Raw genomic sequence first — 144,179 nt, 5'->3', positions numbered from 1 at the left:
GCCTCCAAAAGTGCTGAGATTACAGGCGTGAGCCACCGTGCCAAGCCAAGACAGATTTTTAAACAAACAAAACACACATTTTTGAGGACAACAATGAACACATGCTCAGTGGAATGTTGGCACACTCTACAAAGGCCATGTCATTAGCACCATCTCAAGTGCTGCATAATATATTTTTGTCCCAATTAATGAAACAGTTAAGGCAGGCTGTTTGTGTCATATGCCCAGAGAAACTTCCTGTTCCTGCTGGAGGTAAGTAAGATGCACTTTACAGCTATATCTGCAAGCCGAACGCATCGTGGGTGTAACTGAAAATGTCAGTTTTTCTAATTTCATCAAGCAAAGCAGGGATTGATTGTTTATTATGGTAAACTGTTGAGTACAGGACAGTGTCTGGTATATCTAAGATGCTCAATAAATATTGGTGAATGAATGAAAATTTCAAATATGTGTATGACACGGTGCTAGGTGTTTGAGAAGATAGAAAGGAACGTGTAGTCTATCCCTCAGCAAGGATAAAGCAAGTAGATAAATAATTGTAGCACAAAGCTAAGTAATTATGACATAAAATAAATACAGTGGTTTTTTCTTTTATGTGTATTACTGGATTCTCGCAACTATATCATGAGGTAAACATCCATCTCATTTTTCAGAAGAAGCGCAAACCTCATCAACAGGTGATAGTACCAAGAAGATAGAAGTGCTATAAGGAGTCCCTGCTGTAGTTGTAATGAAGGAAAACCAAAGGGTTGAATAAAAGGTGAGACACATGAAAGCTCCTAGAGCTAGAGGAGCTGCTTCCACCTAGAGGTGGAACTTAGTTAATGCAAGAATTTGTAGAGCTGCCCAGTCTCAAGGTTCCAACCAGAAATCTGATGAGGCCAATTTTCCTAATCCTGTGTCCCAGCTGCCCAGAGCAGGTTCATGGTGAATGTTCACTAGTGTGTGTAACGAGGGTGGGGAAGGTGCTAGAGCTGGGGAGATGGGGATGCCTTTGCACATAATATCTAAACCAAAAAATAAATTGCAAATTCTAAAAACATGTGCTGCCATTAGCTGGCTTAATAGTTGCCCATTACATTTCTTGCTGTTCTTAACTTGTACTGCTCCTCAGCGAAGAAGCTAGTTGTGAAATCATGTAATTTGGGGATATATAACTGCTATCTTTACCCAAAGATTGAATTCTAGGCCAGACGTTGGATATGCATCTGGGGCACATATGGAGAAAAAAACAACCTAATTATGAGATAGGTGGGATGATGCAACTACCTATAATAACTAGTGAAAATGACGAAGACTATAAAACCAGCCAGCTCTATTTAATGCTTCCTATAAGCCAGACACGGTTCCAGTTCTAAAGACTTTCCATATATTAACCCATTTAATTCTCATAACCCTATGAGATACATTACTATAATGATTCCCATTTTACAAAATAGAAAATGAAGATTTAGGTATCTTGCACAAAGCCACTCACCTAGCTGTATATCCACAAAACTGTTATTTGACTGCCCAAAGCACTGAGAAGCAAAAAGAATAAAGCTGGAGGCATTACATGACCTGACTTCAAATTATATTACAAAGCTGTAGTAACCAAAACAGCATAATACTGGTATAAATATCCAGAGGCTACACTCCAAATTTGTATGCCCTGTTTTTCTTTCATCTCTGTAATCTTTTATTTCTTGTCTGATAACCCAGAAATACAGGGAAACAGAAATAGAGGAGAAAGGTGGCATGCTACTTCATGTGTTTTAAAATTTAGGACTGTGTCCGGGAAACCTGAGAGACTTGGAAGTCTTGTCTGAGGGTAGTTCTCTCCAGAGAGGCTTACCTTTGCTCCTACTGTTGCCTCAGTGGTGTTACCAGCTGATGACCATTTTTTGTATTATTTCTTCCGTTTGGTGTTTCCCAAGTCATGTATATATTTCAAATATGAACCCCTAAATGATGTGGACAAATCCTGGTTTATGAATTCTCAGGGAACAAATTTTTCCCTACCTGTAGCAGAGGTCAAAACAATCAAGTTTTCTCTTAATTTCTATTTACCAATTTTCCCATTTCACTTTTTACACTGGAGTGTGTCCCTTTGAGACTTTCCACTTTACTGGGGGTCTCTCTTCTAATACCAACCCTTGCCTAAGCCCAAGACCTCACTTCCGGCCTCATGGTGGTGGATAAAATCAAAGTCCCTTGCTAATAAACATTGGTGACTCCTTCCATTTGAGAAGCCAAAGAAAACGTCAGACTAAGCTTAATAGTAAGAAATTTCCAATTATTCTTTATTTTTGACTTCTGCTAAAATCTTGTACTCTCCCAAATCTACACTTTGCATCTAAATGCCCTTTGGTTATATTTCAGCCCAAATTTAGGTGTTCTATGGAAAGAGGGTTTTAAGATTATCTAGTCTGCAACATTGCTAGCAATGTGAGTGACCTATTTTTTTAAACTGCATATGATGTTTACAGTGAAGTATTCGGAGGAAAGTTCTTTAACACAAAATCGTGTAATATGGAAACTTGCAACTTATTACTATTTGTTATACCTAACTTACAGCTAAATCTTTATTCTTCTCTTCGAGTAGAATTATCTATCATCATATTATTGAGTTCCAGATTCTCTTAAAATGTTTAATATTTCTAGTACTACTGTTAAGTAAAAGACATTTATTTAAAATTGTGTCAGCTCTTCTATGACCCAGGCTTAGGCAAATTTATTTTAGGAAATTATAGGAGCAATCTTTTCCTTAAACAGTTTTGAAAACATGATGCTCAAATTGCCTTAGCTAACAATCACTAAACATAATTTACATGAGTTTTAACTTTTTTCATTATGACAGATAAAAGATAATATAGTTAGAAATCAGACCATTTTAAAACCTCTTGATTTTACAGAAATAAACGAGTAGAGAGTGCTAGAGAGAAGCAAGTAGAGTGACAAAATATTTATTTGGCTTTGCTACTCCTTGCTCCATATCGGAAAGCTGAATAAAACAAGCTACAATAGGGGGCAGCACCAGCTCGTGGATTTTTTTGTTAAACTATGCTCATTTTTTAATCCAAGAATTTATCAGTACCAATCTATAAATTTTAATGAATAGAATCAGTGAATTTTAAAATCAGAAGTAGTATTAAGGACCATCTGCTCTACATTCTAATACACAAGTGAAGGAAGTGGGAGAGGCCCAGGTTACGTGTCTAAAATTACATTGAGAATTAACTAGCAATCAAACCAGAACTAAAAATACAGATCGCCATTTTTATTCCAGTTTCCGTGCCGCCAGAGCAAAAATTTAGCAGAGATTTAAAACATTTTAAAGCAACATCTTTCATAACATTGAGATTTTAAGCATGAAAAAATTAAAACCCAGTTTCAAATTATTCTAATGTTCAAAATCTTTTTTAAGCACATACTCATGGTGTCTACCTCCATGAATCATTTTAATTTCAGAGGTTTTCTAACTATAAAGGAGAAACGAAATTACTATGTTATAAAAACAGCAACAAAACATTTAAAATGTGTGTGTCCCAGATAACATAATTTTTTATTTATTCCTCCACTCGTACACTGATAAACCTTTCTGTTCTTCCGTAGTCACCAGGCACATCTGAGTTCAATTTCTTTATTCAAATATGTGTTTTTACATTTTTTGTTAAAACCTATTAATTGATAGCTTTTCCTGCTTTGAAGAGATGTAATTATTAGTTAAAATGAGAATGTCAGATGGGCACAGACAGAATCAAGCTATTATTTGAATAGGAAAAGGAAAATATGGCGAATGGGCATGAAATGCAATCTGCCCAGATATGACTCAGCCTGCCTAGTGGCCTGACAGATGACATCAAATGGACAATATAGCTGGGGATGTGGGGGTATTTTTTTCAAAAGTCTGGTAAATCAGATGACAGCTATGAAGATTTTTCCTGGCCATGCTCAGGGTCTATTTTATTCCTTCTAATTACTTAGATATTATTATTTTTTCTAATATTTATAACATTTCTATTTTGTTTTCTGTTTATTGTGTTTGTGTATCTCTCTTAATTCTATATGGCTTTATGCATTTCTGTTTACAAAGTATTCATCCCACCTGTTTGAGTTAAAATCAGAGGGCCTGCCTGGACGTAGGAGTCAGGGAGAGATTATGTCATTGACTTCAATGATAGCTCTGTAACTTTCAAAAGGATGCTATGTTTATATTGCTGGTATTTTGAGAGATTACTTTGTCAATGAAATCCCTTGAGAAATAGATATCAGAGGAAAACAGAAATCATTTTTATCCTGATAAGGCTGTTTTAAGGATATGCCATATATTCCGGCAACAATAGGTTTGCAGAATGACATAGAATCAGTTACCCTCCCTGTCTCAGGCAGAGACGGAAAAGCAGAGGGGTTCCTAGTAGAGGCTTGTCTCTGTAATATTATCCCCTGGAGGAGGTAGGACTGTGTGTGCCCTTCAGATAGGCTGCCTCCCCAAAGAGAGGCAAAAAGAAGGAGTTGAACTACTCATGCTCAGTTTTTTCTTTCAGAGGGCAGAGAACGGTCAGGAGTGTTCTGTAATGCCACTATCTCCCATGGGAATGTCAGGGGTGAGGAATGATTGTGGGAGACGTGCGCTTGTCTGTTGAAGTCTTCCCTAATGTTACAGCTTCTGATTTCATTGATTCACATTGAAGCCTGGAATAAACACAGTATTTCCTTTCAGTTAGGTGTGGAAACATGGCAAAGTTCTGGCCCATTAAAAGTGAAGTGTGGCAACTTCTTTAAAAGTTAAGTGGCGTATATCTTTTGCTTCTATTTATTCTTTCCTGCTTCCTGTGGACTCCAGTGTCAATGTAAAGGCTAACAGCAGAAAACCTTTCCTGGACCATGAGCTGATCTTGGGAATGTAAACCATGAATAGTAGAACAACTTAGAAGCAACTTGGATTGCTGAGGATTTCTTAGATAAAGTAATGCCACCACAGAGCTGCCATATGATTCCTAGACTGTTTTTAGTTAAGAATTAAATTGTTTAAATAAAATTTTTTGGAGGGGCCTCTTATCTGCATCTAAACTCAATGATAAAATACTTATCTCCCAACATACAAGCTTTTAAAATATGTAAGCCCTACAAGACAGGGATGCCGTCTCACCACTCCTATTCAACATAGTGTTGGAAGTTCTGGCCAGGGCAATCAGGCAGGAGAAAGAAATAAAGACTATTCAATTAAGAAAAGAGGAAGTCAAATTGTCCCTGTTTGCAGATGACATGATTGTATATTTAGAAAACCCCATCATCTCAGGCCAAAATCTCCTTAAGCTGATAAGCAACTTCAGCAAAGTCTCAGGATACAAAATCAATGTGCAAAAATTACAAGCATTCCTATACAACAATAACAGAAAAACAGAGAGCCAAATCATGAGTGAACTCACATTCACAATTGCTTCAAAGAGAATAAAATACCTAGGAATCCAACTTACAAGGGATGTGAAGGACCTCTTCAAGGAGAACTACAAACCACTGCTCAATGAAATAAAAGAGGACACAAACAAATGGAAGAACGTTCCATGCTCATGGATAGGAATAATCAATATTGTGAAAATGGCCATACTGCCCAAGGTAATTTATAGATTCAATGCCATCCCCATCAAGCTACCAATGACTTTCTTCACAGAATTGGAAATAAAAACTACTTTAAAGTTCAAACGGAACCAAAAAAGAGCCCGCATTGCCAAGATAATCCTAAGCCAAAAGAACAAAGCTGGAGGCATCACACTACCTGACTTCAAACTATTCTACAAGGCTACAGTAACCAAAAGAGCATGGTACTGGTACCAAAACAGAGATACAGACCAATGGAAGAGAACAGAGGCCTCAAAAGTAATACCACACATCTACAACCATCTGATCTTTGACAAACCTGACAAAAACAAGAAATGGGGACAGGATTCCCTATTTAATAAATGGTGCTGGATAAACTGGCTAGCCATATGTAGAAAGTTGAAACTAGATCCCTTCCTTACCCCTTACACAGAAACTAATTCAAGATGGATTAGAGACTTAAATGATAGACCTAAAACCATAAAAACCCTAGAAGAAAACATAGGCAATACCATTCAGGACATAGGCATGGGCAAGGACTTCATGTCTAAAACACCAAAAGCAACAGCAACAAAAGCCAAACTTGACAAATGGGATCTAATTAAACTAAAGAGGTTCTGTACAGCAAAAGAAACTACCATCAGAGTGAGCAGGCAACCTACAGAATGGGAGAAAATTTTTGCAATCTGCCCATCTGACAAAGGGCTAATATCCAGAATCTACAAAGAACTTAAACAAATTTACAACAAAAAATCAAACAACCCCATCAAAAAGTGGGCAAAGGATATGAACAGAGACTTCTCAAAAGTAGACATTTATGCAGCCAACACACACATGAAAAAATGCTCATCATCACTGGCCATCAGAGAAATGCAAATCAAAACCACAATGAGATACCGTCTCACACCAGTTAGAATGGCGATCATTAAAAAGTCAGGAAACAGCAGGTGCTGGAGAGGATGTGGAGAAATAGGAACATTTTTACACTGTTGGTGGGACTGTAAACTAGTTCAACCATTGTGGAAGACAGTGTGACAATTCCTCAAGGATCTAGAACTAGAAATACCATTTGACCCAGCCATCTCATTACTGGGTATATACCCAAAGGATTATAAAATCATGCTGCTATAAAGACACTTGCACACATGTGTTTATTGTGGCACTATTCACAATAGCAAAGACTTGGAACCAACCCAAATGTCCATCAATGATAGACTGGATTAAGAAAATGTGGCACATATACACCATGGAATACTATGCAGCCATGAAAAAGGATGAGTTCATGTCTTTTGTAGGGACATGGATGAAGCTGGAAACCATCATTCTCAGCAAACTATCACAAGGACAAAAACCTAACACCACATGTTCTCACTCATAGGTGGGAATTGAACAATGAGAACACTTGGACACAGGATGGGGAACATCACACACCAAGGCCTGTCGTGTGGTGGGGGGAGTGGGGAGGGATAGCATTAGGAGATATACCTAATGTAAATGACAAGTTAATGGGTGCAGCACACCAATATGGCACATGTATACATATGTAACAAACCACGTTGTGCACATGTACCCTAGAACATAAAGTATAATGATAATAAAAATAAATAAATAAAATATGTAAGCCCTAAGTCAGATGTTCGTTTTTAAAAATATATCTAAGGGTTGACACATTTAACCTAATTGATTGTTACAATTTTTCTATCTAGGACACATTCTTTTCAGAGTATAAGCGTATAATTCTCCATATTTTGGTAAATGATTAAAAATTTTGGTAAATGATTAAAAATGATTAAAAAGTTAAAAATAGATCAAGGTTTTAATAGCAGTTACCTCTGGAAAGTAGATTTGGGGAGTTCATATTTATTTTAGATTTTTCTGCCTTGCTTGAATTTGTAAGAAAAATATTAAATTCAAAATATTAATATTAATTTCAAAAATATAAGAAAAAAATTAATTTCTTTTGAGATATAACTAGAAATCCTATACCTGGAAAGGCCGGGGGATGCCATTTTTAGGCTATAATTTAGGGCTCTCTAATGAAGAAACATTAAAATTTCCTGAAAACTTTTTAGTAATACCAATACAGGGGTCTTGCCTGTAGACATTGATTTAATTATTCTTGGTGGGATCTGGACATGGGTATACTTAAAAGTTCCCTAGATGTTTGTTACGTGTAGGGCAAATTAAGAAGCACTGGACATCAGTCACCAGCTCCTCACTGTTGTACATGAGTCACCTGGAATACTTTGAAAAATCCCACACCCTGGCAGAATTCCAGAGCCACTGCACTGGCATCTGTAGTTTTTCAGGTGATTCTAATGTGGAGACAAGTTTGGCAACAGCTGTTACTGCCTGAAAGTCTCCAGGAAACTTTCCCTCAATTTGCATGTAAGCCAAAAAAATAAACTGTCTTGCTTTTATCTGTGTTTTTAGCCAAGTTGCTAGATGAAATACAGGTCCTATTAAATGTGAATTACAGACCTTAATTTTTAATAAAAGAATGTCACATGCAATATTTAAGACACACAGAAAAATTATTCATTGCTTATCTGAATGTCCTTGAATGCAATCAAATTTAATTGGGGTGGGTACTTCCTGTATTTCTCAACATTTTTATTTGTCAAATCTGACAACCCTACAAACAAAACACAACAGTACTCTAAAAATCACTAAAAGCAATGTAAATTTTTTCTGTATATAAAGGAGTGTTAAGGAGACCGAACATTGAAGAGAAAGCAAAGAGGAATCACCTTGCTAATGCCCAGTAATATCTCCTAGAAGTCTTCATCTCCCTTCCTGAATAATGCTAAGCTTTATAACAACTGGCTTAGTTTCTTTGCTGTATGCCCTCACTCAACTCAGTAAGTAGGCAACTCCCAAACTCTACTCCTATTACTTCCATCCCTACCCTCACACCTTCTTCCTTTTGATCAATTCAACCTATTACAGTTTTTGCTGATAATTTTTTTCCTGAACCACACAAAAAAGTTGCAAATCAAGAAAATGCACATATAGGCTAGCTGGTGTGTTTGCAGAACTATTGGGACCCCTTTTCCATGTATCATACCACTTTTATTGATGTGGAAATGTAAGCTTAAGAGGACAGTGAAATTCAAGTAAATTTATCTCCTGACTGATGTTTTCAGTGCCATTTTCAAATATAAACCAGAGAGTCTCTTTCCATAATAGTCTAGAGAGAGAAGGAAGGACTATTATCTCTGCCAACTATTACATTTCATTTTCTGGAATTCTCCATCAACCACACAAACTTTGATGATAGATAACAAATATACAATAAGAGCACAACAAACACTTAAATTATAAGTGTCTAATACTCATTTTGGGGGTAGGAAAGAATATATATGTTAAGTTTTGGATGTGTTCTACAGAAACATTGTGATGTATTAGAGTGTATTAAATTTTGTGGGGCCCAGATGTTGGCTTGAGTCCAGTAGCCAGCCTTACTAAGTAACCTTAGGTGGGACATGAAGCTCTGTGCTCTTCCACTTTTGCATCTGTAAATTAAAGTAATAATGCCTGAATTGTTTTGATAATAGTGTGATTGTGAGAACTAAAATGAGATAATATATGTGGATAAGGCTGGCCCTTGGAAACATTAGCATTTTTACTAAGTAAAAGCAAAGAAGTGTAGGAACTGCTCTAGTTTTGTTCTATACAAGGTAACTTAGGCTCTTGGATAGTCTTTTATGAGCTATCAAGGCAAATGCACCCAGAAATATTCTCAAGGAATAAAAGAAATGTTTGGATAGCAGGCCACATGTAAGCAATGATTTTTTTTTTAAGTAAAAAGAAAAGATGAAAAATGCCAAGCCACAAGATTAGCCCTCTTAGAGGCTCCTGGCATCCTAACCGGGGATCATGGATATGTTAAATAATCATGTTCCCTTCCCTTGATTAGATGGAAGCATTAAGTCATCTCAAACTAAAACTGAGTCACAGACAAACTTACGGGAAGATACTCAAAGTCTGAGTGGTAAAGTAAACAAATGGTAAAACAAAAAAAGTATATGGATTCCATATTTCCGTATGTCCATGTTAGCGAGAGTTCCCCTAGTGAACCATGACCCACTTCTGTTTTTAGAGTTCAGGTGACTGCCTTTACCTTGGGCCCCTCTATGTTTGAATGTGATCATTTAGACAGACTCTACACTCTATATGTCATTAAAGTTTTCATGAAGAATTTTTTTAAAAATCAAACATATTTAACCCTCCAAGAAAGAAAAGAAAAGCAATGTGAGTAGCCAAGTTACCTAGCTACAGATAACTCATTTGTTTGGTTTTTAAACACACTAAATTATTTGCAAACCTAACCGCCCTCGTGTGTGTGTGTGTGTGTGTGTGTGTGTGTGTGTGTGTTTAACAAAATATTTATTCTTCGTCAGGACTTAGTTGCGGTGAGAGCCCAGTGAGCATAATTTCCTAAGGTTTCTTTTGTTAATACAGTTTTGGAAATCATCTTTTAGAAATGACTCCCTATCCTGCAAACTACAAAACTGAATTCGTGTCATAAACTCTATGCTTCAGTTGAAACACTCACCATATTCACTCACTTATGTTAAACCTATCTTTACCAAATTAAATTACTCCCCTCTGAAAGCCACCAGTGGCTTTCCACTTACTCACAAAGCTTTGTTTCCCAGAAGGGTCCTAGATCATTCTTATGTCTTAAGGTAGCTTACTCCTTTTCTTCATGTCACCACCTCAGAAAAGCATGCCCAGATCCATGTCCAGTCCCTCACGTCATTCTCTCTTTCTTCTTAGCACGTAACACCATCAGAAATATAATTTGTTATACTTTTAGTTCTTTAAGGAATCGCCAAACTGTTTTCCACAGTGGCTGTACCAGTTTACATTCCCACCAGCAGTGATGTGTTCCCTGTTGGCCGTCTCCACGCCAATATCTCCTGTTTTTTTATTTTTTGATTATGGCCATTCTTGCAAGAGTAAGGTGGTATCACATTGTGGTTTTGATTTGCATTTCCCTGATCATTAGTGATGTTGAGCAATTTTTCATATGTTTGTTGGCCATTTGTATATCTTCTTTTGAGAATTGTCTATTCATGTCCTTAACCCACTTTTCGATGGGATTGTTTGTTTCTTTCTTACTGATTTGTTTGATCCAGCAATCCCACTACTGGGAATCTACCCAGAGGAAAATAAGTCATTATTCAGAAAAGATACTTGCACATGCATGTTGATAGCAGGACAATTCACAATTGCAAACTTGTGACACCAACCCAAATACCCATCAGTCAATGAGTGGATAAAGAAACCATGGCACGTATATACTATGGAATACTACACCGTCATAAAAAGGAATGAATTAACAGCATTCACGGTGACCTGGATAAGATTGGAGATACTATTCTAAGTGATGTAACTCAGGAATGGAAAGCCAAATATCATATATTCTCACTGATATGTGGGAGCTAAGCTATAAGGACACAAAGGCATAAGAATGATACAATGGACTTTAGGGACTTGGTGGGGGAAGAGTGGGAGGGGGACGAGGGATAAAAGACCACAAATATGGTACGCTGTACACTGCTCTGGTGATGGGTGCACCAAAATCTCACAAATCACCAATAAAGACCTTACTCATGTAACCAAATACCACCTGTACCCCAATAACTTATGGATAAAAAGAAATATAATTTGTTTGCTTGTTTATGCATTCTGAAAAGGCAGAGATATTGTGTGTTATGTTTACCTATATCCTCACTGCCTATAACAGTAACTAACAAGAAGTAGGGACTAAATACATGTTGAATAAATGCCATTGAGTATAAGCAAAATAATATGATGGTCTCTATAAAGATAACTTCAAATGACACATTTAAAAGGGTGTGGATAAGAATAGCATCATTAGAATTGTTGTGTTCCCAGTCATGATAGTTACTTTAAAACAGACATTAGTTATTTGGAAATATTCATTGGCCAAAAGAAAAAAAAAGCCATTTTTGTTTAAAAATGCAACACGTTCTATATTCAGCTTGACTACTCTTCTTATGCTCTTCTAAGCCTTTTAGCAGACGTTTAACACCTGGCTAAAGTTTTGTCCTCTGATAAAAATCTAGGAATAATTTTTCTCCTAACCAAATTGTCCTGCAGTTCATGCTTTCAGAAGGGTTTAGGAGGTTAGGAATGGAGGAAGTGTTAGGAAACGAGCAAGTATTAGGAATGGAGCAAGTGGTTAGAAGGTTAGGAATGAAGCAAGTGTGTCTCAGAAGTCAGCACAGGAAGCTTAGGAGCTGTTAATTGGTCACTTTTCTGTCTCATAACAACTGGTTGCTGGTAAATGAGGGTACCAGTTGAGGAGATGGGAGTCAATTATGTTGTTTTAGGCATTTGTTACAAGGAGAAAACCAGCCTAAGACCTTAGGTGGCCAAATATGTAATCTGGGGCCTTCTCAATATTTCTGGAAACAATAAGCAATGGTTGTAGTAGCAGTTTGTTTTTTGTTTATTTGTTTGTAATCATTGCTGTTGCTGTTGCTTCTGCACCAGGAATGGTGCATTGGTGCAAGATGGCAGAGTCTGCTTTATAGGGCAGAAACTTTGTTGTTTAATGTATTAGAGGCTTTGGCCCTTAGGTTTATGGATGAGAGTAATTAATGACTGTTCCTTTCTTGGTTGGAAAGTCTTTTTCAAATTGGTAAATACTTAAAACAACAATAACAACAAAAACTCAATGGCAAGTTGTTGGCAATGGACAGAGAAACTTAGGCACACAGGAAGTCTATCAAGACTAATTTAGCTGATTTAGCAGAAGTGAACAGAACTGAAATGTAAATCTGTTCAGGGTGGTATGTCAATGAGAAGTAAGCCAATTCTTGAGTTGAAAGATGGGACATCAAATTGATTATATGGTATGATTGCAATGTTGCTTCACATGCATATTCTTTCTTGCTTACGTACACATACACACAACATAAATCACAAATATACATATATGCAGATACAACACTAAAACACATCAGAATGTAAAGACTGGTTACTTCTGGGGAGTTGGATTATGAGTTATTTTGTTTTCTTTATTCTCTGTTCTCCAATTTTTCTTGCCAAGCTTCTGCATTCAGTCTCTTCATATCCAGCTCTACTACCAAAGAAACTCTGATGCTTTTCCAGCCCAAGCCAGCCAAGTCCTGAAGTATCCAAGTTAACCTCTGACTCCCTGGGCTCAGAAATGTTTTGTTGCTTCTGTTTGTTTCCCGTCCCTGGGTCCACGCTCACAGTATTAAATTGTTCTTTACATTAAACTGTAATTAATAGTTTCCCTGTCTGGCACTCAGGTAGTTTTAAAACATGGCCAAAAATTATTTGACACAACTCCTAGCGAGAGATGGGGTCTTTGTCCCCTCCCCTTTAATATGGGTAGTCTTGTGATTGTGAATGTTTGAACCAGGTGAGCGTGGTGGGAATGACACTGTGTGGCTTATGAAGCTGGGACATGAAGGGCAGTGCAGTTTCAAGCTTGTTTCTGGAACACTCACTCTTGGAACTCTAAGCCACCATATAAAGTCTGACTACGTTGAAGCTGTCTGCTGTGAATTAGCTCAGGCTCCCTGGAGAGATTATGCGTAGGCACTGAGCCCGACAGTGAGTGAATGAGCCTTCAGATGATTCCAGCTTTTTCAGTTTTCTCTCAGCCTTTGAATCTTCCTGGCTGACACCACAGACAAGGAGAAGCAGGGTGAAGCTGTTTTTCCTGTGCATTTTCTGCATTTCTGAGGCCAGAATCTGTGAGCTTAATAAAATGGTGGTTGTAAGTGGCACTGCCAGATTTTGGGGTGATTTGTTACACAGCAGTTGTAACCAGAACAGGAAATTTGAATCCAACTTGAGTCAGACTTCCTACAAAGGACTGAAGTCAGCTATTTTCTTTCTATGGCCCAGGAGCTAAATCAACTATTCTCCCAGGCTAACATCATGCCCTTCACAAATGTTCCATTAACTCAAGCAGCCTGAAGGAGAAACTCTGCTTCCTATCACAGATATGCTCAAGGAGCCCCTATACATAGTTAGAGATTTCTCTTAATAAGTCGTATCCTTCCCTTAATAAGTCATATCCTTCACCTGTGAAACTTCTGGATCCTGAGATTAAAGGACTCGATTTGCTTTGCTTCCCACGTTCTAGAAATTGTCTCACTTCTTAACAAGCATGAATGAATTTGTCTCCTGGTCCAATTTGGATTTAGCTGAAGATTATAACCTGAATGTTTTCTTCAGTCAGGATCTAAGGACACATATACCCTGAATGTCAGATCCCAGAAGAAAGGACAAAGTAAAGGTAGAGAGAACATGAATATAAATTGAAAGCACAGGAGAAAATCAGAACTAAAAGGAAATGTTAAAAAACAAAACAAAACAAAACTGTCATTCTTGGTCATTTACTGTGTGCCATTATGTTACGTGTGTTATGTCATTTCAACATAACAACAGTTCTAATGATGTAGGTATTTTATTATACCCATGATAAATAGAGGCATGTATCTTTCTTAAAGTGGGCAGAGGTTATAGTTGTACATATTAGTCTGAGACCAGATCCTGCTCTCTTAATCACTAGGCCCTATAGTCTAGAAATAATCAAAATTATTTTTATACTAATATTTAAGTGTTATTTGCCTTTTTTCACTTTCATTATCTCATGAGTATGTGAGGGAATTTTCCAATGTATATTTGGAAGCTCTGTATAACTAAGTGAGCCAATATATTGGAAACATTTGATGCACAAAGTTACAAAATCATACATGGGTAAAAGAGCCATTCAAAGTGCAAGATGCACGAATTGATTTTAATTTAATATAACAATACCAAACACAGATTTCACATCACAACCAACCTTTCAGAAACTGCCACTTTTCAAATTTTGGTATGTCTTCAAAGAAGACTATCCACACTTATCTGAAAAGGCTGTTAAGATAAGCTTATCTTCTTCTTTTTTTTTTTTTTTTTTGCCACATATTTGTGTAAGGCTAGATTTCTTCATTTACTTCAAAAACCCCATGAGGAATTAAATGCAGAAGATATGAGTGTAGCTGTGTCCTCTTAACCCAAATACTAAAGAAATTTGCCATTCTTTTAACTCAACGTTTTGTTATAAAATATAGTTATCTTTGATATGTTATTGATGTTATCTAGTTAACATTGTTATTTTAAAATGTATAAATATTATTTAAATATGTGTTTTAACTTTGAATACAGTACTTTGAATACAATAACTTTGAATACAGTAAAAATCAATGAATATAACCCTTACAAATAAAAGGTCTTTGGGGCCTTTAATAATTTTTAGGGAGGGAAAATGAGACCTAATGTTTGAGAATCTCTGGCCTAGAAATTTGGTAAATGAATATGTAGCTCCAAAAATATGAGCCTTTTGCTTTTATAATAGAGTTTTTATAATAGACTCTTTTATAATAGAGTCTGCATTGTATTTAAGTGCTTTTAAGTATAAAGAGAGAGAGGTGAGTGTATAGGAGAGAGAGCCATTGATAAGGTGCCGTGTGTGAGGAAGTTCCAAGTGAGTGGATCCGGAGCAAAATTGGAGAGACTTTCCTGGAAGAGTCAGTGATGACAATAAATGCAAGTCCATCTATGGTTGGAGCAACAGAAGTAGGAGGGGAATTTAGTGCAAAACCTTTATACTGATGGCTTCTGCTTTTTCTATAAAGTAAACGATAACAATTACTTTAAGATTGACGCTGTGGGTTGGATGTTGAGGAAAGAGGTAGGTAGCTGTACAAGCCATTCAATTAACAGAGAAACCTTCCGAGGATCAGATAGCCCTACGCTGGCAAATGATCAAAAATGAATTCTTGCATTCCTGAACGTCTCATGGAAAAACATAACGGTTTTTTGTTGTTATTTAATATTGTTTATTCAGATTGTACTTAGCTCTTGCAAAGAGCAAAAAAAATGAGAAAAAGCTTATCTTATAAAAAAGGTAACAACTTGGAGTTAGGCATCTTAGGTAAATCTCATTAAATTGAACAGCAAATTAAACAGTTTTTAAAATTTTATTTTAGGAACGGTTGTTATAATCTTCTTTATGTCCACTACAGAGTAAAAACAATGTGACTATTTCTAATGTAGTATATGGTTGACAAGTACAGAACAAGAGTTATTACATTTATGAGGTTGGAAACTAACACTTGTTCAAAAATCATTCATCAAACTAACTTCCAAAGTTCCCTAAAACAGAATCTCACTGATGTAACTTAAAAATAAATATTGGGGTTTAACCTGTTTCTGATTCAACCAAGGAAGACATAACCCTCTCAAGCAATTCGATGAAAATATTAAACAATGCTATATCAACTTAACTCATAATGCAGGTTAAGACATGTTTTCCTGGGAGTTCACACTATGAGGTAGGTAGAAAGCCTTGGTGTAGCTCTGGACCTGCTATCTGTCAGGGGCCCAGGAGGTAAGAGAAGGTACTTTCTGATGAGAACTCATTGGAGAAGCAGAAGATCTCCATGCATAATGACCTTACACAACATCTTCCTTTTTACAATTACTACATTCCTTTAAGAGAGGCTAAATGTTTTATCTCTGAAATGCACACAGCGATTATTGGCACTATGAATGATGCCAAATTGTATTAGCAGATCCTTGTGACAACTCAGGGAAATGTAAAACCTATGCCTCACGTTCCATAGCTACCTCTTCACACTGTCATGAGACCAAGACCGAACTTTCTTCAAATGATGCACTAAAAAAGTCACAGAATTGTAGGTGGGCATATGAAAGCCTCAGCAATATTTGATATGAAGGGAACAATATTGATTTAGATTGTCTTGATGCTGACCTTAGTATCTATGAGTACTTGATTCTCAGAGTTATGTTAGTCTAGTACTGCAGATCATCCACAGATTTATTTTACAATTTGAATACAATTGGTTTCTTAGTTACGTTGAAAACTGAACTTTGTTCAATTTCTAAATGTATTTTCTCAAATTGCTGCAAAGAACAAATTAATGCAAAATAAAGTAGCAGATGTTTTGTGGACCTTCTCTCTTGCATTAGTGCTTAAAATCATTATAGGAAAAACACTGGATTGAGTTTAGAAAAATGAAAAACTAATTTCTCTTGGTTGTAAAGATTATATGTTTTGAGAGCTTTTATTAAAACTGATATTGAATTTGAACTACTTTGATAGTTTTACCTTTCGTTTAAATTTTTTTGACTTAATGCTAAACTGAATTTCATTTAAAATAATTTAAATATACTACAAAGGTTTCAGATTATACAAATGCAGTTACAAATTATATGCTGTCTAGAAAGCATGCTAGGCATATTGTTTTACATGTTTACATATTGTTCATGCTTTACATGAACAATTGGAGGTTCCAGTTTATTTATGGAAGTTTTCAAAAAGATTTAAATTATTTCATAATCAAGCTTTTAAATTTTACTTTATGCAAAATCTTATTAAAAGCAATCTTAACAGGGCTATAGTTTGATTTAAAATCTTTCTAGTTTTTAATGTGTATGATACTTAATTTTTTGTTTTGTTTGTTTTGGTTTTTTGAGACAGAGTATGGCTCTGTCGACCAGGCTGGAATGAAGTGGCACGATCTTGGCTCACTGCAACCTCCGCCTTCTGGATTCAAGTGATTCTCCTGTCTCAGCCTCCCGAGTAGCTGGGATTACAGGTGCCTGCAACCACACCCTGCTAATTTTTGTATTTTTAGTAGAGACAGGGTTTTGCCATGTTGGCCAGGCTGGTCTCGAACTCCTGACCTCAGGTGATCCACCGACCTTGGCCTCCAAAGGTGCTAGAATTACAAGCATGAGCCACCGCACCCAACTCAAGACTTACTTATTTTTAATGCATGCACAAAATCTTCTACTTTTATGTCTGGGAGGATTTTTCATAATGTACACTCTGTGTTGCTTTATTGCTTATAAATCTTCCTGATACTATCTGTGTAAATTATTTTAAATATGAATAAAAATATTTTCATGCTATAAAATACTTTTTAGTAAAGAAGTTTTTGCAAAATTAAGTAAATATGGGATGCATTCCCATTTAAATAAAAATTAAGGAATCAGTGCCTCAATATTAAATGTAAAATTTTCATTGAAAACAAATGCCACTTGGTAATGTTTTATTTTCTAAGTTAGATGCTTCATTGTATTATTCTTAATAGATTTTTAAATATTATACATATAATTTATTTATAATATTTATATCCATTTTAATTCTGGCCAATTATGATAATAGAATTCTCAGGAAAGTTATGTTATTAGACTTACATAATTAAGTAGCTGTTTCTGAACATATTTAGACAACATGCATTGGACTGGTGCCCAGCTTAGGGTGTCTAAAGTCGGTTCTGTTTCATTTCCTGTCCTACCTACCAGTTAAACCTTCCTCCTATGAAGGAGGTTTTTAGCAACTATTGGGAGAAAAAAGATCATTTCTTAAAAATATTGTTTACTATAAGGAAAACAAATAAAATCTTATTTTAATTCTATTCGCTTTACAGGGGAAAAATAAAAAGGATGAAATTGAGCTGTCTTTGACCATATCCAGGAGGTAGAGTTGCCTCCAATCCATTGTTTACATGGCAGTTGGTAGAATATTTTTGAACAGCAAATCTGATTATGTTTCTCTTGCATTTTGAACTCTTCAACAACTTCCAATTGACTTTTTCATAAAAGCCAACTCTCCTCCACCAAATGTTCTTCCAACTCCACCCTGCCTCTTTAGTTCCACCTCCTCTCACACACTTTGCTCACTACTGGTGAGCAATTTGAGTCTGTCCTCATGCTTTATGATTTTCAAATCCCTGGAATACTCTCTCCCTAACTCCTCCTTCATCTAACGAGTCTTACAATTTCGGTCTTCATTTAAACATTTTCTTATCAAACCCTTCCCTGACTATGTTAACCCTCCATACCAGCCCACATCCACACACTTCGTACTTCTTCCTTTCACCACATTTACAATGCTTTTATTATTTTTTCATCATCATCCCCTATGATAGAATGCAAGTTCTCAAAGGACTAGAAATGCTTCTGTTCCCAACACACTCTATTCCCAGTACACACGATATATACGGTGCCCAAAGCTCTACAGATGAATCAGTACATTTTTTTATTTAATAAAGCATCAAAATAGTTTCATAAAAGACATTTTCATCCAGTCCCTGAGAGCTGCATCTATTGATTTAAAGCACCCTTAGCACATTTTATTTCTTCAAACAGAAGCATGAATAAAGCAGAGTAGTTTAGTTGGAATCACAAGTATGTCCTATCAGCAGATAAAACAAACACAGACTTTCTACAAAGAACCCTTAAAACATTTTCCTCCAGATCACCTCATTCCCACAGGTCAAGTTCAAATTTTATTGAGGTGTAATTATACAGATACAGTAAAATAAATATATGTTATGGAATGTTGACACCATCAAGCTCACTCTTTAGTGACTAAGTTCATTTTGATGATACAGTTTTTAAAGAATATATGTTTAATATGTTGACCATTCAGACTTTATATACAAGTTTCAAGAAGCTGAAATGTGTATGCCTGCAGATGAAAATTTCAGTAAGAAACAAAGCATTTCTTGCTAGAAAAAGACTCGTAATTTGGAGCTACTATGTATGTTGGAATGTGAAATTATGTGATAGGGCCACAAGCCAAATATAAAGTCTTTATAGAAAGTCTCTGCACCTCAGATCTTCTGTCTCTCCTGGCATAGACAGAAACTATTCCTCCCTTGACTCCAACTCTTCAGCGAAATGGGGAATTATTTTCTGCATTGTAGAATAGAGGGAATTGACTACGGAACTCACCTAAGATGAATATAACATAAAGTAACACACTAAAAATATGGCAGCTAAATGAATCTCTACATTCTGAGTAGTAAGACCCACACGATTATTTTAGCCCACCCTATTCAAGAACTAAAATATAACAGCCAAACTTAAAGGCCATACCTCCCCTACATTCAGGAAATTGAAGGTTTCTTCTATAGAGAAGTTGCATCAAGGCCAGGCACAGTGGCTGATGCCTGTAATCCCAGCATTTTGGGGGGCCAAGGCAGGCGGATCACCTGAGGTCAGGAGTTCAAGACCAGCCTGGCCAACATGACGTGACCCCCTTCTACTATAAATACAACAATTAGCTGGGTGTGGTGGCGCATGCTTGTAGTCCCAGCTACTGAGGAGGCTGAGACAGGAGGATCGCTTGTTGAACCCAGGAAGCAGAGGTTGCAGTGAGCTGAGATCACACCACTGGCCTGAGTGACAGAGAGAGACTGACTCAAAAAAGAAAAAAAAAAGAAGTAGCATCAAAAGAAAAGACAGATACTGACATCGGGAGCCTTCCCCAAACAAAATGTTTAGATGTTCTCTTCTCTCATCACCTTACAGAATGTATGCCAGTTGACAAACCCCACCTTTGCACATAGAGCTATCTGTCATCTTTTAAACACCTCGTCTGACTAGAAAGTCAAGGATAAGCAGACCATATGAGACAAGCTTTCACATAAATATAGTGGCCAAAACAAATCAACTGAAGAAAACAGAGTGCAGGCATGAAATTGAAGAAAACTATAAAAAAACCACTCTATTATATTTGAAGAATTAAAAGACAGTGTATTCATAAAACAATAATGGACTGACATTTAAAGATGAACATTCAGAAAATAAGAAACAACTTCTAAAGTTTAAATTATGAAATAAAAATTTGAAAGTGGCAGATAAATTTAAATAATATTCTAAATAGAATAAAAAGGCAAATGAAAAATCAGAGAAGGTAAGGAAATTACAGGATCAATATAGGAGAGAGAATAAAGAAAATGGAGTGGAAATTTTTTCAAAAAGTGGTTCACTGAATACACAGAACAATGAATGACAGAAGATTTACCCCAAAATGCATCATTATGTCACTGTGAATTTTAGAACACTGTGAATACAAAATATTTTAGAGGGAGGGAGGGAGACAGAGAGAGAAGAGATACAGGTTGTAAACACAACCTTGATCAGAAGTCATTGTAACAATGAAACAATCTGAAATTCTGAAGGAAAGTGAAAACCAATCTAAAGTCTTATATTCACTAAAACTAGCATTTAACTTATAAGAGTGGAATGAGGAGATTTTTAGGCATGAAAAGTTTCAAAACATTTACATTTCATTAACGTTTTCTCAGAAAGTTACTGGAGGATGTGTTCCACCAAAACAATGGAATGCATCACAGGAATGAGGATCTACTAAAGGAGAGAGGCTAAGGTATTCCAATGATTCCAATGATGAGAAATCCCATGGGAATTTCAGCTCCATCAATCCAGGTAGGAGAAGGATGAAGGTTTCCTCTAGGAGAGTCATCTCTAAGAAAAAAGAAAAAGAAATTGCTTGATGTGATTGACCACATTGGTTGAAGTTTTACAGCTTATCCCAAAGAATTAAAATATAGTGATGGCACATAGAAAACTAAGTAACTGAATAAATAATTTAATGATAATTTATTACACAGTGAATAAATTTAAAAGACAATTATTAATTCCAGGAAAAACAGAAAACATATAAGAAAGGAAATTAAATTATGGTAAATTACTTAGCTTACCAATAAATATTATTTATACAACCACAATCATGCAAACACTACATATTAATCTAACTAAAATTGTGACACACGTGCAGAAGATTGGCAATGGTATGTGTGTGAGTGTGAATGTATGTATGTATGTGTGTGTGTGTATGTGAGGGGGAGAGGAAGACACACAGAGAGAGAGAGATAAACAGAAAGAGACAGAGAGAAAAGACAGACTTCTACCAATCTACCATCTTCCTTGGCAGGAAGTCAACTAATAGGTAACGGACTATATTGGTTACCCAACCATTCATAATTCTTCCTTATGGAGCCGAAATTTTATTTAAGTTTCCAAATCAAACTGTCTCTTGTGTGATTCAGAGAAAGCTGACATCATCTATAGCTCTAGGGATAGATAGGAAGCCAAACATGAATGGCAATCATTTTCTTCTGGCATGGTTGGTTTAAAAATGGTCACATGACCTAATTCTGGCCAGTGACACAAGGGGATGTCTTCTGGGCAGTTTCTGGGTAAAGACAAAAATAAAAGCACTACTTTTTCTTTTTCTGGGTAACTTCCTGTCAACATAATGTCCAGGACTTCTGCAAACACGTTGCTACCAGTACAAGAACCATAGGAGGGCAGGGTCAATAACATCGGAGAGAAATAGAGGCAGAGACCTAATAGACTGTGCCTGGGGACTTCCCTATCTCTGGACAACTTCATACGTGCACTAATAAGTTTTATTTAATTTCAGCCAAATCAAGAGGCTAAGAAACAGCCCAGGGTTTCATAGATGGTAAGTGGCAAAATCAGGATTGGAACCCAGAGTGGCCTGAGTCAAAGACCTGAGGTCAACATCATGTCATACTGCCGTTGTTGAGCAATCTTTAAAGTATCCTCTTAAAAACAGAAATCAAATTTGTGATAGAGAAAGAAATTAGTGCATGTGAAAGTGGGGGGATGTGTCCTATTGTCAACAATAAAGACTACAAATAAACTCTAAGAACTTACCTTCTACTGATTTATTCTCTCAATAAAAAGTGGCATTTTTGGTTTTAGGTGGTTGCAGTATCAAAACTAATTATTTTCTTGACTATGAAATAATTGTATAACTTTAATTACTTAATTATAGACCAATGTCAAATACACTTTAGCAATATCAACAACAAATAACAACAAACAATTACCATAAAAAGATAATTCAAATTATTATTTTATATGGGACACTGCAATATATTCAAAATAATCCAGTTTCCCAAATTGAGAAAATTTATTTTTTCTTTAATACGTTTTAATGTAGATATATTACAGACTAAATCAAGTTATAACAATTTAATTTATTATTTAGCACAGTGATTTGCTTTTGTATGTACATATTCAAAGAGGAAGCAGGATCTAATGCATTTTGAAAGCCGAAAGACAAAGAACAATGTCTGGAATGTGGTCCTTGCACTAAAACTATTTGTTGAATGAAAAACTGTGCATCTACTTTAAGAAAACCGAGAGTGGAATAAAGATAAAAAGAGATTTCTGACTTTTGGGATTGATTTTGGCCAGTCTTGCTGTGTGGATACTAGTTGTATCATTTATTTATTTTGATTTAGAAAATAAGTTATAATTATTGAAAAACTGAAGCATTCAAAGAAGGCATTAAAGTAGTTGATTTAATAATATTTCTCATTTCTTTAAATTTAAAATGTTTAGGGAAAAATTTTTTGTTTAATAACCTGTTGTTCATATAAGTATTTATCTTTTATTATAGCTAAAACCTTTTTCGGTAAATACTGATAATCCTTTGCACTTAAATAATGTTTTTAGGATAAAATTGGTGTCAATAGTCTCTGAATTCCAATTTTTAAGAATCATATTAACAGCCGGAAAAAAAAAAAAAAAAAAAGAGTGCCCATAGACATTAACAAAGTAACACTGCAACAGTAATTAAGAAAAATACTGTGGTTGAAGTAAAAGATAAATTAGAGGGCAGTAACCAAATGGTTACCTTTCAATACCAGAGTGGCATAATGTAATGTTAGAGAACTTTGCAAAATAAGATGTCTGCAGGGAGTTCACCCACCATTTCACATGCATTCAGCAAATGGGCTGCATGATCATTATAGTGATCTTCAAAAAGGATGAAGCGGCTCTGTGCATTGTGATCTGTGCCTATAATACAGAAGATTATACCTGATAGAAACCATCCCTTTTAGAAACCTGTTATGAAAAAATACGCTAAGGAAGACAACACTTATAATTCTAAGGTGCTGCATTCAGACTGGGCATGGTGTGGCACACTGGCCAATGCCATGCTTTTCTCTATTGGTATATGCTTTAAAGTAAATTCTCCTTCCTTTCAGTTCTATTGCAAAAATGTTTCCTTTTTTGGGGAAAAAAAAAAGCCACAGAATGCATTACCCAGATTTTAATAATGTAGATTAAGAATACCATTTGTACCTTTATGCCATATTTCTGAAGAATATCCACTTCCCTAAGGCCAAAGTTTTATAATTTTCTATCATTTTATCCTCTCTGTTCTTTATATAACATCTAATATTAGAGTTATTTACATCTTTAACAAAATAACATCTAATATTAGAGTTTTACAACTGTTTCTATTACATAATAGATCTCAGTATTTTCTTAGGTAGACTATACTTCATTTCAAGAGAGCATCCTTAGAGATCTCACCAAGTAGAATTATAATACAATTGTTTAACTGAAAGTTTCTGTTTGAATCAAACACTTGTGATCAATGTATGTTAATCTCATGTCTATCATAAAAAGCTCTGCCAGAATAGGGAGGACCAGAACCAGCAGACTAAGAGGCATGGGCAGGACAGGTAAAGAAATACCTAATAGCAGATGGTAAGACAATGCAGGCAGGAGGCCTTGAGGAGGTTCAGGGGTTCAATTAAGTGACAGAACTCCATTTTCTGGAAAACTTAGAAGAAGATCAGGAAAGATCTCAGTCTGAGATGAATTAGGCAATCAGACAGGGATCGAAGATAGTGACTAAAATACTTGAACCAAGGTATATAAGGACATGCTTAATCATAGAGGAATAAAGTAACAACATCATTATCGGAAATTGAGCATAGCATACAATCAAAACTGACTCAGAAAGATTCAATTCCATGCTGAGCCCAAGAATTATTGCTCATAGACTCCTTGTATTCTCAATACTTACGGAAAGGATTGGTTTTAGATTCTAGGGGTAGGAAAAGAAGCCAGTCAAAATTTATGGGGGTCTAAAGCATTAGAGATCCTTTTAAAAAATTATATGAGTTACAAATATAAAATAAAACAAAGAAGTAAGTCCTCATTTAGAATAAGAAAAGAAAACCTAATAATTTATAGAGAATCCTTGGAGCTCAGGCACCTTTTTTTCTAAGATTTCCCCAGGCAGTTTCTGAGAAGTGTTTTCTTAGTGATTGTTCCTGATTACAGCCCGGCTTCCCTTCCAGCCTAGCATATTGTACAACTCCCAGACACTCCTAACTCTCACAGGGACCTTTGCAAGTGAGGGGCATTGACATTTAAGCTTCAATAGTTCCAGGGTAAATCTACCTCTGGGCAGAGCAGATGTCAGAGAAAGGAGCTAAATGGTCCCAAGAAGCAGGAGAATGAGAGATTATAAAGGCAGAGAGTCTTTCAAAAAAAATCATTAGAAACTACTGTTGAACAAGAAAATGTTGACGATACATGGTGATTAATCATAATTAATGCTAATCTGGTGTTAGCTATGCCAACAAGTATGTCATCTTGTGGAACTTTGGTCAAACATATTTGGAAGACTGAATGTGAATGCCACAATGATTGCTGACCCTGTTGGATGACTCATGGCCTAGACAGTTCTGCCCAATAGTTTTGACTAGTCACAAACATCTGCTATAATCATCTTCAAAATACTTGTGTTTGCTGGCATTCTTTCCTATCCTGGCATGCTCTTCTTACTTTGAACTTGACTGAGTTTCGTTTTACATCTGACATCATTTTGCTAGGTACAAGGGTTTCACAACTCATATCCACCTAAAGAAGATTCCAGATAAGCACACTAAGATGACTAAAACATAGAATTAGTGTTATTTAAAAAATATACTGAAAAGTGTCCTTATCCTCTCTTGAAGACAAATAAGAAACGAAAGAAATAAAACACCTCAGAAAATAAACCATGCTCATTTTCTCTGGGATAAATCACTGTTTATGTTGCACCAGGAAACCTGTTTTACTTATGGTTAAACAGGTCATTTTAATGTTTAAGTCTAGCTCCTAGGAAGTTCTTCCCCTTACTATTTGTGTTTGGTTCTTTTTATTTCTAATTTCTTAATGTAGTTGGTCTCATATAGGCTTCGTTTGAAAGGATGTTCAGCCTTGAAAAAGTCACCTGGTAAATCATTCCTGTCAAATTACAGCTTAAAGAATTTAAAGGGAAAACTGCTGGGGCCCACAGACTATACTGCAAACCTCTCATATGTAAAGGGCAGCTTCAGATTTGTGGCAACTCAATCATCCTAAAATTAGAGAGGTCATCCCCTGACATCTGCAGCAGAGGCCTGTTTAGAATGAAGAGTCACAGCAAAAAAGCTCTGCTTCATGGTGTTCTCTAAACCCTCATCTCCAGTTTGTATCTTATATTTGCTGTTGTTTCTGCTTCCATCTAAGTTCTGATCTTAAACTATGTTTCCCGACGCTACAATCAATGACTTCTCTGAGGCTTCCTCCTATTGCCCAGTCTCTCTTCTCTAAGACTTCTTCTATTTATCTGAGTTTAACAGTCTCTTTTGCCGATTTCTTTTTTCCTGTTTCCTCAAAAGGGTCTGCCTTCTCTGAGTTTCAGCTCTTGGATGTCTGGTGGTTTTTCTTTGTCCTCTAATTCATTTAACATCCCCCTTCATCTGTACCTCCAGGGTTATTACACAAATTCCCGAAGCTTTACTTCTTATTCACTCCACAAATATTCATTGAATAAATATTCGTTGACTCCTTTTTCTCTCTTACGCCCGCATTCAAACATCAAATTTTGTTGGCTCTACATTCAAATCTATCTGGAAATTGACCTTCATTTACTGCTATTGACTTGCTTAAAGCCTCCGTCATCTCTCTCCTGGACCACTACATTATCCTTCAAGTTGGTCTACAGGTCTACAGGTCTACAGGCTTTCTGCTTCATTTCTCCACTCACCCTCCCTTATCTTCCTCTAATGTGGCAGCTGTGGACTCTGTCATCCTTTTTAAATCCTACTTCAGATCATGTCACTGCTCTGCTTACAACCATCCAAAAGGCATTTCAATTCATCCAGGGTAAAGGACAAAGCTGCTATCAGGCTTTACCCTTATCACACTGTTTATCTGCTTGTCTCCGCCCTGCTTATTACCTCTCAGGCTTCATCTCCTACTATTCTTACCCATAGTCACTGAACACTCAATTGCCCTCTTGCCTCCTCGTAACACTCCAGATATTTCTGGTCTCACGGTCCTTACATTTCCTGTTTCTTCTGCCTGGAACGCAGGTTCCCTGTACAGCATGGCCCCCTCTTTTTCTCACCACTTTCAGATCTTTGCTTAAGAATCATCTTCTCAGTGGGGCTTTCCCAGGATCCCTTACTAAGGTTTCAGTATACCTCCCCTCCTTATTGATCCTTCCTAGTTACGTTTCCTGACTGACTTTCTTTCTACCACTTACTACCATGACATGTTTATCTGTTTCACCTGAAACTAAAGCACAATAGATTTTTGTTTTTTTCTGTCACTAATAAATTTGTTTTTACCAATATCTATCTAGAACAATGCCTGAGATATAGCAGTCACAGAATATTTTTTGAATGAATCAATGAATAAACAAATGTGCTACTATGGTACTTACTCTTCAATGATGAAAAATAATTGAATCCTGACCTTAATAGATAGACTGTCTAATAATAATGCTAAGAAAAGACCCTGTCACAAATGAGAGAGGTCTGCTTCAGAAGTTAAAAATCATGGAACAGGGACATCTCTAGCCTGAGGTAGGGCAAGGTACCCCAGTTGGGCTTCCTGTAGGAGGTGGCACTTCAGCTTGACAGATTTTAGCCCGATGAAGGAAAGAGGACAGGTTTTGTCATCCTTTTTTTTTTTTTTTTTTTTTTTTAGATATAGGGATAACATGAACAAAGGTATGGTTGCTGAGCAAATGCTGCTTCTCTCATTTCTCCTCAAATTTCCTTACCATTTCTGAGCATGTCACCCTGAATTCTTATGATCAAGAGTTATATCATTGGAGTGGCTGCTACCACAGCAGGTTGGGAATGCCTGGGAATTAATGAGTGTCCCTCAGCCCTTAAGTCAATGACTGATAGGTGTTGGGAATATATATCCCAGTTCTCTGACCCATTGACCAGGAGATTTTTGAGTGATATATAGTATATCAATTTTGCGGGATTAAGCTCCAATTACCCACTGTGGTTGATTTAATTGGATATTTTCCCCTTCCTGTGTCATTTTAGTCTCACCTATCTTGTTTTCTCAAAACTCTCCACAAACTGCTAGTCACTGAATTTGGGCTCATGCTCGGAGGAACCCAAATGATTCCTACCTAAACTTTAGAGAATGAAAGTGACAAAGTATTTGGTCTGCTTTAGGAGATAATAAAGCAAACTACATTGGTTGGGTCTAGTTTGGCATGAAGGGATCTGAATACTATGTTAGGGAATTTGTATTGTTTCCAAATCTCTTATGAAATCTGTTTGGGGATGAAGCAAGCAAAAGGACATGAGTATGATTCATCTAGTTGTGGTATATAGTGGTATTATACTGGTGGTAGGGAAAGTCTACAGGAAATGGCCTAGGATACACTCAAGAGTGCATTAGTTAGTGAGGTAGCAGTGAGAATGGAAAGGAATAGATGAAGACAGAACATAAAGGGGAAAAAATGACAAAATTTGAGTCCAGCTCTGTGAGCTGGCGGGTGTAGGGGATAGGAAGAGAGAAGTAAAAATGTCTGAGGGCACATGAGTTAGAGAGCAGTAGTATCAACAGAGATGAGGGAGCTGACTAGGATCTGGATTTGATGAGTTAAAAGACATATCGGGCCAGGCGTGGTGGCTCACGCCTGTAATCCCAACACTTTGGGAGGCCGAGGCAGGTGGATCACGAGGTCAGGAGATCAAGACCATCCTAGCTAACACGGTGAAACCCCATCTCTACTAAAAATACAAAAAAAATTAGCCGGGCCTGGTGGCAGGCGCCTGTAGTCCCAGTTACTCCAGAGGTTGAGGCAGGAGAATGGTGTGAACCCGGGAGGCGGAGCAAGCTTGCAGTGAGCAGAGATTGCACCACTACACTCCAGCCGGGGTGACAGAGCGTGACTCTGTTTAAAAAAAAAAAAAAGACATACTGAGTTTGTGCCAATGGAACATCCAAGTAGAAATGTTCAGCAGATGGCTGGAAATATAAGAAAGCAGGAAGGAATTGGTTTCAGAATTGGGGCTCTTTCAGACTGTGTTAGAAGTGTCTAGGTATTTTGAAAATCCCAAAGAAATACTTGCTTTATATGAGTCTCACAGTACAGACATTGTGATTCTTAACAGAGAAGGAAGAATGTCAAAGTAACCTGAAATTATTAGTGGACTTTTGGAGTTTAAACACACACACACACACACACACACACACACACACCCCTGTGATGCAGAGAAGCCGTTAAGCATTCATGAGGGGAACGGGGGTGCCAGCTTGTAGCTCTGCAAGCTCTTAAAGATACTGGAGAACCAAGGAAGCAAGAAGTCAAGTTCAAGGGGTTTGGCAATTACAGGTTTGGCTTTCTGGAGACAGATTTGGCCAAAACACCGGCCACTCATAGCAGAGTCCTTGGACTCAGAGGACTGATGCTGTTTGCTTTGTGCCTAGTTTTATGAAGCTGTACTTGCCACACATGAAAGGCTGTCATTAAGGAATCCATCTTTTAGCTTTTTTTCCCCCCTTCAGACTAAATAAACCTTATTTTATTCTTCTCACAGGTCATAGTTTCCATTTCTTTAATTATTTGTTACTCTTCTCAGAACTTTCTCCAGTTTTCCTCTTCTTTTAAAAAAGTGAGACCAAACCTTCAAAATAGAGTAATAACTGGCTTAGTTGTGGGCACAGGAAGTGATTCTTTTTTAAAATGTCACATCCCAGGCAACATTTCTTTGCAAGTTTTCCACCTGTTTCTAATGCTACCAACATAAGATGAAAGCATTAAGTTCATGTTATCTTGATATGTTAATTTTAGACAAAATGTGATCATAATGGAATACATTTTTCCATAATTTTCGGTTTTAATTTCAAAGGCTCAGAGTTATAACGGGTGTTGTCTCAATTCTGTTTTTTTTTCTCATTTCACGAAAATTGAGGCAGGAGATTCCAGAATGGAAGCAGTTTGGTTCTCTTTCTCCTATAAGATAGCGTACGTCATTAAATGTATGAGGCAAAACTGTCAAGCTTTTTCTTAATTGTTCATTTGCTCCCACTCATTCCAACAAATTAAACCCTTGGCTAGTTAAAATGTGAGAACATAAAAAAGGGAATTTTCTTAGACATCAGTCAAAAATGGAAGGAGTGGCGGCCAAGGCTCAGAGACCTCGACCTCTCCGACCACGTCTTTAGGAGTAATTTTCCATGCGGACTGGAGGAAGATCTTGTAAGCACAGCCCTGGCATTACACACGTTGGGCTCTGATTCCGCAGGATTTACAAGCCTCATTACTGGAAAGAGTCTAAGGCTCTCTTGGCACAAGCGGCGGAACAAGAAATGTTCACTGGACAATAAAACTTTCGGTTTACGGAGTAAAATAAAAGCACGGCCTTCGTTTTACAGGGTGATGAACCTGCCCCTGAATTAATGAGGGGCGATCCATTTCCATGGCTTAGAGTCTGGCAAGGTTCCATTCAGACAAGATTGCGGCAGATCTGCAGTCACTTCAGACTGGGTGGGGTATCCAAGGCCATAGAAGAGCAAATTCTCACCCTTAGCAGCTGCTGTGGAAGCTACTGGGGCTGGGACAGCAGAGAAGAACCCAGACGGGAGCACCGCCCTCCCGCCAGATTCCCGGCGGCTCCTCCTCTCTCTCCCAAACCCACTCCCAAAGCTAAGGGCAGTCTTCCCCGTTCCAGGCAGAAGCGCTGCGTGAGTCTCCACACGTAGCCGCAGGCAGCTCCTTAAATAGCGTCCGAGCTGAGCAAACAGTCCAGACGTGGGGCCCAGGAGGGCGAGTGGAGGCGACCGCACCGGGCGCGCAGCGGCGGCGGGTCAGCGGGCGGCCAATAGCCAGGGCTCGGCCCGCCCTGTCGCCTCCCCTCGGGGAGCCTATAAGGCCACTGCAGCGCCCCGGGCGCCTGCTGCTCCGCGCCTCCGCCGACGACCTGACTCTGCTGCGTTACGCGCAGCTCACGCTGCCGGCCCCGCGCCTTGCCCACCCGCTCCCGCCCGCAATCGCTAGCCCAGGGCGGACTCGGGTGTCTGCGCTCTCGCGAGAAGTGCGGCGCTGCGGGGCCGTGGGCGCCTGAGCCCGCGCGGCCCTCGAGGGCCGAACATGGGGGTGCGCACGGTGAAGCCTCAGCTGCTGCTCCTGGCGCTCGTCTTCCACCCCTGGAATCCCTATCTGGGTGCAGACTCGGAGAAGCCCTCGAGCATCCCCACAGGTGAGCACCCTGCGGTGTGCCGCTGTCCCGCGAGGTTCGGCCGGCGGGGGGGCAGTTCATTCATCCACCAACCCTTCCGCGGGGCTGGCCAGGTGAGTAGTGGGGGCCTGTCCCTCCTCTCCAGGACCGCCGGGGTCTTCCCCAGAATTGCGGTCGGGCGGCGCTGGTCCCAGGGGAAGTGTAGGGGCACCCGCGCTCGTTGACTCCTTGGAGTTCTCGGTGAACTCAGCTTGCCCGAATTTCCCTGCAGAACAAGTTGGAGTTTCCTTTTGGACTTGCAGGTCATGGGCACAACACCTTTCCTGCAGCTGTCCTTTCTCTTTCCTCCTTTCTGAGAGTTGGCATGGATTTATCCGTGGTGGACGAGGCAGTACTCCTTCTGTGACCTAAACACGGGGCTTAGTGTACTTTCTAATTGACGGTGACACATTCCTTCCAGCACCCCAGGAAGCAGCCGGTAACACCTCCCTCTTGCCAAAAACAACGCTTGCTCAGAAACCTTAGTTGTTTTCAGTAAGGCTGCCTGGCTACCCAATACCTCCAGGCGGCAGCTTTCCTCCTTTGGGATCTGAAGGGGAAGCTGTGGATACACGGCTGCTCCCCTTACCTACCCTTTTCTAGAGCCCGGTGCTGTTTCTTGTTTTCAGAAGCTGGAGCTGCACGAGAGTCTAGTCAAGTTCTTGTAAAACAAAACTTTTTACATTCAGCCAGATTAAAGAGAGTTTCACAACGTTTGTCTAAACGTGCTTTGCTGCCTTTTGTGGCACATGAAAAATCCTTGGAGTTTTCCACATTTGTGCTCTTTGTGCTCAACTCTCTATAATTAGATCTTGCATTTGAATGACCTTCTAATGTCCTTTTTTTGTTGTTGTTGTTAAGTCATTTTGGCATCTTTTTTTCTCCCAAGTTAATAGAGTGCTTTTCTACTTGAACTTTTCTTAAGCCTAAGGACAGAAATTTCTATTTCAGAGTTACATTCAGAAAGTGACATTTGGTCTGCTGTCCAGCTCATCCATGTAGCAATAGTTTTGTTTTCATCTTTAAGTGTTTCAGATAACGTCAGCAGGCTGAACTGCCCATCTTTCTACAAAACAGTGCTTGCTTTGTTAGCTTGAGAAACTTCAGCATTCAGATGGATTTCTATCAGTTACAGGATGCTTTTCTTTCTGTTAGGTATATGTGACCATTTAAAATGGATTTCTGAACCCGTGTGAGTCCTCTAAATTTGAACTAAACTTTTGCATAATTTAAAAATATTTCTTCTAGCATAATATCTAGAAAGTAGAAAGTAAGTGCCTTCAGCAAATTTGAAAGTGGAGACAGAGACATTTAAAAAGGAAAAACAAAACAAAACAAAAAGACTTCTCCAGAAAAATGTCTTTCTTTGTTGAAACACCCAAGGAAACTTTAATTGGGAAATAAAACAATCTCTAAGGGCTTTGTTATATTTAGAGAGGCCTGTTTGGCCTTTGTATATTTTATTCCACTTGATTGCCAACACCCCTTACTTTTTAATAGAGGACCTCCCTTTGTAGCTGCCGTTGTGTTTATAGTCAAAATCGACTTCCCTTCTCACTCTGGATTTTAAATTTCATGGAACTGGACAGTAAACTTTTAATGGATTGTGATATCAGAGAAAGAGAATTTTAGATATGAAAGTTTCCTCAGGAAAAGACCACATGAAACCCACTGTTTAAATCTGAGGACTGGTCACTTTTGGTAAGCAGGCGGGAATTCGGTTAGGATCGAAATGTGGGGAAATACTAATTTGTGATAGGTGAAGCCAGCACTAGTCAGTTTGGTTACAAATTTCGGTGTAGGTAGATGTTCTTGTAGGTTATGTGATAAACTAATAAACGTAGAGGTGAACTGCTTGATAAGGTGGGCAGAATCATGGACTGTGGTCTATATTATTCTTTACATATTTCAACTGAAAATTACTGAATAGAAACCTATTTGTTGACATAAATATCAAGATCTTCTATAGGACCCTAAATTGTCTAGCTTAATAGTTCTTTAAGAAGAGTGCTTATCATCTCTAACCCTGTATATTTGTCAACATGTCCCAACTAACCAAGAAGAAATGGTTTAGATCACAATTTCTTGGCCCTATTGACATTTTGAGCCAGACACTTCTTTGCTTTGGGGAACTATGCTGTGCATCGACATTTAGCAGTACCCTTAACCTCTGTGCACTAGGTGCCAGTAGTATTCCCCTTCTAATCTGAGCACCAGAAAAAACAAACAAACAAACAAACAAAAAAAGGCCAAATGTCCCCAGAGGGACAAAATTTTGCCCAGGGTTAAGAATCATGGGATTAGACAAATCTATTTGTATTTGAGGCAGTGTGGCATTATAGCGTTACTGAAATGATAACAGCAAATCATTTTTGAAAACAAATATTTATAATGATTTTCAGTTTACCCACTGTAGTTGGGAATGTGACACACATTCATCAATTTTTGGAGTGTAATTTTTCCTAGCTCTGGTGCTTTGTTGACCAGAGTTGAGCTCTTAGCTTTTTGTTACATTTTTGAGAGTTCTGTGTGCTGTGTTGGTTCATTTTGGTTGCCACTTTATTCTTAGCATGGAAAGACTAGATAAGATTTTGGTTAAAATGATCATTTTCTCTGAAAATAATGTATAGGAATTGTTACCTGAAAATCATATCCTTATGGGAACTTTCAGAGGCAGAACCTTCCTAATCAGTGCCAGTAAATCAGGTTCATACCCTGATTTATCTTTCCTGCCTTTTCTGCCTTCTAGGTGGAATAAGGAGAAGGTGGACGTATTCCTGCCAAGTCTTTGCTGTCAGGTCTCTAGACGTGAATCAAATTTGTGTGTGTTTTCTGAGGCACCTTACTATTCTATGATCCAAATTGGGCAGAAACCAAGTTTTGGGCAAAAATAAAGGAAATGGTTTCAAATGTTTCTGTCAAGACCAGTATTTTTCTACCACATTCATTCATTTATAAACTCTCTAATTTACTGTGGTACATTCAAGGAAAAAAGGAAAGATTTGTCCCTATCTACTGATGCAAACCAGCAATTTACGGGGTGGAGAGGAAAAGAGCAAGGGCCTGGAGAAACCTCTGGAAGAGAGAGGGTCTTGTCCTCTGTACTTTCTGTATTCTGTGCTTCAGCCACACAGAATGACATATCATCCATAAACAGACTGTGCCTTTCATTTCACATGAAAGCAGACATATAAAACAACTCTAGAGAATGTGAAGACAAGAAATGAAAATTAAATTGAGCTACACTTTTCTATCCATCATATGGGACAAAGCATCTTAAAATAAACTCTGATTGTACCAAATGTCAGGATGGGAATTGACCGTTGGTGGAAGCACAGTGTTTTTGGAGAACAATTTAATAATGTCTACTGGAATTGAGAATCCACATGTTCTGTAATCCTAGATATGTACATGAATAGCTGTCTCAAATTTCTGTTCCTTTTTAGTTTTTTGAAATCCTGTTTATTGTTGAAGTCTAGCTCCTAGGAAATTCTTCCCCTTGCTGTTTTTGTTTGGTTCTTTTTATTTTTAACTTAATGTGGTTGGTTTATACATATCATATTTACTTTGTACTATAGGTCCTTATGTTTAATACATTATAAACTCTTTAAAATGAAGGGCTGAGTTTTATTCATTTTTATGCTCTTCAGGGTCTACACTGTACTTTTGCCACAGACATTCTCAGGTTTTGTTTACTGAGTTTCTGGCCTGTTCTGAGAATTATGAAAAGTAGCATGCAATCGATGAGGTTGCTGGTTTCTCCTTCCCCCAGAACTTTATCCGAATTCACTGAGCTTCCTTTCTCTGCTTGGGAACCCATACGCTACATGATTTAACAGCTTACAAGTGCAGTATCTGCTGCCTTGTTTCTGAACCATGTTTGGCAACCCTTCTCCACGGGTTATATTTCTCCCTCTACCTGCTTTACTCAATACAAAGTGGCAGCTGCACTATTACTTTCAGGTAGTTGGGTGCCGTAATTTTTTTTATTGGTGGTGAAATGGAGATTTGGAATGGTTGCGTAACTTGCACAAGCTCACATAGCTGGAAAACAATAGAAGAGGAGGCTGTGCCCCTTCTTCAGGCTGTGCTTGTCTTTCCTGACCTCTTAATTGTTCTCTTGGACTTCTGGGACCTATGGGAAAGAAACAGAAACTGGCCATCAGTGACTTAGAGAAAGAAAAGGAAAGCTTTGCTAAAAGGGAAGAGACATAATTTGCAGGTTACATAAAAGGAGGAGAAAGAGTAGGCACAGGCTGAAGGAAAACTGGGCCTTAGGCAAGAGTGGCAAATTATGGCCCATAGGCCAAATCTAGCAGACCCCTGTGTTTGTGTGGTCTGTGAACTAACAGTGATGTTTACATTTTTAAATGGTTGAAAAATATCAAAAGGAGAATAATATACTCTGAAACATGAAAATTATATGAAATTAAAGTTTTATTGGCTCTCAGCCAAATTCATTTGTTTACATATTGTCTGGCTGCTTTGGTGCTACAAGGCAGAGCTGAATAGTAGTTACAGAGACTGTGAGGCCTGCAAAGTCTGAAATATTTACTAGCTGGTCCTATACAGAAAACTTTGCCGAACCTTGCCTTAGGAGATGACATTCCCACTTAAGCTGTGGCTCATGCCGATCTGCTGCTCTGTGGGAAGGAGCTGGCTTCTGGACAGTAGCAGCTGGCTCTGGGCATTTCAGAGACCTGTTTTTCATTTTAGAATTTGCCAGTGATTCCTATGGTGTTTTGCATTCAAACATAGAGCTTCTCTGTTACATCTTTTTAAACACAGCACTTGAAGCTAACAAGACATGTTCTTTGGTGTAAATAGTGTTCTCATGATAAAAAATGATTAAAATACTGATGGCTAGTTGGAAAGGAGATGCAAATTTCTTCTTCAGAGCTTGAGTATATTCTAGAAATTTGTTCTTGAAACTTCGTTATGAATTTGTGGCTGAGCTCCTGGGAGGAAATAGTTAGCATGTTGATCAAAGAGTATTTTTATTTTTCTTTAATCATTGCTATAAATTAGGCTTAACTGAGAATTTGGTGGCTTTTAAAGTGACATATTCTTTTTAATTTACGTTTTACTCATTTGCTTTTGCTGTAGAATGGTTGCCTCACCAAACTAAACTGAAGAGAACTAATTTTCTTTCTTTCTTTCTTTTCTTTTCTTTTTTTTTTTTTTTTTTTTTTGAGACTGAGTCTCGCTCTGTCGTCCAGGCCGGAGTGCAGTGGTATGATCTCGGCCACTGCAACCTCTGCCTCCCGGGTTCAAGCAATTGTCTGCCTCAGCCTCCTGAGAAGCTGGGATTACAGGCGCACGCTACCATGCCAGGCTAATTTTTGTATTTTTTTAAAGTAGAGATGGGGTTTCACCATCTTGGTTAGGCTGGTCTTGAACTCCTGACCTCGTGATCCAACCCCTTGGCTTCCCAAAGTGCTGGGATTACAGGTGTGAGCCACCACACCTGGCCAACAAAACTAATTTTCAAAGCTATTGAGACTGCAGTTAAAAATGGTTATCTAGAATAGTAGAATTATAGAGACTGTGTTATTTTATTTATTTATTTATAGACAGGGTCTCATGCTGTGGGTCGGGCTAGAATGCAGTGATGCTGTCATAGCTCACTACAGCCCTGGGCTCTGTGATCCTGTTTATCACCTCAGCCTCCCAAGTAGCTGGGACTGCAACTCTGTTGTTATTTGTTATCTTTATTCTGCTTACCACCTTAAAGCCTACGTGTTGCCACCCATATTTGGTAATTACACTACTAAAGATGGTGTAGCAGTACAGAATTGATTACTGCCCGACTGTGTCACAAAAATACCTCTTCGAAAACTACTGTTTGTAATTTAAAAATATAGTAACTTCAAATAAGTTTTTGTTTTCAGAGTAACTTTACAAGCTATTCAAAGAGCAAAGATATATTGTTTTTATACACAGAAGGAAGATTTTCATTACAGATTTTCTTTTGTGTATTAAAAGAGGGAAATGTACTTTTGTTAATTTTAATTTGGTTTTCTTCAAAACAATACAATCAGGTTTATGCATTTACATACTTAGTTACTGATTGACTCATGCATTTTTTTCAGGCCTTAATTGTTTTAGTAGCATATTGTGGCAGATTTAGGGAAATAATAATATTTAAAAATTTCTAATAAAATATGGATATACTTCCCCTTTCTTGCATTTATTTCTTAAATGAGATGTGATTAAGTGAGAAAATGCTTAATTTGTTAGTGTTGAAATATGCTTCATGTTTACAATTTCTTTTCTGTTATAAGAAATTAGGTTTAAATGAGAACACTTGGACACAGGAAGGGGCACATCACACATCAAGGCCTGTCCTGGGGTGGGGGGAGGGGGGAGGGATGGCATTAGGAGATATACCTAATGTAAATGACAAGTTAATGGGTGCAGCACACCAACATGGCACATGTATACATATGTAACAGACCTGCCAATTGTGCACATGTACCCTAGAACTTAAAGTATAATAAAAAATAAGTAAATAAATAAATAAATAAATAAGAAATTAGGTTTAAAGTTTAGTTTGTATAGGTTTGTAATTACATTTTAACCAGGGAAAAATCTATAAATAGCAACTGGATAACCTTTGCTCTTCATTTCAAGAGCCATTAACACTAATTATTATTATTATTTTTTGCTGTTCTTTTTTATTATTAGTCTTCTCGCAAGAGAGTATCAGTTTCTGTGCAAGTTTGTGAGTGATGGGGATACTCCCCAGGCATTATCAATACAGAAGTGACAAGGTATACTACATTGGAGTGTCCTTTCCTTTTTTGGCTAAAGAACTGTATTTATAATAAAATTCAACACCAGAAGTTTAAAGTAAAAACCTTATTTCAAGTTTGTATACGCTAAAGAACATGATTATTACTGTAAATATACTCAACAGACTTTTAATACAAATAAAAGTCTTGGTGAACATACGGCTAAAATGAGGGGCTACTTGAGGCAGGGGAGTGGTCAGAAAATGTGTTTCATATAAACATTGGTGAATTTGCAAAAACAGGCCAGAGTTGAAATTAAATATCATTTGTTATACTGATAGTTTATTGGTTTTAATATTGCTTTTATTATCTTGTGTGCATAAAACATCCTGGTGCATTAACTAATCATCTGCTTATTTAATTTGGGGTTATATTCTCAAATTTTTGCAAAGAACTTTCTCATTTGCTTTCTAGTTACTGCTAACCTGTTTTAGGGTTCCTTCCTTAGGGTAGTGAGAGACAGGAATTTCCTCTGATTTAAATGCCGGTTTTCTACTTTTAAAAATTTTTTTTATTTTTATTTTTATTTTTTGCTGTGGACAGGTAAAAATTCTATATGGGACAAAGGAATTTTTAAGTACACATAATTTGTATTGTTCTTGACAGTACTCCTGGTCAGTCATGAACACTCAAGTGCAGTAAGGAGATATTGAATATGCATCATGCTCCACAACTTGACCCTCCCACAGGCACAGCAACAAGCAGAATAGATAATGTGGATTTTGGCATCTTGGCTTTCTGATGCTAGGGCATCGATCTGGCTTGGGAGAAGAAAAGATCCAGAAGCTATACTTTATTCCAGAACCCCAGCACACAGTGTCTCATAGGCAAGGCTACTCTGTCATTGACTATTCTGTTTTAAATGATTTGGAGCCACAGCTTTTGTGGGCTTTCAGGTGCAAAATACTTACAGATGCTGCACACAGGGCTAAGAAGGGAGCCATAACATTTAGGTCTTTTTAAATGCCTTCTCTAACAGGTTCTTTAAGCATTTAAATCTTTCCTTCCTGTTTCTAGCAATGTACTGAATACCAACAGCTATTTCATCTTTAAAAATTTGGCAAATATAGAATTTAAATTATTTCTTTCTTAAAAAGGGAACCAGCTAACAGTTTACTGGTAGACTAAAATGATCTCCTTAATTTGATCACCTGGGGAAGTCTTAGAGCACTGTTGTTATGAAGAGGGTGGATGGGTTCTCTGATGGGATTTTCCAGTCTTGTCCAAGCCAGATCTGAGGCTGCTTGTCTTCAGAGGCCTCTTCTCCCGCTCTGGCTCTACTGGTTCTTTCCTGGCCTCCAGCTGGCACCACAGTGGTGACCAGAATGTCCTGCTGGTCCAGGGCCTCTGGAATTCCTGCCGGCCACGTCTAGAGAAGGACAATCCTCCTTTTCTTCTTAGTTTGGTTTAGACAAGGTTGGAATTTTTTAAACAGTGACTTTACTAAGTAACCAAGGGCAAAACAAAACAAAACCCCACACTGGAAAATCACCGAAGCAAAGAAATGAACAGACTTACCAAGTAGAGATTCAGAGTTCTTCCTTTCCTCTGACTTTGGTATGGTTAGATACCTGCACACCTGGCACGTTTTGAGGGTTCATGAGTTCTGTGCCTTTGCGCAGCATTTCTTTCTCCCCTCTTCACTCTCATTCCTCACTTCTTCCTACCACTTTCTTTTACACCGACAACTCTTCTTCATGGTTGGGGTCCATGAGATCCCTGGGTAGACAAGTGCTAATAGATGGTCTAGGTATATTTGTCATTTCTTAGGGACATATCACATTACATATTAGCATAACTCTAGCCATTGGGCACTTTATTTTCTTCAATAGGTAGAATCTTTTTTTTTTTTTTTTTTGGTGAGGGGGAACAGAGTCTTGCCCTGTCATCCAGACTGGAGTGGAGTGGTGCAATCTCGGCTCACTACAGCCTCTGCCTCCCAGGTTCAAGTGGTTTTCCTGCTTCAGCCTCCTGAGTAGCTGGGTTACAGGCGTGTGCCACCATGACCAGCTAATTTTTGTATTTCTAGTAGAGACAGGGGTTTCACCATGTTGGTCAGGCTGGTCTCGAACTCCTGACCTCAGATGATCCGCCCGCCTTGGCCTCCCAAAGTGCTGGGATTACAGGTGTGAGGCACCACACCCGGCCAATAGGTAAAAATTTTTATGCTCTTGCCCATAACAATTTTTGTATTGCATTAATTCTTGATTTTAGTAGCAATTTGTGTATGCTTTTATAATGCTACATAATTTAGTAAATCTACGTTAATTTAGCTAAGCTTTACAAATTCTCTCATAATACAATTTTTTTAGAGGTAACTAACAGCATTTTAACTTTTTAGATGCAAATGTATGCCAACAATAATTTCCATTGTGTAATACTGTGAAATTTTTGTAATTAATTTTTTTTTTTTTTTTTTGAGACAGAGTCTCACTCTGTCCCCCAGGCTGGAGTGCAGTGGCTGGATCTCAGCTCACTGCAAGCTCCGCCTCCCGGGTTTACCCCATTCTCCTGCCTCAGTGTCCGGAGTTGCTGGAACTACAGGCGCCCACCACCTCGCCCTGCTAGTTTTTTGTATTTTTTTAGTAGAGTCGGGGTTTCACCGTGTTAGCCAGGATGGTCTCGATCTCCTGACCTCGTGATCCGCCCGTCTCGGCCCCCCAAAGTGTTGGGATTACAGGCTTGAGCCACAGCGCCCAGCCGGTAATTAATATTTTAAAATATAATTGGAGTATTTATTGACTGGCTAGTCTGTGTTCTGTTGCTTTGTGTGAAGGAAAAAGAGAGAAAAAACAAAGCCAGAATGAACAAACAAAAACCACACAAGGCTCAGTCCCTGTTCTGTATTGAAATTCTAAGATTCTTACAGGGAAAATAATGTATATGTAAAACTGAGCAAATCAAAGAAGCACTTACGGGTAAGCAGCCTGGGCTAGAGGGAAGAACATACACATCTGGCATTAGGAAACCTACATCTAAGTTCTCATCCTTCCTCCTTCCACTCACCAACCTTGAGCCGATTCTTGAGCCTCTTCAGACTTCACTTGTAATTTGTGATCCTTATAGTGTTGTGATTTGATGTCTCTTGACTTTTTTGTTTTTGAGCTGGAGTTTCATTCTTCTCCTCCAGGCTGGAGTGCAATGACGCGAGATCTCGGCTCACTGCAACTTCCGCCTCTGGGGTTCAAGTGATTCTCCTGCCTCAGCCTCCTGAGTAGCTGGGATTACAGGCATGCACTACCATGGCCAGCTAATTTTGTATTTTTAGAAGAGACAAAGTTTCTCCATGTTTGTCAGGCTGGTCTTGAACTCCCGACCTCAGGTGAACCGCCCACCTCAGCCTCTAAAAGTGCTGAGATTACAGGCGTGAGCCACTGTGGTTGGCCAATGGCTCTTGACTTTTAAGTGTCAGAATGGTGGTAGAGACAGAGTGCTGCAGGAATCAGAAAAGAGGTCTCAAGAAAACTTACTATTATTTGTTAGGCCAAAGAAGGCATAGATATAAGGTTGTTTTGTGTTTTAAATTCTACTTTTTCTACTGGTTATTGTATCAAGATCTGGAGTTGGCCAGGACTTGGTGTTACTTTTTTTCTCCAATTAGATTTGATTTAGATGCAGGACAATAGGCCAAGAATAACTAGAATTAAATTTACATTTAAAAATATTCCAAGTGTTTTTATATGAGAAGAGAAAACAGTCTGGTGTTTTTATGAAGCTATTTTCTGTTTTCAGAGAGGAACCATATCCTCTTCAGTACATTTAAATTTTGTAAGCTGTTAAAAAAATAAACATATTCATCTGTTTCAGTCCTGAACTTTAAGTCAAATAAATTAATAACAACTATGCTGGTAACTTTTTTTTAACTTTTATTTTGGGTTCAGGGGTACATGTGAAGTTTTGTTACACAGGTGAACTCATGTGATGGGAGTTTGTTGTACAGATTTTTTTTTTTTTTTTGAGATGGAGTCTCACTCTGTCGTCCAGGCTGGAGTGCAGTGGCCGGATCGCAGCTCACTGCAAGCTCCGCCTCCCGGGTTTACGCCATTCTCCTGCCTCAGCCTCCCGAGTAGCTGGGACTACAGGCGCCCGCCACCACGCCTGGCTAGCTTTTTGTATTTTTTAGTAGAGACGGGGTTTCACCGTGTTAGCCAGGATGGTCTCAATCTCCTGACCTCGTGATCCGCCCGTCTCGGCCTCCCCAAGTGCTGGGATTACAGGCTTGAGCCACCGCGCCCGGCCTATTGTACAGATTATTTCATCTCCCAGGTATTAAGCCCCAGTACCCAGTAGTTATCTTCTCTGCTTCTCTCTCCTCCCACCATCACCCTTAAGTTGAGCCCAGTGTCTGTTTTTCCTTTCTTTGTGTTCATGAGTTCTCATCATTTAGCATCCACATATAAGTGAGAATATTCAGTATTTGGATTTTTGTTCCTGTGTTTGTTTGCTAAGGATAATAGCCTCCAGCTCCATCCATATTCTCGCAAAAAAACATGATCTCATTTTTTTTTTTAAATGGCTACATAGAAATTAAAGCGAAGTTTTACGATATGTGCTACTTAAAAATTGGGGACCCTTGTCTAACTTATTACATAAATAGTCATCAGAATACCTAGATTCAACTTTTAGATTCATTATCTTTAAAATATGATTGCATTTAGTGAACTGAAAACATGGTAAATAAAAACGAAATCAGTTTGTGGGAGAAAAGTATTTATGTGCATATGTATACGTGTATATGTGTATGTACACATTTGTGTATCCTAGCCATGGAAATTATTGTTGAGCCTTAAGAAAGGAATAGAAAGTAGGAGTACCTTTTAATCTGGACTTCTCTTCTTCGATATATTGCTAGGTTATTGTCACAGCAGCATTTGTTCTACATGTGTTTGCATCTTTGAATGGAGCATATCTAGTGAGTGGTACACTCTGCAACTTAATCCTTGGAGAAGATGGTGGTATGCAGTGGTTTTTTTTCTGGCTATTTTTCCTACTGTTTCCAGATGGATTTTATGTAAATTGAAGGAAGCAGTTCAAACAGAACAATTGGAAGGGAAAGAGGGTGACTGAATTTTAAAAACGTATATAGTTACTTATACAGTTGTTTTCTAAGTGTAAGGTTAGCAAATATTACAGAAGTATTTAGCCTGGGTGTTGGTTTTTGGAAATTAACAATTATTTATTGAATAAGCAAATAAAAACCAGTAGCTGTTTCTTTTATACAGTATATTAGGTTGAAGAAAAATTTGGTTTATTAAAATAACTAACTTTTATCTTATTTAATATCACTTGATATTTTATGTTCCTCAGGCATAAACATGGTTTTTTTTTTAAAAATGAAGTATTACATTTTAAACAACTAGTGTAATATCCTAAAAAACCGAGCTCCTCCTCCCTGAGTGGCTGTATGACACCAGTACCATCAGCTCCATGAGTTGTGGCAGAGTGGATAAGTGAGATTTTTTTTTATGTTTTGATAAAAGATAAACTAAGAAGTCTGTTTTATAGACACAAACTTAAAAAATAACTATGATCGATAATTATATCTCATTTTCTGTAACCAGATTTAAATTCTTTATTGATGCAAGGCATGAATTTTTCTTAATAATTCTCAGAATATCCCACACTTAAATTAGTTTCGAAGCATATTGGGTTTGTAGAAAATTCTTTCGAAAAAGAGTCCTATTCAGTTTGAAGAGATGATGGGAGTGAGAGGGTAAGTGAAACAGAGGAAGGGAAGTTGCTTTTAAGTGTGGTACAGAATTACAAAATATGTGACTTGAGTGAGTTCACAATTAATTCAGAAAAATCTGAACTGGAAGCCACTGCTGAGTGCTGGCAAGGGAAATTTTGCTTATGTAAAATGTGACACTGAATTCTTCCCTGAACAGAAATATGGTTTGGGTAGTTTCATCCTTGGGATTTATGTATCTGGATTATGCTTATTGTGGTTGTAGCATTTCATAATAACTGCAACAAATGGAATATCTCAGCCATTCTTTGCATGCTATGACTTTCAGCCTGTGGTCCAGTGTGCATGGACCCCAATGCAGCATATACACTGAGACAGTGTATAGTGCTGAAGTTGTTTTTTATTTGGTTTCAGGAAGTCAGCTGGTTACTTCAGTAATCAGCAGAGATTCAGAAATATAGATGCTGTCATATTATGATGCAGCCATGGATGTGTTTCATATCACTTTGCATTTCTGATAAATTGAGGTACAAATCTGTTGTGCTTTGAATTATTGGAGAGTTGTGTTATTTCCTCTTTTATTATGATTAAGTATATTACAAAGAATTTGGTATGATGTTTTTAAAATATTAGGGCAAATGCAGAAACAGTGCAGAGGAGTGCTTGCTTTCTTGATATAGCCAGAGGGTGCTCACTATACAAGGAGACTAGAGACCTCTAACTTTGAACTTCAAAACTTTGAAGTCATTTTTTCTCATTCCTCTGATTTATTCTTGATATTCAGGTATATTGCTTTGCTCATTATTTTGTCTCTGTCTTTTTTTGTTTGTTTCATCTGTAGTGGAAAATGTGCGTGTGTGTGTGTGTGTGTGTGTGTGTGTGTGTGTGTGTGTGTGTGACTCCCTGCCTGCCTGTATAAATAATTAGATATCTGAAACAGGTAAAGATTATTTTTAATATGATTTTAATATTGTTATTGCATTCAGCAGTGATTCCTTAATGTTATTTAATACCTATCCAAATTCACCTTTGCCCCTTTTTCTCAAATATGTCTTTTTATAGTTGATTTGTTTGATCTGGATCCATAAATGTATCTTCCTAAACACCTTCCAAGCTGTCACTATCTTAGTCTACAGTGCAGGACTCTGGTGGCCTCAGGGTCAAATCTAGCCTGCATATTGTTTTCCAAAGTCTCAAATTAAGTTCTGTGTTTCAGGAAATTTTACTTAAAAATCAGAATTTTTCTTGCCTTGGAGGAAAAAAAAGGAAAAAAAGGCCTGGAAACCCTGGATTTTCCTTCCCATGTGGCAGCAATAGTTGGCTGGCTCTGAGGAGTCCTCTCCTTGTATGGGGTGCTTTTGCACTCCAGTCACCATAGCAGGGGCCTGGCCTCTTCACTGATGTGTTTGCAGCCCCCTGTCAGTATACATCACTGAATTAGATAATTATCGTTGTTTCTGAAATTATTTTTCTTGTCTCATCTTTCTTGAGTTCAGTGACTCTTAACCAGGAGTGGTTTTGTCCCCCCTGGAAAGTTTGGTAACATCTAGAGACTTTTGTTGTGAGCAGTGGGTGCTCCTGGCATCCTGTGGGTAGAGTCCAGGGACGTTGCTGAAACGTCCTGCATTACACAGCATGACCCCATCACTCTCTCCCACCCCCACCCCAAGAAAGAATTATCTGGCCCCAAATGTCAATAGTGCTGAAGTTGAGAAACTCTGCTACAGTCTGATGGCACACTTCTGATTTCACTGCCCTGCTTCTAGTGCCCTCTCGATTTCCAAATGTATTTATTATCATTTCCCAATTTGCGCTCTGTATTTGTACTGGATTCCTCACTATCCAGTCAAGAGATCATGCTTTTACCCATCTTTTGGGGGAGGGGGGATTATATTTCCAGGTTCCTTGACTGTCAAAATACTGTTTGTCATTTTTTAAGGCCTCTATCTAGCTCATTTAGCTAGTTGTTTCTGATGACACTTTATCGCAGTGTTCTCAAAAAATCATTTTGTTATAACTGGAAAATTCCTTGAAAATTTATTTGAACTCTTCCCCTCATTACAGTCTCTGCTTCTCCAGTACTGAACATAGATATATTAAATCTTATATTCTAGTTTTTTTTTTGTAGATTTTTATTGTCCCTTCAGTGTTGAACTTCTACAGTATTCTCTGCAAATATATAATCTGTGATTTAAATTAGTATTTAGTATGTTATCCTCAGTCTTTTTATATGAACTGACTTTACATTCTTAGTTGGATTTTAACCGGCAAGAGGATAGAGATTATATCTCTTGAATTGCTGTGCCTTAGAACTCCCAGCCTCTGAAGCTTCTCTGCCTATAGCCCTTACAGAGGGACAGTCCATTAACCCTTGGCTTGCCCTAGTCACAGCTAACAAGATAAGTGGGCACCCTATGTTGGTCCGGGTTTTATTCAAATGAAGAACCCATTTTAGATATCTTGAACAAAAGTAGATTTAACAAAAGTAATTACAAGCTGATACAATTATTAGAATGCCTGGAAGAATGGGCTTTAGCAAAGCTTCAAACTGTGAATTCTAGAAGAGCAGAAATAGCTGACCATACTAGGAGGCTACTACCTCTGTCCCAGCTGGGAATCAGGAACCCACCATTGGAAGTATTGAATTCAGAAATAGGCTTCCATAAATGTAACCCAGGGATGGAGAAGCTGTCTCCATTGATTCCTTATGCCCATGAGGCTGGTGACTATACCAACAATGCAGAATTCAACCACAGCCTTTGCTGCTGTCAATATGTCTGTCTGTCTGTCTCTCTGTCTCTCTTTCTCTCTCCCTCCATCTCCTTCCCTCTCCCTCCACCCACCCTCCTTCCCAGTTCCCACAAAGTGTGAGATTGACCCTAGAACACTGGTGTAGGGTAAACCATATCCTTCTGACCATGCTTACCAATGGAAATGTCCAAAAGTGGTAGGGAGAAGACCATCTGTTTTTCTGATCTCATAGGAACACATCTTGGAGGAGGGGTATAATTTACATCCAAATGTTTAGCTCCAAAGAACTTGGAGAAATGCACCTTTAATATTTGATTTTTCTTATGACTTTCATCAGTAATTGTTCTTCTTGAAGCTTGGCAAAGCTTTAAATTATTTTAAAATTTTATGGATGTTTTTGACAATAGGGACCCAGTAAGGGCTTAGCATTACATGAAATACATGCTTTTTAACATGGAGCTCTATTACAAAGTTCTAAGCATGTTGAATACTTTCTCAGCTTCTAAGAAGAGCAATTTCTAAGAAAGTCATGGGATAAAATAAACTAAACTATGAAATAGAGGCAACTAAGTAATCAAAATTTATTGTGCCTTCACCATCCTTATTGTTTTAAGGCCAGTGGATCATAACTTTTATGGAAGAGACAGCATGGTACAACTTAATCCTAATTACAATTTTATGATATTTGTTTGACTTATAGTTATTCATTTCTTATTCAGTAGTGCTTTTATTTTATACAGCACCCTATAACTTTCAGTAAATTCTTGGCTGACTAATGTCACTTTTCTGAGATAAAGACAGTGGGGCTTCCTCACAGCTTCTGGATTTTGAGAATGTCAATGATAATTCTGGCTCATTAAGGAAGGAAGGATTTAATTAGACTCAGCCTTTTAAAAATTCATGATAACAAAAGTACAAAAGAAAACTTTGTGGATTACCGTAATTGTACTTTCTAATTGTAAATTTATGTTTCATGATTTTTATTTGAAAGTTTAGTTTTTATGTAATTGTTTTTTACTTTTGTAGTTTCTTTGCTCATAACAGTAACGGTAGTTAAGCTTATGGCTGAAACTCCTGCTGAACAAATCTACAGAGGAGTATCTTGCATTCAAATTAGAATGTTGATCTTCCTCACATTATTTGGAGTTGGGACACCCCAAGTAACGTGGTATTTATTTATTTTAAAATTTCATTTGTTTTGCTCACGGTGACAATTTCAGGTGCTAAGTAGATGTACCTTAGTGTTCAAATTAACACACGGACAAAACTAGATTGGGAATGGCTGGAATAGAACTGATACATGTCTATCTGTTATAATGCCACCATGGCAGTTTTAGTTTTTGGTTTTGTATGTGTGTGTTTAAAATGATACAGCTAAAAACATTTGCTTTTATTTTGATGAAGAGAAAAATATTTGGGAAATCTGGATTTATTTTGATGATATGCTTAGGATGTAGTCTGTTTAGCCCTTTAAATGACATTTTTCATCTAAATTGTTCTGAAAGCTCTGGTAAGAAATGACAGAGCTCCTATAAGAAATGTTGAAGCACCAGTAGAAATCAGTAAGAACTAGGATATAGTAGATCTAGTGAAGATGGCATAACTTCGTTTAAGAGTTGTATTTTCGGTTACAATGACAATAATTGTTTGTAACTGAAAACAAAGATAGTTAAGAATAAATTTAAATTTGTCCATGAACTCACTATCAATTAGTAAACAATGTAAAACACTGTGATAGTATTCATTTTTTTCTGTTTGTATATATTCATATATTTTCTTTATAAAATCAGGATATACATACATATTGATAAGCATACTGACACAGTTTTGTATTTGTCTTATTTACGAAATAGTATATTTTAAGCATTTCCCATGGCATTGAATACTCTTCAAGCCATGATTTTTAAGTAACATTTTTATATCTGTCATGGGATTATACCATAATTTTTATAACCATTACCTTATTATTCAATATATAGCTTGTTTGCCATTTGACGCTAGTAGAAATAATATTGTTAGGGGTATTATTGAAAATAGGTTTTGGTTTCCATTTTTACCTATTTTTATAGGAAAATTTCAAGAAACAAAATATTTAAATCAAAAGATATGTGCTCTTTTTGTATCTTGTTACATATTGTGGAGTTGATTTCCAGAAGGTTTTATAAATTTTCACTTCCATGAGCAGTGTACAAAATGGTATGGAAATCTTAGCAAGCATTACTTTTCAAAATACTTTCTTCAAGGTTTTAAGGGAAAATTGTGTCTCTCTTTATCCTCCTTTTTAATTTCTTAAATTTATAGTGATTTATTTACTTGCTAAAATATTTTTTGCTACTTCTGTTTCCTCTGTGAGTTGCATATTCATATCAGTGGTGTGTACATTCTAGTGGAGTTAGAAAGGACAGTAAACAAATGTATTGGGAAGGTATAAATCTTAAAAAGAAAAATAAAATGAGATTAGAGTGATTAGGTTGAAGAATACCAATATAGGTACTGTTTTCAGGAGAGCCTTCTTATTTTTGATTAATTTGAGCATAGAAGGGTGGAGGCTTTCTGAGAGAGGAGGGTTACAGGCAGCAGGGACCACGATATAAATGCTCTTGGCTGAGGATGTGTTTGATGTGTCTGCAGAGCAGCCAGGAGAACAGTGTGCCTGCAGTAGGGACAAGGAGGGTATAGTGATGGAAGAGATCAGATTGTCAGTCAAGACCAGATCGCTTAGGTACTTGGAGTTTGCACTAGGGTAAGGAGTTTGGATTTTATTGAGAACAAGAGGTAAACCCTTAAAAAAACCTGGGGAGAAACGCAAGATATGTGTGTGAATTAGAAGAGGTTATCTTATCTGGACTTTTGGTTGGTGAATGTAATACGTGCTGATTTCAGTCCCATTTTCCCCTTTAGCCTCTCTAAAGGGTGGCTGTATTATATAGTTGCTAAACTATGTACATTGTGACCCTGAATTGATAGAGTTGTAGCTTTATCATTCTGACCAGTAGAAAGGAGAGATAGACAGTGGCCAGGGTAGATACAGGGAGATTCTCTAACAGATGATTTCAGTAGTCTAGGGAGAAGAGAATAGTGCCCAGGTTTAGACAAGTCACAGAAAAGATGATTAGGAGAGAGGTTGGATCCTGTAATGCTGATAGAATTTGTGGTCAACTTAGATGGAGAATGTGAGAGAAAAACAGGAGTTAAGGATGACTCCAAATTTTATTCTTAAAATTTTACATCTTAGAAGTTTCAATTTGTTTAAGTCTTACACAAATTGGGTATATACTCTACATGCTATTTTTTTAAATATTCTCACTCGTGTTTACATAGACTGGAACAACTTTGAGGGACTCTGGTGACTGTTTTACTCTTATTTTGATAATTACTATTAAAATTTTTAGTCTTCTTTGTGTCTATAATGTTATCTAAATGTTTATTCAGTAGAATGCTAGTGGTGGAAAACAGGACCCTAAAAATATTTTTACAAGGGCAGTCGGAGTGTTTAACTCTAGGAAGTAGGCCAAAATAGCTGCTGTGATTCACTGAGCCGTGAGTTTGGGAAAAAGCATTCTGCAAAACGTTAGCCGATAGCATTGAAAAATAACAGAGCTGCTCGAAGCAGATTTTTCAGTTTACAGAAATTGTTTTATAACCAAAGCATGGGAGATGGGAACAAATGGCAGGGAAATCTGGCTACATGACTCTAAGATCAGTGCTGCTGCAAAGAGTCCCTGAGTCAGCTTTGGTTTGTACCAAGGCATCAAGTGTATTTGGTTTGACAAGAGATTGGAATGTGCTGACAATGCCCCTTTCTTATAATCTTAGGCAGTATATTACAAAGCTTTATTTTCAATGTAGCTTTTATTGTTTGTTGTTTATTGTACTTAAATTATGGTTAAAGGCAAGCACTGGGATATTTGTGTGCTTCAACTTTGTTTAAGGGCAAGAACTGGAGATTTATTTGCCTGGAACAGACCCTGCTCTGCCTCTAGTTTCCATTTAGGTCAGTGGGCAATTAATCTTGTAATATGAAAGGTTTCAGGTTTGTAGTGTTTTTATTGACCAACCTTTACATGAAAGTACACCTACCACGTAACCGGAAAAAGATCCCTGATGACTTTTCTATGTACCACCCTTAGTTTTTGGAAATAGGTAACGGAAGAAAAACTGACAGACTGAGAATGAATAGGCAGAGAGGTGGAAAAACAGTAGACAGAAGTACCAGGAGGGGTAGATTCATACAGCTGGAGGGTGAATTTGGCACTGATCCATTTTGCTAACTTAAAACTTGTTGGATTACATAAATTTCTATTAAAAAAGAAAACACTGCATCCATATTAATTTAGGCAGTATTTTTCTTGATGACAAAAATCTGAATAGAAAAAAATTAATTTCTTTTAATAAAGGACATTAAATATCAGTAGATAGTAGCTTTACTTGTAGTTTATTTGGAAGTACTTTCAAGGGAAACTTTCCTCATCTTTTTGAAAGTTATAATTTGGCAATTGTTTTCTTATAGGAACCTTTGGTTAATGATACAGTAGATGATGTTTTTACCAATATTCTAACTCTCTGGGAACAGAAATGGAGAATGTTGAATCCCGTTCCCCTGTTACACACATTTCTTCACCTGGTGAACTCATGTGTCCTCAGTTTTAGTGTGAATTCCTCACAATTTTTTTCATAAACTTCCAATTTAAAATAACTTCCTCTGTTAAAACCTTTCACCCTCTTTTTGTTTTTGAACTTATTCTTAGTATTTACTGCAGTTTCCACTTTAAATTGTTTGTGGAATTATTTGCTACTCTCTCCCGTCACAACTGTATTGTAAGACCCATGAAGACAGGGATTGATTTTTCCAAAAATGTTTATTGAGTGACTTCCTTCCTTCCAAACATATTTATTGAGTGCCTACTATGTATCAAGTAGGATTTGGGGATACATGAGGTTTACATTCTCTTCAATTCCAGCATTTACTTTGTTTACCATTATATCTCCAACATGTAGCACAGTGCCTGATGAACAGCGAATGTCAGTACCTGTGGAAAGAATAAAGATGAAATCCCATTGAGGAGTATTTGCAGGGCTCAAATGTGGTGTGGAGTCAGGGGTTAAATCTGTGGTTGAGGAACACGAACTTCTCCCGAGGTGGGGGAGTGTTTCCCCATCTCAATCTGAAATTTCCAACTGTCCCTGTTCTAACTTTTCTTTCAATAAAAATGAGAACTTCCTTAGTGTTAGATCCATTTTGTAAACTGCATGTGGGGAATGTATGCAGTTTAAGTAAACTACAAGATAAATCACAGAAGAGTTAATGTAGTAGTGATCATTTTATTAGCAGTCCACATTAATAAAATACAGCAGTTTAAATTTTAATGTAGTTAACTTTGTACTTTTTTGGCTGTAATTAATCCAGCCATTTATGTTACTTATAATTAAAGGTAGGAAAGCCATTAGAGAACTCATTTGTTCATACTGTGTATTAAATTATCTAATTTATTATTTATCTAGTTTATTATGTACTGAGAGTACATAATAAAACTTAGTAAAACCTCATAATAAAACTTATTGGGGGCAGTAAATGAAGAAACATGTTGTGTTTTTGACAGAGCAGGTACGTGGACACTCAGACATTAAAATGGAGGCCAAGAAATTAAAGGTCAGAAGCAGCATGTGAAAAACATTGTGTCTGGGGCCACTTATTATAGGAATAAACAGCTCTGTAGATTTGGATGTTCTGGGGAAGTACCCTATCATTGGAAAGTATGGAAAGTGATCATGAGTCCTCAAGAAGAGGTTATATTTGTTTGGTATTCTTTGCTTAATTATCACATTTTACAGAATGATTTGCATTATTAGCATCATTAATAGAAAATGTTTAGAGAAAGTTGAAAGGCACCATGGTTTAATTGACGGGAATGCTTTATGACTAAAAATGCAGTGAGTAGTTTGTGAATTTTTAGAAACTGATCCTATTCTTTATTAAAGCGTATTGTGTATTTCTGAAAAAGCACACATAGTATAGTTTAATTCAGATTCTTTGAGCTGTGTATACTTCCAATTATATACTAGTTTATGAAATTATTGAGTTCCTTCTACTTTGAGAAATTCTGGAATTAAGAATAAGTGAGGATTGTTGGGGAGAGGTTGTTGAAGCTGACAGAACACTGAATGCTTACCCTTGTTTCTAGGTCACAGTGAAATCAGACTTCACTGGGGAGCAGTTATCTGATGAGGAATGTCATGAATCCTTTCAGAAATGGGAATGTCTCCATGTTTGTCTCTGTAATGTAGAGGCATCTTGAGGGGCTGGACTTTTGATGAATTGTCATAAGAACTGGCCCCATATAGCACTGGCTCAGCTTTCCAGCAAGGGGATTCTTATTTCCTGCTACACAGATTCCCCAAATGAACCATTGACTCTTTCAGATACAACCTGACCCAGTGCACTGGAGCATCCTGACCCTGTGTGGATTTATACTGCTGAGAATAAATTGCATTCAAAAGAGTGCTATTTTATGAACATCCACTTTAAATATGCATCTCGTTTATGACTAATTAATGCCTTGCTATGTTTTTGTGGAGCAGTCTTGAAGAACCAGGTGGTGAACCATTCGTTTTTAATGTGTTGTAGCTACGAATTAGTTGAATATGACTGTATACGAGATGGGGAAAGAGAAAGGGAGGAAAGGAGGGAAGGACCAGCTTTTACACAGTGACATTCTTCAACCATTTTTTTTTTTTTTTTTTTTTGCCAGCAGCTGATATTTCTTCCCTAGTGCTGTTTCAGTGCACATATTCTAAGCCTTGTAATAAATTTCTTGCTAATGACTTAAAGTGATGGCATTTGTACAGGAATGTGTAACTGTTGGCTTGATTTTGTTTTACAAACTGGTTTGAAAAAGAGAGAAAATCCTCTGAATATTCATTTCAGATTAAGTCCAGTGGAAATCTCAGTAAAATATTGGATGTGCAGAAAAGCTTTACACTTTAGAATGAGCTGCGTTATTATCTTTTTCCTGCATCATAATAAAACCCTTAATCCAACATTTAGGTTGTTTGATAGTTGGCGTTTATAACACTACCGGGGTGAGCATTTATCAAGATAAATTGTAGAGATTTATGTTCCTTCAGGATAGGGAATGTGGCATTTAGAATTCTTATTGTTTAGAAAGTCACAGAAGATACTTTAAACATTTTCTTAAAATTTTATTTGTGTAACAGACTCATCTTTTCAGGTTAGTTTTATGAGTTAATTTGGAGTCCTTCACTACTTTAAACATTTTCTTATAATTTTATTGATGCAGGAGACTCATCTTTTAAGATTAATAATTTGGAATCCTTCTTCACTGCTCTTTTTCACAAACCCCATTTAATCTGTCAACCAATGATTTTTAGTCTGCCTTAGAAACATATTCAAATGGATGACTTTTTACCTCCTTTACTACTACTGTTCCTTGTCTGTGTCACCTGGTCTCTAACGTAGAACACTGTTTGAAACACTCTTCAACAGACTTCCTGATTTTGTCCTTGGCCTCTTTCTGTGATAGCAACCAGGGTAATCCTGTTAAACTTGAGTCAGATTATGAGACGCAGTATTGCATAGCAGTTAAGAGCACAGCCTCTGGAGCTAGTCTTTCTCGGTTCAAATATGGGCTCTGCCACTTACTGTATATTTAAATTTGGGCAACACAGTTAAATGTAATATTGGAAGAGCAGTAGTACTTGGATTAAATGAGTTAATAGTATCTATATGGTAGACATTGTTATTATATTGTTATTACTATTATTTTAGTAGCTATTATGTCATCTCTTTACTCAGAAGTCTCTACTAGCTTGCTATTACATTTGAAATAAAAACCAGAGTGTTTACAATGACCTCCTAGACCGTGCACAGTCTATTCATTCTGACTTCCGAACTCATCTGATTTTCCCTTGCGTAGTCTCTTCTGGCCATTCTGGATGCCTACTGTCCTCCCTTTTCTTCCACTGCTAATATATGAGGCCTGAACCCAGCTCAGTCAGATTCTCTGTGTTTGTTGTTTCCTTTTACTGGAAAGATGTCCCTCAGATATCTGCATAGCTCACTTCCTTTGCTTCAGGTCACCCTCTCAGTGAAACTTGGTTATGTTATCCAAGATAGCAACCCATTCAGGACTCCCTGTGACACTCTATGACACTTTGTTCTTTCTCTTTAGCCGTGAAAGTTAAATGCAATTTTTTTTTTGTCTCCCTGTATTGGAATATAAACTCCATGATGGCAGAAGCTTATTTTTGGTCTCTTGTCCAGTCTTGAATGCTGAGTCTCTAGAACAGTGGCATGTAGTAGGCACACAGTAACATTGAAGGAATTAGTGAACTTATGGCACCTGGTTAATTCTCTTCTCAAAACCTCATGTGGTATCATCTTTCCCATATATACCCAGTATTCTTTCAGCTGTGCCCTCTGTGGTCTGTGATCTGCTCCATCTTGGCTTCCAGCTATCTGCTCTTAATTCTAAATGGTAATTTGCAATTAACCATTTCCTGTCTTTTGAATAATGAAAACACGAATCCCTCTCCATTTCTGACTAGCAGTGTTTCTCATGTCTTTGAGACCCACTTAACTGTTTCTTCCCCCTGTGGTTTTACCTCACCTTGTCTTGATTTCTTCCTCCTCTGATTTATTGTTGCCCTTCATTGTTTAACTTCCTCATTGTGCTGTTATCTAGAATCAGAAATACCAATTTTTTATTATTTGGCATACCTAGGATGGTATTTTTTTTAGTGTGATTCCTGTTGAGCATCGTCTGCATCTCTTCATGACAATGCCTGGTACTCGGAATTTATTCCCCAGGAGCTCCCCATGTAGACTGAATCAGAAACTCTTGGAGTGTGACCCAGCAATCTCTGTTTTTACAGGGCTTTGGGTAGTTGTTCTAGTCTATGCTAATGTTTGAAAAGCACTGAGCAAGGACATTGGCATGATAGGCCAGTTTCCAGACTGGGAATATCTGAGATTAAGGGTCTAGTTGGGGCCAGCACTGTGGCTCATGTCTGTAATCCCAGCACTTTGGGAGCCCAAGGCAGGCAGATCACTTAAGACCAGGAGTTCTAGACCAGCCTGACCAACATAGTAAAACCCTGTGTCTACCAGAAATACAAATTTATTAGTGGGGTTTGGTGGTGAGCACCTGTAGTCCCAGCTACTCAGGAGGCTGAGGTGGGAGTATCACACTTCAACAGTGGGAGCTAATTGAATCAGAGGTCGTTATGTCTTAGGAGACTTTTTGTGAATGTGGCAGATAGAGCTTCTTACTGAATCAAAATGGTGTTATAAAGCCAATTATTTGGAAACAACATTATGGAGCTGTATTATCTTCCTGTTATTTTCAGAATTTTTATGCTTTGATATATAGAAAATACCTTTTAGTCATTTCCATCTTTTTTAAAAACTCACAGGTCATCTTGGAATCATAGTTGAAATAAATAGTATTTCTCATTAAAGCATTAACATGTGAGTTCATCATAAGTTTGGTAATTCAGAATGGAACGAAAGCACTTCATTGTTTGGAATACAGGTTGGATATCCCTTATCCAAAATGCTTGGGACCAGAAGTGTTTCAGATTTCCAATTTTTACAGATTTTGGAATACAATCATCTTGCATAATGACAAAGATATCTTCTGAGAATTGAGTCATTAGGCGATTTTGTCATTATAGAAACATCATAGAGTGTACCTATATAAACCTAGATGGTGTAGCTTACCACACCTAGACAATATAGTATACACTGTTTCTCCACTACAAACTTGTAAGGAGTGTTACTGTACTGAATATTTAGGTAGTTGTCACACAGTGGTATTTGTGTATCTAAATATATCGAAACATGAAAAAGGCAACCCATTGTGCTATGACTGCTACTATATCACTAGATGATAAGAGTTTTTCAGCTCCATTGTAATATTATGGGACCAGTGTTGTATATGTGGCTCATCATTGATGGGACCATCATGTGGCACATTACTGTATTTATATACACATAATGAGATATCTTGGGGATGGGACCCAAGTCTCAACATGAAATTCGTGTATGTTTCATATATACCTTTTACATATAAGACAATATTATATAATATTTTAAATAATTTTATGCAAGAAATAACGTTTTCACTGTCCTCCTCACATTAGGTCAGGTGTGGAATTTTACACTTGTGGTCTTTCAGCACTCAAAAAGTTTTAGTTTGAATTTTGGATTTCTGGACTAGGAATGTTCAACCTGTAATATGAATTAGTAAAGTCTTATCAGGTTCAGTATTTCATTTATTCAACATTAAGCATATGACAAGGTATCAGTGTAAAAAATGAAACTATAAAAGTACTGGAAGAAAATATGAATAATTATTTTATAATTGCAACATGTAGAAGACATTTCTGAAGTGTGAGAAACAAAACCCAGAAGATGTAAGAATTAATGGCTGATTTTTAAAAGTCATAAAAATAAAAATTCTGTCTGTCTGGGAAAAAATCATACAGTCAAAACGAAGTTGAAAGATAAGTGGTAAATGGGGAGAAAATGTTCAACCCACAAGGTTTACTTGGAATTTATTGTAGAGATACAATCTTACATGTAAGAAAATTACTTGTGAACATCATTATCAATTGCAGCATTTTAATATTTAATTTTTATTTTTTTAGCGCAGCAGTGGAATGGAAACAGCCTAAATTTTTACCAGCATGCTGGTTAAATTATGGTTCATTCATACAACAGAATATTATATGTCTGTACTCTATTTGGAAATATCTCAAAGAAATACAAAATTTTTAAAAAGATGCAGAGTGGAATAGAGAGTATGCACATGTATGAGAAGTATTCACTTGTGCATGCATTAAAATATCTCTTAAACCATACATCAGAACCAGTATTATTGATATTTTCTGAGGGGAAGTCAGTTAAATGTCTGGTAAAGATTATCACTTTCTACTTCACCTAGTCCAAAAGTTAAATTACAAATAAGGAAAGATCAGCCATGTATATAAATACATGTTTTAGATCTCCAGCTTGGCACAGTGGATGCTAGAATGTTTTTTGTATTTTCTGGGATATACTCCAAAAAAAGATGTCTCCTTACATAAAGATGAGAATTTATGACAGTTTTCAACATGAAGTGAATAATAAACTTTTTTGGAGTCTTGTGGTAATTCTGTAGAAGATATTTGTAGTTGTCTTCATCAAATCATCATTTAATTTTATGTACTGAAAATATATAATATACAGATTCAATTTTCTAGTAATCTTTTATATCGCAACTTCAACTCGTGGAACAATGTGGAGAACTAGCAACTTGTTGGGGGAAGATTCTGAGCTGCCAAAACTGATACCATAAAACTTTCAAGACAGTATGAGGATGAGCTGCTCCTCAAGTTAAATGTACTTATTTTATGCAAGGTAGATAACAATGGAAGGTATCTCCTTATAAAAATCATATTATAATGTGTTCATGGCCATGTGGAGTAAAGTAAGCAAATATTTCACTATAATTAAAGATGGTAAATGAAAGTTATGTCTTCTCTCCATTTTTGTTCCTGTTTCAGTCACATCACACTTTATCAGGTCTACATTTAGTTTTGTATACCTGATTCATTTATTTTCATTGCTTTCGTTTTGGCAGACTTGTGCATAAAGGCTGTTCTTTTTCCGTTATGAAGAATAAAATGTTATCTTGATTCAGGCACCTCACCCTTACAACTTTCTCTTAGAGCATGGCTTGCCTAAGCGTAAGTCTAACTCAAGCTTTCTGTTCCAGGGCAACTCTCCTTATTCATATGCGAATTGGCAGGAATATATTACCTCAGCCTGTGCTTGTTTGTCCTGGTTCCTAACTTTACTATTGATCCCCTTTTCATATAAGCATTGGAAATATTTTTAGTGTCTGTGTAAAATATGAAATAAACAGTAACAGATCATATGTGTTTCAACAAGCTACGTAACCTTGGTACCAGATTTCTGGCAGGCAGTTCATATCATCTAATAAAGCATTTGGCCAGCAGATGGGTTACCCCATCCCACTCAAAGAAGGTTTCTCATTCATTTGTGGAGGTTGCTGAAACCTTTGAACCCTTGGAATTCAACAGATTAAAGTACTGTATTTGTGAAGGGACAGATCCATTTTCCTTTGACGTTAAAATTATATCTAGTGTATATATTTTTATAACGTTTGAAGGGATCAATTGTATTTTCCAAGTCATAAATTTTGGAAAATGGTCCTATACTCTTTGTTTTAATTTTTATAAAGATAGGAAACATACTGCTTTTCCAAGATAATCTTTCATTTTGGATGTTGTTTATTATACTTTGTGTTGATACGTAATCCGCACTCCTCAATTAATTCCTTTCTCTCTCTCCACCCCAGCCAGTTCTTTCCACTAAAATCATTTAGAGAAAATCTAGTATTGCTTTCTCTAAAAATGTAATGAGTTGGTGGGGAGGTAGTGAATCTTTCTTTTCTTTTTTTCATGTAGAAAAATTCTCAGTCTCTCAACTATTCAATAATGATATGATTGCTAGACCCCTGAACCTACTGGTTAAACTCCTTATTTGTCAAAATTCACCTTAATTTAGCATCCCAAGTTCTTACAGTTTCCACAGATGGGCTATACAGATTGGAGTGTAATCATCACTTCTGTTAAGATAGCTTTTGTTTTTGTTTGTTTGGTTTGGTCAGCCATCTCACATATTGGCTCATTTTTGAGTTTGTATTCAAGTAAGGCCCATAGCACACTTTTTTCCCCAACTTCTTAAAATCAAGTTTTACTCTGATTGAACCTCCTCCCTGCCGTGTGTGATCATTCTTTGCTGTTTGAATTTTACTTTTCCCTTCTGAACTCTGGAAAGAATTTGCTGAAACTCAGTGTATAGTCCTTGGCTGCAATCCATTCATTTCATCTGTGTTTCTGGGAAGGGATTGGCATACATGTGGAGGAGCAGCTCCCCCTTTTTTTAATTGCTTATTATGTTTAGGTTGAGTTCTTAACTTTTAGGTCATGGACAATTGTTGAGAGGCAGAAGTAGAGAAGTACAGGGGTGATGAGGGCCTGTGGGATTTACTGAAGGGAGTTATTGCAAGCAGTTCTAAGTAAAGTGGTTTTTTGTACAGATTGGAAAAATTATATGGTTCATATGTATATATTAATGACTTTCTAAAGTATATGGATACTGTCGAGATTGTGAGAATGTAAATTTATTTAAATGTCACTGTATTTATTTCAACATTTTCTCATAATTTTCTTGATCAGTTGTTGCTATAATATGGCCATAGAGCAGACCACAATGTTTTATATTAAAAATTACACCTCATATTAGGAAACTGGAGCCTTTTATTTTATTTTATTTTTTTGAGATGGAGTCTTGCTCTGGCACCCAGGCTGGAGTGCAGTGGCACGTTCTCCGCTCACTGTAAGCTCCGCCTCCTGGGTTCACGCTATTCTCCTGCCTCAGCTTCCCAAGTAGCTGGGACTACAGGTGCCAGCCACCACACCCAGCCAATTTTTTTGTATTTTTAGTAGAGACCAGGTTTCACCGTAGCCAGGATGGTCTTGATCTCCTGACCTCGTGATCCACTCGCCTTGGCCTCCCAGAGTGCTGGGATTGCAGGCGTGAGCCACTGGACCCGGCCAGGCTTTTATTTTAAGATTCAGATCTTTGTCTAATATTTATTCAAGTTTTATTGACCATAAATATACTATTTTTGGTATTTTTTGCAGTATAATCTGTATGTTTTTAAAAAATGTCTTGAAGCTTTCATAGCATTTTGAAAGTAACTACTACTAGAAATTCTTGATCATAATATTCCTTTGAGTTCTGTCTTGAAATTTGTCATCCATTCACTATTAGGTTACCTAACAGACAAAAGCTCACAGGTGGGTATATCACTGGAAAACATGAGTATCCAAAAGGACGATTGGGAAACCTAAATAAAAAGTTCTTAATGTTTGCATGTATAACATTTTTATTTCAAAAAATGATAAAGATATATCATGGCTTGGTTTGAAGTATTTATAAAGGATGGGGATGGTCTCGGTATGCACTTGGTCTTTCACATACCTGTTATCTCTGGAAGTCTTGATCTATTCTTCTTCATTTGGTATCTAGTTAGTGTTGGACCTTATGGTTCTAGAAGAGTTTATTTTTAACTTCATGACTCCTATCCAGGACCATTTGTCTTACAGCCTTTCTGTAAATAACTGGCAATACTTGCCCTCTCCATCCCACTGCACATACTGCTATGGTGACCAACTCATTCCAGTTTGCCTAGGACTTTTTCCAGTTTTAAAACTGAAAGCCCTGTATTTCTGGAATCTCCTCAGCCCTGGGCATACTGGGATGGTGAGTCATTCTGCATACTACCCTCTACTTTTCAGCACTTCTCTTAAGTTGTGGTTTGTCTGTTCATTGTCCAGAGTGGGCTGTGGAAGCCCAGGCATCCATCTGAAAGCTAATGTGTGTGAAGATGCCTTGTATGTAGTGTTAGAGGTTGGAAGTGACTTTTTTCTTTAAGCATTCCTTTGACCCTCTTTTTCTACAAAAATGGTAGGAAATCATTGGATATCTCTTGACACATCCTTTTTAGGTTTCTTTTTTTTCTTGTTGAAATTGTGACATGAATTACCCTTGAGGAATTTTTGTCTTGAATTTTTTTCAACAATTCTGCCAAATAAAATTAATTATCTTCAACAATTCCACAAAATAAAATTAGACTGCATGGCTTCAGTTTGTCATAGTTTTTGGTGACTCAATACTTAACAAAGCAACAAAATTGTGCAATAAAATCTAGGAAAACCAAGTTTTTTAGTAATTGTGAATCCCAAGTTATCTTAGATTGGTTACCACTTAACTGCAGGATCCTGGACAAGTCTTGTTTTCTCTTTAGATTATGGTTTCCTCCTTCATGAAAGAAGCGGGCTTTGCTAGACTGACCCTGAGGTCATAATTTACGTTAAAGGAAATGACTTTCAGTCAGTGGAAGAGCAGGGTATAATTGCTTTATGTACCAAATACTTATTTTCTGGAGTCCATTTGGAGTCATTTTTGTGTCTCTCTAGCTTGGCCTCTGAGTACAGAACACAGCATAACGCACTATCCCCATAGTACCTCTTTCAGATAAGACTTCCTGACTGTAGCTAGGATATTATGTCAGACATCCCCAAGACTTATCCTGCGGGTTCAGTGATTCACCAGGAGGACCTACAGGATTCGGCATATAGTTGTACTCATGTCTATGACTTATTACTCTGAAAGGATACAAAGCAAAATCAGCAATGAGAAAAAGCACATGGGTGAGGTCCAGGGAAAACAGGAATAAGCTTCTAACAGTTATTTTCCAGTTAAGTCACAGAAGATGTGCTTAATTCTCCAAGCAGCTAACTAGTTGTGACAACATGTGTGAAATGTTGAAATGTTTACCTACTATGAAAGCTCATTAGAGATTCAGTGCCCATAGCTTTTCTGGGGAATGGTCACATAGGCAGCCTCTGTACCAAAATTTCAAGCACCCAGAAGGAAGGCAGATGTTCAGCATAAACCACGTTGTTTGTATAATTTAGCCATAGTGAGCCATCTTATCTAGGAATGATGGGAACCCTTCCCATTGGAAAACCATCTGGAAACCATATGGAATCCAACTTTTCAGATGCCTGCCAAGGACCAACCTTACAAGCAGATCTTTCTAAGGATAGAAGTCTTAAGTTGCTATCTCTTTTCTGAACATAGTAAAACTCAAAGATTGCTTCAGCGCTTAACCTGTTGTCACCAAGGGAGGCCACATGACATTGAGGAGTAACTCTGAAGTTCTCCTTCTGGCCCTACTAGTAATTTGTTAGGTGGCTTTGGCTAAGTTGAGAGGAGCTGTACCTTCTTCACCTGTGAATTTGAGATGATTATGCTAACTACATAGGGATTTTGTTAAATTATTTTATGCACACGTACGTGCAAGACATATGATATTACTTGCCCCTGAGTCTACTCATTCTGAAATGTTTTTGAAGAACCTACTGTGTGCTTAATATTGTGATAAGCTCTGGGGGTCAAACTGTGAGCAAAAGAATGTTCTCTGCCTTTCTGTAACTTATAGTCTCGTTGGAGAGAGAAACTTTAATCTCACATAATTTGAGAGTATTCATAATTTGAGATTCTGCAAATTAATATGTAATTACAATTTGTGGTGAGTGTCCTGAAAGAGAGTTAGAAAGTGCAGTGAAAAATTTTATGGGTACTGACCTATTCTAGTAGGTCAGAGAGGGTCTCTCTAAGGAAATAGTATATGTGTAAGAATCTCAAGTTTGCCTGGGCAGTGGCCACATCAAGATGTCAGGGAGGAGTATTAGATAATGGTCTTGAAAAGGCTCTTCTCTTTGAATGGGAGGGTGCAGACATTATTAGAAACTAAAACACAAGCCAACGTGGTTGAAGAAGAGAGAACAAAGGGGAGAGAGAAAGTGGATGAGACTGGAGAGAAGTAACCTAGGGCCACATTGTAGTAATGGAGTTTCTCTACTATCCTAAGAGGGTATTTACCAATGAAGTGACATGATCAGATATCTAACTATTTTGAAATGATCACCCTGGCTGCTTTGTAAACAAAGGTTTAGAATGTACAAAGTTGGCTTAAGAGGCGATTGGAGAAGCCTGAGCTATTGCTGATTATAACTTGAGTTAGAGTTATTATAGCTTGCTGGGAGATGGAGAGGAATGTAAAGATTTGAGAAGGCCTATCTAGAGTTACTTGCTGAACTGTTTGAATAAACAGTTTCACGACTGTTTTTCCATAATTTTTAAAAACAATCTGTATAGCATCTCTGGTAGAGAAAGGGATGGGAGTTATAACTTGGTGAGTTTTGCACATCAGCTACAATCTATCTTGCCCATGCTTCCTTTGAATATATATAAGATACTGTCTAACACATACGTAGGAGTTTGTGTCGACTGCTTCATATATACTAACTCATTTTACTTTCATGGAAATCCTGTCAGGTAGATGCTATTATTACAGACATATTACAGTTGAGACACAGAGTTTAAGTAACTGACCAAATCAAAATAAATAAGAAATAGTAGAGCTGGGATTTAAGCTAACTAGTTTGCGTTCAGATCCATATGGCCAACTATATGGATAAGTAGCAAACTTATGACCCTTAGGCCAATTCTGACCCATAGCTGTTTTTGCACAGCCAGCCAGACAACTACAAATTTTTAAAAATTTAAAGGATTGTAAAATATAAGGAAAAAATAAAATTTTGTTAGTGTATGTGGCTCACAAGGCCTGAAATGTTTACTATTTGACCTTTTGCAGAAGAAGTTTCTCAACATCTCTATTATGCTAACTTTTACTATGAAAACATTTTTCTTTAGTAGAAAATTGAGAAACTTTCTACTTTACAGATAAAAGATGCATCCAGTCATAAATCAGTTAGTAGTAGAATGAGAACAGTGTACTCCCTGTTACTTCTGTGACACAATAATTTGTTTTTTATTGTTGCCAGTTTAAAATTAAGAACTGTGTTTAAAGTTACTTGAGAAGATATGGATAAAAGGCAGCTGGGCTAGTGCTGAGTTACTTAACTGTGATGCCCTCATTAAGAAAACGGATTTTAGCGCCACTGAGACTCCGTCTCAAAAAAAAAAATGGATTTCAGATGGATTTTATAAGCTGCTTTAGCATTTGGTGACATGATATATTAGCAAAAACAGTTTCTGTTTTGAAACCATGGTTTGTTTTTAAATAGAAAAATTGTGTCACTACTGAATATTGGTAAATTCTGTTCCGATATCAACAGCTATTTGGAGAAAAAAATGACTCCAACAATGCATTTTTTTTTTCTTCCAGACCTTTGAGGACATAGCATGTTTTAGCCTTTCTAAGCAAATTGACCTCTTGATTTTTGGAGAAATTATAAATTCATCTGACTTTTCAGACGGAGAAAAATAACCATTTAACAAATATTTATTAAATCTTACTGTAATGTTAGGCATTTTGGAGGATTATGTAAAGATGATTACATAGTCTGCCACTGGTTTTCATTTGGTAAGTGGTTGTTCAAATCTACCACACTGTATAGATGCATCACCTGTTTCTTATGCATGGAAACTGTATTGATCTGTTGTCTAATAGAGTCTGAAGGTGGCAATAGAGGTTACATTTGGCTACTGATGAGCTTCCATTTGCTTGTTTTTTTAACATCATGGTGCCAGGTATCTTGCTGAAACTAAGAAAAAGAGATAGCTGTTGCTGTTATAGATTGGTGGTAGCAGTGGATGGCGGGTGCCTGTTATTGAAGCACCATTCCTCAGTCATCTCACTTCATCATTCATTTGGCTGGTGGAGGGTGGATTGGAAAAGGTATTAATTATAGTTATTTAAATTATAATATTGTTTGGTTAAAGAACTCTGTATATTGTATGTTTCATTATCCTTAGATGATTCAGTTTGCTAAAAGATTCACATTGCAGAATTTTCTATCATTTTTTTTTTATTGGAAGTTTAGAGATTTTGCCTAAAGTTGTACTCTGTCTTTATAGGAATTCTGTATTTTTAGTTATTTGATAACTTTCCATACTATTTTCCATAGAGGTTGAACTAATTTACATTCCCACAAACAATGTGTAAGCGTTCCCTTTTCTTTGCATCCGTGCCGACATCTGTTGTTTTTTGACCTGTTAACAATAGCCATTCTGACTGCTGTGAAATGGTATCTCATTGTGGTTTTGATTTTCACTTCTCTGCTAATTAGTGATGTTGAACATTTGTTCATGTATTTCTTGGCCACTTGTATTTCTTCTTTTGAGAAATATCTCTTCAGCCATCCCAATACTGGGTATCTACTCAAAGGGAAAGAAGTCATTATATAAAAAAGACACCTATACTCATAAGCTTATTGCAGCACTGTTCACAACAACAAAGTCATGGAGCCAACCTAAAAGTCCACCAGTAGTTGACTGGGTAGAGAAAATGTGAAATATGATATATATAGACCATGGGATATGACACAGCTACAAGAAAGAATAAAATCATGTCCTTTGCAGTAGGATGAATGGAGCTGGAGGCCATTATCCTATGTGAGCTAACTTAGAAAACCAAATACCACATGTTCTCACTTATAAGTGGGAGCTAAACAATGGGTACACATGGACATAAAGATGGAAAAAATAGACACTGGGGACTCCAAAAAGGGGGAGGTTGGGAGAGGATTGAAAAGTTACCTGTTGGGTACAGTGTTCACTATGTGGGTAATGGATATACTAGAAGCGAAATCCTTACCAATATGCAATGTACCCATGTAACAAACATGCACCTGTATCCTCTGAATCTAAAATGAAATTTAAAGAAATAATAAAAACAAGAACTATTCAGCTGAGCTCATATTGTAGAACCATACGAAAATAAAGTTTTATATTTTTTAACACTGAATTTTGTGTTTGTGTGCAACAGTGAGTAACTGAACAAGGGACTTGGAAAATATGTGTTGACTCAATAAGTAAATGAATGAATAGATGGAAAAATAATAATTACAGGGATTTTTAAACATACAAAAAATGCAGTTTCAGTATTTATCACATATGACCAGTCTTGTTTTAATCTGTCTACCCGAATTAACTTTAAAACACATTGTAGGCACGATATCATTTGATTGGATATTACTTCAGTGTGTGTCTCTAAATTATACGGACTCTTTTTTTAAAAAAAAGTAAATGAAATTAGCAGGCTAAAAAGTTAACTAATTTCTCAATATCACCAAATATCTAATTAGTATTCAAATTTCTCTAATTTTCTCACAAATGCTTTTTTATAGTTTTTACAAATCAGGTCCGAACTCAGGGCCATGACTAACATTTGTTTGAAATGTCTCTTATGTTAATATTCTGTATATTTCCCTTCCCTTTTGTGCCTTTTGCCATCGATTGCATAAGTCATTTGTCCTATAGAATTTTTCATGTTCTGAATTTTATTGCTGACATCTCTTTCCTGTCACCATATCTTTGTCTCTTTATTTCTGGTAAATTTGTAGTGTAAATGGTAGTGAAATCCGAAAAGTATGTATCCAGTTTAGGTTACATTTTCTAACAATAATACTTCATAAATGGTGAGATGGTTGAATTTTTGAATTGGTTGATAAAAGCATGTGGGTGATACATGTCAACACTATTGTTTTTTTTTTTTTTCCTCCAACTAAGATTTATTTCTTATTGCAGTCATGATGATACTGAATAGCAAGTTAGAGGAAACAGCTGTTCATGTGTAATGTTACTAACCAGACCTTTCTTTAACAAAATTACGTATTTGTGATTTGGTTTAGGTTATTTATAAAGAGCAACAGTACTGAAACAGTAGGAGTTCTTATTTGGCATAGGATTGCTAGACATGGTCAGACTACACATGAGTAAGCTTTGCCTTCTGAGTCATTGGATTTGGTAACATTTTTGTCTACTCAAGGGTCTGGCCAACTTTACTTTTCCTACTAAGGATGATGAAATCCTTGCTGTTAACTTTATGCTGGAATTGTAAGTGTGAAAATTCATCCAGTAAAACCCGAAACTTGTAGTTAATTCTTATAATTTATATAGAAGAATTTAAGTAAGAAATGTAACTTTAAATAGAGTAATTTTATTACAGATAGACTTTAAAAGCCTCTTTGTTCTTATAAAATAAAATGTGGTATTCCCTATTTTGAAATTTATTCTGAATAATGTTAAATTTTCATAATCAGTTAAGCTCTGTTGGAAACTTTATAAACGAAAATTTTTTTAAATAGTTGATTTTAAAAAATATTCTTAAAATATATTTACTTGGGCCTGATCACCCAGACTGGAGTGCAGACATGTGATCTTGGCTCACTGCCATCTCTGCCTCCCGAGTTCGAGCGATTCTCCTGTCTCAGCCTCTTGAGTAGCTGGGATTACAAGTGTGTGCCACCATACCCGACTAATTTTTGTGTTTTTAGTAGAGACGAGGTTTCACCATGTTGGCCAGGCTGGTCTCAAACTGCTGCCCTCAAGTGATCTGCTCACCTCGGCCTCCCAAAGTGCCGTGATTACAGGCATGAGCTACTGTGCCTGGCCAGGAAATACCTTTTTCTTAGAAAAAAATCCAAGACTGTTGATGTTTATCTTCATGGAATTTTTTTTTTTTTTGGTTGACTAATGAATGTTTGAATTTAGTATTTCTTTGTATATTGTACTGATTTATATTTTATTGTAGTTCTTTTCAAAATTTGATGGATAAGTACATTGGTTCATCTGCTGTAATTTTTATAATGCATTATTGCCATGTTTGGTGATTATTGCTTAGGGGATACTCAAAACCTGTATTGTTTTCTTATAAATAGAGTGCAAGTGAGAAACAAATGATGTTACTCAGAGAATATTGAAAAGATGTTAGATTTGCTTTCTTAGAGTGTGGGTCCTTCTAAATCTTTAGTTAAAACAAAAACAACAACAACAACAACAACAAAAAAAACTGTTCCAGCCCTTTTGGCATTTGTTGATGCACTTGTTTCTTTTGTACATTTTCCAACATACCTTTTCCTATTAATAATAATCATTATCTGTAGTAGCTTATTGTAGGTGTTTTGAGACAATTCCTTAACTCTGTCTACTTCTACTGAAAAGTGTTATGTGGGACTGAAAATAATAATTCATTATAAAATGGTCGTTAACAGTTGTGTATTTACTAGGGCAGTGGTTATTTTGATTTCATTTATTCTTTAAAGATAAACCAGAACACAATAAATAATGTTGTTGCTTATAAGAATTTTCATAAAAAAGCAATCTCGAATAGTAGAAAAAAATTAAGATTTTGTTTTTAAATATTTGCTCCCAGTCGTCACAATTTATTTTAGAAAATTGGGATCAGATTTAATGGTTGTATTGTTTTTTGTATATGTCATTATTTTGATGAATATAATTTGCTGATATCCTTGCTGATGTCATAAATCAGGAATGATTTATAGATGATGGTGAAGTTTGTTAATTAGATAATGTCAGAGAATCTTAATCATTATGGATTATAAAAAATGTTCATTTTATGGAAGTTTTTCTCAGTGTTGAAATACTCTATTGATGGCATGCTTTTTCTTAATCATCGGTGTACTTTTTTTGCATTGAAATAACTGTCATTTGAAGGTTCATCATTTGTCAGTAATACAACCAATTTGAATCATCTGTTGTTTCAACAGCTCTTTGTTTAGTCTTGTATAGATCAACAAACCAGAATATTCCCATGGGTTTAGTGAGGTCTCTGATTATTGTAGTGAGTTGTAAAATGTGAGCATTTGATCTCTTGGTAAATCTTCTTGTGTTTCCTTTTGTCTTTGCAGATAAATTATTAGTCATAACTGTAGCAACAAAAGAAAGTGATGGATTCCATCGATTTATGCAGTCAGCCAAATATTTCAATTATACTGTGAAGGTATGGTATATCCTTTAACCTTTGAAGATCCTATAATGTGTGCCTAAAGTACAGTTTTCATAATAACAGCACTACAATCTGTAGTCCTCACAAGGAAGATAGCATTTGGTTACATAATTGCTGTTAGTTCATATAGTTTTTGGCCTTATTAATATTTCCTAACACAAATAAATGGTAAATGCTTGAGGTGAGGGGATAGCCAAAGTATTCGGATTTGGTCATTACACATTGTATGCCTGTACCAAAATATCACATGTACCCCATAAATATGCAGCTATTATGCACCTGTAATAATTAAAATAATACTGTGCCACTTAAACAATAATTTCTTAATTTTTGCCAATGCTTTGTATAAATATGTTCTATAAAACAGCAAAAAAAATGTTAATATGTATTTGCATATATATAATTTTTTTCTGGCAGGTCATATACAAATACAATGTTAATAAGATTTGGCAGGGTTTTTTTCACTGAATAATTTTTTCTGTAATGGACTTTGCTATCATAGGATGATTGTTTGTTTACAGAGAATTAGAAACATAAATGTGAAGAGGGTGCCTTTTCTGTCTATTGAGAATTTTCTTTTTTTTTTTTTTTTTTTTGGTTCGTTTGTTTTCATTTAGAGGAATTTGGGAGTGTTGTTATTGTATTTTTAACCAAAGCATTTTAGAAAATTTATCTCCAGGTGAACATCTCTTTGACAAGTGATCAGAGGAAACTTGGGGAAACTGATAGAACTATTAAACTTAGCTATGAGAGGCCTGCCATTTTATTTACTTACTTGTTTTTTTTAATAGAAAGAAGGATCTGTCAGCCAAGTCTTTTCTACAAATAAGAGGAGAACAAGGAGATACCTAGGTAGGAACACAAAAAGCAAAAAAACTTTTTTTTTAAAAAAGAAGAAAGATTACTTTTTGGAGAAAAACTGATCCATTTGAGTATATAATTATTAAAAAGGTAGTTTTTATTAAATATCCACTGGAATACTAAATGCAGATGTAAATATGGAACAGCTTAATGTTAATATAGAATAGCTAATAAACAGCTAAATTTTGCTGAAAAGGAGATGTAGTGGTAATAACTAGATGTTTAATACAGGATAAATGAAAAACATGTTAGAAATATGTTACTATGGTAGAAGAAAAATATATGCACCAATAGGAGACACTGTGGAAATAAAATTAAAATTAAGATAAAATAAGGCTGAAATCTAGTTGGGGAATCATTAGGGTTCAGACTGGAGAGGGAGTGGAATGTTTCTTATATGCAAGGCGCCTTGTAGGGAAATTTATATATGATATGCTGTTAAGTCACTATATGAACCGCATAAGGTGGATACTACTTTATTTCTGGATGAGGAAAACTTGTCCTAATGCAAATAACTATAAAGTATAATATCAGATCTTGGACCTCATCCCCACTTAACTTACTGGATTTTATGATCCTTTTGCTGTCTCCTCATATAATGCAGTGGTTCCCATTAAGTGGTTCCACAGTAAGTGTGGACCTTAGACCACCAACATCTGCATCACCTGGCTGCTGGTTAGAAAGAAAAAATAGTCAGACTCCACCTCAGACCGACTGGATTACAAATTCTGGGAGTGATACCCTGAAGTCTGTGTTTGAACAAGGCTTCCATGAGATTCAGATGCACACTGAAATTTGACAACCACTAGTGTAGTGGAACAAACATAGAGGGTGGTGCTTAACATGGTGTATTGCACACAGCAGATTCTCAGATGTCATTGGGTCCAATATTGCTTCAGAATTAGGGATTCCAGATGGGTTGTGAAACAAATCTCAGGGCCAGAGGAGGCCAGTTTTTAGAGCAAGTACTATTAATGCTTCAAGATTAGCCTAGTTTGAATCCAGATCCAAAACAGCTTGAGTTTTCTTGGGTTGTATTTTTCCCTCAACCTTCCGCAAAGGAAGTGATAAGTTTTAACAAGACATTTGAGGCTGGGAGCCCCACAGGCTTTCCCGGCAAGACTTATCTCTGACTCAGTATTAAGTAAAGTTAGAACTAATGTTATTTACTATTAAATTTTATTTTATCCTTTTCTTGTGTGTTTATTTTTAATTTCATTCTCCATTAATTTCCCAGATCTCTTAGTAGATTATTATAATGGCAACTTCAGACTTTGTTTTGATGAAACGAAGAGAAAAGGTGTGTGTTGTGTGGGGGAAGGGTCATGTATTGTACTTTCTGTTCCCTTAGAGTCAGTGTGTCATAATGCATTTCCAATTCAGGGAGCAGCTGCTGAGGCTCAAGCAAATAGTGAAGAGAAAGGGTACAGGGTAATTAAAATGAAATTTAAAATAATCGTACTTAGGCAGTTTTTTGCATTGAAAAATCCTTGTTAAACTTTAGACAATTACATAAGTTTGAGAAGTATAAGGTAAAGAAGGTGATTTTTTTTTCTTGATGCCCTCTGTAATTCCCTGAAAAACCCATTTGGGTTCAGTAGGAAAATCACTTAGAGGCCTCTCATCAAGGAGTCACTGAGCTTCAATATTGATCATAAAGATTTCTTGCCAGATTAAAACAAGTGATACGGGAAATTTATTCATTTTTCTTCTTTTTGGTCTGAACAAATAGGAATAAAATGATACAATGTGAGAAATACTTTCTGGGTCTACTTCCTTGGGTTAGACTCACAACTTTTGAGATGGTAAAATTGAGAAGGGCATTTTGTGGATGGATAACATTAAAGAATTATGATCTCACTTAGGCATCTAGATTTTTTTTTTCTAGCATCATGATTTCATGAAATATTAGAAGAGTGGTTATTGTACAGTACTGTTCAAGTTGATGATGTCTTTAAGTTTTTCATAGTACTTTTATAATTTGAGTTTTGCTCAGGAATGAAATGTTTTGTTCATAGGTCCTTGGTCAAGGAGAAGAATGGAGAGGTGGTGATGGAATTAATAGTATTGGAGGGGGCCAGAAAGTGAGATTAATGAAAGAAGTCATGGAACACTATGCTGATCAAGATGATCTGGTTGTCATGTTTACTGAATGGTAAGAGAAACACCTGTGAATTTTAAAATCTGTATTAAATTACTTTTTAAAGAGCTGAGATTTGTGTTTGTAGATGATGTATTAAAATATGGTTGGATGGGTGGCTCACATTTGTAATCCTAGCACTTTGGGGGGCCTAGGCAGGTGGATCACAAGGTCAGGAGTTCAAGACCAGCCTGGCCAAGATCGTGAAACCCCGTCTTTACTAAAAATACAAAAAATTAGCCGGGCATGGTGGCGGGCACCTGTAATCCCAGCTACTTGGGAGGCTGAGGCAGAGAATTTCTTGAACCCAGAATGCGAGGTTGCAGTGAGCCGAGGTTGTGCCACTGCACTCCATCCTGGCGACAGAGCGAGACTCCATTTAAAAAAAAATTATTGACAAGGAATCATTGTTTTAAAAAGTAGATATTACTCAGTTATAAAACTATTGTATTAATTAGTTCTCATGCAACTATAAATTCCTGAGACTGCATAATTTATAAAGAAAAGAGGTTTAATTGGCTCACAGTTTCACAGGCTGTATAGGAAACATGATGCTGGCCAACTGCTTGGCTTCTGGGGAGGCCTCAGGAAACTTAGGATCATGGCAGAAGGCAAAGGAGGAATGAAAGTCTTACATGGTTAGAGCAGGAGGAAGTGAGGGGAGGTGCTACATACTTTTAAACAATCAGATCTCAGAATGCTGTAATGAGAACATCACTAGGGGGATGGTGCTAAACCATTAGAAACTGCCCTCATGATCCAGTCACCTCCCACCTGGCCCCACCTCCAGCACTGAGGGTTACATTTCAACATGAGATTTGGTTGGGGATGTAGACTCATATTATATCAACCATGGTCTGACATGATGTAATGCCATCAAAGACAATGAATTATCATGAACACTAATGAGACAACATGGCAAGAGCTAACTAACGTTTTTGTGAAATTCATACTTTAGTCTTGAGTTAAGAATAAATATCATATTGAGCTTTACTCTTGAGAAGGGTGACTTAATGGATTCTGGTTAAACAGAAGAAAAAAGACCACGCAAAGTTATAAATACAAGTGAGACGTAAGAAAGCCTGTGTTACTAAGAAAGAAGAACCTTTTTAATGTAAATGTATTTTGTGTAATATTTTCCTCCCTTATTAAAATATCCACTGTCTTTTTTTGCCATCTTCTTATAATTTTATAATAACATCAAATTGTCATGAGTTATTAGTTACTACTTCCTTTCTTTTATTCTCTGTATCTTATTTGTTTTTGCTATCGATTGCTCATTTTAAGTCCTCGTGAATTTTCCCCTCTAACTTAGGAAAGTCGTTTTATATGTTTCTTCTCAACTTGAAAATGTAAAGACACAAATTATTTGCAGATGAAAAGAGTAATATTTTTATGCATTAATATACATAAGAAAGTTGTAAATTATGAAATGAAAATAGATATTAATATAATGAAGTGTGCCATACACACTTAAAAATTTTCAAAAGGTACATAACACTTGCATCTGTAAAATTTTCCTGTTATATTTTACGCAAAAAATTAAGTTCTACCTGTGGTTACCTATTTTGCAAGATGAAGTATGGTAAGGCAAGTGTTAACCATAGTGTACTGGCAATTTTTCTACAGCATTTGTTGTTTTTTTTTACACTTAGAAAAAGAATACCAAGTTCATTAAAATAGCTCTGTAGAATAAATACTGAGTATGTTTTGGTTTGAAATTACCATGGATTTCAAACAACCATATTAGTTAACTTAAACTTGTCACATGTACATTTTCACTTTGGCTCTGAGGCAGATTCTCCTTGTAAGAGTTACTACATACGAGTCAGTAAAGATTTTAGATCCCCAAGGTTCCTTTTGGGTTTTAGGAAGAACTCCTTTTCTCTACCATTACTCTCACATCACCATCCGCCACCTCTGGCCCCCTATCTAACGTTTATCCTTGTGGACAGCTGATATAGTGAGGGACCTATTTTTTTCTCATGAGAATTAGGACACTGTGAGATACCTAAAGCCAGCTTGAGTTTGAGTTTGTTGATTTAGATGATACTTTTTAAGACCTAGCTTGACAGAAAAGATAATAAAATTTTAATGGAAGACACAGTGTCCTCCAGGCACTGTTAGTGTTTGGGATATATCACGGAAACAAACAGATGAAATTTCTTACAACTCCTGTGAGAACAGCCAGCTAACTGAAAACATGGGTGCCCACTCAGCCAAATAATTGTCTAAGAAGAGTCATTAACATTTTCTCCGTCATTACCTACCATGACTACCCTCTGGAAAAAACCTAGGGGTCATGAGAAAGTAGCCAGAGGAGTAAAGAGGGATGAGCAATTGAAGCCACATAAGAACTTTTTTTTAACCCCACTTATTTTTTAAAAACAACACACTTTTTAAAAAGTATATACAGAGTGATGAATTTAGTTGAAAATTGTAGGTAATCTAGGGCCCGGGAGAATGAATTAAGTGAACTAAGCTGTTTGTAAATGGTTTGAAATATGATGCCCATTCTGTAACACAATTCTTAAACTCTTAATTAAGGTTAGTTCTGGTAAAGGGCTGGAATTCAGGATATATTTATTTTAATAAAGCAAACACATTCTTATTTTTTACGTGGTATTTTTAAGGACAATTCAACTGTAATAATTAGTTTTATGGAAGCATAGGTCACTATTATATGAAAATATACAGAGATTTATAAACTTGGTGGTTTAGATGAGCCTTTTAAGAAACACAGCTTTGTTATGGTATAATTTATATAACATGCCATAAACATTTGTAAGTGTAAAATTCAGTGAATTTAATTAAATTTACAGAGTTGTGCAGTCATCCCCATTATTCAATTTTAGAACATTTCCAATACCCCATAATTATCCCGTATGCCATTTAGACATGCTAAAAAGCCCGAATTAATTTGGAAACAATTTTGTCACATTCCTTCCATGGAATATGTATACTAAAATTACTTTTGGATGAACATTTAAAATTAGAAACTGGCTCTTTATAAATATAATGTGTAGGGTAAGATTTATTATACTTAATTTAGATAAAAATAAATATTTGGCAAGGTTTTAGGTTATTCTCAGAACAAAAGGAAAACTGAAGATATCCATATAATAAATTCAATCTTTTTTGCAAGTTATTTCATGCTTCAGTGTGTGTGTGTTTCCTTGCAATTAAAATGGCTTATAAAGTTTGATAATCTCTCCTTGATTAGAACACCAAAAAATATGAATTTGGTGATTTTTTTTTTTTAAATAGGCTAATGAAAATTTTGGGGACAAATACTACAATTTGGTAGCTATCAACTCCTTTATGGAGAAAAATGATGTCATAAATATTTTATAGTATACCTTAATCAAGTGAATGAGCATGTTGAGTTTTATAACTGGGTACTTTACATTTGTTTTATAATTAAGTTACAAAGCTTGTATTTCTTCTATTATCGTCATATTGAAGAGAAGTGATCAGACCTAATTATTATATGTTGGCTAGTGCTTTCTTATTATTTTTGTAAGGATAATATATAAACCAAAATATAACAAATTATTTGTGTTTTTGGGAGTAAATTTGTTACATACTTAATATCCTCACACAACTTTTGCTGTGCTGCTTACAGTAAAATATAAACTAGCAGAGTCTCAGGCCCTAAAATAAACCTATGGTGAAGTAAGTTTTCCAGATTTGGGGGCATCAAATAAAGTCGCCTAATAAAAATTTTGACTGTTCTTTTTTCTTTTTGACTAAAAATTTCTTTTAGATTTAAGGAAATTTAGAAGAAAACCAGTTAGAAATAATGTTGGCGTAATTAATACTTGAGTTTGAATTTGGGACAGGACAGACATTTACACTTTCATTGGTGGCACTTTGTGTAACTCAACTGATTAGAATGTAGATGTGCACCATATTGAAGACTCCCGGCATATGAAATATTTGAAAGACATTTGGTGGTGGTTACTGGCCTTACAAAAAAGGACTATTTCTTTTATGGAAATATCTACTCAAAGATATTGATATATAGAAACCTCCCAGTTCTTTGAAGTATTTGTTTAAAGATGATTATGAGTTGGAGGTAAGATAAAAGAATTGGCTGTTGTGAATTTAAGTTACCAGTAGGAAAGACTAAACAGAAAAAAAAATTGGAATGGTAGTCAATGGTATACTATACAAGTTGATATATATAATTAAAATAAATGTAAAGCGTAGTCATTATTTGAGCAGTTTCTTAGGCAGCTCTGATCTGCAAAGTTGATCCAAGATAAATAAACACTGGTTAAAATGGAGGGATAATTTCAGTCACACAAATCCTTGCTGTTCACTAGTGTACCTTATCACTTTGATTGTATATGCATAGTTTCTTTTCAGTTATGCTGAATTGTAATTGTGTGTTTCACACAGTGAAGCTGGGGCCTGTTCCTCAATTACATACATTCAGGGTGCAATAGCAAGAAATCAGTTGGGTAATGGTGAATTGCATTAGAAGAAGAAACAGGCCTCTTAAGAAGGGAAAATAATGGCGGATGCTTTGAAACTATTTTTTGAGATTTTTTGTTGTTCATTTGGAGAAATAAGATGACTTCTAAAGGCAGGAAGGTATCTGAACTTTTTAAATTCCAAAGGATGGAAATTATTTAAAAGTTGAATTTTGATTAGAAAATATGGATATGAGGATATTGTTTCTGATTTCATATGTCAGCCAACTTTTGTTTTCCTTTTGGCTTCTCATTGATCATTATTTTGCTGAAAAAGTGGCATCAGTGAACAGGTTTTCCACTTTGCATTCAGAATACATATGTTGAGCACAAAATGTAATCCAGGCATTGAAGTTAATACTATAGAAAAAGAGATATAAATAGATGCCACCCTCAAGGAATTCTCATGTATATTGTACTAATTCTGCAGACAAAACAGAACAAACATTGTGGAAAAAGAATGCATAGCTTTTAAAAAACCTGAATGTTGGCATAATCTCTTTAGAATCATTTATTTTTGGGAAAGTTGTGAAAGATTGTGTTTTATTGAGTCACTTAGATATTATTTTGAAAATAACATTTTTATGATTTTGTTGTTATGTTGAACAATCATTTATATGTGTTATTCTAAAGGTGACCAGATCTTACTTGTATTTAGGATACATTTTATACCTCTCATAATTCAGATTTCATTCCTAACATACTTGACTTTTATATTGTCTTACATGATTTATAGAAAAGACAAAGTTTTTTGAAAGAAAAACTTGTAAAATACAATATCTATAATTTTAACTAACAGCGGCAGATTTATTTGACGCTTTCTTGGTGGTGATGACATTTTAAGTGTGCAGATGCAAGGAACTTAGTCATTAGTGAAGGGCAGCATTTCATTATATTAGTGTAAAGGAAAGCCAAACCACATCATGGATCCTAGTTTCTGTACTGCTTTCTTCTTCCTCTTTTTTTTTTTTTTTGAAGGAAAGATTGAAATTATTAGCTGTACTTAAATATATTGCACTGCCTTCTGGTTCATCTAGAATAGTGTGAAATGTGTTTAGGAATTAAGTAGAAAATGAGTGACGTTTCCTTTCTTAAATTGTTCAAATGTTCTTCTTAATGTTTACTGAGTATGGACAAGCATATTCGTGAGTAAATTGAAATGAGGGAAAAGAAGGTAATGTACAAAAAAGTGTTAGATGTTCACATATGTGTAGATTGCCCCTGGGTATTCTTATATGTGATTATTTTGTCTGACTATTATATGTATGTAGGTGTGTATTCCCAAAATGGATTGTCTGCTTGAATTTTATTCTTCTTAGGAAAATGTACTAGGCATCAATCATGTTCAAAATATGATGCTGGCTGCTGTGGCTGGATCTGTAAAATATGCTTCTAGCTGCTATGGCTGGGGGACTGACTGGGGCAGAAATTCTCATCTCTGGATATATTTCTTTCTCAGCAACTTGGTATTTGTTGTATCTGGCATGTGGTGGCTACATCATAATAGATGATAGGAATTTCAATTTTTTTCTTAAATGTTTATTTCTTATTTATTCATTGATTTAATGAACACTTATTGTGCATTAAATATGTATCATATTTGAGATTTCTAATATTGCAGAAATAAACTTAACTGTCATTTCTTAACTAGAGGGAATTTTTCATTTAATTTATTCTATCATTTCACAAGTAAAGAGACTGACCCCGAAACAAGTAGATATTGCTTATGGCCCTACAGGTAGATAGCAGCTTGAGCAGCTTGCAGTCTTTGCCACCATTTTCTCTTTGGCTGCTCTTTATCTTAGGTGGTGTTATAGCTCTTGGGCCACTCTCAGAAGTCATTTTGGAGGAAGTAACCCTCCAGCTAGACAGTGTCCTCATTGACTTCCACCTCTGCCCAGCTTCAGCCAGGATTTCATATTCAGCAAATGAAATTATATACTATTCCAAAGAACATCCCCCACGTAATATTTAGTTTTTTTATTGACGCATAATATTTATACGTATGTATGTGGTACATATGATATTTTGTTACATGCATAGAATGGTAATGATCAAGTCAGAGTATTTAGGATATCCATCACCTCAAATATTTATCATTTGTATGTGTTAGGAACCTTTCAATACCTATCTTTCAGCTGTTTTGAAATATAGAATGTGTATTTGTCCATTTTTATATTGCTGTAAAGAACTGCCTGAAACTGGGTAATACATAAAGAAAAGAGGTTTAATCGACTCACAGTTCAGCATGACTGGGGAAGCCTCAGGAACCTTATCATCATAGTGGAAGGCGACGGGCAAACAAGGCACCGTCTTCTCAAGGTGTCAGGAAGGAGAAGTGCTGAGCAAAGCGGGAAGAGCCCCTTTAAAGCCATAAGATCTCATGAAAACTCACTATCATGAGAACAGCATGAGGGAAACTGCCCCCATGATTCAGTTACCTCCTCCTGGTCTCGCTTGACATGTGGGGATTTTGGAGATTATGTGGATTACAATTCAAGATGAGATTTGGGTGGGGACGCAAAGCCTAACCATATCACAGTGTGTTAACTATAGTCACCTTACTCTGCTATAGAGTGTTAGAAATTATTCTTTCTATCTAACTGTGTGTTTGCATCCATTCACCAACTTCTTTTCATCCCACTTGGCCCCCACACACCGTTCCCAGCCTCTGATAACTATCATTCTGCTCTCTACCTTTAACTTTTTTTTTTTTTTTGATGGAGTCTCACTCTGTTGCCCAGTCTGGAGTGCAGTGGCGCGATATCAGCTCACTGCAACCTCTGCCATGCGGGTTCAAGCGATTCTCCTGCCTGAGCCTCCTGAGTAGCTGGGATTACAGGCACCTATCACCATGCCCCACAAATTTTTGTATTTTTAGTAGAGACAGGGTTTTACCATCTTGGCCATGCTGGTCTTGAACTCCTGACCTCGTCATCCACCTGCCTCAGCCTCCCAAAATGCTAGCATTACAGGTGTGAGCCCCTGCGCCTGGCCCCTTTAACCTTTTTAGCTCCCAGATGTGAGTGAGACCATCTGATACTGTCTTTTTGTGCATGGCTTATGTCATTAACCTAATAACCTCCAGTTCTAACTATTTTGTTGTTGCAAATAACAGGATTTCCTTCTTTTTTATGGATGAATAATATTCCATTATATATGTACTCCATATTTCCTTTATCCATTCATCTGTTGATATATACTTAGATTTGTTCCATATATTTGCTATTATAAATAGTATCGCAGTAAACATGGAAGTATAGGTATCCCGTTGATACACTTATTTTCTTTCCAACAGCACAACAAAAATACCCCATGATCAAGTGGGATTTATCCCAGCAATGCCAGGATGGTTCAATATTTAGCTGTTAAAATAATATTCATTTTATGCCAACTAACTCCCTTTCCCTCCCTCCAAAATTTATAAAATAATTTTAATCAATTCATTGCAATTTTTATCATAATCTGTTGTGCAAGGTCAGCTGGGTAAGTGGGTACTTTTAACTGTGTGTGTGTGTGTGTTTTGATGGTGGGTGGTTAGGAGTGGATCCATAGTATTGGTTTATGGTGTTAATTATCTCTGGAAATACAGACCTATGTTTCAGGTGAAGATATGATGAAAGAATTATCAGGTGTGAAACTACTTCTGTGCTGCTGATAGTTTGGATGGTTATAATTTTTCACTGAAGTTTATGCCTATAATGATAAAGGATCAGGGCTCAATGACAAGGTTAGGGAGCACTTCTGTTGCTTTCTTTTTTGGCTATATGGGAGCTTTTGCTTCTTGTTAAGACTCAAGAGGATGGATTCTGTGGCTTGTAACACTGCCTGTTTTTGCAAAAAGTTTTGTTGAAATGCAGCTGTGCTCATTTGTTTACATATTGTCTGTGGTGGCTTTTGCAGCACAGTGACAGCGTTGTCACTGTGACAGACAGTATGGTCATCAAGACCTAAAATATTTTCTGTAAAAGGCCAGAGAATAAATATTTACTGACTCCTGCTGTAGGCCATAGTTGAGAACCATTGATAGGGTCTGGGAACTGGCACAGAATGATTTTTAAAAGAGTTTGTCAGACAGTCTTAATTATGAGTGGGGAAGAGATAGGTAATGTGGAGGTCTCTAGGGTTTTAAAATTAATCTAGCCTTGTGGCTTCTAGTGGGAGTGGAGAGGATTTGAATGCAAAATAAATTAAGTAGACAGAATCAATAGGATTAGGGAAAAGATTCCATGAGATAGGCCATGGAAAGAGAGGAGTGAAGGCTGAATGAAAGATTTTCAACCTAGTTAACTATGTGGTTGATGGTGTCACAGAAGTAGGGAACACAGAAGGACAAAACGGAAAAACACTTAGGAAAATCTCAGTCATGTATTGAGATAGAGCACTGACATGTCTGGCAGGGGACTCAGTATGACCACATCAGGTAGAGTCTTATGGTTTTTGCAGGACCCAGGCATACTTACCACAGTTATATATGGCAAGTTTTATTTTCTTCATATGTAAATGGACTCAGTTTCTGTAAGAATATTTTTATGACCTGTGTGCATTTTTAAAAATTTGAAAATTTGACTTTTTGTAGCCAAAATAAATTTAAGTAGGAAACCTTTCTTGCCTTTTGAAAAGTTTTAAATAAGTTCAAATAACTTTTCTAAAGTATTTAAACACAGAAATAGCAGTGCTACTAGAATGAGAAGGGAAAAGTTTCAGCAATGTGAAATTTTTCTTCAAAGGCAAATTTTTAATTGAATTATGTGATAACTTTTGTCTTGACTTTTTGCCTTAAAATAATTGTGTTTTGTTATAAAGATAATGCAGGCTTATAAAATGCTAAATTATAAGAGTTGCCATAACTCCTTTTCAAACAACTGACATTTATTAATAGTTTGAGCTGTACTATTTATATAATCTGTATCCATCATTAGGGCTTCAAAGACAAAAAATATTCACTCACATTCCGAAGTGCATTTATAACTTTTTTTAATTTTTAAATTTTATATTTATTTTACTTTAAGTTCTGGGATATATGTGCAGAACGTGCAGGTTTGTTACATAGGTACACATGTGCCATCGTGGTTTGCTGCACCTATTACCCTATCATCTAGGGGTTTTTTTTTTTTTTTTTTTTGAGACCAAGTTTCGCTCTGTCGCCAGGCTGGAGTGCAGTGGCGCAATCTCAGCTCACTGCAACTTCCACCTCCTGGGATCAGGCAATTCTCCTGCCTCAGCCTCCCAAGTAGCTGGGATTACAGGTGCACACCACCACGCCCAGCGAAGTTTTGTGTTTTTAGTAGAGATGGGTTTTCACCATGTTGGCCCGGATGGTCTTGATCTCTTGAGCTCATGATCCACCTGCCTTGACCTCCCAAAGTGCTGGGATTACAGGCGTGAGCCACTGCGCCTGGCCTCATCTAGGTTTTAAGCCCTGCATGAATTAGGTATTTGTCCTAATGCTCTCCCTCTCCTTCCCCCCCCCCCCGCACCGACAAGCTCCGGTGTGTGATGGTCCCCTTTCTGTGTCCATGTATTCTCATTGTTCAACTCCCACTTATGAGTGGGAACATGTGGTGTTTGGTTTTCTGTTCCTGTGTTCGTTTGCTGAGAATTATGGGTTTCCACCTTCATCCATGTCCCTGCAAAGGACATGAACTCATTCTTTTCATGGCTGAATAGTATTCCATGTAGTGTATGTGCCACGTTTTCTTTTTCCAGTTTATCATTGATGGGCATTTGGGTTGGTTCCAAGTCTTTGCTATTGTAAATAAGGCTGCAATAAACATATGTGTGCATTTATCTTTATAGAAGAATGATTCGTAATTGTTTGCGTATATACCCAGCAATGGGATTGCTCAGTCAAATGGCCTTTCTAATTCTAGATCCTTAAGGAATTGCCACACTGTATGCATGCTGCTACCTGCAAAATTTCGTATTCAGTTTGGTCGGAGTCTCCAATCATAAGATGCTCTGACATCACAAGCTATTTTTCCCCATCTCCAGGCAATGCACAAAGGCTCTGTTTATCACTCGCATGGTAGTCTCTGTTTCAGAGACTGGTTTATTTGCCTCACTTCTCATGGCCCAATTACCCATAAAACTGTTCTTATCTCCCAGTCTTCGTTATTAAAAAAACAATTATCAACAACTTACAGTCTTGAGGAAAATACTACCATTAAATCGGGTTGAGGAAATCAGTTGTACTTAGCAGAAAAAGTACAGTGTTATGTTTTGTAATGTCAGATTAATCAGTTTTTTTAAATATACGCGGCAAAGTTTGGGGTTTCAGTCAGAAAAATTTTATTGTAACTTCAAGTTCAGTTTCAAAAGTACAAGTATTTGGCTAAAAATAAAATTATTTTAACCTACAGATTTGTAAAAGCTTTGAAGTGAGTTTTCCTCTGTCTCTCCCTTCACTCTAGTCCCTTTCATGTTAATTTTTAACTTTGTTCAGTGTTTACAGTGTGCCAGGAATTATTTTTAATTTTTTAAAATTTTAACTTGAGGATATAGATACTACTTTTCCCTCCATTTTATACTTTACAGTTAAGTAGTAAAGTATAAAGAGGTTTAGTGACTTGGCCTAAGGTTATTCGCATATCAGGTGGCAGAGCTGGGATTAGAAACCCACCTGGCAGACTTCAAATTGTATGATGTGAGTGGCTTTTCAATTATGCTATTAGCTACTGGGATGGTAAGTCATTAATTTATCATCACTGGAAACCTTTGGTCTTAAGGTGCACTGATGTAAAAAAATGTAAAATAATTTGTGATTGTAATGAATAAATAACTTATTGCAAAGTAGAAAAATTTTGATAGTGACTTTTATATTTCACATTTTGTTAATTCATTGTGATTCTGTGAATGAACTATGAGGAAGAAGGTCATCAAAAAAATCAATGAAATTATAGATATTAAATGGTAGTGTCAGTTTTTATAAAAATTTCCCCCGAGTATATTGAGCTTTAAAAACCTGCAGTTTTCTGTACACACTTATTTTAAGATTCCGTGCTAAACAGTCATTCAAATATTCAACATATATTGATGACATTTAGCAGTTAAACACATTTTGTCAAAGATAATTCTTCAGAAACTGTAATGGACTGGTACCAATTTATTAGAAATATTAGGCAGTTATGGCAACTTCTGTAAATGACTGTATCTGTATTATTAAGTTATACAACAAGTAACTGCATTTCTAACATTTCAATCCTGTTTTAGAATTTCAATTTGGGAATAAGTGATTATTGAAAAAAAAATTAAGGCTAACACTAAAAAAGCTGTCTTTCATTTGGACTTCATTTGCTAATGTAATATAAACACTAATAATTCAATACAATTCATATAATTTGAGAGAAATTTTGTTTGGTGTTCTGTGTAAATAGTTGGCACAAGTATTAATCTTGCATTGTATTCTAGATTCTGACTTTTGCTAGGGAACTTTTCATGGTTTATGTGCCTAGATTCTGACAAGTGTATTTTAAAACACCTTTTTTCCTCATTGAACAGCTTCGATGTCATATTTGCTGGTGGTCCAGAAGAAGTTCTAAAAAAATTCCAAAAGGCAAACCACAAAGTGGTCTTTGCAGCAGATGGAATTCTGTGGCCAGATAAAAGACTAGCAGACAAATATCCTGTTGTGCACATTGGGAAACGCTATCTGAATTCAGGAGGTGAGTTAGATACTGGAAGAAAAGTTTAATGCAAGTTATAAAGACTAATGAAACAACCATTTTTGTAGATGTAGTAACTTTAGATATGAAGTTTTAAATAACCCTTATCTTACTATTACTATATTGACAAAGCATTTTCCCATTTATTATGTGAGTTGGTGTTCCTAATAACACTAGGTAGTATGAATGTTATAATTTCCACATTATAAGTGAGGAAACTCATGTTTTTCAAATTTAAGTGACTTCTAGAGAAATTCTGTTGTTAAAGGAAGAAAATTACGGATCCAGTTCCTTTAATATGACACACTGAGAATTTTCTTGCTATAGGATAATAAGATTAGTAAGTTTCCTTACTTGAAAAAAATTATTCTCAGTCTTCAATCAAGTAGCTTTTAAGAATAGGTATTACTTAATATTATCTGATTTTAAACATTTTGGGAGTAAATAAATGATCTGTCTTGAACTCAGTAGTGAAAAATATCTAACATTGGGTGTCTGGGTATACTTAATATTGCATTAGCTGTGTTACCATGGATTAAAGGAACAAACTACCACATTCCTTAGTTCAGCCTTTTGGAAATTAAATAAAATTAGGCTTTGGACATTGCAATGGCTACAAATTTATTTTAACTAGTTTGAGATTAATGTAAACGTAGGGACAAAAGACATAACCAAATGGGATGAAGGACATGTTAGAGAAACAAATTGGGTACAAATTGCAAACCACATTGGAAAAATGGATTTTGGGGATGGTCTACATGTATATAACTAATACTTTCCAGGCTAGTTAAAATAAGTGCTGCTCCAGGTTCTAGGCTTTGCTTAGCCACTAGGGTGTGATTTAGTTTCTTGGTAATGCCTCAATTTCAGCTCTTTGCACCTGCACTTTATTTTATCAACCTATTCTCACAGTTGTACGTTGGAACTTTGATAGCTCATATAGATTTTGTACTTTTGAAACCTTAAATTCCAATTTGTACTGCCTGGCTTCAAATCTCTTTTCCTCTTCGTCTCAATATTTCTACAGGTAATGCTTTCTGGGATCTCTTGACCATTTTCTTTTCTCCAAATCTATCTACCACCTTTGGATTTAACTTCCATATTCAAGTGAGCACCCAGGGTTTATCATATTGGTTACTCTGTGCTTCTTGCCTTAGCAGTCTTTCTCTGTTGGACTTCCAGTTCGTGAACCATCAAAGCCTCTCCCTAGTACGGGTACCCACCCTCACTTCTCTGCTTGAGCATTCAGCTCATGGATGGGTGCTGCTTCCACATCATGGCCTCCATACTGTCAAGACTTCAGTAACATATGTCTAATCTTGCAACTTATTCTAAGTCCTCCATTGTTTAAAACCATTTTTTTTTAAAGGAAATATGTAGCTATGGAACTCTGAGACATGTTTTATTTATACTTGTTGAACATTTTCTGAAGATGACTTGCAAGTGAAATCTCATGTAAATTTATCTCAAATAGTGATGTATGTACTCAAGTGGTTAGGTTTCAGACAGACTCACAATGCTTTGGAAACAGCAAGAAATTAGCAGGCAAGTACAGTTGTAAGCCAGTTTAATTAAGGAAAAGGTGTTTATAAGTGGGAAAGTAATCATAAAAGGATATCAAAGCATCATCCTTATGCTTTCTATAGTCAAAATAATTAGAGAATGGCAGAAAATATAAATGTTTAATAAAAATTTGAATAATTTCACAGATCACATATTTACAGTTATTTAAAGAACATGAGTTGTTTATGGGCATACTATTTAGTTTTTAAAAGTAGTTTTAGGCCAGGCACCATGTCTCAAACCTGTAATCCCAGCACTTTGGGAGTCCTAGACAGGAAGGTGACTTGAGCCCAGGAGTTCAGGCCAGCCTGTGCAACATAGGGAAATCCTATCCCTACTAAAAAAATTTTTTTAAAATTATCTAGGCATGGTGGCACATGCCTGTGTTCCTAGCTACTTCGGAGACTGAGGTGAGGAGATTGTTTGAGCCCAGGAGTTCGAGGCTGCAGTGAGCCATGAGCGCCCCATTGCACTCTAGCCTAGGTGGCAGAGTGAGAGCTCCATCTCCAAAAATAACCACAAAAAAAGTTTTTAATAGAAAAATATAAATCAGATAAAATATGTAATGTGAAAATAGATGCTTTTTTTTCATTTCTTGAGGACATTTAGGATCTGTCAAATAAGGAAACAATTTTTGAAGAACAGTAATATAAACCATTGGAAAATGTTGCATGTCTCTGTGTGGTACATTTTTCATCATAGAAGATTGGCCATGGGATTTAAAAAATGTGTTATCTTCTAATGTTATAGAATTTTTTTTATTTGATGCCGGGCCTGGTGGCTCACACCTGTAATCCCAGCACTTTGGGAGGCCGAGGCGGGCAGATCACCTGGGGTCAGGAGTTCGAAACCAGCCTGACCAACATGGTGAAACCCCATCTCTACTAAAAATACAAAAATTAGCCGGGCATGGTGGTGGGCACCTGTAATCCCAGCTACTTGAGAGGCTGAGGCAGGAGGCGGAAGGTGGAGGGGAACTCGGGAGGCAGAGGTTGCAGTGAGCCAAGATTGTGCCTTTGCACTCCAGCCTGGGCGACAGAGGGAGACTGTCTCCAAAAAGAAAAATTTTTTTATATGGCAAGAACCAAAAAATGAGCAACCAGTGATTGGTTTTGGTCATGTTTTCTTTTTTTTTTTTTTTTTTTTTGGTAACAGTAATTTCCCTGGACCTATTTTTAAAATTCTTTTAAGAAAATTTTAATTTTGACAGTTAAAAAGGTTTTTCTTCAACTTACAGGAGTAACATTGGTTCCTTTTTCAAAGTACTGAATGTCAATGAAACATAGCAGCTTGGCTGCATTTCCATAATTCAGAGGAAGATTCAGACAGGAAAAATGATTCCGTTTGTGTCTTTAATGGACAAATGTTATTGGCAGTCTTAATGCTTATGCTCTAAGGCCAAGGAGAACAATCCAATTTTAGACTTCCTTTTTCCAGACTATGACACAAAAAACCTAGCCAGAAAATGGTTTAGCAGGCACAATGATGACTGGCCAAAGTAATGGAAACATTTCCAAAATGTCTTAGATATAAAATTTCTTTGGGATGTTTGCAGTTAGTGACAAATCCAGCATTCCTTTGATTGCATTAGCATCTCTGGCACTGACAGTAAAACCATCGTAGTAGAGATTTTATCCTGTAAGAGAGTGAGTTTTCTGCAGAGAATCCAAGAAGAGCTTTGTAGAAGGTCAGAGAAAAAATTCTTGTCTCAATCTATTCTTTTCCTAGTAAATCTGTTTCCCTTAGGAGCCTTGGAAAACATTAGTTCTCTCTCCTTTGTCAGTTAATTTTGGAGACACATTTATTTAAAAAGAGTTTGGTTATTTTCTGTTTTGCAGTTGGTAGCAAACACTCTATTGGAGTTTATATATAAAACAAGTGGCACTCAATAATTCATATTTCTTTCATGATGAGGTGTGAAATTCCAACCTAAGAATTAGACTTCATGACTTCACAACTCTGTTCAACTGGTCAGTGAAATTAATATGACACCAGTTTTGGTCTTTGAATCCTAAATTATCTACTTTCTCTCTGCTGTGTTGCAGGATTTATTGGCTATGCTCCATATATCAACCGTATAGTTCAACAATGGAATCTCCAGGATAATGATGATGATCAGCTCTTTTACACGAAAATTTACATTGATCCACTGAAAAGGGTGTGTAACAGCTGCAATTTTTTTTCTTTTATTGATTTGGTTTTGTGTGTTATATTGTGTTAATGTGGAGTGGTCAGAAACAAAGGATTTTATGATAGTGTGGCAACTGGTAAACCGAATTTCAAAATGTTCTTGGTGATAACATATTTTTAATAGGTGATATTGGTTTATGTCACCTGACTGGATATCAGCACTAGCTTAGTGTGTCTTTATGGCTTCTCTTTTGTGGCCAAGTCGGCACACTCGCCAAACTTGGTTGGATGAGGCAGAAGGAAAGAAGAACTATGTAATGCAGTGCTATATGTATTGAAACACATATTGAAATGACTTGATACTGAAATGAAATGGCAGCCCTCACACCGTTGTCATGGCCCTACCTCCACTGCATACTCACTTAGGCTGCCTTAGAATAACAGAATAAATTACATTATCAAAACTTCTGAGCTTGGAGATTTAAAGAAACAATAATGAAATCCTAAAGATTCTAGAGAATGTCTTCTTTCATAATCTTGAGTAAATAGCTGTCATTTATCAACGCAGAGCATTATAAATGTGTATTCTTGTATTCACTCCATCTTGCAGCTATAACTGTTTTCTCAAAAGCTGCACCAAGCCATTTGATACCAGAGTGAACTTCTGCGGTTTAAAAAAATGCAGTGTATTCTCACTTGTAGTCCTTTAGCCTTGCAAAGCCCTTTTATAGCTCTCTGAGCTTCTTTGATCCTAGATAGGCTAGATGCTAGACTCTGTATCCACACTTTATCCATAGAGAAACTGAGACCACATAGTCAGTGACATTGTAGGGACTGGATCCTTGGTTCTCTGAAAACCAAAATCTGGACTTAATTTTCTATTTCATTTGATAATAACATAGACTCTATGTGTTTAATTGGCTACAATTGTAAAATAACACCTTTTTTGATATTTTGAAATGACATGTGACTAAAGCCACTCAAAAGACAGTTTTTAATTTGAAAATTACCTGTAATACCCCTGAGGACAGAGATCTTCCTCTGAGATTTGGAGCCTGGATATCATGGGTGTTGAGAAAACATTGAGGCCAAAAGCCCTGGTCCTTGTTCAAGTGTTTGGTGACCCAGAGTGGATAGAGCCTGTAAGGATGGGTATGATCCTTTTTAGGAGACTTTATAGCCAATTTGTGGATTTCAGATATTTGAAAATATGGAGCCTGAAGATTTAAGGAGATGATAATGAAATCCCTAAGAGGTTAGAGCCTGAGGATCCATGGGACTATGCTATAGACACAGGCTTTTGCTTTTTATTCATAAGAATACTTAAACTGTAGTAAATAAAGCAACGCAAAATAGCAGTGGTCTAAATAAGAAAGATATTTTTATTTATTTTTCCTTCTCCCACATTAAAAGTAATTACGAGGTAGGGAGCACAAGGCTGTTAGGGAGGCTTTATGCTGTCAAGAGGGATAGCTCTTTTGTTGCTCTATCATTGGCCCATAGCTCCCAGTTTTAATCTTACTTCCTTGTCCAAAATGACTACTTGAGTTTCAGTTATTGCATTCATATTCTGGGCACAAAGAGGCACAGTAATAAAAACAGGCCATCTCAGTTTCATCACTCTCTTTAAGTAGCCTTTCTAGAAGTCTTACCGAATGGTTTATCATACTTTGATAAGAACATATTTATGTGCCTACTCATAATACCCAAAAGAAAATCTGTTTTTTTTTTTTTAATTTTAAGCAGATGTGTGCTACTAAAATCTGAGTTCCCTTATTGGGAAGTTGAGGGAATGTTGGGTACAATAAGCAGTCTCCCATAGGCCCTAGATAGAATATTCCTGAAATTGATGTAAGTGAAACTTTGGAGAACAGTAAAGCAAGATTTTCTAATTTGGGAATACTTTTATAATATTTACCGATATAAGTTGATATTTAATAAATTTACTATATATACTGGATACAGATATAAAAGTTACTTAATTGTGTGTTTGTAGTTGCTGTCATTAGGAAACAAGATTTTCTTTAAGTGTATTTCGCAATGAGTTGCAACCATAGCAGTTTCTATGTTTTAGCTAAATACTTTAGTCATCTAAATATTTTGGTTAGACACTTAAGATATAAGAATATTTAACTTTAAATTCCCTCAAAGAACAAACTGTATTAATAATGTTTGCTGCTTTTGTTGTCATTTTCAGTATCATTTCTATTCTTATGTTTTAGGAAGCTATTAACATCACATTGGATCACAAATGCAAAATTTTCCAGACCTTAAATGGAGCTGTAGGTATGGTTCCTAAATACAGGATTGCTTAAGTACACAAACACCTGTGTTTTCAACTGTCTTTCCTTTGTTATGTCCATTTGGGGGCTGTGACTAAGGTTGACAGTGTAAATATTGTAATTATTGTAACTTAAAAAAAAATACTGGACTTGAACTTAACTTTGGTACATTAAATTAAAATCATTTCCTATGACTAGGGTGAAAAAGATAAGCTTCTGGCTTTAGGTAACTTAAAATTTAGTGTGTCACCATTTGGGAACTTTAGATAAGTTTATGAATTGATTACACTTTATCATTACACATTTTCCAGTGAAATTCTTTGTGTCACGAATTACCCAGAGTGTTAGGGTAGATCCTTTTGACCCAACTGAAAGATAACTGGTGACAACTAGACAGGTAGACCAGGGAAGAGTGTGAGTGTGTGTGTGTGTGTATGTGTGTGTGTATGTGTGTACATGCTCGTGTGGATATACATATGTGCTTGTGTATTGTAGCTACATATATCTTGATAATATATTAAAACCAATCAATACAGTAAAATTTAAAATATTATAATTAACACATAAATACTTTAAAATATATGCATAAAATTGAGAATATATTGTAATTCAATCAGTACTTCAAGTCAGTTCATTTAGTAAAAAGATTCTTAAAATCTAGTCAGGCATGGTGGTGCGTGCCTATAGTCCCAGCCATTTGAGAGGCTGAGGATTGCTTGATCCCAGGAGTTTGAGGCTGCAATGAGTTGTGATCATGCCCTTGTACTCCAGCCTGGGCCAGAAAGTGAGACCCAGTCTCTTAAAAAAAAAAAAAAAAAAAGGATTCTCACAATGCAAAATGTTTAGTTTGGATTGCTCAGTAAATTTTAAAAAGATGGCTGTGCTCCCCTCTGACTTGAGTTTTATCTTAATTAATGTGCTAGGTCTGATTTTTAAGAACGGGAAATATTATCATTGGTAGCCAATTGCAGAAACCTTGCTTATGCCAGACAATATTCTACTCACCATGTAACCCTAAAAGGCAAGCATGGATACCATTTGATAGATGACTAAACTGAGATACTACTTTAACTTGGCAAGAATAACATTACTATGAAGGGGCAAAGGCAGGATTGCAAGATGAATTATTCTAACAGACAGCTCAGTGGCTTTGCACCTCAGTCATTTTACTTGTGCCAGGTTGGAGTGAGTTTGGTATCAGTATCTGTTGTCACTGTCATCCTTCATTTTGGGTATCTGCTGACTTGGAGTAGATGAAGTTACTAGAAGTGTTGTAGCCCTTGGAATATTACATTCATGAGAAATTTTTTAATGATGACACACACACATACACAGACACACGAATACAGACACACACACACACACACACACACACACACACACACATATATTTTAAATTACTAAAGCCTATTTTCTCTTTTTAACCCAGATGAAGTTGTTTTAAAATTTGAAAATGGCAAAGCCAGAGCTAAGAATACATTTTATGAAACATTGCCAGTGGCGATTAATGGAAATGGACCCACCAAGGTAAGTAACAGTTACTTTCATTTGGCTCTTTCTTGGAGATAGACTATGGATTGATACGTGGAATTTCATCTATTTTATTTTTAAAAATTTCTTTCAAATACTTTATTTTGGTGCTAAAATAAAGGCTTCATCTTTTACACAGTATATCATCTGGGTTTATACTAATTAATTAATCAAACTGATGATTTTTCCTCAGCAGAGTGATAGCCTTTTATTGTATTTATAGCACATTTAGTGTTTCATTAAATAATAACAACTAACTTGGGAGTGAGCCACATTTCTCTATACTGGGTATCCTTTCTCATTAGGAATTGCTCAGGACGTTAAGAGATCATTTGTTTCACCTGACTTGCCGTTTTCTAAGTTAACAACACTGTTAAGATTGGGGTATTACATATATCCAGAAAGCTTCCTCTTTTTCTTATTTCATTAACTACAGTAATGAAAGTGACATAATTTGACCAATAATATTTTGGATCCTTTCTGTTTCAAATGTATATAATTGAGCTTGCTAAAAATGTTATTGACTGCAAAATTTATAGATGAAAAGTTTGTTTTGCGTGGTCCAATCAAGCTGGAACGTAAATTGCATTGAAAAAAATATAGTAATACTGTGCTTAAAACAACCTTCTGACATGCTGAAATGCCTGGTTTGAGTACCTAGAAAAGGGATTTACAGATTTTCATTGTGGGAAGAAAATATTGGGGGATGTGGGCTTCTGTTTTAACATTTGAAAATGGAATGAGTGATCTGAATTCCAGGAAAAGATATGTGAATGGAAAGAAATGCAAGGAAAACCCATGCTGGCAACTTTTGCTCCATCAAACTGAAAGAAGTAGATTCTTGTCTCTTCTAGTTAATCTTTTCCCTTTGGTTTTTATCCCATTCTAGCCTTCCTACAAAGCAATCTCTGTCTTGTGCCCTCCTTCAGTCTCTATCTTATAATCAGTTTCCCCAACTCTGTCATCTCCTTATTAGCATTTTGAAGACCCTTAAGTCTCCTCCATCTTGCAAACCAAACCCAACCAAGCCAACACAAGGTAAAACATCCTCTTCAACCCACACTGCCTTCCAGGCTGCACCTGACTTTTTTATTCCCCTTCACAGCCAAACTTTCTTAAAATATAGATAACTCGCTGTCACTATTCCACTTCTTCCCATCACACTAAGAAATGCTCTTGTTAAGGTCTGTTGTGAAATCTTTGTTGAGTAGTGGACATTCTTCAGCCCTTATTTTTATTTCACCTAAAGACAGCATTTGACAATTTGTTGATCTCATTTGGTCCTAGTTGAATGCTCCTTCCTTTTGCTTCCACGATGCTCTGCTGCTTTGTCTATTAATTTTCTGGGCTTTCCTCTTCAATCTCTATTGTTCTTTAAAATGCTTATTTTTAAGTTTGTGTGCATGTAGTGACCCGCATCCTTACTGTTTTAGTAAATGTTCACAGGGGCTGTCTGAGGCCTCTTCCTTTTCTTTTCCATATACTTTGTTGGGTAATTTGAGTCATTCCCTCATCAGTGAATTCTCTAAATGCTGGTGGTTTTCAAATCCTTGCTCTAACTCCTGTGTCTTTCCTAAACTCCAGGTCAAAATACTCAAGTGGTAGATTTCTGTGTTATATATATCCAGAAATTAAGACTCGCAGCCTTACCTTCCCTTATAACCCAGTGGTTAACCAGAACCTCTGTTTTGTTTTGGCTCTAGGCACTTCCCACTCCAAAAACCCTCTCTTCCTAACTCCTGTGCATGCTGGTTTTATCTGATTTTCTCAGTGGCCATAGCAACTTTCTTAGTTCAGGCCACCTGCAGCCTCCCAGTAGTAGCAATCACACCCCCAGGATCCTGAAACTAGAGTATTCTGCCAAAGCAGAAACCCTGTCACTCTACTCACCTATATAATGACTTTCTGTGAACTTAGGTATAAAGTTGAAAATCCTCAACTTGTCTTACAAGGCTCTTTATTTTGCTCCTGCTTTAGTGGCCACCAATCTACCACCCCATTCACTGTCCCACTCCCAACACTGCTCATATTCACACCCTGTTCACATTCATTTTCTCCTCCTTTCTCCCTCTCTGCTCAACAATACTACATTACTTTCAATTTTGCAGAAGTTTCATGTTGCTGTGTCTGCAAGTCTTCTGTACATGCTTTTTATATATCCTGGAATCCTCTGCCCCAATTCCCACCTGCTGTATCTCTACCTGCTAAGTCCTCCTTATCTTTTAGGTGTCAGTGTAGTCTTTACTTTTTGGGTCCCTTGTATGCTTTTGTAATATCTGGAACTACTTCTGTTACAGTACATATCACACACTGGACAGGAATGATATTTGCCTGTTTTCTGGTCTCTCTTACTTGTTAGGCCTTTGGTCTAGGAATTACAGAAATCTTATCTGTCTTGTTTACTTTTGTTTCCCCAGGGTCCAGCACATGTGAGGCAAATACTAGGCTTTCAACAAATCTTAATTGAATGTTAGAGTCAATAATCTAATGACCTAGCATTATTCTTGGGAGTAGTAAGGCAGATTATTTTCTGGCAGGGCAAACGAATTATCAGATTACTATTGGTTGGCTGGGCACGGTGGCTCATGCCTGTAATCCCAGCACTTTGAAAGGCTTAGGTGGGTCAGATCACTTGAGGGCAGGAGTTCAAGAGTGGCCTGACCAAGACAGGGTGAAACCCTGTCTCTACTAAAAATACAAAATTAGCCGGAGGTGGTGGCACATGTCTTTAATCCCAGCTACTTGAGAGGGCTGAGACAAGAGAATCGCTGGAACCTGGGAGACAGAGGTTGCAGTGAGCCAAGATCGTGCAATTACACTCCAGCCTGGGCAGCAAGAGCAAAACTCTGTCTCAAAACAAACAAACAAACAAACAAAAACTACTCTTGGTCACTGTAACTTTCCCTAGGCAAATCTGATAAATGAATCCCTTTACTATGTGTGTGTAGTCACTGTTTTAGCTTTCTGTGATACTGTCAGTGCCAGTTAGTCAAGAGTTGGTAGAATCCCACTTTTCCCATAACTACATAGTGTTCTGTTCCTCCTTGGTAATATAATGTTTGAATCAAGTTTAGGCCAGTGCAGTGGTTCAGGCCTCATGTCACAGCCTGGCCAACATGGTGAAACCCTGTCTCTACTAAAAATACAAAAACAAAACAACAACAAAAAAATTAGGCAGGTGCTTGTAATCTCAGCTACTTGGCAGGCTGAGGCACAAGAATCGCTTAAACCTGGGAGGCAGAGGTTGCAGTCAGCCAAGATCGGGCCACTGCACTCCAGCATTGGCGACAAAGCAAGACCATGTCTCAAAAATTTAAATGTCTTTGAAGAGTGATTTTGGTCCTGAGAATTTAGTGATTATGGATAAGGCCTTATGTTCAGTGATTTCAACGTGATCACCAATTCCTTCCAAATTTCCAGGATGATGCTGACTGGAGCTTTAAAAAGTAACTAAAGGACATATCACAAGAAAAGGAGCACGAATCCTTAATCATTTAGAAAGACCTAGGTGTACTAAGAAATATTAAGTCTTCCTGGAAACATTTTCAATTTGCGCTATCACTGTTTCTGGCGTTTCAAGCTATGTGATGCTCGTATTATGTTTTATCTGATATGATCATATCTAGTTCATTTTATTATTCTATTAGACAATAAAATATGAAGCTTTATTATAAATATTTGGTATAATACAAAAACTCAAGAAAATTTGAATATGTAAATGTTTAACTAACACTAATACTTTCTAATATTAGGTTAAAATTAAATAAATTCAAATGAGTTTGTCACATATTCTTCTTATCCAGGCTGATGGGAAAAGAAAGCTGATCACTACAAACATTTTTTAACCTTTATAAAAAGTGGAAGGATTTTTGATATGATTTTTTGTAAGTTAGTTTTACTTATTATTTTGTTTAGTAATGGATGTTTATAATGATGGGGTTTTGAGCCATAATATTGAACTAAACATTTAAGCAATTTTTTTCATTAAAAATATACACAATCTATAAGTGGTGAAGTGATTATAGTGTGTTCATAATACTAAACTATGTAAAATGAGCTTGTTTCCTACTTTCTCCAAATTTTATGCCATCAGAAAAAATAATTTTAATAATTTTAAATAATTTATACTGCCCTCCCATATGGTTTTAATTCATAGCTGCTTTCAATTTTTATGTCTCCTCAGTGTATATCTTTGAACATTTATATTTTCATTTGTTTTCATAGTAGTATATAAACAATTTTGTGTTTCTGAATTAACATTTTATTTACAACGTGTTTAGGTACTTTAAATAATTATTTTCATACTTGTCTGTATAAATCTAACATGAATCAATTTTTAGATAGAAACTGGTTTCTAGTTTGAAGCTTTACTTCTTTACTTTTTATTCTTGAAACCCATTTATTGTTAGTAATGTATAAGATGCACATTTTAATGTTCAACCTTTTAAATATCAAACAATATACATCTTAATTGTCACGAATTTGGTTGCTTTTTAAAATTTTACTTTAAGTTCTTGGATATATGTGCTGAACGTGCAGGTTTGTTGTACATAGGTATACATGTGCTATGGTGGTTTGCTGCACCTGTCAATCTGTCATCTAGGTTTTTAACTTCGCATGCATTACGTATTTGTCCTAATGTTCTCCCTCCCCTTTCCCTCCACCCCGTAACAGGCCCCAGTGTGTCATGTTCCCCTCCCTGTGTCCATGAGTTCTCATTGTTCAGCTCCCACTTATGAGTGAGAACATACAGTGTTTGGTTTCCTGTTTCTGTGTTAGTTTGGTGAGGATGATGGTTTCCAGCTTCATCTTTGTCCCTGCAAAGGATGTGAACTCATTCTTTTTTTATGGCTACATAGTACTTCATGAAATACGTGGTATTTCATGCCACATTTTCTTTATCCAGTCTATCACTGATGGGCATTTGGGTTGGTTCCAAGTCTTTGCTATTGTAAATAGTGCTGCAATAAACATACATGTGCATATGTCTTTATAGTAGAATGACTTATAATCCTTTGGATATGTACCCAGTAATGAGATTACTGGGTCAAATGGTATTTCTGGTTCTAGATCCTTGAGGAATCACCACAATGTCTTCCACAATGGTTGAACTAATTTACACTGCCACCAACAGTGTAAAAGCATTCCTATTTCTCTATATCCTCACCAGCATCTGTTATTTCCAGACTTTAGTGATTGCCATTCTAACTGGCTTGAGATGGTATCTCACTGTGGTTTTGATTTGCATTTCTCTAATGACCAGTGATGTCATCAGTGATGAGCTTTTTTCCATGTTTGATGGCCACATAAATGTCTTCTTTTGAGAAGTATCTGTTCATATCGTTCGCCCACTTTTTGATGGGGTTGCTTTTTTTCTTGTGAATTTGTTTAAGTTCCTTGTAGATTCTGGATATTGGATGGATAGATTGCAAAAATTTTCTCCCGTTCTGTAGGTTGCCTGTTCACTCTGATGATAGTTTCTTTTACAGAGCAGAAGTTCTTTAGTTTAATTAGATCCCATTTGTCAATTTTGACTTTTGTTGCTATTGCTGTTGGTGTTTTAGTCATGAAGTCTTTGCCCATGCCTGTGGCCTGAATGGTATTGCCTAGGTTTTCTTCTAGGGTTTTTATAGTTTTAGGTTTGCCTTTAATCCATCTTGAGTTGAATTTTTATAAGGTGTAAGGAAGAGGTGCAGTTTCTGTTTTCTGCATATGGCTAGCCAGTTTTCCCAGCACTATTTATTAAATAGGGAATCCTTTCCCCATTGCTTGTTTTTGTCAGGTTTGTTGAAGATCAGATGGATGTAGATGTGTGGTGTCATTTTTGAGGCCTCTGTTCTGTTCCATTGGTCTATATATCTGTTTTGTTACCAGTACCATGCTGTTTTGGTTACTCTAGCCTTGTAGTATAGTTTGAAGTCAGGTAGCATGATGCCTCCAGCTTTGTTCTTTTTGCTTAGGATTGTCTTGGTTATACGGGCTCTTTTTTGGTTCCATATGAAATTTAAATTAGTTTTTTCTAGTTCTGCGAATAAAGTGAATGGTAGCTTGATGGGAGTAGCATTGAATCTATAAATTACTTTGGACAGTTTGGCCATTTTCACGATACTGATTCTTCCTATCCTTGAGCATGGAATGTTCTTCCATTTGTTTGTGTCCTCTTTTATTTCATTGAGCAGTGGTTTGTAATTCTTCTTGAAGAGGTCCTTCACGTCCCTTGTAAGTTGTATTCCTAGGTGTTTTATTTTCTTTGTAGCAGTTGTGAATGGGAGTTCACTCATAATTTGGCTATTATTAGTTTATAGGGATGCTTGCAATTTTTGCACATTGATTACAAAAGAGAAAGTAAACGAGGGAATAGCCAGTGACCTGATCTGCACGTGAACATAACTAATTTCTGAAACTGATTTGTAATAAAAATAGAGATGTTAATTTTGTGTATAAAAACTGTAGTACTTCGGTCACTGTGACCTTGAATAATTGGATATAATTCTTAAAAGGAAGAAAGAGGAAAGAATTTGGGTGGAAAAGTTTCTTTGTCAATGAAAATGACATCATACTTGGGAACATTTTGATATTGTGAAAGAAGAATCAGGAAAATACTACCACCTAGTAGCCCAAGAGTGCCCGTAGCAGCCTAACTGCATAAACAGCCTTCTGCGCCGTCTAGAGCTGCCAGCAAAAATGTCTGCAGTTTTCATGAGGAAAACAGATGTGAATGGGAGGTGGTGATAGTGGATAACCTCTGCCTGTGTGGTGAGAGGTCCAAAAGAGGGAAGTTTCTAGTCAAAAGTAATGTTTCTAAAAGATCTTAGTTATCTAGGAAACAAATTGAGATAAAAAGCAGAAGGTAGGAAAGTGACAGGTTTAATTCTGGAAACTGAAAGTGCTGTCTTTTATGCTCTAACATTTTAAAACTAGTGATCATTTTAATATTCATATAGGGATTCTAGTAGACTGATCAATAATTCATGAAATAAATTTTACATTTTTAATAAGATTTCTGAGGTGGTGGAAATACCATTCTTTATATATAATGGAGATTTTAGATATGGCCAAATATTTGGGAAATTTTTTCTGTCTTTAAAAAAAAACTTTTTCTCAGGATATTTTAAACAAAACTATGCTTTTCACCCTTGCATATTCTTCATCTTTTTAAAAAATAATGCTAAACAGGAATACATTTCCACATAGATATTTTTCCTTCAAAACATGATATTTTGTAGAACACAAATGATTAATGTTTGCCTTTGTAGAACACAAATGATTAATGTTTGCCTTTGTCATTTGACAACAGTAAAATATTTATTTTTGTTTTTATTATCAAGACACATTAAAATGACCACATCGACTCTTGAAATGTCATTAATATCATGACTGCATATTTCCTGCCTTGTAATTTGTTTCCTGAATTATCCTGTAGTCCAGAAGAAATTTTTAAATGGCTTACTTGTCCATGTCTTCTAATTTTGCTGTAGAGATTCAATGTAGCTATATCTGTACAACGCAAAGTTTTTCCCATTTTAAAGTTCTTGTTTCAGCAGTATTTGTTTCAGTGTTTCAGTACGATAAGAATATTTGAACAGGATCCCAAATATTTGAGAGGAACCTGGCAAAATGGTACCCAACTACTTCATGTATTCCTCATCTTAACATCTCCTTTAGGACTTTAAGAAGCTAGAAAACTATAGTTGACATTTTTGTCCATTTTTTTGATCCCCATGTTTAACATGGACTTTCTTTCTTTTGATTTCATTTTACCTTTCCAATAAAAAACTATTGACCATATAATCATAATAGGGATTTTAGGTACTTCTTTTTAATAGCACGAGGCAAAATTATAGTTTGTGGAAAGAAAATTTGAAAAACCTATTAATATAAATGCTCAGATCACTACTGAGTATTAAAATTGTGATGTAGTAATTTCACTTATTTACTCAGCAGGATTTTCCCTAATGTGTTCAAATTCTAGGGATATTAAAGATTTTGTTTGAGGGTTCAGAGCAAATCTAAGTGTGTCTACCTCCATCACCTATCCTTCCTCCCTCACACCATCCCTCCCCAAAACACACAGAAGAGCACAGATTTTTTTTAACAGTTAAAATGAATGCCAATAGCTGTTTAAGGACTGATACTTCACAAAGGGGATCCTCAGACAGATTTGAAAGAAGATGGGTAGAGAAATAATATTGTACTTTAGCTTACTTTCAATAGAGTTTGGCAGGTGACTGTTATTAGGGGTTGCCCTGGATCTGTTTTGATCTGCAAGCTGTCTTTTCCTGAATCAGTACCCCTGAATCACTGCCCAGAAGCTTAGCTTATAGCAGCATAGTTTCCTGGAAGAGCTTAGTGTCTTTTGGTTAACAGAGCTTACTTAGTATTTATTTTGTGTGGCGTTGTGCTAGTTAGAGGTCACATTTACTACTGCCCCATTTACTGTAGGTGTCTGTGCTCAGCTTTAAACAGGTTTATCTTATTACTAAATTACTATTCATGTGACTCTTATTTGTATTTGTATTTTTCCTAATAAGTCTTACTAGCCTATTTAAAACACCGTTTCATTGTTTGCTTTTTCTTTTTGATCATCCTTTCCAGTATTATATCTTACATAATATGAAATAAAATGACCTTTATGATTTAGAAGACCTTTATGATTTAGAAGACTTTTTTGGCATTTCTAGACATACTTTTTCCTGCTTTACAATTCATATTCTGGAGAAAACTATTCAGTGTGCACTACAGATGATATATTAGTAGAATTACTAAAGGAATATGCCTACTGCAGAAAACATGCTTTTAAATTAGATGATTATAGAATGAAACCACATTGATGAAAGGCCTGCTTTCATTAATAACCTTTTCCTTCATTTACAAGATTCTCCTGAATTATTTTGGAAACTATGTACCCAATTCATGGACACAGGATAATGGCTGCACTCTTTGTGAATTTGATACGATCGACTTGTCTGCAGTAGATGTAAGTGGAATTGATTATGTGTGAAATGCAGTAATAGAAAGTACCTTGTCATGAAATACAGTGATTTGTAGGAAAAAAGGCAAATTATTTTATAGTTTTGATTTTATGATAGATAACAGGTACCTAGTTTTAAAACATGGTGATTCAGCCAATTGATAGATTTGTGTTTCGGAACTGTTTTTGAAAGAAAAACCAGCTAATAATTGAACCCAATGAAAGAGTCCTATGGTTAATATTTAATAGCTTACTACGATTGGGTGCTCTTATGTTCAGTCTGTTAGCTTAGGCAAAGCATTGAGAAAAAAATCATTACAAGGCTTCAGTATTTTTATTGACTAATTTTATCTGTGCTGGATTTTCAAAATTGATATGTAAAAATTAATATTACCTGATTATATAACACACTAGTGTCCTAACTACTTTACGTATAATAACTCATTTAAACTTCACAAAACTCCTAAAGTAAGTAGCACAATTGACTCAGTTTTACAGATGAGAAAACTGAGGTGCATAAATGTAAGTAACATGTTTAAGAGCACACAGTTTTAAGTGTTGGAGTTGGGATTTGAATATAGGGAGTCTGGCTCCAGACTATGTTCTTGACACTGTGTATTTTTACCTGTGTGATGTGTATATTCTAGGCATGGTGTTACTTGTATGTATTTCAGAGACAGATATAGTTATATTTTATCATTCATGTTTTGAGGGTGAACAAAGAGTTGAAAATATTTATTGTTAGTCTATAAAACATTTTTATGTATCTTTGTTCTAACATCAGCCAGAGCTGATGTCTTACAGTAACATTTTTCTTCCAAAAAATTGCTCTCATAACTTGGAAGATTATATGTACGAAGCATTGATTCTAGGGAGTTATTTTGTCATTAAGACTGATTTTTTTCCTTCATTCACCATAGTTTCATTGAGTACCTATAGCAACCAGAAACGTAGAAGCTATATAGGCAAAAATAAAGCTCTTAGGAATATAGTACTACTAACTCTGGAACCCATGCAAATGCAAAATACTTTTACTGTAATATGTTCAAGCTCCTGAATTAAATAGTTTCTATTCTTACCATTGTCTGAAAGGAGTATAAAGAGTAACTCGTGTACATGTAGGAGCTTATGAATAGAGCCCTATTTTACTTGAAAGTAAGGTTTTTGGCCAGTCTCTCAAATAGCAAACTGTTTCCTATCTGGAAAGAATGCCAGAATATTTCTGAATGAAGCTGCATCATGAAGATATTTAAAAATTTATCCTGATCTTTTTTGCTGAAAGTAGTGTTGTCTTCTGGAGGGCAAGTTAATACTTTTTATCTATTTTGTGTCCTTTTATATAAACTTTCTGGTGCAAAGATAGAAAAATATTTATATTAACATTTTTTCTTTTTGCATGTTAGGAGTATGTGATTTAATACTTAAGCTATTTTGTCTTACAGCTTGTTAAAATGTGCTAGAAAAGAAAACTATTCATTCCATTATGCACAATAAAATTATGTGCTACATACAGCTATTTTTCAATAGGGATATAAAAATTAAAATTGTGTAGGTAGTTAAGTCCCAAGCCTATCGTAATGTTAGATGTGGGCCATAGGCAAGTTTCTTTATATGTAAAGTCATAGTGACTTTCTCAGAGTGTTGGTAGGAATGTTAAATGAAATTTTATACACATATATATTATGAATATATATAACAAATATGTAAATAATACTTTATTTGTATAAATTTAATATACATATACGAAGTGGTCAGCCTTCAATAAATGTTAACTGTTATATTGTTGTTATTATATAAACATGAACTTAGGTTGATAATGGTGATGTAGTGGATTGAAACCCAGCACTTTACCCTCAAATATGTGTGTTCTGGGTTACTTAAATTTCTCTAAATCTCATTTTCCTCATGTGCAAATTTGGGAAAAGACCTCTAAGACTTTTATGAAAATCAAATGAAATACATCATCTCATTTGATAAAGGACAGTGTTGACCTACTTTTAAAATTATTTTTCCTATTAAATTGAGAACTACTAGAGAGTAGATATTTTGTGTTCTTTGTATTTGTTTATTCATTTAATAAATATTCGGGCAAGTGAATGAATGAATAAAGAAGTATGATAGTGTACAAGGTGTACTTTTATGCAAGCATATGTTATTATACAGATAATGGAGGAATGTGTGAGGTACTGTGTATGAAAAAATGGAATAAGGTTGCTAATTCAGCACTTAACGTATAAGGTATTTAAAAAAATTTGTAGTTCTTTTGTTCAGACTTTAAGACATGGCTTTGGTAAGACATTATAAACAAGTCTTCCATAGATTTCTGGTCATGACACTGTTATGCGGGCATTTACTTGTGTTTCTGTCTTCCCCATCTACTTGAAAGTCTTTCAAGCCAGGAACTTTCATTCCTTTTGCTAAATACTGCCCATGATGTGGATTGGAATGTATAATGGCTATTTCAGAATTGTTTGTGCAATTAATGAAGGATAAACTCCACACCAAAACATATCTAAAGAGAACTTAAGAAAATATATTAAAACATATACATTAAGATAAGATATATTAATATTAGTAAAAGAAGATAGCTCTCCTTATACATAATATAATAATGAAAGGAAATAAAAGGATAAATTCTCAGCTCTCCCACGATTGCTTTTTTTGTGCTCTAAATTAAGCCCTGAACTTTAAGCCATGAAAACAAAAAGAGAAACACAATTAGTATTTTGCTTCTTAGATGAAGCTTTCAAAATAGCTTTCAGATGTGAAGAAGTTTCGGCAAGGGCTATTTTAAAGGGAGCATTGACTAGTAGTGTAAGCAGTACCATGAATTACATTCATGTAATAAATATGATAATTTCATCTTTAAACCTAACTCATAACCAAGATGGGATTCAGAAATATGATAATTTCATTTTTAAACCTAACTCATAACCAAGATGGGATTTAGTAAAATCACTTTGATGAGAGGGCCACAAAAATTTGTTTCAAGTGTTAGAGAACTGCCATGGGGCAATTCAAATTTAGATTATGTTGAATTGGTATTCTAGTATTTTTTGTGTCATGGTGATTAAGATTTGAATAAAATTTAAAATAAAACCATACTAATGATAATTTTTTATGTTTGGTGTAAAACAAAGGTCCATCCAAATGTAACAATAGGTGTTTTTATTGAGCAACCAACACCTTTTCTACCTCGGTTTCTGGACATATTGTTGACACTGGATTACCCAAAAGAAGCACTTAAACTTTTTATTCATAACAAAGTAAGTATTTGAGAAAAGAATGTTTTATGTTAAAACTATTTCTGGTCTTTTTTGGGACTATTTGTTATTTATGTCTAATAAAATTCATTGGGTTAAGTTCAGTGGATTTTAAATTCATTGGATTTTTGGAGTAATTATAGCCCTGCCTTTTTAGGACCTAAGGATTTTAGAGTCTAGAGACTAGCACCACAATATTGATAGGAGCCACATGAAACTGCCAGTTTCTGTAGATCAAAAATGACTGAATATTAGCCATCATCATATAGCTTAAATTAACATACAGTGAAGGAGATTCAAAGGGCCTTAAATCCCTTTGCCTTTGGGTTAGTTATGGTACTTTCTTCTATAGAATTGGTCATTAAATTGTTTGCAATTTAAAACAATAACATATCATCAAAACTTGAAACAATTTCCAGATAGAGTACTGTTTTGATGAATCACACAAGGCCATGCCATTCCCCAAAAGATTTTGATACTGTCATTTTCTTCAAAAATATTCAGAGCCTCCTACATACCTCCCACATATTTCTAAACTTGAAGATATTTTTCCTCAATATTTTTTCAGTTATTTTTCATCTGCTAAAACAGTTGGTATTTAACATTGTCTAGAAAAACTCAATAGCTGTGAATTGTGCGATTTTCTCTATTCTGTCCTAATACTGTTTGTTTACCATTGTTCTTTTTTCCTAATGTAAATGTCAGCTAACCATTCACATTGTCCAGGGAATATTTTAACTGCAGGAAGCTAGCTTAAATGGATTTAAAATGGGGAAAAATTGAGCATTTGCTTTGTAAAATATGTTGTAATATATATACTTTCACTAAAGTATTTTGGTTTTATGTATTATCTTTTATTTATATTTTCCCTGCTTTCATAGGGCCTTAAAATCCTTGATGGCAGAAGTTTTTTCTTATCTTCAGTTATTTAGTTTTAACTCTATGTTGCTTTTGTGTGATAAGTTATTTTAAAAATCTGCAAACAACAACAGCTTTTCAGAAAACAGAGACTTGACAAAAATCTCTGAAATACTCTAATGACGGAGACAGATAATCTTATGTGAATTTTAGCACAGTTGAATCACACTAAAATTGGTAACTTTTATGTTGATGGTTTTCCCATAGAATTTTGTTAAATTTTTCCTTTTTTTGGTAAATAAACAACTTTATTGTATATGACCATTTATTTTGCTCTCTGGTTTCAAAGAGTATTTTGTAAAATGTGATTATTTAAATTTATAACTTAGATTGATGACTATTATGCTTGGAAGACATAGTTTTCTAGACATTTAAAAACATATATCTAAGATTTCCAGGCTACAGGCCATATGTTTCTTCTCCAATTGGAAACATTTTATATTACTCAGGATTTAAGTATTTATGCAAACACCTATTAAAGATTTAAGTATTTATACAAAGACTTGTCTAGCAGTAGATGTTGACAGATTTTTGAAGCATCTTTAAGAATATTGATATATATGTATTTAAGATTATTCATGTGACATTTAAGTGATATCTAAATATACCATGTTTAATGTGGTTATTATTTTATATGTAATTGAATATCTGAATTATAGAATTCACGACTTTGAATGTGAAGCACTCTCTACATATGAATACTTCAGTCATCTTATTGTCTTATTCTCTAATTTTTGATTTTTAAAATATGTTACAGGAAGTTTATCATGAAAAGGACATCAAGGTATTTTTTGATAAAGCTAAGCATGAAATCAAAACTATAAAAATAGTAGGACCAGAAGAAAATCTAAGTCAAGCAGAAGCCAGAAACATGGGAATGTATGTTTTAATAAATTAAAATTAAATTATTCTACTAAGGAAACTTTAAGAAAAAATAAACTTTTAAATTAAAATTGTTATGCTAAATTTGGGTGTCTCAAACTATTTGTCTGTGTATGCAGTAGCCAACTTAGACTGCGTTTATATTTGTACGTATTTATACATAAAGGGCTGTAGAAGTTACTTATGTTTTTCTTTTAATGGCTACGAGTCAATATGTTTAATCAAATGATGACTCAAAGTAAGATCAAGATTTTTTAAACTGCAGATAAATGAATAGTATGACTTTCATAGCAGTGACTTGAAGTTACATGTACGCTCTGAAGGTTGTGTGTAGTAAAAGTGTGTTTTTAGACTGTGGGGGAAACAGGTGCTTTTACTCTCCAGTTGCTCACTGATCTAGATAATACTGTAATCCCAAGAAGGGGTATTGTAGGCCTTTTGTTTAGCCCTGTTAATACTTCTTTCTACTAATAAAACTCTAGTAGTAGTAAAAACAATCGTGTATTCAGTGAATGCCAGGAAGTGTGTTAAGAGCAGCTGATAAAAAGGTGAAGACATAATCCATTCTCATCAGGAATTAGTCTTATCTACTACGAACCCTCATGCCTGTGCTGCAGAAGCTGAGGTCCCAGAGGGTTGGATTCTGACTAGGTTGGGGGTGTAGGGATAGACAGAAAAGAGGCCTCTGGAAAACCAAACTGATGTTATTACTAATGATTCCATAATTTATTCATTGGAGAATCCTCTGGGTCCACATTCAGAACATATTTTTTAAAATTTTTTTTCATGATTGTACCAAGTGTTCCTGTCTGGTATTTTGTTTGACAGTTGCTTGGAACAAATGTGGTGTGGAGACACACACTGACAACAGCAAAAAGTGCTGGCTGGGACTGACAGGGAGGGGAGCTCAGAGGTAGGAAGTTGATAACCCAAATGTCATCTGGTATCTTCAGTTGTTCATTCCTTGATATTCCTGATGATAATGTTACAAACTGTACCAGGGAAAGCAAAAATAGTCACTGCCCTTCATGAGAAGGCAGGGGAATAACTCTCTTAGAAAACTTGATGCAAATCAAGTTCTTAAAATATTAATACCTGAGAAATCATATACTTATATCTCCAACATTCTTTTAAAACTGAGTTGTGGGATATACAAGTTGCATTTGTGTGCATGTGTATGTATGTGTGCAAAAACATTTTGATTTGTGGATGTTTTATGCCTTAAAATATTTAGTGGCTTGAAAATATATTTTAACTGGCCTAAAATTTTAGAGGTGATCTCCTTATGAATATCTGTGTTAAATTGAACATTTTGAAATTTAAGACAATATATATATCCTTTCAGCTATTGTCTTTCTATTTTGATTAGAAAAGTATGCTAGAGAACCATATTTTATGTATAAGAATATTTATGTTAACATTTTTCAGTCAGCAGATACTTATTTTATCTCATGCCCATTTCATTTTCTTTTTCAATGTTAGGGACTTTTGCCGTCAGGATGAAAAGTGTGATTATTACTTTAGTGTGGATGCAGATGTTGTTTTGACAAATCCAAGGACTTTAAAAATTTTGATTGAACAAAACAGGTACTGTCTAAAATTCAATATCAATTTATGGTTAAAATGATCATTTTTCATATTGATGTGAACATAGTGTAGTTATTGCGTGTTTAGTAAATTGAGGGAACTTAGTTATATTCTACAGCTTATAAACTTTTCAATTCAAGTTAATTATTTTTCATTTTAAGAGTCATAGAAAACAACCTGAATACATCTAGAAATATTTAATATTAGTTATAATCACAAATACAATTACTTGGCCCATTTTTCTGTTTAAAGCTAGGTGAAATTATGATATATCTGATACTAAAATTTAGAGTTGTTTTATTCTCTATAGATATTTTTAAAGTAGAATTTCACAAAACTTCTGACCAAAATAGTTATTGCATACAGAGTTGTAGTCCTTAGTATCAGAAAGAAATTTCAGAGGTATAAATCATCCCACAGTCATATTTGTAGCTTTATTTACTTTTAAACTAATTAACACCTAACAGAGCCTATTTGCTCATTTAACTCAATTGAAATGGGAAAAAGACACCACGTATATCAGTTTATAATGATATTAATGTTTGTTTGTCAATACTACTACTAATACTACTAATACCATTTTTACTACTCTTGCTAAGAACTCACCATTAACAAGTGCTTATTAAGTGCCAGGTGTTGTAAGTACATGTATTAACACAATTATTTCTCATAATAAGTAGAGTGTTTAGCAGATGAAATGTTAGAATGACTTTTTATTTTGTTAAGTAAGATACATGAGAAATCTAGTATACTTTATTAACCCACCCTATATATAATATCTATATCTATATCTATATAGATATATCACTAGAATTTGTAAATTTGAGAATTTAGTTTTTACTTCAAAAATCTAAGACCTCTCTGTAGCAATCTGTATATACAACACAACTGTATAGCTGTGTTATAGATACTCAATATCTAAGTTAACTATCTATACATTGTAGGTAATTTTCCAAAGCATATGAATGAGGTTTTGATCATTTGGCAAGGAAAAGCAGTTGTGATACCCTAGAGATACGAAATAGTGTATGATTTGTAACTCTTGAAACCTAGTTTAATTCAGTACTATTTTCTTGAATTTGCATTGCTTTCTCTTAATTTGATTGAAATGCTATAGTGTGTAATGCACATATGCTTTTTAATAATATTTAGATGTTATTATTATATGGCCCAACGTGTGTTTATTTTATTTCACTTTTATGCATGTAATAGGGCGCAGCTGGTCTTCACAAGATAGAGGTATTTAATAATATTTAGATATTTTCATTTTATGACTATAATTTAGATATTAATTATTCTCTTGGTGAACTATTTAATGAATTTACACCATGTATTTGGCATATATCCCCCTTAATATTAAACATTTTAAACCTTATAAAAGAAAAAAAAATTCCCTCATAAGGGACTTACCTGCCATCTGGGTCCTTACCCCTTAAAGAGTAAAACTCAAGCCATGTCTCCATGGAATTCTGTTAGTCAAAGGTTTAGGTTTATGGAGTACCTATGGTTCTTGCTTCTGTATCTAGACATGCGGTTTCTATAAGCTATTCACATATGCCAGGAATGTTGCAAGATTTAGTAGATTCGACTGAAGGGTAGAGAAAGAGATGTGACACATCTTGGGCATGTGGCTTTCTAGCTTCTCATCGGCTCTCTTTTTTCCTCTCCTCTTCCTATCTCTATTTGCTCTCTTGCTCTAAATTTTACTCCTTAAATTGTATAATAATATGAATCGTTCCTCGGCTGCCATCCTTCCTTTTCATTCACAAAAACATCGAGATATACAGCAGATGGATTTTGGTTTCCCAAATTTGTTGGTTTAAACCTTTTCAGGAGGCAGCTGGGGTTATAAATTACAAGTTCTTTTTAAATTAAGTATTTGATAGTTATTCATATTGAATTATTTCCAAAATTAATGTATGTAGATTCTAATTCATGTTATTATTTCCCATATTGTAGGTATTCAAAACAAAACAATATATGTGTTTCTGATTAATAGTTTAGTCGGAATTTGGAAGAATAAACCAAAATTTATTATTTTGCATGATGTGTATTTATTTTTATTTATTTTTTGAGACGGAGTCTAGCTCTGTTGCTCAGGCTGGAGTGCACTGGCACGATCTTGGCTCACTGCAACCTCCGCTTCTCGAGTTCAAGCGATTCTCCTGTGTCAGCTTCCTGAGTAGCTGGGATTATAGGTGTGCGCCACCATGCCTGGCTAACTTTTTTTGGTATTTTTAGTAGAGATGGGATTTCACCATGTTGGTCAGGATGGTCTCAACCTCCTGACCCTGTGATCCGCCCACCTTGGCTTCCCAAAGTGTTGGGATTATAGGCATGAGCCACCGTGCCTGGCCCGATGTGTGTTTATTTTATTTCACTTTTGTGCATGTAATAGAAAGGGCCCAGCTGGTCTTCACAAGATAGAGGTATTGTGAAATAGGGTTTTTTTTTTTTTTTTCTTATAAAGAATAGTTGTTCCATAAATTTGCTTTCTAAAATAAAGTTTAGTGTTGCCAGGACTAGCTTACTGTAATCACAAGTCATTTTTTAAAGTCATGGAAAACTGGAAACATACTTAAGTAATTTGAGACTTAATTACAGGAAAATTGTGCCTATTTACAAACGTCTCAGTTCATTTTCATTCATTTTTTAAAAATTCAACAAATATTAATTGAATATCTTAATGCATTGGGGCTGTTTGCCAAGTGACAATAAAAATATTTGTTTTCATTTAGTATAGGTTCCAAAATACTTTAATTAAACTTAAATATAATTAAATAACTAAAGTAGTTTCCCTCTGTTGGATGTAAGCAAGGCATTTTTAAAAGTCATTTTTATGTATTCATTAGCATTTTCAATTACTTTTTCCTTCTTTGTTACTCTTTTTAAGAAATATGGTTGAAAATTGGCAATATACTTATTTAAGCAAAGATGTTGGGAAAGAAGATCCTTATTTTATTTTTATTAACTGCAGGTTTGTTAAATGAGCTTTATTGTGTTATATGTCATGCTAAGCCCAAAATACATAATTCTGTGGTAATTTAAAAATAAATAATTATATAGGTTTCTCTCTCTCTCTCACTCTCTCTCTGTCTTCAGAAAGATCATTGCTCCTCTTGTAACTCGTCATGGAAAGCTGTGGTCCAATTTCTGGGGAGCATTGAGTCCTGATGGATACTATGCACGATCTGAAGATTATGTGGATATTGTTCAAGGAAATAGAGTGTAAGTTACTTGATTTAATATTTTAATGTGAAATATCATAATCTAAAGATGTAGTCTTATTAGTATTACTTGAAATTTTTTTTTATTCATCTCTTTTCTTTATAGTTAATGGGAATTTGGGAACCCAAGACCACTTGGAATCCTGAAATACCAGTATAAAACTAATATTTAAAAAAATTGTTTTAAAGTCCCAAATCTTCAAAGGAACAAGCTCATTGCTGTGGGGAATACTAAGAGATAATATATGGTTACCATACTCACAGTATGGTTGATAGAAGAGTAATACTCTTTATTTAAAAGTTTGGAAAGGGGATTTAGTTTACTGACTTTTTAATGGTTATAATTAAGGGTTGTTTTGATAGGTTTTAAAATTTATAATTAAGCCAACAGTAACACTAACAGCCAGAACACTCCAGTATTCCTGATTGCATGATGTTTTTGTGTGTGAAATAGCTATTATTCTGCTTTAAATATAAGTTTTTTCACAAATATTAGATTTTTACTTCTAGAGATTGAAAAGAATATATTTACTGAAAAGCGTGTGCATGATTTATATTTATTTCAGAGACAATGGTTGATATTACTAAAAATAATCACAATTGAAATAGTTTTGCTAAGGTAATATTGGGGAAGAATGTCATTCTTCTTTTCATACATATGATGGACCAGAGTGACTAAGATATTACATGCTTTGCCTTAGTTCTCAAACATGTCAGCCTGATTACAAAGGGGCAGTACACTCTCAGGACTAAAAGGATGTGCCCTTAAATTTAGAAGAAAAAAAAGGTACACGTTTCTGTTCAAATAGTTGAGTGGTAAAAAGATGTGTTGCTTGTTGAAATAGTAACTGGTGTGGAAAGCTTCAATCTGAATGATGTAAATACAATAAAGGTTTTTGTTAGCTGCAATTAAAATGCATGGTAGAGGAGAAAATGCTATTAAGATTGTGTTCTGTTGTTTCTATGCAGTTGTATTGACTCTGGGTGAGTTGTATAGACAGTATACCCGATTGTATCTTGGGCACATCAGAAATGAGGGTTTGTGAAGGAAGAAGGGAAAATTCGTTTCAAATTGCTTTCGGCATTGGTGATTTTCTGTCCAACCTCCTATCATTGTTGTCTAAAGTATAAGGAAAAAAATATGACAGAGGCTTTTGAACTGGAATACACTTCATGTCCAAAAGCTACACGAAGGAGCAACTTTGTGTGTGTGTGTGTGTGTGTGTGTGTGTGTGTAAGCTGAAGCACTGAATAATTCCCCAGAGATTAATTTCTGAATTTAGCTGATACGTTCTATACAGAAATTCCTCCTTATCTGTGGTTTTGCTTTCCATGGTTTCAAGTCAACTGTGGATTGAAAATACGAAGATATGTTGAGATAGAGAAATTGTAAACATTCATGTAACTTTTATTACAGCATATTGTTATAGTTCTATTGTTGTCTTACTGTACTTTATTTATAAATTAAACTTTATTATAAGTCTGTATGTGTAGGAAAAAACATAGTAGTATATTTGTAGGGTTTGGTACTATGTGCTTTCAAGTATCCACTAGGGTCATGGAATGTATCACCCTCACATAAGGCGGGGACTGCTGTAACTCCTTAAAGCATTTTTCTTTGAGGCTGGTCTAGTAAGATACAATATCATATTTCTTTTAATATCTAACTACATTTCTTGGTCAAGATCTTGCCTTCATGTTCTCTAAAAGCAAGGCACACAGTCTTAGAGGCAAAACTTGTTTTACAGTTTTTATGAAATGAGTCATTTTCAGAGTGAGAATATAGATGTGGGAAAGGATGAATTACAAAAGAACCTTCCAACATTCATGTGCTACCAGCTGTATTTCTTCATGTTTTCCTTTTTCTATAAAATATTTAAGATGGCTTAATGAATGGTAAGAGAATATAGTTTTGGAGAATTTTAGGCTGTATTCAGTGGTATGCTGGTCAATGTGTAACAACTGGCTTCTGGAGGTGGAGGATTCCCTGGTTTAAACAGCTTGCCCATTTGTTTGGAGTAAATACTTCTACCATGGCTGATTTTAAGTTTCCAATGTGAAATTACTGAACATGGACTTGGCAGTAAAAGTTAACTTTGGGGAGCCAGTATGAGCTGTGTCTAGTGTACCACTGGTTGTGTGTTATGATTCATCCTATCAAATTCTTTAATTTTAAATAGAAACACCTTCTATATAACAGATTATAGTAGTCTAATTGTAACAACTGATTGAGATATGATAGCTATAATAAAAACGCCAAACAAACACCAACCCAAAATTGAAATGTATTCAAAGGGGGGGTGGTTTATCTCCTGAATCTCATTAAATATACTATAAAAAATGTAATCATATATATAGGGCAAATATCATTGAATACATTTGTATATTGATTCAATAATGTGTGTATACAAAATCTAAACACAAAGCATTTATTTTAAAAAGGTAAAAATGAAACTTAAAATTGTTTCTATTTGTGGTATTTAAGAATGTCTTCTCTTTACTTTCAGAGGAGTATGGAATGTACCATACATGGCTAATGTGTACTTAATTAAAGGAAAGACACTCCGATTAGAGATGAATGAAAGGAATTATTTTGTTCGTGATAAACTGGATCCTGATATGGCTCTTTGCCGAAATGCTAGAGAAATGGTAAGATATGCAATGATGGCTTGCTTGAATGTTCTTGTAAGATGGCTTGCTTTACCAGTTCGTGTGTCACTGTGTTTTGATGCCCTTTGTCTTGCTAATTTGTAAGTACTAGCCAATTTTTTTGGTTCTGTATTAAAAATTGGGGAGCAATTTTGGAGATAATTTAACATTTACTTGTAGAAATGGCATGAAAAATGTTAGTTTTTGTGCTCACGCTAATTCATAGGCAACAGAGTTGGATTTCAAAAATAAAGTTGTGTTTGTTACAAATCGGCTTTGCTCTTTTAAGAATACATCTTTATTTTAATTTGAAATTCTATAGTGAACACTTGACCTAATTAAAATTAATTAGATAAGCTTTGATGAAACAAGATTTCCAGATTTAAGGATGTTTTTGTTCTAAAATTAATGTCTACATTTTCTCTAACCAGGTGAAATTTTAAAATTATTATTAACTTCACATTCTTAAAAAGCAGGATTATTATCACCAAACTAGTAGAAAAGTTGAGATACGTAGTATATTTACTCTAAATAAAATACTAATGATACCTTGCTGCACTACAAATAAACTTAAAATGACTAGAAAATTCAAAATGTATAGATATGGTTTAGAATATATTGATATGATTTTTGGTTTTGGAAATGATAGGGCTATTTTATTTCTGATTTCCAAATTTATATAAGCAATTGTGATTTGATGAAAAATCAGAAAAGTTGGCAAGTATTTTTTTTCTTAGTTTAACAAAGCATGTGTTGTTTGAATATGTTTGTTTTCTCTACAAACCTATGTGCATTATTATGTGATTGTATTTTGTGCTCATGTTTGGCTAATTTGACTCAACAGCGCATCATGGAATGGCCTCTCTCACTCATTTTTTCCATTGTCTTATGTGTCTAATGAAAATTCTGCTAAGGAATGAGCTTAGACTTATGTTTGACCCCCCAACACCTCCCAAAAAGAAAAGAAAGGGCTGAAAGAGCTGGAGATGTTTCTTTGTGTGCGCTATAAGCTTTGCTTGTTCTGCATGTTGTCTATGAAGGACATTTCAGAATGTTAGCTTTTGATCAACAGCTGCTATTATTTTTATTTACCAAAGGATACCTGAGAGAGCGGGTGTACAGGTCAACTTACCCAATGCTTCTCTTCATTTTAGACTTTACAAAGGGAAAAAGACTCCCCTACTCCGGAAACATTCCAAATGCTCAGCCCCCCAAAGGTGTTATTTTTACTTATTTTATTTATTTTTGTTTATTTAATATTTGATATAGTATATTGCCTAGTAGTAAAGTTTCTTTAAGGGCCTTATTTGCATTTAGCTTGGTAAAATGTTGATATTCATCAGTCATCTGTTTATGTGTGTGTGTGTTTTGCGTGTCTTGGGCATGGGTCTTGTGCGATAGTCAACTCTTGGCTCTTTGAGCTGATTTATATTTTATGGTTGACAGGTGAGAAAGTTAAACCTAAGTCCCTTTCATTCTTTCTTTAGGTTTTTATTTCTTTTTAAAGGGAGAGAAGGGGATAGAAGTAGGTATAAAATAGAATTTGATTACAGTAAGGTTTAGGTGCACCTCATTGAGTAATTAATCACTAACTCTTTTACCGTTAAAACAGGTCCAAAAAGAAACAACATTACCTCGTGGTGTTTTCCACATTTGTCTGGTTTGGGGCAAGAATATGAGACTGGTTTTCTTTATCTGCCTTTATAATGCATAACTCCTTTGCGCGTTAGCCTTTAAACATCAGAAAAAGAAAGGAATGAAACAGACTGGTGAAATATGACTGGCAGTGAATTCTTGTTTAAAAATGTGATGTTTTCTTTGAAAGAGAAAGAAACCAAAAGAGGTATAATTCATTGCGCTGTGTCTCAAAAATATTTCTGCTTTCAAACAGGAATTTTTTTCCCTGATGTCTGCATCTAGGATCAATGAGAAAGGGACAAAAACAGTCCATTCTTTTTTTCAGTTGAGTGTCAGTGCTATCTACTAGTTTTGTGTGGTGTCTGAATTCATAATCAAAATTTGAGTTTTTTATTTAAAACCAGGCACTTTTTATATGAATACTAAAAATGCATGTTCATAAATGAAATACAAAAATTGAAATTAATATCTTCTATATATTTTTCATATGATTAAATTTACTTTTTTACCTACCTCTGACATTAATGCTGTTATTTTCTGACATATAGGGTGTGTTTATGTACATTTCTAATAGACATGAATTTGGAAGGCTGTTATCCACTGCTAATTACAATACTTCTCATTATAACAATGACCTCTGGCAGATTTTTGAAAATCCTGTGGTATGTATTTCATATTCAACTTTATTATTTTTCTGTAACTCTAAGTGGTTATAAATCAGTTGTTTAATAATATGAAATGTGGTTAAAGGCTTTAAAAAAATGACATAATGTGAAATGCACATCAAAACCGCAATGAGATGCTGTCTCACACCAGTCAGAGTGCCTATTATTAAAAAGTCAGAAACAGATATGGGTGAGGCTACACGGAGAAAAGGGAATGCTTGTACATTGTTGGTCACTATGTAAATTAGCAATTTGGAAAGCAGTTTGAAGATTTCTCAAAAGATCTTAAAACAGAGCTACCATTTGACCCAGCAATTCCATTACTGGGTATATAGCCAAAAGAAAATAAGTCATTTGACCAAAAAGACACATGCATCTGTATCTGTTCATTGCAGCACTATTCACACAGTAGCAAAGACATGGACTCAAACTAGGTGTTCGTTAATGATGGATTGGATAAATAAAATGTGGTACATACACACCATAGAATACTATACAGCCATAAAAAAGAACAATATTATGTCATTTTCAGCAACATGGATAGAGCTGGAGGCTATTACCCTAAGTGAATTAATGGAACAGAAAACCAGATACTGCATGTTCTCACTTATGAGTGGGAGCCAAACATTGGGTACTTGTGAACATAAATATAGGGACAGTAGATGATGGGGATCACTAGAGGAGTGAGGGGGGAGGGAGGGGGACAAGGGTTGAAAAATCAACTAATGGGTACTATACTCACTACCTTGGTGATGGGATCAGTCATACCCTAAACCTTAGCATCATGCGATATGCACTTGTAACAAACTTGCACATATACTGCCTGAATCCAAAAGCTGAAATTATTTTTAAAAAGTAAATAAAAAGAAAAAAATTAAAACGACATAATTAATTGTATTTCATGATCTATACAGTAGATCTAAACTTGACCAATAACTTTCTTTTTTATTAGGACAGTTACTAGGTTTGGGGAAGGAAATTATCAATTTGTTGTCTTCCAATATTCTAGTATTTTTGTTTTGTGTATTCAAAAGCAGCATCCAGTTTTAATCATAATTTTAGAAGCATGTCTACAAATAGCTCACATATTATAATAGTTTGATTTTTTAGAAGAAAATTCAAAAATTTTGTTTAGGAAAATACATTTTTTAAATTATTTTTTGGCAATTTTGTGAATGTACATCAAAGATAGCCAGAGAGAATTGCAGAGAACACTGATTCAGCATATGAAGAGAGTCTTAACTTGAAGAAACGGTTTCTTTTTAACATCTGTTTTCTTCTTTCTTTTTTTTTTTTTTTTTTTTAAACAGAGTTGAATCTGCAGTAATTAGCTCCTTTTGTGTTTTACAGGGACATCTTTTTGTTAGGCAAGTGGCACACTTATTCAGGGGAAAATACTCTCTTCAACAATCAGACATGTAACACAGCTGTAATGATTTTCCCCTTGCCAATAGTAAAAGTTTTAAATTGCAGACTAAATCCACCTGAGGAGAGTTGTCCTTTGTTTCGTAGGAATAGTTAAGATACGGGGATAGTAAGTGTAGTAATCTCTGAATATTCTGAATAGGAATATAACATCTTTTGACATTTTGTTATTTTAAAAGTACTTTTGTACCATTTTAGCCACATACCTTCCTCTTTCACAGAAGTAAAGTTGAAAAGAGGTGTTTTCTAGTCGTGAGGGTAGAATTCCATATTTCACTTCACCATTGAATCTCTTGGTGTTCTTAAGGGATAGAATTATTTGATTTCTTGGATGTCATTAGGTTCCTGGTAGGATGTCCTGAATTATATCCTGAATTGTAGATATTTGTGCAAGGATTCAAGTCTTTGGAAAGTAAGCAATGAAAACATCAGAACTGAGTAGGAACAACTTTTCTTTCCATGGCTTTCTTTGTTCTCTGTTAAATCAACCTGTTTAATATGCCTCATGAGGGATATCCCGTAGCAACATGCATATTGATTATCCCATTATCAGAATATCTAAGAAATTAATAAAGCCACAGTTTACTCAATGATTTAAAAGGTGATCTAAAATGAAATGTTAATACTAATGCCCTAAAATAAAATCTTGGGGGATTTTTTTTACTTGAAGAAAAATCAGTATTGATGCACAGGTAAAAATGCTATAGGTAAAAATTCTTAAATCTTATGGATGATTATTCAGTTTCTTCCCATATTTTAGAATCAGAAAGCTAATTAATATTAGAGGGAATAATGAGATATATAGAAATCTGATCCATATATACCATATAAACATGAAATTTATTAAAATTTTGAAGATTACCTTTGTTTCCTCCACATGAAAAATGTTTGAGTTCCATATAAACAGATATACAAAACTAACGACATAAATTATGATATAAATATTCAGACCCTAAAATGGAGCCTCAAAAGATGTATTTAAGGCAAATATCTTTTGAAACATCTTTTGATTGGAATTATTTTGAATCTGTGTCTCACTTCCTCCCTGCTGGCTCTTTGTATTTGCACTTTGTAAAGAGAAAATTAACAATTTCTAGAAATATTCTAAATTTAAGAGATCTTTTTGGATACTTGTATCACTCCATATATTAATATGTTCACGTTTTAGTAAATACCCATATTTGCATAAAGAACTTGACCCAATAAAATAATTTATTTAGCTTCTGTTGAAAAAAGTTTAGATATCTTTATGTGTGGATTTTATGCCAGAAATTGGTCAAAAAGAATCAGATTCATGAATTAGAATAAAGAGGAACTGTTTTTCAGTATAGAGCCCTAACCCTTATTTTAGTAACTGAAAGAAGTGAAAGTGCTAGTAAACTCATGTTTATTCCTTGATAAATATTAATGACTGAAGTGAAGGCAGAAATTTTTAAAATTCATTAAAAAAATCAAAAAAAGAATAATGTACTATAGACATATAAGACAGACCCTAGTTAATTAATTCACTAATTCATTTTTACAAATATTTTTGGTAGAATTTTGCCCCTTGTTTTTTACCTTTAAGCACGCATTTGTTTACCTACTCTGTGTATATATTAAAATACTGATGGTCCCCAACTTATGGTGACTTGATTTAGGAATTTTCAACTTTATGATGGATTTATCAGGGTATTGTGTGTTTTTAACCTCCCACGAGTTTATTGGGACATAACGTCATCGTGAGTCAAGGAGCATCTGTAAAATGTGTAAATCTATTCACCATAAGATTACTTAAAAAATCCTGAGGTACAATATTTCATAAATAAAAATTTTGTATTTCATAGAATGACATAAGCATATTCAGAACCAGGCAAAGATTAAACCATATACTGTGGCTTCTGAAAATTACTATTTTGTCCACTATACATAATCATTTATAAGTTGAATAATTTCTAAAATGCATATGCTTTATACTTTTCAGTATTTATAAAGATATTTGTTTTAATATGTACTTCTTTTTATAGGACTGGAAGGAAAAGTATATAAACCGTGATTATTCAAAGATTTTCACTGAAAATATAGTTGAACAGGTTTGTATTAATGATTACAAAGTATAGAAAATTTTGCTGTTATTTTCCAGAAGAAATATTATTAATATAATACTACTTTCACAGAAGATGTGAAAGTGGAGAAATTTTAAAAGCATGCCTTTTTAAAAAGCATGCTCCTATGTGTCATAGCTTTCTGACACCACTAGATACAGGAACTGTTGACAGATCTCTGATGTAGAACTCTTACAGTGAAAGCTTATCTTTGGAAGAGACTTGGCTCTCTTTCTGAAAGAGTCTTTTCTCAGAGACATCTTCAAAACATGAATTCTCTTTTAGCTTATTGTTCAAAACTACTGTTAATATCTAATTTTTGAGAATGTAAGATGTCATCAATTCTGAAGTGCACCATTATTTATGTACCATGAGAAAAAAAATACTGTCAATAAACCATGAAAGAAAACTATGTTTCCTAGTCATATAGGATTTTTTATTTTATACTTATTAAAATAACTATTTTAGACTACGAAGACACCGAAGTTATTATGTCTTCTAACAATGATGCATATTTTATAGCCCTGTCCAGATGTCTTTTGGTTCCCCATATTTTCTGAAAAAGCCTGTGATGAATTAGTAGAAGAAATGGAACATTACGGCAAATGGTCTGGGGGAAAACATCATGTGAGTCATAATTTCACACTAAGAACTAAAATGTGTGTGTAGGTTAAGTAGATACTCAGATAATTCTGAGGGGTTATACACTTTTTCTCATACGTCTTTGAGTTCTAGACCTAGAAAAATTGGCTAGCCAAGGCTGATTTCAGTCTACTTCTCCCACCAACCAGTTATTTAACACTTAAGTAATTTCATCAGCCTGGGTGGGTTTCTCATTTATGCATTTGATTACACTGGATGTTTGCTAAGGGTCGGTGTCCTCAGGCCAGACTTAATGTTAGGTAACACATGTCTTAGAGTGATACCACTGTTTTCCAAGGCGACTTTTTATTCTTGCATTTTCACAGTGAGCTGTGGTGAAAACTCTAAGGCAAACTTTATCTGTCAAAACTGTGTTTTTGTGTGTAAAGATAGGAAGGAGGGATCTGAGTGCCTTAGGTGTAATTCAGTTTTGCATTTGCATTCAATGTCAAAGACTTGGCAGGAAATACCCCTGCCAGTGGTTAGATGTGTTTCTTTTCCTCTGAGAACCACATGCCCTTTTAGTAGAATACTCTGGAATATTACTGCCTCTGCACGATTATGTCCCCCAGCTAATGAGCTGATAAGGGAGAGGGAAGCTTAAAGTATAAGGAAAAACTTAAAGTTGGTAGGTGGTGAAATAATGAAAAGCAATCGTTCAAAGACTTTTGAGTGTTACAAATATAGAAGTGAGGAAGGGCGGGGAAAGCTTGTTTTCAGTATTTGGTAATACAGAAAGCAGATATGCCATCAGTATGCTCATCTAGCAGCTAAGACTGCCTAAAGGGTCAGTGTAAAAAAAGACTCATTTTTAAGAGGGGATATGAGGGCTTAGGAAGTCAATTTTATTTACTGTATAGTTAAACTTTACATATACATATAAAAAGTAGGAAAGGAGTCTACTGACCTTATTTACTTTGTTTCATCATTGTATCATTGACAAAGATGTTACCTAAGTTATTTTGATAATTTTACAGTTAAAGCAGATGATATGCCACATTGGAACTACTGTTATTTTTCTTGTCTATTATGATCTGTGGTTGAAAAAAAACTATAATATAAATGGGAATTGCACGTGGACAACACCTATGATGTCATTAATGTTGTTTCTAGGATAGCCGTATATCTGGTGGTTATGAAAATGTCCCAACTGATGATATCCACATGAAGCAAGTTGATCTGGAGAATGTATGGCTTCATTTTATCCGGGAGTTCATTGCACCAGTTACACTGAAGGTCTTTGCAGGCTACTATACGAAGGTAGTTATCCTCCCACCCCTCCAGCCTCTTTCTTACCAACTTTTACACAGGTGTTCTTTTTAATGTTTTTATTAATAAGCAAATCCACTGGCTTACTTTGCTTTTTCAGGGATTTGCACTACTGAATTTTGTAGTAAAATACTCCCCTGAAAGACAGCGTTCTCTTCGTCCTCATCATGATGCTTCTACATTTACCATAAACATTGCGCTTAATAATGTGGGAGAAGACTTTCAGGTAATTATGACTTTTGTGTTTTTAGATTTTTCAAAAGAAATACGTCATTATGAAAAGGACTTTGCCTTAGGCCTTACTTTCTTTTTTAAATTTTGCTCAAATGACATAATTTGAATTTTGCCACTGGTTAAATATAATCTGATATATTCCTTCATTTTAACTTTTTTAGGGAGGTGGTTGCAAATTTCTAAGGTACAATTGCTCTATTGAATCACCACGAAAAGGCTGGAGCTTCATGCATCCTGGGAGACTCACACATTTGCATGAAGGACTTCCTGTTAAAAATGGAACAAGATACATTGCAGTGTCATTTATAGATCCCTAAGTTATTTACTTTTCATTGAATTGAAATTTCTTTGGACGAATGACTGGCATGAACACGTCTTTGAAGTTGTGTCTGAGAATATGAGAGGAATATTTAAATAGCGTCAACAGAACAACTTCACTTTGGGCCAAACATTTGAAAAACTTTTTATAAAAATTGTTTGATATTTCTTAATGTCTGCTCTGAGCCTTAAAACACAGGTTGAAGAAGAAAAGAAAGAAAAAACTTAAATATTTATTTCTATGCTTTGTTGCCTCTGAGAATAATGACAATTTATGAATTTGTGTTTCAAGTTGATAAAATATTTAGGTACAAATGACAAGACTAATATTTTCTTATTTAAAAACATGGGAAGATTTTTATTTATCAAAATATAGAGGAAATATAGACAAAATGGGTATAAATGAATTACCATGTTTTAAAACCTTGAAAATCAGATTCTAACTGGATTTGTATGCAACTAAGTACTTTTTTGAACACCTATGCAGGTCTTATTTACAGTAGTTACTAAGGGAACACACAAAAAATTACACAACGTTTTCCTCAAGAAAATTAGTACAGGGGCCGGTCGCGGTGGCTCAAACCTGTAATCCTAGCACTTTGGGAGGCCTAGGTGGGCGGATCACGAAGTCAGGAGATAGAGACCACCCTGGCTAACATGGTGAAACCCTGTCTCTACTAATACAAAAAAAAGAAATTAGCCGGGCGTGGTGGCGGGCTCCTGTAGTCCTAGCTACTCCGGAGGCTGAGGCAGGAGAATGGCGTGAACCTGGGAAGCGGAGCTTGCAGTGAGCCAAGATCGCGCCACTGCACTCCAGCCTGGGCGACAGAGTGAGACTCCGTCTTAAAAAAAAAAAAAAAAAAGAAAGAAAATTAGTACAAAACACAACCGAGGAGCGTATATGGTTGAAAACATTTTTGTTTTGATTGTAAGGCAGATTATTTTACCTTTGTATTAAAAATCAAACCCTATGTTTCTTCAGATGAATCTTCCAAAGTGGATTATATTAAGCAGGTATTAGATTTAGGAAAACCTTTCCATTTCTTAAAGTATTATCAAGTGTCAAGATCAGCAAGTGCCCTTAAGTCAAAACAGGTTTTTTTTTTTTTCTTTGTTTCCTTTTTTAGAAAGTTCTAGAAAATAGTGAGGAAAAAGAAAAATTTCATTGAGATGAGTAGTGCATTTAATTATTTTTTAAAAAACACTTTTTAAGTACTTGAATTTTATATCAGGAAAACAAAGTTGTTGAGCCTTGCTTCTTCCCTTTTGCCCTTTGTCTCCTTATTCTTTTTTGGGGGGGAAGGTTATTTGCTTTTTTATCTTCCTGACATAATTTCCATTTTATTCTTCTGAGTGTCTATATTAACCTCCCTTTATCCCACTTATAAAAAAATTCTCCAACAAAAATATTTGTTGACTTGATGTTTTATCATTTCTCTAAGTAAGGTTGAAATATCCCTATTGTAGCTACTGTTTTTAATGTAAAGGTTAAACTTGAAAAGAAGTTCTTAATCATGGTGCCAAAATTCATTTTCTAACACTGTGTGTTAGAAAATTATAAAAAATAAAATAATTTTAGAAAGTTTTGTTATCTTTATTATTGGTGTTTATCTTCAGAAGTGAATACATGATGAAATTGTGTGAAAGAATGAAACCTATGATTTTTCATTTTGCTTAGTAGATTTAATGATATGTGAAACTATTGAATTATAAATGAAATTACAAAATCTTCAATTTTAGGATGACTACGGATTTGATATAACTTGTTTTACAAGTGAGAAAATAGAAGCCAAACGTTATTCAATATAGGTTTATTTGTTTATTAATATTTTCTGAGTCTCTATTATGGTCCAGGCACTGTTCCAGGCACCAAGGATATGTTGATGAACAAGACATTATAGTCACTGGGAGATGGACTTTAAAAGATAAGAAAGTTGGGTTCTACCCCGTTCTCTTCTTTGGCGACACTTAATACCCAAAGAAAATTTCTACTATCCATCAACTAGGATGAGGAGACATTTTAGTAATGATTTGTGAATTATGTTACTATACATCAGGAATGGTTTTCAAAATATGTAACACCTGGTATGACGTAGAAGCCAACTCATCAGAACAGACTCTGGTTATAAAAGCAGATCAGTTCCTACCAGTGCAAGCCAGCTTAATATCTCTTGTGGTACAATTCAAAGACATCTCCCAGATACTAGTTCTTTTCCATTTTGGTATCCATGGGTGGTTTCCTAGCGTAACTATTTCAGTCTCATGCCATGTTTTCAGAAATGGGATCCAGGTAGGCTATTGAGCACACTTTTTTGTCTTTTCTCTTATCCTACATTCCATGAAATAATATGAAATGTAGCTTTAAAAACATGATTCATAATTAGTGAGGGAAAATTAGAAAAATTCCCATAAGTAAATTAAAAAATTTGAAAAATGGAAAGCAAGTAGAATCGGAAGGATGGAGAAAAATACAGTTTGAAACACACAGAGCAGAAGACACAGAAAGTATATCTATTGTTTGATTCATTTTATGCAATATGATAAAGACTTTTAAAAGAAAAAAATACACACACATACCCATATATATAAATAATTATCCCCTGAATAATGTGGGTGTTGAGGCACTGATCCCGTGCAGTCAAAAATCCACATGTACCTTTTGACTGCCTCAAAACTTATCAACTAATAACCTACTGTTGACTGGAAGCCTTATTGATAACAAACAGCTGATTAACGTTTATTTTATATGTTATGTGCATTATACACTGTATTGTTACAATAAGCTAGAGAACAAGTTATTTAAAAAATTATAAGGAAGATAAAATACATGTACTATTCATTAAGTGGAAGTGGATCGTCAGAAAGGTCTTCATCCTTGTTGTCTTTGGGCTGAGTAGGCTGAGAAGGAAGGGGAAGAGGAAGGTTGTCTCGGGTGGCAGAGACAGAAAAAACCCGCATATACATGAGCCTGCATAGTTCAAACACATGTAGTCAAAGGGCTTATTGTGTATCTCCAACAATCAGATATCTCTGACAGATGAACCTGATAAAGTCACACTGTTTAGAGTATGATACCATTTATGTTAAAAACAAAACAAAACAAAACAAAACTATGTATGTGTGCATAAACCTACAGCAAATTTCCGAGAGAGGAACAACTCTGGAGAGTGGTATGAGGTCATGGAGGAGTAAATGGGATTTATGCCTTTTACCTTTTACACATGTGTTTTTGAAATATTATAGAAATATATTTGTGTATTGATTAAAGAAAAAAAGACTAGAAAGGAGACATTCACGTAACTAATTTGAATAAATGAAAGCATATGGATGTCAATAGTAACTGTGCGCATGTTTGTGCACAAGTGTGCATGTGTGTGTATGTATATACATACATTGCCAAGGTGCTTTAAATGCTCACCGTGGTGGAATTTTTTCTAATTCTTAATGTGCATAGGAATCAATATGAATATTTTCCTTAATATAGATACTTCAGTAATAGTCCAGTGCGTTAATCTTCATTCTGCTTCATCTTTGAAAACACTAGTAATTTATCTTTATTGGTAACTTAACTAAGAAGTCAAATATCCTTCTATGGAATAGAAATGTGGAAAACAATGAATATATGAGTTGAGTGGTCCATTCTCGTCACAGAATCTCGTTTTATACTCACTTCTATTTTCCTGTCTGACATATGTATATCTTGATTTATCTGCTTTTTATGCCCTAAAGCCCATTTTACATGACATGCTGGTAACTTGTCATTCATTTGGAATTTGGAATGGTTATTCAACAGATTTCTTAAAGTTGCAGAAGAGCCCAGTAGAATTTTTAGTCATAATTGAGTCTGTGTAAATAACTCCCTCTGACTAGATGTTAACTGTTGTGGAATATTGAAGTCTTCAAGACTTCATGAAGCAGTGTATCAAACAGAACTGTTTGTTTTGTGGTCTTTTAGAGTAGCAAGCTACAACATTGTTTAAGAATAATTATTAGGAAAAAGCCATTAGGAAGAAAAATAGGGAAATGTATAAAACTTTTTAATGCAACGAGTTTTGGATTAAAATGGAAGAGAAGTACACTGAGAAATAATGAGAAGAGAAAGTTGTACATGTAGAAATGCTTTAAAAATGTGAAGTATCATGTAATTACATTATTTTGATAAAAGAAATTAGAATGGGAAGGTAAGTAAACAGGTTAGGGATTTGTGAACTTTATAAGTCTTAAATCTTTCTAATAGCATTTAAAACCGTACTTAACATCATTGTTTATCAGAGAAATGCTAATCAAAACTACAATGAGATATTATCTCACCCCAGTTAGAATGGCTTATATCCAAAAGACAGGCAATAACAAATGCTTGAGAGGATGTGGAGAAAAGGGACTCCTCACACACTGCTGTTGAGAATGTAATTCATTACAAACACTGTGGACAGTTTGGAGGTTCCTCAAAAAAAACTAAAACTAGAGCTGCCATATGATAGAGCAATTCCAGTGCTTGGTATATACCCAGAAGAAAAAGAAATCAGTATATCGAAGCAGTATCTGCACACCCATGTTGGTTGCAGCACTGTTCACAATAGGTAAGATTTGGAGACAGCCTAAATGTCCATCAACAGATGTATGGATATATTTTAGTTTTATTCTTAATATATTAAAATAAATGAGGAAACATTCATTTGGAAAAGTGGTTTCATTCCTGACAGGTATTAATGAAGTGGTGGTAATGTTTGTTTAATAAATCAAGAGACTGATGAGCTTAGCATGCTATTCTATCTTCACTGAAACTTGGTTGACTCAAAATCTGAATATTCTCTTTTGAAAATTAGAAATTTCTGCCTTTTCAACAATACAAAACACAAATAATCAACTGCAAGAATAATTTTAGAAGACAAAATGGATGACCCTGAAGTCAGTATTAGAGTTCAAAATAAATTAAGCGATGGAGAAGGAAAAAAAAATACATTTTATGATGGTTAATGAACTAGTCTGTGATTAATTATAAAATAATTTTAAAAGACATTATTTTAACACTGGTTTAAAGCCACTAAATCTGTTTGGGATCGTGATGTGAAATGACAAAATAATTCTGCACCTACTGAAGACAATTTTATATATGATAAAGCTCAATAACTGCTAAGTGAGAAGTGGACAAATTAAATGATAGTTTTCTTCTGATAATGTTTGGAGAATTGATTAATTTTAAATAGTGCATATTTGCAAGATGAGACTATCCTATTATATTTTGTTTTATTACATTATTTTCGTCTGTATTTACATGGTTTTTGTATCTTACAAATCTTGCCAAATTGTGACATCACAGCTCCACCTTGTGGTCAAAATAGCTAACGGAATCTAAATTTAAAGCAAATGCAAGAGCTTTATAAAATCATGTTCATCAATTTTTTTCCCAAAGGCTAATACTAATAAAATGATAAATATTGGATGCTTTTATTCAGGAATTATTTATATGTTTTTAAGTATGATACAATACAACATTTTAAAAAGAAGAATTGTGACACCTTATTCTGAAATAAGGGGTAGCTAGCGTATTTCCAGTTAATACTGATGATTTGTTTTCTATTTTTATTTAATTTGTAAACTGCTTTAATCTATGTTCAATTGAGAATATTTACTTGGATTAATAATAAAATAAGCATAAGAGTAGTCAGATTCGACTACAACTGATAAAATAATTTGTTTAGAGTAGATAAAATTACTTAATTTACATAATATTAAAACAGTTCCATAGGATCTTATTGTAAAAACAAAATGTTAAAAATGTCTGTTTGTTAGGAAAAGGTAAATCATAATTTTTCTTTATTATCAGTACAGAACTGGTAAGTGCAACAATGAGGACAAGAGTCTTGTGGTACTCAAAATTGGGCGATTCAGATACTGTGAAAATTATAATCTTTGTTTTGACTTTTTGAAGATTAACAAAATTTATTCCTGCTGAAGTTATGCACCAAAGTAGTTCTAATTTATTCCAGCTGTTGCACATTTACTTATTGACCACACAGCCTCCTAGATCACCCTTTTCCTCCTTTGGGTCACTTAGTGTCTTAGCTGCTGGATGAAATCAAGGGGATCCTCAGCTAATGCTGGAGTAGTGTCATTGATTTTCATATTGTCTCAGATAGCTTTCCCATTGACCTTCTATGAGCCAAGAGGAGAGGGAATTTTAAAAATGTGTATTTTTGAAATGATTTTGTGCCTGTGATAGCAAGTCGACAAAGATGGTCCTCAATGAACCATGCTTCCCAGTACTCGTACCATTGTGAACCCAGGTGGGTCCTCTGTAACCAACAGAATGCAGTAGAAGTGACTGCCTAATTTCCAAATTGAGTTATGAGAAGCTTTGTGGTTTTGAGCTCTTGGAACATTTACTGTTAGGACATTCTCTGTAGAATCCAGGTGCCATGCTGTGCCCATGCCACATGGCAAGGCCATGTGCAAGCACTCTGGCCAACATCTGAAACCAAGCTCCTGCATCAACTTCTACCACATAAGTGAATTATTTGGACATCAATCCCAGATGAATATAGCTGTTGTCAACTTCTGCCTGCAACCACATGTGAGACCCTTCAGCCAAGAAACACCCAGCTGAGCTAAGCAAACCCATACAGAGCTATAAAAGATGGCAATTTATTAAGTCACTACATTTCCACATGGTTTGTTACACAGAAATGCATAACTGAAACAGGGTTAATTGCCTATAGTGTATCTCTAATAGACTTTCCTTCTCAGAGCACTTTGCATACTGGATTGTTTACTTACCTTTCATTCTCCTTGATAAGTCCATGGGCTCCTTGAGGGCAAGGACTGGGTCTTATTCCATCTTTTCAGTTTTAGACTCTAGCATACAGTCTGTCATATAGTATGTATTTGTGTGTTAACTGGAAGTTGGTTTTATGTCTGAAATTTTATTGTATTTGAATCAAAATTATCCCAGAGGGGGAATAGGTGTTTTGAATTTAAGAGGTAGCCAAAAAATAAACTTATGTGTACTTTAATGGTGTGAAGTAAAGATGTGTGAAAGATTGTACAGTTTGTCCCTGAATAAAAGAATATGTAGGTGGCCTCAAGTTGGATAGAGTGACGCACTAAGACAGTATAAAAGGAAACTGCTGTCACTGTTATCCTCAGCATTCTAGGCCAAAGGACTGAGAGAGGGAGAGTTCAGTTTATGAGTAATTTGCTTAGTATGTGTATTAGTATGTGCTTACTATGTGTATTTGTATGAAACATTCAGTAAGTGTTTAAAATTGAATTTGCTTTTATACATCTTAAAGCAGTTTTCTAAAAGGTGCTTTAAAAAGTGTTATTTTATATAGTGACTACAAACTCTATATATTATCCTCTAACGTTAAACTAGAAAATAGTTCTAAAAGAGAAATATGTGAAGACAGTGGATTTTTCAAATGCCAAGGAGAGTGTAGCTTTGATAGTTACTGACACTGGAACTAGTGTTGTTACCCCTGTTACATATTCGATTGTCCATTGGGTATGGCCTCTCTTGGTTTTGACCAAATGTTATTTTAACATCTATTCAGTCTGGTCTTATAAATGTGATAAATAATGGAATGAAAACTTTATAATTTCAGAATTATGAACCTGTAGGACTCTGTTCAAAATATGAATTATTTAGGAAAGATAACTGCGGTGATGTCAGAAAAAATAGAACTTAGAACATCTCTTGAGGTTCTTGTGAAGTTGTTTTTTTAATCGATATAGATGAGCTATTTTTAAAATTGGTAAGTGAATTGCCGAATCTGAGACATTTAAAAGGTACCAAAGAGCAAATTTAAGTGCATGAAGTAATAAGAATTAAGAGGGAGCAATGAGATTCAGGAGTTATGATTAATCTAATTATATTTCAAGTAGGTATGTAGAGAATGAACATAAACACATCCAATTTACCATTGATTAGAGGGGTTTCATCTAATAATTTGGGACATTTGTTTTGACATTAAATTTTCTGATCTATTATTTTTGGACAGAATATCATCTACACTGTATTCTAGACAGTTTCATCCTCCGATAGATTTTCTTGCAGATTTTTAATCCAATGTTACAGTATTTTTTTAAGTTCTAAAATGAAGACAGAACAAGAATTACAGAACGTGTACTTGTCTGTATGACATAATTAATGTGTACTTGTCTGTATGACATAATTAATTTGTGTCCTCTCTCAGATGCTGGTAGCCCTGAATCTTAATCTTCATTGATGGTTTACTTTTGTGACAGTTGCATGTATAGCTAGCTGAATATATATGGGCTTCCCAGATTTCCTAGACATTGATAGTTAGGTGGAATTATGGAACTGCTTTTGGCCAGTGGCCAATGAATGGAAGTTATGTGGATTACTTGCAAAGCCACACATTTATAAGCCCATTTTAGAGACCCTTGAAGCATAGCTATTGAGATACCTGGATCTCTGAATCACTATTTTGAGTAAGTTGCCCTTAATAGCTGCCAGGACCACAACAGATTTGTGCGAGAGAGAAATAAAGTTTCCTATGTTGAGCCACTGAAGTTTCAAAGCTTGCAAGACCGCTATTTTAACCTGACGAAAACAATAATCACAAGTGTGAGAAAAAGATAGATACTTTATTTGGAGAAGATGGATTTAAGTTTATGTTGATTTACAAATAATAAAAATCTAGAGTTATCTTAGGATTTTGTGATTGAATTTGTGTCATCTAACAATAGAATCTGAGAATTGGGAGTAGTGTTAAAAGCTATATAGTCCAAGGTCTGTCCTACCTTGACGCTAAACAAATCATCTTTAAGCCTACCTAGTTGTTGAACACTCAGGTTTACTTGAAAACTTCATTTAGTGAATGTTTATGAGTATCAGTTACAAGCCCATCAATGTACCTGAAATTACAAACATGAGTTAGATATCAACCCTGCGTTACAATCTGGTAAAAGGCAATTTACTGCATTCTAACATAGAAACAGCAAAGCATTTTCCATAACTGTAATGAAGACTGTCTTTTGTAAGTAAAGTTTATATGGATACACTTGGTTGGAAATTATATGAAAAACCTAATACCTTTTAATGTGGGTTTATAAAATATTTAACAGCTGTAATCACAGCAGTTGCTTCCCACCTACCACCCCTCTATGCCTCACCTTACTACCTTTTCCACATTTAGATATACTAGATTCTTCACTTGTCTTTCTCTGACCACCCTCACTGCTCCTCCCAGCTGACGGGCTTGCTGATTTTACGAAGTCCTAATATCAGTATCACTCTCCTCTACATTTGGAATGGTTTATCAATATAGCCGTGGAAGGGTGGTGGCCAGATCTGAACTTAATATGCTGGGTAGTACTAGGTATAAGTGGTATAGAAGTAAAGAAAAGACTCATTCATATTTTGTATTTTTGTTAATAAAATTATCAAATTACTTTTGATGAGGGATGGGCAACTGTATTATACTGCTGATAATTTGCAGTCAGGAAAAATTTTGTTTTCCTTCTCATAACAACACTGTTAAGCTATGACTTCAGTTTATAGTACTTGCTTTCACATTTTTCTTGAGCCAAGTATAGAATGCTATTAAATTAAATTTTATTGGTTTTAAATTATAGTTTTAGCCTATTTCGATCTTTGTGAAAGCTAATTCTATCACTCAACATAATTTAGTTATTCTCCTCTTGGGCTCATACCACCCAAAATGATGAGCTAGCTTTCGACAGCTGAGTCTTGGTAATTTACAAAACTGTTCAGAAAGACGAACCAAAATTCGAATGGCTTGCTGTGTTCTTTATAAATTTATAATCAAAAGTCTGATCATGGCTACAGATTTTTTTTAACTTGTTCTGTTTTTCAACAAACAATATACTTATTTACAATTAAATGAAAATAAAGCATTGAATTCTGAAGTTTGAGAGAACGACCTTAGAAATTTTTAGTGGTTGTTGGCCTTAGCCTCCTATTAAAATCATCTGGGAACTATTAAAAGCATTTAATGTTGTGACCCTACCTAGACCTATTAAATTCCATTCTCTGGGGTGAGGCCAGGCCATCAGTTATTTTAAAAGTTCTCCAAGTGCTTCTAATTTGCAGCAAAGGTTGAGAGAATCTGATCTAGTTTAGCACTTAAAGGTTATAGTGATTATTTCTACCACTACATAACACTTCTATACTGAGTTTACTGCAGTGTATTAATGGAACTATCTTAAGTGAAAAATGTCTGATCAATCATTAAATAGCAATCTAGGTGAAATCTATAACTAAAATTAGTATTTTGAAAGACAAAAAGAAAAACCAACTTCTCTTTGAGGGTATGCTATACCCAGCGGCTTGGCTAGGGCTAAGGAGGGTGTGGTAGACTTCCTGAGGTCACACAAAGAACAAGCAGCTCATGCTTGGTTCTGTCCAATAGGCTGAGTCCCCTCAATCCTTCTGTTTTAGCCTCTAAACCACTAGGACATGATTTGAGAAATTTCGTGAAGCCTCAAGGTGTTCTTTCAGATTATTTGTATGATGGGGAAGAAAATATCTATAGTTCAACCTCTTTCCCATGTCCATGACACATCACCTGGCCTGTGCTTGAGTATTTTATAGATTGTTCATCTGTGGCTGAAAAGCTCTTATCAAAATGCTCTTACTTTTATTGAGCTGATAAAGTTGCCATCCTAACTTCTATCCATTGGTTCTGGCTCTGCCTCCTGGAGGAACACAGACTATGTTGATTGTCTTTTCCCTGTGTTAGCAATGCAGATGGATTGTAATTTTCCTAAATCTGCTCGTCAAGATAAGATTTCAGGTTTTCAAAACCATATCATCATCCTGTCCTCAGTGACACCTGTTTCTCTCCTTTGTCAACAACACCTTTCACAATGTGTCACCTGGGTAGCAGATAGAACAACCCGGCTATAATAGTGGTTCCGATAGCCTCCTTTGATCTGGTCAATGTATTCTAGAAATGAAGCCCAAGGTTTTATCAATTTTTACCACTGTCATACCACATTAATTTAAAAGATCAAGGATTTTCAAGCCAGGCTGGACATTAAAATCACTTGGGAGAGCTTTGAAAAAATATAGCCATACCCTGTTATACCCTTGATCAATTAAATCAGAATCTCTGGGGGTAAGGCCCAGGTATGGTAATTTTTAAAAGTACTTCAATGACCCTAATAGGCATCTAAGTAAGTTCTATTCTTAAATGTGGTTTCTCTCAACTTGTAGGTATATACAATATGTTGTTGTTGTTTGAATGTAAATATCAGGCTTTTGATCTATTCTAGTTTAATTTTCTGATAATAGTAGTCCCAGAATTTTCAAATGCAATTCTTTAAGACTGCAGTAAAATTAGAACACTTATGTTACTGTTTATGTCCAAAAATGTTTAGAAAAGTTTGAAAAGGATTTTGAAAAAGTAAAGATTAACTTAGTGTTAATATTTCTTATATTGCTGGGTTTATGCATAATATAATTTGGTTAATATGTATCATAAATAAAAGTATTTTAAGATTACATCATGAACTTGTATCATCATTGATAGCAAATGACATAGCTCATAAGCATGGGATCCAAAACTGGTTTTCCAAATTTAAGGACTTTCCAAGTAGAACAAATTTTAATGTTACGCTCATTGCTTCTCTTTTTACTTAAAGCATTGGGTTTTAAGACATAACCAAAATAAACTACTTTTTATTCCTTTGACTTTAGATATCGTTCAGCTGTTAAAGGGAGTGCTGTTTCATAAAGGCTGACAGAAAACTTTCAGTCTCTCTCATCTGAAATTAATCACAGTATTGACTAAGAGTTACCCGGAACAACTGCAATGATTTATGGTGACCCTGGATCATTTGGCAAAGGCATTTTTTCCCCAAAGTTTTTAAGATTGCCTAAGTATTTCAGCATAGTGAATAGAATTTTATAAAAATCAGTGTTATTAGCCATTTACATAAAAGGCAAATAGCAACCTTTGTGGTATCCCCCATTGTTCTTGAAATACTGCATACATTGTTGGTGAGATCAGGACGTATAATTCTAAAGGCACTGGTTCATAGGCTAAAGTATCGTACATTCATATTTATACTATCTGTCACACTCAAAATGAATTAGAGGTAGTCCAAAGGAATAATGTAAATACTATTAAAATGAAGACAAGAAAGGTTAGAAAACACTGAGACAAAGCAGTGAGAGGCCTATTGTAATTGCACACGCACACAAAAACTAACATTAAGCTCTTTTGATGCCAGCTCAAAACAAACACAATGGGTTATGTATATTAGGCCTTCTTATATTGTCATAAAGGCATTCCTCTTAGTTAACCATCATCTTTTCTATGTATACATTAGAACTTCACCAATAGATTCAGGCTTGCTTTCAGCTGAGTTCTAATCTTATCTGTGCTTACGGGCCTCAAATAACTTGTCACATATCAAGTTAACACTGATGCCTGCTTTGCTTTGACTTTTTCTTTCAAATCTGTTAACGTCTATTTTGTACTCCACTTACTAGAACTGGATTTGTTTTGTTCCTTTTATTGGAACATCTTCCTAGATATCTTGATTCTCATAGCTGTTACCATAAGACTGAAGTCCTATTAGGGATTAGAGGTCAGTTTTTGTTTATGAAGATTTCCATTAGCCTTTGACATGCAAAAGATTACATAACAAACCACCTCCAAGCACAGTGCTTTAACATGCTGATAATTAATCTTATTGATCTATGGGTTGGTTAGGTTTAGTTTAGCAGGATTTTCTCCACTACACATCTCCCATCTCCCTCCCAGGGCAAGTGGGCTAACCCCAGCAATGTTTTCATCATAGCAACCTCAGAGGTAAAAGAGGGCAAATGGAAACATACAAGGCCTCTAAAGGTCTAGGCTTGAAACTGGCACATGATCACTTCTACTTTATTCTTTTGCTAAAACAAATTATATAGCTGAACCCAAATTGAGTGATGGAGAAATACTCTTGGAACTTTTACTAGGAGAAACTGTAACATCACATGGCAGAAAATACTGAACCTAGGAATGTTTTTGGAAGATACAAAGTGTTATTTAAATACATTAAAATTTGTGATTTCAATTTAAAAATTAATGTGTTGGCCGGGGGCGGTGGCTCACACCTGTAATCCCAACATTCTGGGAGGCCGAGGCGGGCAGATCATGAGGTCAAGAGATCGAGACCATCCTGACCAACATGGTGAAACTCTGTCTCTACTAAAAATACAAAAATTAGCTGGGCATGGTGGCGCACGCCTGTAGTCCCAGCTACTTGGGAAGCTGAGGCAGGAGATTTGCTTGAACCCGGAAGGCAGAGGTTGCAGTGAGCCAAGATCATACCACTGCAATCCAGCCTGGTGACAGAGCAAGACTCTGTTTCAAAAAAATAAATAAATAATAAAAATTAATGTGTTAATGTATTATCAAATTACCATTGTGACATCTACCAGGAAAATGATTTTTCCTTTATCAATTCATGTCTTTCAAGAAATGCTTGAGGGTCCAGTCAGAAGACTATTTACTTTTACTTCTGACATAAAACTCACATAATCTTGGGCAATTCAATTAAGATTTTTTTCTCAACAAAACTGTTTTTTTGGTGTACAGTTTCAACATAATTTTAACATAAAGGTAGATTTGTGTAACAATCATTATAATCAGAATATAAACAGCCAAATCACACCAAACCATTTTTTTTTTTTGGCCCTTTGTAGTTAAAACTTCCCCTTCCTCATAGCACCTACGAAACTGATCTTGTATATAGTTTTGCGTTTTCTAGATTGGCATGTAAATGAAATCATACAGTGTGTAACCTTTTAAAAATGATTCTTTCACTCAGTATAATACCTTTGGAAATCAACAGTGCTATTGCATGGATAAATTTTTCCTTTTTATTGCAGAGTAGTAATCCATTATATGGTTAAATTACAGATTTAACCCATTTACCTACTAAAGGACATTTGAGTTGTTTCCAGTTGTGAGTAAATACAAACAAAACTTTTAGAAACATTCATTTACATGCTTATTGTGACTATAGATTTTCATTACTCTAAAATGGATAGCTAAGAATGATATTATAGTATCCTATGGTAAGTAGCTTCTGTTTTTCATTCTACTATTTGTGCCTTTTTGGATTATTCAAATGTTTTCAGAATTCCATTTTATCTATTAGATTTTTGAATACCTTATTGTATATCTTCCCAGTGGCTACTCTAGAGATTACTATATATATATGTAACTTTTCACAGTTTACTTAGAATTAATATTCCCCTTCGTGTTTTAATTGTAATACTTATTAACTCTGTATATTAAACAACCCTCCAAAATGTTATAATTTTTGCTTTTAACAATTATACATCTCTTTGAAACTTAGGCATAAAACAGTCTATAATATTCATGTGGATGCTCCCATTTGTGTTGCTCTTCTTTCAAGTTTCCCTCTGGTACCTCTTCCCTTCCACCTGAAAAAATTACGCATTTCTTTTGTAGCAGATTTGCTGGTAATGAATCCTATTAGTTTTCATTCATCCAAAACCGTCTTTTTTCATCTTTCTTTTTTATTGTTGCTATTGTTTTAATTTTTGTGGGTACATAGTAGATGTCTATATTTATGGGGTATGTGAGATATTTTTGATACAGACATACAATGCATAATAATCACATCAGGATAAAAGGAGTATATATCACCTCAAACATTTATCATTTATTTGTGTGACAAACAATCCAATTATACTCTTAGTTATTTTAAAGTGCACAAATTTGTGTAAATTCTTGTTGACTGTAGTTATGCTGTTGTGGTATAAAACACTGGATCTTATTTATTGTACATATCTATATTTTTGTTTCCATCGACTAATCTCCCTGAGCTCCCATGACCCTTCCTAGCCTCCGGTAACCATGATTCTACTCCCTTTGTCTGTGAATTCAATTGTTTTAATGTTTAGCTCCTACAAAATAAATGAGAATATGTGAAGTTTTTTTTGTGTCTGGCTTATTTCACTTAAGATAATCACCTATACTTCCATCTGTATTGCTGCTAATGACAAGATCTCATTCTTTTTTATGGCTGAATAGTGTTTTATTGTGTATATATACCACAGTTTCTTTATCCATTCATCTGCTGATGGACACTTAGGTTGCTTCCAAATCTTGGCAATTGTGAATAGTGCTGCAATAAATGTGGAAGTGCAGATATTGCTTCAATACGCTGATTTCCTTTTTTTTGGATATATTTCTAGTAGTGAGATGGCTGGGTCATATGGTAGCTTTATTTTAAGTTTTTTGAGGAACCTCCAAACTGTTCTCCATGGTGCTTGTACTAACTTACATTTCTACCAATGGTGTGCAAGTGTTTCCTTTTCTCCACATCCTCGTCAGCATTTTGTTATTGCCTGCCTTTTGGATAAAAGCCATTTTAACTGGGGTGAGATGATAGCTCATTGTAGATCTGATTTGCATTTTTCTGATGATCAGTGATGTTGAACACTTTTTCGTATTACTTTTTTTCTATTTGTATGTCTTCTTTTAAGAAATGTCTATGTAGATCTTTTGCCCATTTTAAAATCAGATTATTAGATTATTTCTATTGATTTGTTTGAGCTCTTTATATATTCTGGTTACTAATCTCTTTTCAGGTAGATAGCTCACAAATATTTTCTCCCATTCTGTGTGCCGTTTCTTCTGTTGATTGTTGAAATGAAAACAATATAACTTTGGACAATGAATTTAACGTCTTGAAGATTAAGTATTGACGTCATCTCATAAATCAGTTTAAAATTTCAAATTCACCATGTAAGACAAATAATTCTGGAAAAGAGTCACTGAATTGTGAACATGTTGATCTATATGTATACTCTAAAAGGTGGTAAACAAAGAGAGGAATTTACATTCACAAAAGTCCTGGACTTTGACCAAGAATCAACTTAAACATAATTATTATGAATTTAGTCACATTATAATCCAATTCTAATTGTGACCCTTATTTGCAACTACTTCTTCCTGGAGAAACTTATCAGCCCCTAAATGCTTGTGGTCTTATGCCACGCAGACAGTCCTGGGGTTTTCCATTCATGCATATTTGAGAGTACAGACTACCATGTCTTGCAAATTTACAGATTTTGGTTAAATAAAGCATAAAGAGTGGTAATTCAAGCTTAACCACAGTAACATGTCACATTTGGGGTCAAGTCTGGATATATCCAGCATCTGACCAACATCTGTCCCGTATTATTGAGAGATCAACCGTACTTTCTGAAGAATAACATTTTATGGACAGTATGTTAAGGCACTGTGCAAACACTCCAGGATTTTTTCCCTAATTTAAACAGTTTACATATTTTGGTTTTTTTCCTTTTATAGTAAGCAGCGGTCAAAACATTTATGAAAGGCTGCATTAGAAAAGGCTAATATTCTCCCTATTTGTAAAGAATATTTTTATTTCTAGATAATAAGTTGTGGTGTATTATTTGTCTCCTCATCAAGTCATCTAAATGTCAAAGTTTATGGGCAGATGTAGGCCTCTGGCTGCCTATAAGCCATTTAAATTTCTCACCTACTTCCACTATTGAGGCTGAAAAGTGAAAATATTCAATTTCCAATCTTCCCTGGGCAAGACATCATATCAGTCCTGAATTTAAAGTCTATATTTTTGAAAAATGGAATTTTAAAAGATTGTGGAGATGTTCTAGATTATGTGCTACAAAGAAAAGAGAATATAATGTTTTTAATTCTCATGATTGAAGCAATCAAGAAAAAGTTGTTTTTTTTAGATAAAAAATATAACAAAAATTTTTGCCATAAAGCCACTTTTTTCTGTTTTTAAAATCTAATTCAGTTTTAGTTTGAAACTGTTGTTCAAAGGTAATCATCTGTGATAAGAGACACAAGCTGTTTCAGAAAGTGGCTGCATCAGAAAGCAAGCTGTTAAGAGTTGCTGGTTGTTAAATTCGCTTTGCATGGCAGTAGATAAAAAGTGTTGTTGCACTTCAGTTTTAGTTTATTTCAGAAGCTTCCTAAGAAATCAGACCTGAGGCTATGGTAGCCTAGGCACTAAAAACAACAACAGCAGCAACAACACAACAAAAACAAACAAACAAAAAACAAGAAATCAAACAAAAAAATACACAGCAAAACCTCAGGGAAATCTCCACCTGGGGGAAGTTTACTTTGTTGGCTTTTTATACAGAGGGCCACTGAGTGATTCTAATCTGTTCTGTCATTTTCTGCCAATTGGGAAGAAAGGGTATGGGAGTTGAAAAATGGAAATACTAATGAAGAAGAATTTCTGATGTTTAGCAGAAGTATGTGCTATCTCTTGTGTCTTGGGGCTTCTTTGAAGTCTGGCATTGCTGGCTTATATACCTCACCTGTCAGAGTTTGATTTTCTCACACAGCTAAAATGTACGAAGTATAAACTCATTAAAACAACATAATGGCTTAATGAAAACTTGCTGAAGTTTACCAAAATAAATTGCTAACCAAGGCAATGATAAAAAGTGAAAAAAAAAAAAAACTGCATTATTTTCATGTTTTATTTAGTGCATGGTAAAGGTAATTGCATTTAGCAATTTTAATAGCATATTTTTGCAATAAAAAATAAATATTTTAATAAAGAAATGACTAATATGCAGTGAAATGCATACATTTTAAATGCAAAATTTGTAGAGTTTGAATATTTGCATACATCCAAATAATCCATAATCTATCAAGATATAAAACATTCTCAGCATCCTAGAAATTCTTAGATTAATCCTTGTCACTGCCCTTACCGCAAGCAACCACTTATGATTTATTTCTCCATTGCTTAGTTATCTTGCTCTAGAACTTTATATAAGTAAAATCATACAAGATATACTCCTTTGTGCCTGTTTTCTTTTGCAGAATAATATTTTTAAGATTCTTCCATGCTGTTACTGTGTATAAGCATGTTTTTTATTTGTCTGTTTGTTTACTACTAATACTATTTCATTGTATAAAACACAATTTATCCATTCACAGTTGATGAACATTTGATTAATTTTAGTTTTTGGCTACTATGAATAAAGTAACTATGAACATTCTTGCATAGTTTTTTGTTAACATATATTTTTCATTTCTCTTTAGTAAATAACTGGGGATGAATTTTGTGGGTTATAAAGTCAGAACATCTTGAATTTTATAAAACATTTCAAAACCAGTTTTCAAACTAACTTTACCAATTTATATTTCTGTAATGTGTGAGTTTTCCAGTTGTTCCACATTCTTGCCAACATTTGGTGTTGTCAGTCTTTTTTACTTTTTTAATTTTAGCCATGCTAGTGGGTATGTAATGGCATTTCATTGTGACTTTAATTGGCATTTACCAGGAAACAAATGGTATTGAACATCTTTAATGTGTTCATTAATCATTTGTATTTATTCCTCAGTGAAGTGCCTATGTAAGTCTTTTGCCAATTTTTATATTAGGTGGTTTTTCTTATTATTGAGTTGTTGACATTGCTTATATATATAGTCATCTTTAAGTATCCATGGACGAATAGACCCAGGACTTCCCACAAAGACCAAAATCCACAAATGCCCAAGTCCTTCAAACAAAATATCATAGTATTTGCATATAACCTATGTACATCTTCATGTATACTTTAAATCATCTCAGGATTACTTACAATATATAATAGAGAGTAAATGCTGTGAAATAGTTGTTATACCATATTTTACAGGAAATAATGATAAGAAAAAAATCTGTACATGTTTAGTAAATATACAATTAAAAAATGCTTTTGGCTTGTGGTTGGTTGATTCCATGAATGTAGAACCTATGAATAAAGAGGTCTGACTGTATTGTAAATGTTTTCTTCTAGTCTATGGCTTTTCCATTCAATTTCTCAGTAGTACCTTTTAATGAGCAGAAATGTGAACCTTGATGACATCGATTGTATCAATTTTTTAAATGCTTAATAGTCAATAGTTAAAAATGTTAATTTTTAATAGTTTAGGATAATTAATTCTAGATCTTGCCTTAGAAATCTTTGCCTACACAAAGTTTATGAAGATATTTTGTTATGCTTTCTACTAGCAACTCTATAGTTTTTTGTTTGTTTGTTTGTTTGTTTTACATTTAAGTCTATAATCTATCCCAAATTAATTTTTCTGTATGGTGTGAGGGATGGGTGGAGGCAAATATTTTTCCTCATGTAATACTGATTTTTTTTAACTACTGAAGGAATTTCTTGGTTATCTACAATCTTTGCCCAACATAATACTAATTAGATTACTTAACAATGATGGTAGGGAGTGCACAGTTACCCTAAAGACACAACAGTCCCTCAGTGTCAGCCAGTTGGGACCTTGCCTGACGGCTGGTGCAGTGTTGCTTAATATTATGTATTTTTATTATTTTTAAAGAAGCAGAAATTCAAATACAAGTAAAATTATTTCATTATTTGCTGACAGTTACTTTTCTTTCTTCAGGTCAACACTGAAAAAACTCAGATTTATATTATGAGGGCAATTTTCAAATTTCTGCTTAGACTATTGACTCAAGGTAAATGTCACTATTTCTTAATGGTTACAAAGAAGAAATGATTAGGCCACCATAAGGTGGACTGTAGAAACAAAGCCTATTAAGTACGTCTTGGATATAAGGTTATAGACACCCACGTCTTAGCTGGACACAAAATTTGTTGAATTAAACAGTTATCCAAATGGTTTTCCCAGTGGAAAATAACTGTTTTTGGTTTGTTGTTGTAGAGGTAACTTGGCCAGAGTCAGCATTTCCTCATATTCCCTATTCACATTGTTTTGTGTTTGAAAATTTAAATTATAGAGTCATTGGTGGTGACTCAGAAATCACCAGAGATACCCAAGGCCCTGTTCAAACCATTAAACTGGAAATTCATTTGTACATTCATTCACCAAATATCAATTATTGAATACCTTCTCTGTGTCAGGCACATGCTAGGCATAGACATTTAACAGTTAAGCAAAACCAAACAAAAAACAGGATCTGTGATCACACAGATTGATTTTAAGTTGTGATTAAGAGATGATATGGTTTGACTCTATGTCCCCACCCAAATCTCATGTAAAATTGTAATTCCCATATGTTGGAGGAGGGGTCTGATGAGAGGTGATTGAATCATGGTGGCTGATTTCCCCCTTGCTATTCTTGAGATAGTGAGTGAGTTCTCATGAGATCTGCTTGTTTAAAAGTGTGTTGCACGCCGGGCATGATGACTTATGCCTGTAATCCCAGTACTTTGGGAGGCTGAGGCTGGTGGATCACCTGAGGTTGAGAGATCGAGACCAGCCTGACCAACATGGAGACATCCTGTCTCTACTAAAAAGACAAAGTTAGCAGGGCATGGTGGTGGATGCCTGTAATCCCAGCTACTCAGGAGACTGAGGCAGGAGAATTGCTTGAACCTGGGAGGCAGAGGTTGTGGTGAGCTGAGATCATGCCATTGCACTCCAGCCTGGGCACCAAGAGTGAAACTCTATCTCAAATTAAATAAATAAATAAATAAATAAATAAATAAATAAATAAATAATGTGTTGCACTTTCACCTTTGCTCTCTCTCCTGCTCTGCCATGAGAAGACATACTTGCTTCCCTTCTCCTTTCTTGTAAGTTTTCTGAGGCCTCCCAGCCATGCTTCTTGTACAGCCTGCAGAACTGTGAATCAAGTAAACCTCTTTTCTTTATAAACTATGCAGTCTCAAGCAGTTCTTTTAGCAAGACGAGAATGAACTAATACAGAAAGTTGGTACTGAGAGTGGGGTATTGCTATAAACATACCTGAAAATGTACAAGTGACGTTGGAACTGGGTAACGGGGAAATGTTGGAACAGTTCGGTGGGATCAGAAAAACACAGGAAGATGAGGAAAAGTTTGGAACTTCCTGCAGTCTTGTTGAATGGCTGTGACCAAAATGCTAATAGTGATATGGAGAGCGAAGTCTAGGCTGAGGTGGTCTTAGGTGGAGATGGGGAACTTATTGGGAACTGAAGTAAATGTCACTCTTGCTATGTTTTAGCAAAGAGACTGGCAGCATTGTGTCCCTGCTTTAGGGATCTATGGAATTTTGAACTTGAAAGAGATGATTTAGGGTATCTGATAGAAGACATTTCTAAGCAACAAAGCATTGAAGAGTTGACCTGGTTGATGCTGAAAGCATTCTGTTATATGTGTTCACAAACAGATAGTTTGAAATTGGAACTTATGTTTAAAGAGGAAGTAGAGTATGAAACTATGGAAAATTTGCGGCCTGACCATGTGGTAGAAGAGAAAATCCCATTTTCTGGGGCCAAGCCCAAGGCCCCGTTGATCTGTGCAGCCTTGGGACATGTAACCCTGTGTCCCAGCCACTCCAACTCCAGCCACAGCTAATAGGGACCAAGGTACAGTTTGGGTCATGACTTCAGAAGGTGCAAGTCCCAAACCTTGGCAGCTTCCACATGGTGTTGGGCCTGTGGGTGTGCAGAAGGCAAGAGTTGGAATTTGGGAGTCTTTGCCTAGATTTCATAGGATGTACAGATATACCTGCATATCCAGGAAGAAGCCTGCCTCAAGGGTGGAGAACTCATGAAGAACCTCTACTAGGGCAGTGCAGAGGGAGAATGTGAGGTTGGAACCTCCATGCAGACTCCCCACTGGGACACTTCCTAGTAGAGCTGTGAGAAGGGGGCCACTGTCCTTCAGATTCCTGAATGATAGTTCAACCAATGGCTTGCACTATGTGTGTGGAAAAGCCATAGGCACTGAACACCATCTTGTGAAAGCAGCTGTGGAGGCTGTATCCTGCAGAGCCATAGAGGAAGAGCTGCCCAAGGCCATAGGAGCCCACTCCTTACCTAAGCATGCCCTGGATGTAAGACATGAAATGAAAGGAGATTATTTTGGAGCTTTAAGATTTAATGAATTTCCTGCTTGGTTTTGGACTTGTATGAGGCCTTTAGCCCCTTTGTTTTGGCCATTTTCTCCCTTTTGGAATGGGAGTATTTACCCAATGCCTGTATCCCCATTGCATCTTTGAAGTAAGTAACTTGTTTTTGATTTTACAGGCTCATAGGCAGAAGAGACTTGCTTTGTCTCAGATGAGACTTTGGACTTGGATTTTGAGTTAATGCTGAAATGAGTTAAGGCATGGGGGACTATTGGGAAGGCATGATTCTGTTTTGAAATGTGAAAAGGACATGAGATTTAGGAGGAGCCATGGGTGGAATGATATGGTTTTGTTGTGTGTCCCCACACAAATCTCATGTTAAATTGTCATTCCCAAGTTTTGGAGGAGGGGATCACATGAGAGGTGATTGAATCATGGGGGCAGATTTTCTTCTTGTTGTTCTCAAGATACTGAGTGAGTTTTCACAAGGTCTTATGGTTTAAAAGTGTGTAGCCTTTCCCTCTTTGTTCTCTCTCCTGCTTTGCCATTGTAAGACGTGCTTTCCTCTCCTTCGTCCTGTGTCCTGCTATAACTGTTAAGTTTCCTGAGGTCTCCCAGCCATGTCTCCTTCACAATCTGCAGAACTGTGAGTCAATTAAACTTCTTTTCTTTATAAACTACCCAGTCTCAGGTATTTCTTTATAGCAATTTGAGAATGGAGTAATGCAAGAGATTACACCTAGCTCAAATTTCAATTTATATACTCAACTGTTACTCCACATCTCCACTTAGATCTGCAATGGGCATCTCAAACCTGCTATATCCCGAATTGAATTATTGATATTCTGCTTCTAAATCTGGTCTTTTGATAATCATACTTGTCTCATAATACAGTAGTATCCCTTATCCATAGTCTCACTTTCACCTTCAGCAAACTGTGGTCTGAAAATATTAAATGGAAAATGCTAATTATACCAGTTCATAAGTTTTAAATTGCACACTGTTCAGAATAGTGTGATAAAATCTCACACCATCCCGCTCTCTCGTAACTGGAATATGAATCATTGCTTTGTTCAGCATATCCTTGCTGTGCATACCACCTGTGTATTAGTCACTTACTAGCCAGCTTGTTGAGTATCACTGCATCACTGTGCTCTGTTCAAGTAGCCCTTATTTTAATTAGTAATGGCCTGGAAGCACAAGAGTAATGATGCTGACAACTTGGTTACACTAAAGAGAAACTGTAATGTGCTTCCTTTAAGTAAAAAGGTGAAGTCTCTTGAATTAAGGAAAGCAAAAAAGAAAAAAAAAAGAAAAAAAATGTATGCTGAGGTTGGTAAGATCTAAGGAAACTGACATGGTTTGGCTGTGTCTCCACCCAAATATCATCTTGAATTGTAACTCCCACAATTCTCACATGTTATGGGAGGAGCCCAG

General features: G+C 35.5%; 1 protein-coding gene across 7 annotated transcripts; it reads left to right on the top strand.

The window, feature by feature from the left end:
* Positions 1-30,496: 30,496 nt before the first annotated feature.
* PLOD2 (procollagen-lysine,2-oxoglutarate 5-dioxygenase 2) lies at positions 30,497-122,490 on the top strand. 7 transcript variants are annotated; one of them, XM_074031233.1, is made up of 22 exons: positions 30,497-30,800; positions 68,391-68,482; positions 69,280-69,340; positions 70,587-70,649; positions 71,368-71,504; positions 83,468-83,631; positions 87,240-87,352; positions 89,547-89,610; positions 91,036-91,133; positions 100,012-100,113; positions 103,248-103,373; positions 105,046-105,167; positions 106,653-106,757; positions 109,860-109,985; positions 112,492-112,633; positions 113,788-113,850; positions 114,820-114,933; positions 118,368-118,433; positions 118,968-119,072; positions 120,201-120,347; positions 120,457-120,582; positions 120,752-122,490. In XM_074031233.1, exons 4-22 carry the CDS (start codon positions 70,608-70,610, stop codon positions 120,905-120,907), a joined length of 2,118 nt encoding a protein of 705 aa, XP_073887334.1. In that variant the 5' UTR covers positions 30,497-30,800; positions 68,391-68,482; positions 69,280-69,340; positions 70,587-70,607; the 3' UTR covers positions 120,908-122,490. The 7 variants fall into 7 exon arrangements, with proteins under 7 accessions (XP_073887334.1, XP_073887335.1, XP_005546070.3 ...); XM_045386832.3 differs by lacking the exon at positions 30,497-30,800 and adding an exon at positions 30,849-30,892; XM_074031234.1 differs by lacking the exon at positions 113,788-113,850.
* The last annotated feature ends 21,689 nt before the right edge of the window (positions 122,491-144,179 follow it).

This window comes from Macaca fascicularis, chromosome 2, assembly GCF_037993035.2.
Source record: "Macaca fascicularis isolate 582-1 chromosome 2, T2T-MFA8v1.1".
Taxonomy (NCBI): Eukaryota; Metazoa; Chordata; class Mammalia; order Primates; family Cercopithecidae; genus Macaca; species Macaca fascicularis.
The sequence above is the reverse complement of the archived record's forward strand: the minus strand, read 5'-3'. Positions and strand labels throughout refer to the sequence as shown.

Bases quoted from the DNA above. Each gene is read 5' to 3' on its own strand.
- PLOD2 (XM_005546013.4), top strand. From the start codon at position 30,692: ATGGGGGTGCGCACGGTGAAGCCTCAGCTGCTGCTCCTGGCGCTCGTC. The intron at 118,434-118,967 runs GTTTGTATTAAT...CATATTTTATAG, and splicing joins CTGAAAATATAGTTGAACAG to CCCTGTCCAGATGTCTTTTG. The intron at 120,583-120,751 runs GTAATTATGACT...TAACTTTTTTAG, and splicing joins ATGTGGGAGAAGACTTTCAG to GGAGGTGGTTGCAAATTTCT.